General features: G+C 49.1%; 2 protein-coding genes and 1 non-coding gene across 6 annotated transcripts; 1 reads left to right on the plus strand and 2 right to left on the minus strand.

Annotated features, from left to right (window-relative positions):
* The first annotated feature begins 32,473 nt into the window (after positions 1-32,473).
* On the plus strand, positions 32,474-121,212 carry NDST1 (N-deacetylase and N-sulfotransferase 1). Of its 4 annotated transcripts, none has more exons than XM_043913293.1 (16): positions 32,474-32,981; positions 33,854-33,913; positions 62,245-63,141; positions 70,942-71,436; positions 74,304-74,391; positions 95,764-95,918; positions 96,578-96,763; positions 98,538-98,666; positions 99,482-99,664; positions 103,481-103,577; positions 104,762-104,885; positions 106,842-107,016; positions 109,285-109,455; positions 110,122-110,231; positions 111,603-111,705; positions 116,535-121,212. In XM_043913293.1, the coding sequence occupies exons 3-16, from the start codon at positions 62,629-62,631 to the stop codon at positions 116,652-116,654; spliced, it is 2,649 nt and encodes an 882-aa protein (XP_043769228.1). In that variant the 5' UTR covers positions 32,474-32,981; positions 33,854-33,913; positions 62,245-62,628; the 3' UTR covers positions 116,655-121,212. The 4 variants fall into 4 exon arrangements, with proteins under 4 accessions (XP_043769228.1, XP_043769229.1, XP_043769231.1 ...); XM_043913294.1 differs by lacking the exon at positions 32,474-32,981 and adding an exon at positions 33,257-33,419; XM_043913296.1 differs by lacking the exons at positions 32,474-32,981; positions 33,854-33,913 and adding an exon at positions 44,237-44,255.
* Positions 52,772-52,844, minus strand: TRNAG-CCC. The gene has a single exon. It is a non-coding gene; the product is annotated as a tRNA-Gly (tRNA).
* On the minus strand, positions 74,924-76,310 carry LOC122700414 (RNA-binding protein Raly-like). The gene has a single exon (XM_043913297.1). The coding sequence runs from the start codon at positions 76,194-76,196 to the stop codon at positions 75,297-75,299; it is 900 nt and encodes a 299-aa protein (XP_043769232.1). The 5' UTR covers positions 76,197-76,310; the 3' UTR covers positions 74,924-75,296.
* Positions 121,213-121,758: the final 546 nt, after the last annotated feature.

Genomic DNA, 121,758 nt, shown 5'->3' on the forward strand with positions numbered 1-121,758 from the left:
TTCCCTTTGGTAACCATAAGTTTGTTTTTCTAAAAAATAATTTTATTTATACTTTACTTAATTTTTGGCCGCGCTGGGTCTTTGTTGTTTTGTGAGGGCTCTCTCTAGTTTCTGAAAGTGGGGGCCACAGTTCCTTGCAGAGTGTGGGCTTCTCACTGCAGTGACTGCTCTTCTTGAGGAGCACAGGGCTCCGGAGTTGAGGTGCACTGGCTTGGTGGCCCCAAGGAATGTGGAGTCTTCCTGGATCAGGGATAGAACCCGCATCCCCTGCTTTGGCAGGTGGATTCCTATCCACTGCGCCACCAGGAAGTCCCTATAAGTTTGTTTTTGATATCAGTAAGTCTGTTTCTGTTTTGTAAATAAGTTCATTTGTATCATTTTTTTAAAAAAATTAGGGACTTCCCCTGGTGGTTCAGTGGTTAAGAATCTGCTTTTCAATGCAGGGGACTCAAGTTCCATCCCTTGTGCGGGAACTGTGATCCCACATGTGGCTCGTGACCCAGTGAAGAGCCCGCATGCTGCTACTAAGACCTGACACAGCCAAATAAATAAATGTTTTTAAATAAAAGGAGTCATAGCACCTTAAAAAATTAGATTCCACATATGAATAATATCATGTGATATTTGTCTTTGATTTACTTCAGTTCAGTCGCTCAGTCATGTCCGATTCTTTGCGACCCCATAAACCACAGCACGCCAGGCCTCCCTGTCCATCACCAACTCCCAGAGTCCACCCAAACCCATGTCCATCAAGTCAGTGATGCCATCCAACCATCTCATCCTCTGTCGTCCCCTTCTCCTCCTGCCCTCAATCTTGCCCAGCATCAGGGTCTTTTCAAATGAGTCAGCTCTTCTCATCAGGTGGCCAAAGTATTGGAGTTTCAGCTTCAACATCAGTCCTTCGAATCAACACTCAGGACTGATCTCCTTTAGGATGGACTGGTTGGATCTCCTTGCAGTTCAAGGGACTCTCAAGAGTCCTCTCCAACACCACAGTTCAAAAGCATTAATTCTTCGGTGCTCAGCTTTCTTTATAGTCCAAATCTCACATCTAAACATGACTACTGGAAAAACCATAGCCTTGACTAGACGGACCTTTGTTGACAAAGTAATGTCTCTGCTTTTTAATATGCTATCTAGGTTGGTCATAACTTTTCTTTTAAGGAGTAAGCATCTTTCAATTTCATGGCTGCAGTCACCATCTGCAGTGATTTTGGAGGCCAGAAAAATAAAGTCAGCCATTGTTTCCACTGTTTCCCCATCTATTTGCCATGAAGTGATAGGACTGGATGCCATGATCTTAGTTTTCTGAATGTTGAGCTTTAAGCCAACTTTTTCACTCTCCTCTTTCACTTCCATCAAGAGGCTCTTTAGTTCTTCTTCACTTTCTGCCATAAGGGTGGTGTCATCTGCATATGTGAGGTTATTGATATTTCTCCCGGCAATCTTGATTCCAGCTTGTGCTTCCTCCAGCCCAGTGTTTCTCATGATGTACTCTGCATATAAGTTAAATAAGCAGGGTGACAATATACAGCCTTGACGTACTCCTTTGCCTATTTGGAAGCAGTCTGTTGTTCCATGTCCATTTCTAGCTGTTGCTTCTTGACCTGCATACAGGTTTCTCAAGAGGCAGGTCAGGTGGTCTAGTATTCCCATCTCTTGAAGAATTTTCCACAGTTTTTTTTGACCCACATAGTCAAAGGCTTTGGCATAGTCAAGAAAGCAGAAATAGATGTTTTTCTGGAACTCTCTTGCTTTTTCAGTGATCCAGCGGATGTTGGCAATTTGATCTCTGGTTCCTCCGCCTTTTCTAAAACCAGCTTGAACATCTGAAAATTCGCAGTTCACGTAGTATGATGATTTTCAGGTCACCCACGCAATCCATGCAGATGGCATTATTTCAGTCTTTTTCATGGTTGAGTAATACTCCACTGTGTGTATTTACCGCTTTTTTAAAGATTATCATTTTAAAATAATTTTTATTTATGTATTTTTGGCTGTGCTGGGTCTTTGTGGCTGTGCAGGCTTCTCTCTGGTTGTGTTGAGCGGGGGCTGCTTTCTAGCTTCCGTGCTCGGGTTTCTCCTTGTGGTGGCTTCTCTTGCTGGGGAGCATAGGCTCTAGGGTGCATGAGCTTCAGTAGATGCAGCTCCTGGGCTCTGGAGCACAGGTGAAATAGCTGTGGCACGTGGGCTCTTCCCGAATCAGGGACCGAACCAGTGTCTCCTGCATTGGCAGGCGGATTCTTTACCACTGAGCCACGAGGGAAGCCCTACCATTTCTTTATTCATTCCCCTGTCAATAGATATTTAAGAGGCTTCCATGTCTTGGCTATTGTAAATAGTGCTGCAGTCAACATTGAGCTGCGTGCATCCTTTTGAATTCTAGCTGTCTCCAGATATATGCATAGGAGTGGAACTGCTGGGTCATATGATAGCTCTGGTTTTAGTGTTTTAAGGAACCTCCATACTGTTCTCCATAGTGGCTATACCAATTTACATTACCCAGCAGTGTAGGACGGTTCCCTTTTCTCCACACCCTCTCCAGCATTTATTGTTTGTAGACTTTGATGATGGCCATTCTGACCAGTGTGAAGTGATACATCATTATAATTTTGATTTGCATTTCTCTGGTAATTAGTGATGTTGAACATCTTTTTCTGTGCTTTTTGGCCATCTATACGTCTTCTTTGGGGAAATGTCAGTTTAGAGCTTCTGCCCGTTTTTTGATTGGGTTGTGTGTTTTTTGTCATGATTCCTTGTTGGTTACTTCATTTGCAAGTGTTTTCTCCCATTGTGTCAGCTGTCTTTTCGTTTTGTGAATGGTTTCCTTTGGTGTGCAGAAGACTTTGAATTTAAGGAGGTGCCATTTTTAAATTTTTGTTTTCATTATTCTAGGAGACAGATCCAAAAAGTATTGCTGTGACTTAAGCCAGTGTTCTGCCTATATTTTCCTCTAAGAGCTTATAGTGTCCTGCCTTAAATTTAAAGAAAGCGATTTTCACTGAAATTACACATTTGTGGGCAATTTGGAATTCTGACTTCAAAGTCTGTGTTTAATAACTACTTCCATATATCCCTCTATTAACAACTTTGAAGGACCTTGAAGGATTGGAATGTATAGATGGAGATGTGAAGAAGGGACAAAAAGTAGGCCATGTGTTGTGCTCTGTGTGTGTGTGTATGCAGAGGTGTGTGTATGTTAATATATCAATACATACATATACATATAAAGCTTACATAGTGAGATATATATATATAATTTTGTAACAAAATGAGCAATTATGTAACAGCGTGTAGCTCTTTGTGTACTGTAATTGATGCCATTGCACAACTTGGGCTTGATTTCAGGAAGAGCTTCTTTAAAACTTATTTACTTGTTTTTGGCTGTGTTGGGTTTTCCTTGCAGCCCATGGGCTTTCTCTAGTTGCGGTGAGCGGGGGCTACTCTGCGGTTTGGTGTGCGGGCTTCTCGTCGCGGTGGCTTCCCTTCCCGAGGAGTGCGGGCTCTCGGGTGCCCGGCCTGCAGTGGTTGCGGGGTGCCCGCGAGGGGCTCTGCTGCACGGGGAATCTTCCTGCATCGGGGTCAAACCCGCATCCCCGGTACTGGCAGCCATAGTCTCAGCCTCTGGAGGAAAGCCCAGGGAAGAACTTCTTTTTAAAAATCTAATGCCCTCTTTCCCCTTTATGAAAAGTAACTAGTTAAAGAAAACCCATAGAATAGAAATATGCAGAGTGGAGAACAAAAAGGAAAAAGGGACAGCAGTCTAACCCACCACTGTTAACACCTTGGTGTGTGTTCTTTACAAACACTATCTCCGCACGCGGGTTGGCCAAAACTTCAGTTTGGGTTTTCTTGTAAGATGTTGTGGAAAAACCTGAAGAAATTTTTTGGCCAATCCAAAGCGCACAGAAGAGGCACATTTTTTAAATTGGGGTATAATTGGTTTCCAGTGCTGTGTTAGTTTCAGGCGGACAGCAAACTGCATCTGTTACACAAATACATGTATCCACTCGTTTTTAGATTCTTTTCCCATATAGGCCATTGCAGAGTGACAGTAGGTCCTTATTAGTTATCTACTTTATATATAGTCATGTGTATGGACGGAGAAAACAGTGGCACCCCACTCCAGTACTCTTGCCTGGAAAATCCCATGGACGGAGGAGCCTGGTGGGCTGCATTCCATGGGGTCGCCAAGAGTCGGACACGACTGAGCGACTTCACTTTCACTTTTCACTTGCATGCATTGGAGAAGGAAATGGCAACCCACTCCAGTGTTCTTGCCTGGAGAATCCCAGGGACGGGGAGCCTGGTGGGCTGCCGTCTATGGGGTCACACGGAGTCAGACACGACTGAAGCGACTCAGCAGCAGCAGTGTGTATGGCGGCACTTCTTTTTTAAAAGAAAATAACTTTACAACATTTTTCCCTGATGGTATTAAAAAAGCATGCTCATTATAAATCCTCACGCTACAGAAAAGTATATAGCAAAAAGTAAAAATCATCTCTAAATTCTTTCTTCTCGAGATACCACTATTATCAAATTGGAGCATCATTCCAGAAATAATTTTGTTTACTTGTATCTGTACCTATAATATACAGTCTTATGTAAATGAAATTGTGTTCTGTATGCCATGTGGTGACTTCTTTTTCTCACTCAACATTGTGAACATTCTCCCATAACAACTAATAGAGATCTACAACATTTTTTCACAGATATTTAATATTTCATTTATTATTTTGAATATTAAGTGCATTCACACAAATTAAAAAATTAAACATACCAGCACTCTTCCCCTGGCACCGCCCTCTCCACCCTGTCCTAGGGTCCTGGGGCCTGACCTGTCCTGAAAACCTCAGACTATGTCCCTGCCCTCTGGTTCTGGTTAGAACTCGGAAAAGACTGGAAGGGAGAAGCAGAGGGCAGACTTATTTCCCTGGTCTCTGTTTGCATGCTGGCTGAGTCTCATGACTTGGGTCTCTGTGGGATGCCCCTTCTCTGTCTTCAGGTCTAGAAATACTCCCTCCATTCTAGGGAGGTGACATTACCTGCTGTTAACATCCCAGGGGCCTGTGGTTTCCCTGCATTCATGCTGCTACAACTTTATACCTAATCTGAATATTAAACTCTTCTCCCTTTGCTTAAAAAAAAAAAAAAAACAAAACCCTACTCCTCTCACTTCTGTCCTCAGAAACCCAATCCTCTTCTTTGCAAGCAACCAGGAATCCCTGTAGAGGTTCCCTGAAACTCTGTTAGTAAAGAATCCACCTGCAGTGAGGGAGACCTGGGTTTGATACCTGGGTTGGGAAGATCCTACCCACTCCAGTAGTCTGGCCTGGAGAATTCCATGGACCATATAGTCAATGGGGTCACAAAGAGTCAGATACAACTGAGTGACTTTCCCTTTCAGGAATCCCTGTATTGTATTATTTTTTTTTTACTACTATATGATGTTCCTCTCTATAGCTGTCCCACTGTTTATCTAACCAGTTCTATATTGGAGGACATTTATTTCCAGAATTTTGAAATATAAACAGAAGTGTCACAAACACACTTGTGATACTCTTTCTTCGGGGTAAATGCCAGCAAGTTTTGATATTTATAGCTAAACTGTCCTCCAGAGAGTTGATATCAATTTTCACTTCTGTTAAACTGAGAATCTAAATATACCTCCTTACTGTATTGTATTTCTTCTGTAATTAATAAGGTCAGACATGTCTTTATGGATTGTTTTGCACATTTGTATCTCTTTTGTGAATTGTCTGTTTATATCTTTTGAAAGAAACAACTTTTTTGTTCTGTAGTATTGAGTTCCCCAGTGGAGGAGGTATGTTAGCAGAGAGGAGCATTACAGAGTAAGTTTCTGCTTTGGATAAGAGTTGTGTTAAGGATATCCCTGGTGGTCCAGTGGCTAAGAATTTGCCTCACAATGCAGGGGACATGGATTTGATCACTGGTCAGGCAACTAAGATCCCACATGCCTGGGATCAACTAAACTCGTGCAACACGACTACTGAGCTTTTGTGCCACAACTAGAAAGTTCGTGTCCTGCAACGAAAGATCCCGCATGCTGCAACTAAGACACGATGCAGCCAAATAAATAAATAAAGTTGTACTGAACAAACAGATCTCTGAACCTCAGTGAGGGAAGGCGTGGTGAAGGGAGCATGGCTTGATCTTGTGGCTGGAGGCAGCCCACAGTCACCTCAGGACAAATTTTTCCATAGGAGAGTGCCAGAAGCCTTCAAAGTCACTGTTTTCAGATTCCACTGTCATTTTCTAATCAATGTTTATTACTTCAACAAAGAGTTATTGGTTGTGGGTCCTTGGGCAAAAACTGTAACCTCTCTGGGCTTCAGCTTTCTCATCTGTGGAGTGGGATAACAACAGTATTCTTTTAAAAAAGAGATGTATACTGAGACTTGTATTTTCATAGGGGACTGAGTACCAAGCTCTGAGACACAGTAATAATGGCTCTGAGGTAAGACTTGAGAACAGTGTAGGAATTACCTAAACGAAGGCAGGAAGAATGGCCTGAGCGTGGACCACAGTATACGAAAAGGTCCTGGGGTGGGAAGGCATTTGGAGAGTTGAAGGCATTAAAAACAGCTGGGCTGTTGTGTGTGAGAGCGGAGGGATGGGAGGTCAGGCTGGAGGAACGGCCGGAGCCACTGTGTGCGGGCTCTTACCTCCCTTCTGCCTTGTCTGTTTTCCCCACCCCACCCCACCCCACACGCCGTCCATGCTGTGAGCACAGGGACTATGTCTGCCCACACCTCCCACAGGTGATTCATGCATTCAGTAAATACTGATCACCTAGTCTGTATCTGGTCCTGTTCTAGATACTTGGGATGCATCAGTATCTACAGATAAGGGTCTGTACCATCCCGGAGTTCACCTTCTGGCAGGAAAGGCGGGTGCAGTGTCTCAGTTAATTTTCTGTTGTGTTAGAAGATAACCAGCACTATGAGAAGAGAAGTCCAGCAAGGTAAAGCGTGTCGAGGTGTCTGAGGAAAGGGGTGGGGCAGGTGCAGAATTAGATAGCGAGGCACTGACTTCCCAGGTGGCCCAGTGGCTAAGTACTCCATGCTCCCAACACAGGGGGCCTGGGTTCAACCCCTGGTCAGGGAACTAGATCCCACATGCTGTGACTAAGACCTGGCACAGCCGAATAAGTAAATTAATTTAAAAAATATTAAAAAAAAAAAAAGAGAGAGAGGGCAGAGTAGCCTCTTTGAGAGATTTGAGCAGAGGCATGAAGGAGGACAGGGGGCAAGCCTCCCCTTTACCATCAGTAAACTAAGGAAGATCATTACTGGCAGAGGGAAACAGCCTGTACAAAGGCCCAGAGGGAAGCACCACTGACATATTCAAGGAGGAGCAAGGAGGCCAGTGTGGCTGGATTTAGAGTGAGTGAGTGGATGTGGAGATGTAACAATGTAACGATGAGAAAAAAAGATGGCGGGGCATCCCAGGTGGTCCAGTGGGTAAGAATCTGCCTGCCGATGGGGGGGACATGGGTCCCCTGGTCCAGGAAGATTTCACACGCCACGGGGTGACAAAGCCCTTGCGCCACAACTGCCACGTCCGCACGCTGCAACTCCTGAGGCCCTCACGCCTAGAACCCGTGCTTTTGCAACAAGAGAAGTCACTGAAATGAGAAGCCCCCACACCTCAACGAAGAGTAACCCCCGACTCACCACAGCTAGAGAAAGCCCTTGCACAGCTACAAAGACCCAGCACAACCAAAAAAAAAAAATTTTAGAAAAAGAAAAGAGAATGTGTGGCAGGGGCAGATTATATGGCCTTTAGGTCATTGTAAGGATTTTGGCTTTTGCTCTGAGTAAAAGCTTTGGAGAATTTTGGGCAGAGAAGTGATGGAATGTGACTCATGTTTTAATAGGATCTGCACGGATGCTCTGTGGAGGCTAGTCTCTTAGTGGGGGTGGTGTGCAGGACTATGGTGGAAGCAGGGGTCACGGTTAAGAGGTGAAAGATGACTGGTTGGTGAGACCAAGGTGCCATTAGTTGAGGTAGAAGGAAGTGCTCAAAATTTGGTTATATTTTGGAAGGAGATCCAACAGGATTCCCTGGTAGATGAAACCCGGGCCGGGAGAGAAAGGGCTGGCAGAGCTGCCTCCAGCATTTAAGGCTGGAGGAGCTGGAAGGACAGAGTCGCCATCAGCTGGGGTAGGGGGGCTGCATGCATACATGCTCTGTGGCTCAGTCGTGTCCAACTCTTTGCGACCCCGTAGAGTGTAGCCCACCAGACTCCTCCGTCCATGGGATTTTCCAGGCAAGAATACCGGAGCAGGTTGCTATTTCCTTCTCCAGTGGATCTTCCTGACCCAGGGATCAAATCCACGTCTCTTGCATCTCCTGCATTGATAAGGTGGATTCTTTACCACTGCGCCACCTGGGAAGTCCTGGGGAGGCTGAGGGTGGGGTAAATTTTGGGAGGAAGATTAGGTGTTAAGTCTTAGACCTGAGTTTGAGGTGTTTGTTATATATCTTAAGTGGAGATGTCAAGAAAGTTTTGGGGGTAGACGAGTCTGGAATTGAGGCAAGACTTTCAGCTGGAGGTGTACATTTGGGAGTCTTCTGCATTTTGATGATATTTAAAATTATGAGACCATTTGTGACCACTCAGGAGCTGAGTGTAGATAGAGAAGAGATCCAGGGACTGAGCTTCAAAGCATGGGTCTGAGGGAAAGAGATAGCCAAGGAAAAAAGCCGCAGGAAGCAGTGAGAAGGGAGGAAAACCAAGCCAGGGGATGCCCAGGAAGCCGGGAGAGGAAAGGGAGGCCAGGAGGAGGGGGCGGGTGGCTGTGTCCGTGTGAAGAGAGGTCAAGGGAGACGTGGACCAAGAATGACCACTGATGCAACAGCTTGGAGGCCACTGGGGACCTTGGCGAGAGGTCAGGGTGTGTGTGTGGCAGGGGCAGGGGAGGGGAGTGCAAAAGCTTGAACGGAGTCAGTTGAAGAAAGAAAGAGACAGAGGTACAGACGGTGCTTAAGTTTTACTGCGAAGGTGTGCTGAAGGGCAGAATGAACAAGCAGGATCAAGAGGTTCTTTTTCTTCTTCCTACTTTAATAAAACAGAAAAATATCAGTAACAGATATTTGTGTGCCAGTGGGAATGGTCTAGTAGAGAGTGGAAGAAGCTGATGGAACTGTGTCCTTGAGTAGGAAGAGGTGACCGACTCTTGTGCACAGATGGAGGTGGCAGCTTTAGAGAGGAGCGTGGATAGCAGATCTGTGCAAATGGGGAGAAGGGAGGGGCTGCAGGGTGAGCACGTGGGAGTGGAGCCTGAGAACCTTCTAGTCAGGGAAGTGGGGCGAGACGAGCTGTGAGGCTGGGGGTGGGTGAATATTGAAGTTTGGAGGTGAGAGAAGGTTTGAAACTTCACCAAGAGCTAAGGGGAAGAGAGGGTGATTCCGGGCAGTGCTGAGGGTCTGCTCGACGTTTTCTCAGCCATGTTCAGCTGCGTGGATGTAGGCATAGGGTCAGCAGAGGGTTGGATTTAACTGGGGTTGCAGTTTTGCCAAGAGAAGACAACTTGAGAGAGGAACAGGGGATTGGAAGGTGAATGTATAAGAACCGTGATTGCCACTGAGCAGGTGCTAAAGCTGGGGTAACTGGGGTAGAGAGAGCATCAGGGGCGAGGGACAGCAGAAAGACGGTGGGAATGACGGATTCGAGAGCCCACTGGGGCAAGGGAGGGCTGAAGTCCAGGTACCAGCTGATACTTTGAGATGGAGGTCAAGGATGGGGCTGTGGGGGGCTTGAGATTGAGATAATGGTTTGGGGCAGAGTTTCAGACCTTGGAGGTGAGTGGTTGACATTGGGGCGGGGGGACAAATCCTTAGGGACAGGTCAAGGGACCAGAGGCCAGGGTGACGGCAGCAGTGTCCCTGTGAATATTGGAATAACCAGAAGCTACAACAGGAACAAACTGGTTGAGAGTGATACCGCGGCCAGGGGCAAGCCCTCAGGGATGGGAGGCTGTGGCCCAGAGGCTGGTAGATGTATGCGTCTGGGTGCTGCAGTGCGAGACAGGATTCAAACGAGACAGGCATCCTTTAGGGAGGAGCAACAGAGAACAGCCTGAAAGGGACAGTGAAGAGCAGGGAGAACAGCCTGTGGTTTCTCCCTCCCCTCTTCCCTTTTCTCTCCTGCCCCCAGGCTGTGGAAGAGAAAGCCACTCGGAGGCCTGCAGGGGAGCACAGTGTCCTCAGAGGAGAGCAGGCATCCTGGGGCAAGATGAGAGCTTTCAGAGAAAGGACTGGGTAGAGGAGGTGTTCCACTGCAGGTGTTCTGTCGACGAGGGCTGGGCAGGGGCTGCCTAGGGCCCGTGGGGACCAGAGTGCTGGGGCCGAGGGAGGCCCTGGGTGCCCGGGGGAGAAGAGAGGTCGCGTGAGATCAGCGACCCAGCGCCGCAGTTGTTCCATGAATAACGGTAGCACCAAGCCCTCCCATCAAACACATACTACAGTCAGACCCCATGCTCAGTGACTTGCATGTATATTCTCATCGAATCCTCTCAACTCTATGAAGTAGAAATTTTTATCCCCTCATTTTACAGCTAAGAAAATGAGTTAGCAGCCAACAGCCATCAACAGTAATGCTGGGATTGGAGCCCAGACAGTCTGACTCCAGAGCCCCAATACTTTTAATCTTGGATCCAGGCTTTTTATTTTTTTAAAGGTATTTGTTGAGTGGATGCAGGAAGAACAGGGAGTTGACCTTGAGAAATCCAAACCCATTCCTGCACCTTGAAGCACAACCTGGAAGGCCCCCCATACTTCCCTTTCTGAGCAATAGAGCATATTTTAATTTGCCCATGGGCTTTATTCTTTGCAGGGAAGTTCTTCAGGAGGGAGCAAGGGGGAGAGTGGAGAGAGGAAGCTATGGCCCAGAGAGGGAGAGTTAGCTCACCAGAGAAACATCGCCAGATGTCAGAGAGTAACTGCAGCTCAGTGGGAGCTGGGGCTCGAAGATGGGGCCCAGCCTGAAGCAGCAGCCTGAATCCTTCCTGGAAACCCTCAGTTTCCATCATCCATCGGTTGTGACCACCTGCTTTGGATTTTTACAGAACTCACCGGCAGTCTGAACTCTCTCAGTACTTAGCATACAGAGGGGAGAGTTACAGGGTCTGCTGTCATTGTCTTTGTCTAGGACTTCCCAGGTGGTCCATTGGTTAGGACTCTGTGATTCCACTGCAGGGGGCACTGGTTCGATCCCTAGTCAGAGAATTAAGATTACCGCAGAGCAGAAAAAAAATTGTACAAAACAAAAAGCTAAAAAAAAGTCTTTGTCTAAGGAGGAATATGGATGTAAGAGTTGGACCATAAAGAAGGCTGAGCACTGAAGGACTGATGCTTTTGAGCTATGGTGTTGGTGAAGACTCTTGAGAGTCCTTTGGACAGCAAGGAGATCAAACCAGTCAATCCTAAAGGAAATCAATCCTGAATATTCACTGGAAGGACTGATGCTGAAGCTGAAGCTCCAATACTTTGACCACCTGATGCGAAGAACTGACTCATTTGAAAAGACCATGATGCTGGGAAAGATTGAAGGCAGGAAGAGAAGGGGACGACAGAGGACAAGATGGTTGGATGGCATCACTAACTCAGTGGACATAAGTTTGAGTAAGCTCCAGGAGTTGGTGATGGACAGGGAAGCCTGGTGTGCTGCAGTCCATGGGGTCACAAAGAGTCGGACACGACTGAGCCACTGAACAGTAACAACAAAGGATGAATACGGGCCAGAAACAACAGTGTGTGGATCAGGTTTAGCAACAGGCGGTGAGGGGGCAGCTCTGGCTTGGTCAGGGACCTCTAGGCAGGTGCGTAGAGTGGGGGTGCAGAGTAGGGGCAAGGGTCAGCCAAGACAGAGAGAAGAGGGTGGGGAGAGCTCCAGGCTGTGGGAAGCTTGAAGTCTGGGGAGGTGGGCCCTCAGGGGTTCAGTGTTAGGCCTCTGTGCTGTTGGGGAGAGGCTGAGGGCCTTGATGGGCAATGAGCAGCTCCTCCACTGCTGCTGCTGCTGCTGCTGCTAAGTCGCTTCAGTCGTGTCCGACTCTGTGCGACCCCATAGACGGCAGCCCACCAGGGTCCTCTGTCCCTGGGATTCTCCAGGCAAGAACACTGGAGTGGGTTGCTATTTCCTTCTCCACCTCCACTCCTAGAAAAGTGAAAGTGAAAGTGAAGTCACTCAGTCATGTCCGACTCTTTGTGACCCCATGGACTGTAGCCCACCAGGCTTCTCCGTCCATGAGATTCTCCAGGCAAGAATACTGGAGTGGGTTGCCAGTTCCTTCTCCAGGGGATCCTGACCCAGGGATCGAACCCAGTTCTCCCTCATTGTAGGCAGACGCTTTAACCTCTGAGCCACCTCCACTCCTAGGCCCAGCTATTTCTGCTGGGTGAGGATGGTTAGGGTGGGTTCCCAGGGAGCTGCCCCACCCACCCTGAGGGCTGCAGAGGGCTGGAATGCTGTTTCTCCCCTGGGTGTCCACTAGATGGCGCCTGATCACCAGGCCTCTGGGGGACAGACAGGCTTTGGCAGGGCTGGTACGCTGGAGTGAGCAGGGGCGCGGCGGTAAGCTTTGTAATTTCCAAGCCCCGAGGTTGGTTGCGGAGTGTAAACGTAAGTCAGCATGTGTGTAAATCTTCACTTTTGTTAGGACATCTACTTGGGACATGGCTGTGATTCGGCTTTGGTGTACATTCTCCCTTAGGGCCTCGTCACACCCCAGGAGCTCAGACTATTAGTTTTCCAAAGTGGGACGCTGAGACAGCAGAAGGTTGGGGCTGTGCCCAAGGTCACTCAGCTGGTTCAAAGTGGAGTAAATAGAGATTGCCACCAGGCGATCTAGGACAGATCCGGGTCACATGGCAGGACCCACTCGTGAAGGACTTGCTCTGTGTCACTCTGAATGGAAGAACAGAGCCCAATGGGTTGGTGGTACCAGGATACGGATCCTGGGCGTTTATCCATTTAGCATATTTGTTGAGCACCTACTGCTATGTTCCAGGCATTGTGCTAGGCATTGGTGAGCGATAAAGCCACTGGTAACAGACATGAAGGCTGTCAGGGAGACAGCCAGACATCATCCAAGTTAGCCAGCTGACAAGCAGACCCAAGAAGGTTGGTGGGGCGGGGGCGGTAAGGGGGCTCAGTCTTAGAAAGGCAGCCACAGGACTCAGGGTGAGAAGGTGCAGCCGGGAGGTGGGCAGGATAAACAGTGTTCAGGCAGAGGCAACGGCTCATGCAAAAGCTGCCAAGGCAGGGAAGTGCTGAGGGACTGCACGGAGATGGGGGGCTGGTGGGGAGAGGGGAGGGAGGTGAGGTCACCCCTGGGGTGGAGTTGGAGGGTGGGGGTAGAGGGTGTCTGACGGACCCTGGTGAGGGGTGTGCATTATCATCTACATACCCTAAGAAGGAGAGGAGCTTTAAGCAGGGCTTGACCCTTGTGATTTGCGTTTCAAAGTCCACTCTGGTTTTGTTTAGAGATTCGGGTGAAGATGACCACACAGGTGAGAGACGATGGTGGCTTGGAGCACGCTGGCAGCTGCGAAGGTGGGGGACAGTGCCTAGGTTTGAGAGGTAGTTTGGAAGTAGAATCAGCAGGGTTTTCAGATGGATTGCATGCAGGGGTGAGGATGATTCCAGGTTCCAACCATGAGCAACAGGTGGATAATGGGGCCATTTCCCAAGGTGGGAAAGCCTGCGGACGGCGTGAGCTGGGTGGAGGATGGGAAACAAGGTCAGGCTCTGTTATTTTTGAAGCCACCCATGTCAAATCCTGGTAGAAAGAAGGGGTAGGCAGTTGGGGCTTGTTGGAAAGGTCGAGGCCACTGAAATAATTTCCCGAGCCTCTGTTGTTCATTGTTCAGTTGCTAAATAGCGTCCGACTCTTTGTGATCCCATGGACTGCAGTACGCCAGGCTTCCCTGTCCTTTACTATCTCCAGGAGTTTGCACAAAGTCATGTCCCTTGAGTCAGTGATGCCATCCAACCATCTCATCCTGTCGCCCCCTTCTCTTCCTCCTGCCTTCAGTCTTTCCCAGCATCAGGGTCTGACTCAGTGAATCAGTCAGGAGTCTGTAGATTGTACTAAGTACTTATTATTTTTTAAATATTTATTTATTTATTTGGCTGCACCAAGTCTTAGTTGCAGTGCTTGGGATATCTATCTTTGTTACAGGGTACAAACTCTTAGTTACAGCATGTGGGAATCTAGTTCCCTGACCAGGAATTGAACCTGGGTGGCAATGGCACCCCACTCCAGTACTCTTGCCTGGAAAATCCCATGGATGGAGGCGCCTGGTAGGCTGCAGTCCATGGGGTCACTAAGAGTCGGACATGACTGAGCGACTTCGTTTTCACTTTTCATTTTCATGCATTGGAGAAGGAAATGGCAACCCACTCCAGTGTTCTTGCCTGGAGAATCCCAGGGACAGCGGAGCCTGGTGGGCTGCCGTCTATGGGGTCGCGCAGAGTCGGACACAACTGAAGCAACTTAGCAGCAGCAGCAGCAGCAGCCCCTGCTTTGGGAGCATGAAATCTTAAACACTGGACCACCAGGGAAGTCCCTAGATTGAACTTAATGTCAAGGGACTGGATGAGCTCACTCAGCCCAAAGTCCAGGCAGCTCAATAATGGGAGACTGTGAGGAGAGCCCCATGGCTGCAGGTGTGACGGGGAGCCTGCTGGATGTATTGATGACTGGTGGAGAGGGGCGGCCTCTGTGAGGGCCTTGCAACGAAATGGCCCCTGAGGATGTGAAAGGCCAGGACTCAGGTGGCCCTGGGGCCGCGTGGAGGAGCCGGACTTGCTAACTCTGCCTCTTTGTCTGGTGAGACCTTCCTTCTCAGTAGCGCTTCCCCCACCACCATCTGGCAGATGGCCCCGGGGACACAGACCCTGGTCCGGGCTCGGGGGAGGGAGGGCGGCCTCTGGGATGGGGCTGTAATTTCAGCTGGGGGCCAGACTCCTGGGTTTCAGTGCCACCTGGTGTGAGGTTCCTCTTTCTGGCACCTCCCCGACGACTGTCTCTGCTGACCGCCCCACCCCCCTGCTGCAGTTAGTGAGCCTCCCGCGGAGGAGGGGAGGTGGGCCAGGCCCTGGGAGTGCTCCCACCTGGAAGGGGCTGCCAAGTTTAATTAGTGCTTGTGCAGCCCTGGGACCTGCCTCTGAGAGCACCATCCCCCTTTCCCCGGACTTTCATCTTTGAAATTTCCCCACCAGCCTGGATGAAAGGGCCAGGGAGGGGCCAGGTATTAATAGTAATTATTAGTTTCACAAATAAAGAGGAGAAACGGGATTATCAGCAAGCCCAACCAACTCGTTCTCCCCTCTTTGTGTGCCTCCTCTATCCTTCCTCTGGCTCCAATTCCTTTCTCTTTCCACTTTTCCTCCTCTTCCCCTCTCCTCCATCCCTCCGGGCCTTGCCTCTTCTGTCTGTTTCCATCTCAAGGCCTCAGGATCTGCCTGCCCCTCTCTGTCTCTCAGCTCTCTGTGTTGGGATATCCGGAGCACCAGGGCATTCAGGGAGCACCCCTGTGCTCCTCTGGGGTGCAGAGGCAGAGTGAGAGGCAACGTAGCGGGGAGATGGGGTAGAAGGGTGTCTGTGTCCATCCACTTATTCACTCATGGTTTTCCAAATAGTTGTTGAACATCTGCTATGGCCCAAGCGCTGGACTGGGCCCTTAAAACTCCGTGCTGGACAGGACGACACGGCGCTGCCCTGGGGATCTCCCGGGGAGGCTGGGTAGTAAACAGTAAGCTGACAAATTACACTTGAGGGCGCAGATGGATGCCTGCTAGGAAGGGATAAGCAGCAGCTATGATGGAGAGCTAAGGGTGGGGGGCCCCGTGAGGCTGGGGTATGAGGGAGGCATCCCCCCTGAGGAGGTGGCATTCCAGCTGAAAGCTGAACAATGAGAAAGACCTCATGAGAGAATCATTGAGAAAAGTGTTCAGGGCAGGGAGAACAGCCTTCGCAAAAGCCTGAGGTGAAGATCGTGGACCTTGCGAGAATGTGAAAGGAGGATGAGGATGAGGTGAGGCGGGGTCCAGAGAGCGAGGCCGAGTGGGCCCACAGGCGGGCCCCTGTGCACTCCCCTGGGCCCTGCGCCTCACTGAATGTCCTGCTGTCCCTGTGTTGGAATTCTTAATTTTATTTACTTATTTGGCTTCATCGGGTCTTAACTGCGGCAGGCGGAATCTTTCACTGTGGCTCACGGGCTCCAGAGTGCTCAGAGTCTCAGTAGTTGTGGCATGGGGACTTAATGCCCTGCAGCGTGTGGGACCTTAGGTCCTTGACAAGGGATCAAGCCTGGGTCCTTTGCATTGGAAGGCAGATTCCTAACCGCTGGACCACCAGGGAAGTCCCATTGGGATTCTTCATTTTTAAGCAAGGGGTTCTTCTGCATTTGCATTTTGTCCTGGGCCTCATCAGTTATGTAGCTGTCCCTGCTTGGGGAGGTCAGCAAAAGAAGTGACTGTCTAAAAAAAAAAAGTAAATGTGTATAGAAATATGAAGGCTGGTGGGCTGGTGTTTGGTGAATGAATGAATGAATGGAGGAATTTGGGTGCACACCTGTGTGAGCTTACCTGTGAGGCTGTTACCAGGCCACATAGGCCTGGCCAGGAACACTACTCACACACAGACATGGCCCTGATGTGCCCCTGAATCCTGCAACGCCTACTTTCTCAGGGCCGTTGCCAGAGAGGCTCCGGGGGCTATGTGCACCAAGCCCAAAGCAGCACTGTAAACAGGGTTGGTGTGGCCAGGCTTCTTCCAGGCCCCGTTTTGGGAAATAAGGTGACTCCTCTACCCCAGCTGGAGGCGGCCCTGTCTTCCCTGTGAGACCTGAGACTTTGGAGCCAGAAAGATTTGAGTTCAAACCACCTTCACATCTTCACAAGTGGATGCGTGGATGCAGATAACTAGATTTCGGCAGGTGATTTGCTTCTCCAGTCCTCAGTTTCCTCTTCTGTAAAGTGGGGATCGCTACTTAGAATTTCTGAGACGATTCAATGCGGTAATGAAAGGGAAGCTTTTGGCAGAGTCAGAGCTTGGTAAATATTTGTAATAATAATAATAGTTTTTATACCCATACAGTGTCCGGAGACTTGAGTAAAGATTTGCTTCTGCCCCCAAATGTCTGCATAATCATGAACAAGTCTCTGAATCCTCCTGGTCCTCAGCTTCCTCTTGTGTTAAAATTGGGGTGATAACAAGCTAACTCGTCTCTCAGCAGGGTGGTCAGGACGATCCCACACATTCACTGCGGAGCTTGTTTGAGAACAGACGTGCCCATGTGACTTGTTGGCACATTCCCAACCCCCACCTCCCCCATCTCGGGGCAGATTTTCTCCAAATACGCCCCCTCCTCGGAGAGAAAAGTGTCCCCCCTCCCCACACCTCACCCAGTTCTTGGCAGTGCCTGGAACCCAGTCCCTGGATTCCCGGCCCCGAGGGTGGTTGTCCTCACGCTAGAATGTCTGCCCGGGAGTGACCCTCAAGGTCAGGGTCTGAAGTTGGGCAAGGAGGAGGAAGGTCCACAGCTGGGGCGGCGTTGGCGTGAGGGGGTGGGGGTGGGGGGTGGGGGGTGAACTAAAGACAAACACAGGAGCTGGAGCCCCAGTCCCGGGCGGTCTGGCTTCCTGCCTCCCTCTGGGCAGGAAGCAGCCAGAAAGCTGTGAGAATCAGTCTCTGACTAAGGGCCCAGGCGACAGTCTTGGAGTGGGTAGAGCCCCGAGTTCATCTCCCACGCTCATCACCGAAGGCTGGTTTTTGGGAGCCTCCAGAACCCATGGGAAGCCCTGAGCAGCACCCAACACCAGCCTGGGAAGGGGAGCCCCTCCTGATAGGAGTCCTGGCCAGAGGAGACAGGAAGGGAGAGCTACGTGGTCCTCGGCCACCCACGGGTGAAGACCCCGTGGGCGTGAACCAGCAGTGTGACCACAGGGTCACTGAGCCTCTCTGTGCCTCAGGTTCCTCACTGGGAACATGGGGGTGATGGTCACGCCTTCTCGGAGTGTTACTGGGAGAACTAAGCGCCCTAAGGTTCTTAACAAAGCCTGACACATAGTGAGTGCTTTGGAAAGGCTAGTTATTATTATGGGCTTTAAAAAAATGAGGTCATGCCGTGAGCCACGACAGAATCTATCAGATCTCTAGATGGACTAGTTTGGCGCCTTCCCCATTTTGTTTTTTATTTTTTGGATGTGCTAGGTCTTCTTGTTGTGCACGGGCTTTCTCTAGTTCTCTAGTTGTGAGTGGGGGCTACTCTTTGTTGCAGTGGCTTCTCTTGGAGCACAGGCTGTAGGTGCACAAACTCTAGAGCGCGTGGCCTTCACGGCCACTAGAGTTGTGGCTCATGGACTTAGTTTCCTCGAGGCATGTGGAATCTCCCCCGACCAGGGATCAAACCTGTGTCCCCTGCATTGACAGGTGGATTCTTAACCACTGAATCAACAGGGAAGTCCAGCCTTCCCCTATATTTTGCTCTATTCTTGGCTGGCAACAGTCATTCATTCGTTTATTCAAGAAGCATTTATGGAGCGTTTTTGTGGCAGCAAAGTGATGGGGGACCCCAAAACAGATCAGTTCTTGGACGGGGCATTTGAGCGAGAACTAACTGTGGGCTTAGTTTATGTATGCTCAGACGCCCACTGTTCTGGAGCTGGGTGTCAGCCAGTTCACAGAGCAGGGAGCCCAGGGGAAGTCACGGACACAAGACCACACAGCTACAAACTAACTAGCAGTAATGGAACCCAACCCTGGCCCACCTCAGTCCAAAGCCAATGCCTTTCCAAATCAAGGTTCCAGGGCTGCCTCCCTGCAGCACCCTTTGCCCGCCGCATCTGCACCCCCACTTTGGCAGAGCCAGAGGCCACCCCCACTCCCTGGAGGCCAAAGGTTGGGCTGTTTTCTGCAGCCCTCTCCAGCAGGATTTTTGTCATTTCCTCCTTGGTTCTCCTGACCAAGCAGAACAACCTTGGGGCTTTCCCCAGAGGGGAAACCCAGCCTGGAAGCAGCCCAGCCTGGAAAATGTGGCTGTGGGTAACTCCTGATCTCCTTAGTTGCAGAGCATCTGAGTGCCTGGGAGTGGAGCAGGACCAGGGGCCAGGTCATGGTGGGGGTGCTCCCTGAATGGGTGCTGAGCCAGTGACTCCCCTCTGGCTGTGTAGCCTGAAACAGGTCCCGGCCCCTCTCTGGGCCTCAGTTTCCCCACCTGTGAAAAGTGAAACAGTAACAAAGCTGCCGCACCAGGCCCTCTGCATGGCCTTTGTGCTGGGAGTTGACAGGCTGATGGCAAATTCTCCCGCCCACCTTTCCTCTTGGGCTTTTGTGAGGATAAAGAGACTGTGGCTACAAAAGGACTTTGAAACAGAGGACAGAACTGGATACTAGCTGATGCAGAAGCTGATGGCTGTTGACAGAGACCCTCCCCCGCCAGGTCCAGCTTCTGTCTCACCCACACTCTGCCTGTGCCCAAGCCCCCATTCCCCAGATCCCCTGTAGAACCTGGGGCAGGAGGAGCCTGGGAAGAGCCTGGCTGGAACCAGGAATGCCTGGGCCTGACACAAGCATCCCCAAGCCAAGGGGTCACCCACTTTCCTGCAACCCCACCCCGTGGACCTTCCAGCAGCCTCACTGACACCCTGCCATGCTGGGTTTGCACCTTGACTTTCCCACTGGCAGAGGTGGGGCAGGGAGGGCAGGAAGAGGAGGCCTGTGGCTAAGCAGGAGGCCACCTTCTGGCAGATCACCACACTTACCTTATGCCTGGTGGGCCTCAGTTTCCCCATCTGCATGGTTCAAGCATACATCACAGGACCTCACAGAGCCTTCTGAGGTGCAGTGGGTGGGTCTCCGACTTCTGCCATCCTCAGACCTCCAGGCCCTAGCCTCGAACAGATGGAGACCAGTTCCACCCTCAGGGCCTTCCATCTGGGATCTGAACCGCAATCCCCAACCCCATCTGCTTGCAGCAGCCTCCCAAATGCTCTCCAGAGTGGACGGAAACCAAGGATGGGGAGGCAGGGGCACGCCCCCTCCCCAGGAGGACTCAGAGGCAGAAGACTCACTGCCAGGCTTGTGCGCGCGGATGGAGAGGTGACAAGCCGGAGGGATGGTGGGAGAGGCAGCGCCATGTGGAGAGGCCAGCGGCCCTGGGCACACAGGCCCGCCCATCCCCGCTTCCTCCGGCTGGGCCAGATGGTGGGGGTGGCCGAGGAGAGGGATCCTCGCTTCTCTCTTCCCCCACCCAGGGGCTCTGCAGGGGCCTGGATTTCTTCCACACAGAAGACATGTGGGGAGAAGCCTTACCCACACGCAGACTTGGGGCAACACGCTAATCTGGTGGAATCACAGTTGAAGCGTTACGGAACCTGAATATACTGGAGAATTCTAGAATCTCAGAGGCACAGCATCTCAGAATTTTAGAAAAGTGAGTCATAGATTGTAGGTTTCTAAACTGTGCTGTCCCAACACTGTAGCCACTGGCCACGTGTGGTTATTGAGTCCTTGAAATGTAACTAGTCTGAATTGAGATGAGCTGTACATTTAAAATACATAGCAGATTTTGAAGGCTTGGTAACAAAAGAAAGACTTTTAAACATCTCATTAATAACATATTAATTACATGTCAAAATGATAATATTTTGGATATATTGATATATTGGGTAAAATACAATGTATTACTAAGATGAATTTTTTTTTTTTTTTTTTTTGCTTTTAAAACATGACTGCTAGAACATTTTAAGTTTCATGTGTTTCATTTCAGAATTTTAAAGAGATGGAATTTCAGAACCAGGTTTCCAGATCTTTACATCACTAGCTGACTTTGAGCCTTAGATATATATTAACTCCCAGAGTCTGGGAGAATCTGAGAAGAATCCTGGTCCTTCTCCCAGCGCAGGGATCCTCTAGCCCACCCTGACCAGCACTGACCCACCTTTGCCTACCCATTCCCTCCTCCAGTGGAGAACTCAACTGCCGCCATGGCTGCTGGGCTTTTAGAATGGCTAGAGTTTCTGGGTGTTGGGTGGGATCTACTTCCCACAGCTTCTTCCACCCTCATGGTTGGTTTCCAGAGCCTCTTCCAGGGCCTCCCAGAACAGGTGTGCATCTTTCTTCCCCATGAAAGGTGTAGAATTTGAGTTTTGACCACCCCCCTCAGGCTGCTGTCCTGCAGGCTGCAGGGTCTACCTTGACCCCTGTTCCCCTACAGGTGAGCTTCAGGGAGTCTCAGCTCTTGATGCCCCTATCTCTTAGCAGAACCTGGGACCCCAATGACTGGGTGAGGGTCTTCCCGCCTCTCCAAGCCGATAGACTATCCTATCCGTCTTTCTGGGTAACTGCCTGCCCTGAGCAGTCTCCAGGCCCTGCCCTGTTCCCAGCTCCAGAAGATGTATGATGGGTGACAGCGGGTGCTGGGATGTGGGGGTGACACAGGAATTGGGGAGTTGATTCAGTGTGCCTCAAATCTGCCTGGAAAATGCTTTTTCCGATTTTAAGAGATGGTGGGGAGGAAGAAGGAAGAGGCTTTCTTACTAACAGACTCAGGAATTCCAAGGCGGTACTAATAAGTGACTCACTCAGCACCTGAGTAGTTCCGAGAAGGAAGATCAGAGGTCAGTCAGGGAAGGCGTCCTGGAGGAAGTGGGATTGGAGCTAGGACTTGAAGGAAAGGAGGGGGTGTGAGAGTTGCGAAGAGGTGGAGATGAGGGCATTCTCCTTGGCAGGAAGAATGCTGGGCACACATGGCTGGGACCCAGGCCTTGAGGGTCCCAGGTTGCCTGGAGTAGAAGGGTCAGAGGGCAGTAGGGCTATGAGCATGGGTCAGCCGGCTGAGGGCCTCTGGGGAGGTGTGTGTGTACAATAGAGAAAGGGGGAATGCCAGTTAGCTGTAGGAGTGTGTTGGTAAAATAACAGTAGCAGCTATAGCAGCTATGCCAGGCATGGTACTAAGTGGTTTCCTAATATTTCATTTATTCTTATCAATAACCCTATGACGTAAGTACTGTTATTCCCATTCTACAAATAAACAATTGAAGCCACGTTAAGTGACAGTAAGTGATGACTGACCTTGGATTTCCACACAGGATAGTCTGGCTTCAAAGCTCTTAAGCATTGGACGGAGGGGAGGTTGTGGGGAATGCAGATTGGTGGGGTGAGTGGTGTGTGCAGCTGATAAGTGAATGAGTGTGACCCTGTTGTGTGTAAATAAGGTGGGGGATAATCCCCGTTACTTCCCTCCTGCTTCCCTCACCCAACCCCAGCTCTGTCTCAGGACAGACTCAGTCCAGACAGGTCTGTGTGAAGATGGGGCCTTGGAATGATAAGAATTCCCATGCCTGTTGGAACAGATAGCCCCAGACAAGAGTCTGGTCACCATGGCAGTTTTAGAGCCAACTTCCCACTGGGGTCAACACTGCCCTTCCCTCCCTTCCTTATATGCTGGCACAAGTCCAGGACCCAGGAACGGTGTCTAGACTTGACCCTGGGTGCCACCTCCTGCTCAGCTTCTGATGCACACACAGCCGGGCAAGTGGAAGAGTTACAGGCAGGCGCCTCCTCTGGGTGTCCTGGCTTGGCTGCATTGCTGGTGATGGAGGCAGGCCCCAGTTCCTCTCTGGGCCTCAGTTTCTCCTTTTCTGTAAGCAGGCAGATTGCATTAGTTCAGGAATCATAAACTAAGGCGACAAGATGGCCCAGGAGGAGATGCAAACAAATGGGGGGGGGGGTGGGTAGGGGTGTGTGTGTGTGTGTGTGTGTGTGTGCGTGTGGTGGGGGTTGAGAACCCAGGAGAACTGGAGGCAACCTCCCAACCAAGTGACTTGGCCTGTCCTCCCTGCTTCATTTGGTGGAGCCCCCAGGACCCTGAGACACAGTTTCTTTAACTGGGAGTTGTGGTGCCCACCTCATGGGAGTGGTGAGAATGAACTGATAAGAATAATTGGTGGGGGGAAAAAAAAAAAAAAAGAATAATTGGTGGGAATCTTGAGGAGAAATGTCCCCTCCCCTTTGATGAATGTAATCTTTTTATTGAGTCATATTAAGAGTATTTATGTTTAAGCTCATATAGCTCAATATCAAAAAACAAACAATCCGATTAAAAGATGGACAAAAGACCTAAATAGACATTTCTTTCTCCAAAGATAATATACACATGACCAATAGGCACATGAAAAGATGCTCAGTGTCACTAATTTTTAGAGAAATGGAAATCAAAACCACAATGAGGTATCACCTCACACTGGTCAGAATGGCCGTCATCAAAAAGTCTATGACTAATAAATTCTGGAGAGGGTGTGGAGAAAAGGGAACCTTCCTACACTGTTGTTGGGAATGTAAATTGGTGAAACCACTATGGGAAACCTCAGGTGGCTCAGATGGTAAAGAATCTTCTCTCAGTGAGGGAGATCTTGTTTGATCCCTGGGTCAGGAAGATCTCCTGGAGAAGGAAATGGCTACCCACTCCAGTATTCTTGTGTGGAGAGCTCCAGGGACAGAGGAGCCTGGTGGGCTACAGTCCATAGAGTCAAAAACAATCAGATACAACAGAGCAACTAATACACACACAACATGGAAAACAGTATAGATGTTCCTTAAAAAACTAAAAATAAAGTTTCCATATGATCCAGTGATCTCACTCCTAGGTGTACATCTGGAAAAAAATGAAAACTGTAAACTAAAAAAGATACATGCATACCAGTGTTCATAGCAGCACTATTTACAATAGCCAAGATATGAAAGCAGCATGTGTCCATCAGCAGATGCCTGGATAAAGAAAATGTGGTATATATGAACTGTTGACTATTACTCAGCCATAAAAAAAGAATGAAATAATGCTATTTGCAGCAACATGGATGGACCTAAAGATTGTCCTACGAAGTGAAGTCAGAAAGAGAAAGACAAATGCCACATGATGTCATTTATATGTGAAATCTAAAAAAATAATACAAATAAATCTAAATAAAAAAACAGAAACAGACTCACAGATATAGAGAACAAATTTATGGTTACCGAAAAGTAAGGTGGGGGAGGAATAAATTAGGAGTATAGGATTAACGGATATACACTACTATACATAAAATACATGTTGTTGTTCGGTTGCTCAGTGGTGTCCGACTCTTTGCGACCCCATGAACTGCAGCATGCCAGGCTTCCCTGTCCTTCACCATCTCCTGGAGCTTGCTCAAACTCATGTCCATTGAGTCAGTGATGCCATCCAATCATCTCATCCTCTTATCATCCCCTTCTCCTCCTGCCTTCAGTCTTTCCCAACATCCTGGTCTTTTCTAAGGAGTCAGCTCTTCTCATCAGGTGGCCAAAGTATTTAAGCTTCAGCTTCAGCATCTGTCCTTCCAGTGAATATTCAGGACTGATTTCCTTTAGGGTTGACTGGTTTGATCTCCTTGCTGTCCAAGGGACTCTCAAGAGTCTTCTCCAACACCACAGTTCAAAAGCATCAATTCTTTGGTGCTCAGCCTTCTTTATGGTACAACTCTCACATCCATACATGACTACTGGAAAAACCATAGCTTTGACTAGACAGACCTTTGTTGGCAAAGTTATGTCTCTGCTTTTTAATATGCTGTCTAGGTTTGGCATAACTTTTCTTCCAAGGAGCAAATGTCTTTTAATTTCATGGCTGCAGTCACTATCTGCAATGATTTTAGAGCCCCAAAATATAAAATCTATCACCGTTTCCATTCTTTCCCCATCTGTTTGCCATGAAGTAATGGGACCGGATGCCATAATCTTCGTTTTTTGAATGTTGAGTTTTAAGCCAGCTTTTTCACTCTCCTCTTTTACTTTCATCAAGAGACTCTTTAGTTCTTCCTCTCTTTCTGCCATAAGAGTGGTGTCATCTACATATCTGAGGTTATTGATATTTCTCCCGACAATCTTGATTCCAGCTTGTGCTTCATCCAGCCCAGCATTTCACATGATGTGCTCTGCATATAAGTTAAATAAGCAGGGTGACAATATACAGCCTTGACATACTCCTTTCCCACTTTGGAACCAGTCTGTTGTTAACTGTTGCTTCTTGACCTGTATACAGGTTGCTCAGGAGGCAGGTAAGGTGCTCTGGTATTCCCAACTCTTGAAGAATTTTCCACAGTTTGTTGTGATCCACACACGTCAGAGGCTTTGGCGTAGTCAATGAAGCAGAAGTTTTCCTGGAACTCTCTTGCTTTTTCTATGATCCAACAGATGTTGACAATTTGATCTCTGGTTCCTCTGCCTTTTCTAAATCCAGTTTGAACATCTGGAAGTTCTCAGTTCACGTATTGTTGAAGTCTGGCTTGGAGAATTTTGAAAAAAATTGAAAAATATATGTAGCAATAACAATTTACAGCTCAGGGAATCATATTCAATAACCTACAATGGAATATAATCTGAGGAAATATATATAACAATTACTTTCTGTACATCTGAAACTAACACAATATTATAAATCAACTTTACTTCAATTAAAAAAATGTATTTAGCACCTGGGTATCAAATGAAGAGAACTGAAGAATGTGGAAGCCAGATAGTGGAGGAGTGGATGAGAAATGGCCTGGGGGTGAAGGAAAGACCAGTGCAGAGCCCCTCTGGAGAGGTTGGCAAAAGAACCGATTGCTTGTGATCCTTGGCTTCTGCCCCCAGATTGGCAGGCTGGAACTGGGCCCTGCCTCACCCTCAGAGGACTTTGAGCCTATTGCAGTTACCAATTTATTTACCAATTTATTGCAGTTTAGAGACCACAAGTGCTTGTGAGTGTTTTTCTTTTGCCAGGTTGTAATTGGTGCATCACAATGAACACAGTAAAAAAAGGGAAATTAACCGATTTACATTTGTTTGCAGAAGCCATTATCTTCTCTGTGTGAAGATTCTGAAGATCTTTCACCCTCCATCCCTGTTTTCTTGGTCAAGTTGAACCCTCTAAGGACTTGGAAGGCCCGTGGCCTGAAATCCCGTTCAGCTGCAGCTCAGCTCTTTGAACAGTCGAGGGGATCTCTCACAGGTTGGCCAAACCTCCATTTTCTCATCTTTAAAATAGGGTGAAAAGTCCTCCACTGTGAAAAACTCTCAGGACTACTGTGGAGTCACCAGAAACTGGTTTACAGAATGGGAAAAGGCTTTAGAAAACTCGGGGAAAGTGCTGCACCTGCAAAAGATTGTGCTTGGCCCAGGCAGCTCCTGGGAATGAAGGAAAGGGCTGAGGAAGGCGGGACACACATCCTTGGGTGGGCTCTGCCTGAAACAGGAAGCCTGGCCCCAGGGTCAGGACTGCTTTGGAAACCAGCTACAGGTGCTCTTCATCAGCAGCAGCGTAGATGAAAGTGGGGGTGCAACAGGGAAGGGTTGGGAGAACCCCGTGGAAGTGAGGAAGTAGGCCACGGAACCCAGGTGGTCCTGCAGTTTGGGGACTCATTGCCCCTGGGCACTGAGGGGTGGGGTAAATGGTAAGAATGTAGCCTTTGGGTTGGGTGGACCTGGATTTGAAAACTCCTCTGCCACTCCTGTCTGGGAGACCATGGGGCAGTTGTTTGACCTCTTTGAGCTACAGCTTTCTGGGCTGCTCAATAACAAATGGAAAGCAGGTAGCATGCACCAGAGTAAATGATTAAGTGCTGTTAATTGCTCCTGTCTCCCACATCTGACCATCTTTTGTTGCATTCCAGGACAGTTTATATCCATTTTCCATCTGATAACCCTCCCATTTCACAGATTTTTTCCTTCATTTGTTTAACAGAAAGCAAATAGTCCCTGTACTTGAAGAAGTGTGTGTCTGTGTAGGAGAGAGAGAGAGAGAAAGACAGGAAACTCTTACAGCATGTGGTCAATGCTGTAATTACGGTGACCATGTTCTCCAAACCACAAATCAGGTCACATGGTCAGACAGAGGCTATTTTCTGCCTCCACTGAAGTCCAACATGAAATCACACGTAGTTACACATTCATTGAATTACCTTTTACTTTTTTAGAGAAGCAAATGACATGAAATTTGGATTCTCCATGACAAATCGCATCATCGTCCCAGAAAATCACTAGAGCTGTGACTAAGTCCCATACAGAGAGCCCTGGCAGGAGCAGGAAGACTTCCTGTAGGTGGTGCTGCTTAAATGGGGTCTCGATGTCTGAATAGGAGGTCTCCAGGCAGAGAAAGATGGGGTGACCTTAGTGCCCTGTGACAGGACCTACCCTTCCTGTTCTACAGAAAACCTTGTTAGAAACTGGGGGTGGAGGTAAGGTAGGCAACAGTGTCTATTTTTAGTTACTTTTCGCTTTCATGTTTCAAAGATCTCCTGGGAAATAGAATTGTTACAGGCCACTGCAACACAGTTACAATGCATCCTATCTTGTGATGCATTTACATGTTTGTCTCTGCAGTGGAATGTACATTCCTTGAGGACACGGGGGCCACATCTGTCTTGTTCATCTCTGTGTCCCTCTACTTCCCCTCCCCAACCAGGATGATGTGAGGAAAACTCTAGGAGAGGTACTAATCAATGTCAAATGAAAAAAATGTACAAAATGCTGTGAATGGGCATTTTGCAGGCAGACATTGTTCTTGTTTTGTGATGACTCTGTTGACTTTTATTTTGCTTAGTTAGCAAATATGTGCTGGTTGCCGGCCTGCACTGTGCCTAGCACTGGGTGGGGGTCCAGGGCTCAGCTGGGTCTGAGACCAACATGGGCCTGCGCCAGCACAGCTTGCACTCTAGAGAGAGCCAGCCCACAAGTAACGACAAGGGTGGTGAGGAGGGACTGTGACACGTAGACCTGGAAGTGGTCTCGGTTAGGGGCACAGGGGGAGCCTCAGAAGGAAGTGAGATTTAATCTGATGCGCCCCAAACAAAAACTAACCACTTAGCTAACATTTTCAGTTCAGTTCAGTTCAGTAGCTCAGTCGTGTCCGACTCTTTGCGACCCCATGAATCGCAGCACGCCAGGCCTCCCTGTCCATTACCAACCCCCAGAATTTACCCAAACTCATGTCCATTGAGTCAGTGATGCCATCCAACCATCATCCTCTGTCGTCCCCTTCTCCTCCTGCCCTCAATCTTTCCCCACATCAGGGTCTTTTCAAATGAGTCAGCTCTTCGCATCAGGTGGCCAAAATATTGGAGTTTCAGCTTCAACATCAGTCCTTCCAATGAACACCCAGGACTGATTTCCTTTAGGATGGACTGGTTTAATAGAACTTATTATGTGACAGGGGCTTCCCTGGTGCTTCAGTAATAAAGAATCCACCTGCCAATGCAGGAGACATAGGTTTGATCCCAAGGTCAGGAAGACCCCCTGGAGAAAGGAATGGCAACCCACTCCAGTATTCTTGCCTGAGAAATCCCCTGGACAGAGGATCCTGGCGGGTTACAGTCCATGGGGTTGCAAAAGAAGTCGGACACAACTTAGGGACTAAACAACAACAACTTCATGTGACAGGCACCATTCTCAGGGCTTCTTTACATGTTTAACTCATTTAATGCTCACAATGGCCCTATGAAGTGCAGACTACCATTATCTCATTTTAGAGATGAACACAGAAAGTTTGAAAAACTGGCCCACGGTCACACAGCTTGTAGAGCCAGAATTCAAACCCAGTTAGTCTACACACTCAACAGGGAATTAGGTAAAGGGGAAGGCCAGGCATATCATTTAGGACAAGAGATAAGGCTAGACAAGTTGGGGAATTTATTGTGAGAGCAATGGGAAGCCATTGATGGCTTTAAGTAGAATGAACATGGTGAGGTTACATTAGAGGAGGCAGAGTGGGGGCAAGGGAGCTGTTGACATGGGCCAAGGCAGACAAGATGGTGACTTGGACGAGTGTGGTCGTGATGAAGAGGACGGCATAGGATTGGGTTAGAGAAAAGCAACCGGAGGCAGAGCCAGTGGAACTGGCTCATGGATGGGATGCGGGGAGAAGGGGCTTGTGTCAGACTTCTGGACTGGACATGTCCATGGAGGAGGAGGAGAAGCAGGTTTGAGCAGATGCAGGTTTGGAAGTTCACCCTTTGATTTATGGCGTTGGATAAAGGGGACCTTGGGACAACCGAGGAGCATGTCGAGTGGTCAGTGAGGGGGACAGTTGGACTGAGGAGAGGGTGTGGGCAGTGGCGGTTATCAGAACAAAGAAGGTCCCCAAAGCTCCAGGAGATGTGGGTGTGTCCTGAGGGGATGGAGGAGCAGGGCATCTCGACAGTCCTCCTCAGAACCCCCCAGGGCAGGGTCAGAAATGGGAGTCCTCAGCTCCACCTAGACCCTAGACCCAGGGAGGCCAGTTCCCTGGGTGGGGTCTGGGCGTGGTCTTTTTGCAGGCTTTCTGGGTGACACTAGCCTTGGGCCCGACTTGGTGAACAGTAACTCTGAGGACTTGAGAAGAGTTGGAAGAACTGTCAGGGATGGGGAGTTACCCTGGCTCACAGCCTCCCTGCCCCCAACCCCCCGGCTCCATTGATGAGATGTGGCCCTCGCTCAGCTCGGGCAGGAGGATAGCTGTGTGACCTGACTGGCCTCCCGTAGCGTGTCTCTCATCACCTCCGTCACCTGCTTACAGCCTTCTCACTCCAGCTGGCCCTCAGGATAACATCCCTTCCATTGGACCCCTCATAGCAGGTCACCCATAAACCGCTCCCGATCCACCTCTCCAGCTTTCTTGCTCATTCCTTCCTTCCTGTTTCCTTCCCCTTCCCCCTACCCCTGTCCATGCAACACTCAGCTTTTCCTGAATGCTTTCCATGTGGCCTGTAACAGGTTGTTCCTTATACCGGGAATGTCCGTCTCCTAAAACCGATTCCTTCCGGTTTCTCTGGATCCTGCTCAGAGGCTGCTTCCCCCTCAGAGTCCCTTGTTCTGCTCCCCTCTTACTGTGGGCCACAGCACTTGCCCTAGGTCTGAGGGGATGGAGGAGCAGGGCATCTTAACAGTGTCCCTCAGAACCTCCCAGGGTATGGGTTAGAAATGCGAGTTCTCAGTTCCACCCAGACCCTAGACCCAGGGAGGCCGATTCCCTGGGTAGGGCCTTTTTGCAGGCTTTCTGGGTGACAGTGAGCTGGAGGGCCTTGGGCCCTCAACTCAGGAAGCCTCTGGACACAGAGAGAGACATGCAGATCATCTCCAAACACACCCGGACACTTCTTGAGAGTGCAGATCTGTGTCCTTTCAACCCTGTATCTGTTACCAAGAACACAGGGCCTGACACAGGGAAGATGCCTGCAGGACCTCATGTGGATGAAAATGGTCTTCTAAAGCAGATTTGAGTGTAAGATTCTGGAGCTTGTTTACCTGCCCAAGACCCAGACAGTATTCAGGGACTTTGACTGCAGGAACATGGATTATAAAAGAGGATTTGTTGGTGGATGCTGATTTCCCTGGCTAAACTGATGGCATGGCTGGAGTATGCCCTAGAAGTCACAAGCCTGTTTTTGAATAAGGCCTGCAGTTTGGGCCTGTGGTCACCAACCCTAGGCTAAGTCCTACTGACTGTGCTCCATCTAAAGCTGTCACATGGACATGACTGGTCTTGAGCCTGGTCCCATCCCCTAGCAGCATACCTTGATCAGGCCTTTGAGTCTTTCCCTCTCTGAGACATGAGTGGGCTGGCTGAAATCCCTCCTCCCTCTTAACCACCTCCCCCCCCCCCCCCCCCCGCCCCCCGCCCCCGGCCCACCAGCACAGGGAGGTTACTCTTTAGGGAAATTGGGGTGAGTCTGTCTTACTCTTAAGTGTCTGGCTTGACTTTTCTACTTCTGGCTTTGCTTTGGTTGCTCTTTTTTTTTTTTCACTTATATTTTTTGTTTTATTGCAAGATATTCACTTTATAGTTTTGTGCTGGTTTCTGCCACACATCAACATGAATCAGCCACAGTTATATACATTTGCCCCCTCCCTCCTGAACCTCCTTCCCATCTTCTACCCCATCCCACCTAAGTTGTCACAGAGCACTGGGTTGAGCTGCTTGTGCCACAGAGCAAATTCTCACTGTCTGTTTTACATATGGTAATGTATATGTTTCCATGCTTCTCTCTCACTTCTTCCCACCCTGTCCCTCCCATACCATGTCCACAAGTCTATTCTCTATATTTGTGTTTCCATTTCTGCCCTGCAAATAGGTTCATCAGTACCGTCTTTCTAGATTTCATACATGTGTTAATATACAGTATTTGTCTTTCTCTGACTTACTTCACTCTGTAAAATACTCTAGGTTCATCCACCTCATTAGTACTGACTCAAATGCATTCTTTTTTATTTTTTTAATTTTTTAAAATGCATTCTTTTTTAAAGCTGAGTAACATTCCATTGTGTGTATGTACCACAGCTTCTGTATCCATTCATCTGTCAGTGGACATCTAGGCTGCTTCCATGCCCTCAGTTCAGTTCAGTTCAGTCGCTCAGTTGTGTCCAACTCTTTGCGACCCCATGAATTGCAGCACGCCAGGCCTCCCTGTCCATCACCAACTCCCAGAGTTTACTCAAACTCATGTCCATCCAGTCGGTGATGCCATCCAGCCATCTCATCCTCTGTCATCCCCTTCTCCTCCTGCCCCCAATCCCTCCCAGCATCAGGGTCTTTTCCAATGTCCTAGCTACTGTAAAAAGTGTTGCAACGAATAATGGGGTGCATGTGTTTTTGTCAGGTATGGTTTTCTCAGGGTATATGCCCAGTAGTGGAATGGCTGGATCATGTGATAGTTCCATATTTTTTTTTCTTAAGCTTTGCTCCTACAGTGAGGTAATCTTGAGCCTCTGAAGGCCCTTAGGAAACCACCGATCTATTGCTTTCCAAATTTGCTCTAGTCTCACTCCAGGCCCATGAGTCAGACCTGTAGGGTAGGGTAGGGGCCTGGTGATCTACATCATTAAACAAGCCCCTTATGGCTCCTAATCAACCAATCAACTAATGACCCAGCCCTTCATCTTACAGACAGGCTCATGGATGGCAAAAAGCCCCACCTGGAACAAACACATCTGTGTGCAGGCTCCGGCTCTCAGCCACTTAAGAGACTCCCAGAAATCATTTTGTCTTTCTGGGCCTCGTGGTTCTCATCTGTTTAATGAGCATGACCACTGTAATCCTGCCTAATTTGCAGGGTCCTTGAGATCCTTGAAATAACACTGGAGGTGGGAAACTGAGGCTCAGTGGGAGAAGAGATTTGCACAATGTCATCCATCTCTTCATCTGCCTGTTACGTGCCAGGCTCTGGGAATTCAGCTGGGAACAACTTGTTGGGGGAAGATGCCATTCTAGTAAACAATGAAACCAGTAAATGAACAAGATAATCACGATAAAGGGAATAAAGGGGTTTTCGAGAGTAAGGGCAAAAGGGTAGAGGGTGCAGGGAAGAACTGCGCAGGCAGGAGGGGTCACTCCAGCAGAGACCTGGTTGTTGCGGAGCCCTCCTCCCAGAGGAGGCCCTGGAGGGCTGTCACAAGCCTAGTGGCGGCAGAGCCACGAGGCGCCCTCGGGCCCGCCGGGCCGCTCCCAGGGCCCTTGGAAGCACGGCGGGCGCGGGTCTTTGTCTCCCTCGCTCTCTGCAGCCTCTCCGACCCCCCAGTGCTGTTCCCTCCTTGACCCCGAATAACTTGTTGGCTTCACTCGGGCTTTATTTCGTCGAGGTCACCGCCTCCGGGACTCCCGGCAGCCGCCTCGGGCCCTCGTGGGTCCCGCATCTGACACCCCCTCCCGCCCCCGCCCCCTACCCGCTCCGAGACTGGGGTCAAAGGCAGCCCGCGTCACGTGGTCGCCGAGCAGCACCGAATCGGCCGGGAGAGCCGAGGGAGAATCCGGGTGGAAGCCGAGAAATCCAGCCCCGATAGCAGCGCCCAGTCCCGCCCCGGCCCCCGCCCCGGGGTGCTCGCCGCACGCCCGCCGGCCGCTCGGGCCTCCGGCGCCGATCTCTGGCCGGCACCCACGCTCCATCACGGGATCGAAACCCGCCTCCACCGCCGAGATTCGGGGAGGTAGGCGCCGGGGCCAGAGGGTGTAAGGGGAGGCAGGCGGGGGGGTGGGGGGGGGTCCCTTGGCGCGCGGGTTCACCTCGGTGTTCCGCGGGCCCGCGCGGGGGCGAGGTGGCGCGCCCCAACTTCCAGTCTCCAGGGAGACCCCCCCCACCTCCCACCGCGGGATGAGGGGGGGAGGCTGAGCGGTGCTCCAGCGCAGTGCCGGGGGCCGGGACTGGGGGCTGGGCACCGCAGGAGGGCCTGGGGGTGGAGAGCCTGCGGAAGGCGGGGCGGCGGCGGCGGCGTGGAGCGGGGGTGGGGGCGGCGGGAGGCGGCCGCGAAGGGGTTAACCCTGGCCCGGGCCAGTGCCCCGCGGCGCGCGCTCGGCCCGGGGGACCCAGGCGTCCGGCGGCTCGCCGGGAGCGCCCCCTCCCCCGGGTGGCGCCCTAGCTGAGGCAGGTAAGAGGCTGGGAGGGCCGGGGCCGGCCAGTCCCCTGTCGCCGAGCCGGCGGGGCCCGAGTCGAGCCGGGCGTGCAGGCCGCGCGGGGCCCGAGTGGCTGCCGGCTCAAGTTTGGTGCGGGCGGGCGCCGGCCGGGCTCGCAGCGTCCGCGGGGCCCCGCGCGCGGGGGTGGGAGGACAAAGGGGTGGGGGACCGCGCGGGGGCCGGGGGCAGGCCGGGGTGCGGGCGAGGGCAGCGCGGCAGCTGTAGGTCACGGATAATGTCACTCACGAGGAATGCCCCCTCCCCCTCCCCACTCCCGAACAGGGGAAACTTTTGTCTGGCGAGGGAGGGGGTTAGAGGCCGGGTCCCCGCTTCGGGAAGGGTAAGGCAGCCGGACCGGTTTTCCCTGGGTTGTGATCCGCCTGGTCTCTTAACTCCCCTCCTCCCTCAGGTTCTCGGGAGCAAGGACACCCCCCGCTTTGAACGCTGCCCTTTAACAACCTGGGACGAGGTAAGAAGGGGGCGTACGTGGACGCGAGGGCTTTGGGACAAACTGGGAAATTGGGAACTGGCCTCCTGGCTCGTTCCCAGACTCAGGCCCCAGTGGGTCAGCGAGGAGCCATGCCAAGCCCAGGGGATACAGAGCCCCACCATCACACCCCGGTGCTGTACCCACCCGCCCAGAGCATTTGGAATGGCCTGGGCATTATTTTCCATGGTTTGAGGTTCAGATTGACCTGGGGGCCTGTCACTTCCCAGCTCTGTAACCTTGGGCTGGTTCCTTACCTTCCCTTAGCCTCAATTTTCTTACCTGTAAAATGGGCAAAGTGTAAGAATGGGCCAGAATAAGAATGAAATGAGAACCTTTAAGGAGCATGCTTATATTCAACAAGTATTTGTCCTATGTGTACTATAAGCCAGGGCCTGGGCTAATTGCCTTATGTACTTCATCTCATTTAATTCTACCATGTGACTATCAGCAACATTTTACAGAGGTGCAAACTGAGGCACAGAAATCGGGAAGGTTACACAGGTGAGAAGTGGTGGAGCTTGGATTTGACTCCCCTCCCCCAGCCTGAGTCTCAACTACAGGGCTCTATAAGATCCTACTGTGACCCATCTCATTTCCCTTTGAAATTGTCAGGACATCCTTGGCCTTTCCCTTACCCACAGGTGTTGCTCCTTCTGCCCAGTCTCGTGTGGGTTGAGATCTTGTGCCTTGGTTCTTATTATTGTGGGCAGCTGGAGCCTGGGCCTGGCGCTGGATAATGGTCCAAGTTCTGCTGCTGGCTGGGACCATGGAAGCAACTCGCTCGTCGAGCGGGTGGTGCAGGGAGGTGCTCTGCCTGGCTCTGGCTGGGGACAGCTGGCGGCTGTCTCTTCCCAGCACCCAGGGAACTGAAGAACTTTCCAACTCCATTCGGACCAGGTCACTTTCACATCAGCAGGGTGTAGAGATAGGGCCAGGAGCGGAGCCCTTGGGATGATGAGAGATCTATGGCCAAGGGACTTATATTCCAGGTGTCCTTCAGTGTGACTTATTGGCAGGGTCCTCATTGCAAAAGTAATGGGCTGCTTTGGTGCCCCAACCCCAAGCGTCCTTGAGGATAGTCATGAAGGGTGGACTTTGAGCCTGTGTCTCAATTGCAGAATCCTCATGGAAAATGCATGGGTTTCTGAGCCTAGGGGACACTGTCGGCCCTCAGTAAATAGCCCAGAAATGAATGTGGGGTGGCCTAGATGTCCACTCACATAAGTGCTCTGTGCTAGCCCAGTCTTCTGGTGGTGGTACCAGTCCATGACTATGGATCAGGCTCTGAGTAGGGACCTTGAGTAATTTATTTAAAAATAGAAAACAAATTGCTGGTTAGTAAATGACGTATTAAAACAATAGAGTGGGCGTAGATAATAAAGTTTTGGGGAGAGGAAAGTTTGTGCGTTAACTGTTCGAACTGCTCCAGGGGCTGTTTCAGCACTGAGTCTGGGATTTGCAGTGTCCATAGGCTTTTCCTGGACCCTGAGAGTAGGGGGTCCTCTTGGACTGACAGTTCATTGCCAGTTTGTAGGAACAAGAGGGGAAACTCGACTACTTAGCTAGACTTTAAGGGCACTCAGAAATGTGGGGGATTGAAAAGAGTCCTAAGGGATGGTAATGACCCTTGGCATGTGGTCAGACTCTCCTTGACGTCATGAAAAGCAAGAATCAACAGGTGAAGGGAAGAGAAGCAGCAAGAATGAAAAGATGGATAGTGACTCTCTGGACACAGGGGTATGCAAAGACAGTTTTACAATCACAAATTGAGGATGTGTTAAAGGTATGAAATCATAAGCTGGGGGTTGACCTAGGGGCCAACTGAGAAACCCTGCATGTGAGACACTTAGGAATGGACTCTGGTTTTCGCAGCTTAGAGCTTTCTCTGCCCTGGGCTTTGGACCTGCATGACCCGTCTTCCAAACTTTGAGGTCAAAAACAGGCCTGTAAGTCCCTGGAGACTGGGCAGACTTCTGCTTGTTTGGAATTTGGTTTAGGATATAGCTTGAAATATCTGGACTGTTTGGAGAACTTGGACATTCTTTATCTGAAATGGAACGTTCGGGTAATTTGTTAAATATGTATGGAAAATGTCTGTGGACGGGGGTGACTGGGAAATGAAATGGGGTGAGGTGCTGCTGCTTTCTGACTGGAGAGTCTGCTAATCTGATGGGGGAGGGAAGGCAAGGATCAAGTGATGGCGAAGAGGCAGGATGTGATCAGTGATAGATGGGCTTTGGAAGGTCAGTGGAGGGGAAAAGCTCTTCTGGTTATTAATGTCGACAGGGCTTCCTGGGGGAGGAAGTGCTTGTGAGGGTGCAGGCAGTGGGAAGGGGGGCAGTGGGAGGCAAGATCAGGTCATGGGGAGCTTGCAGTATCCTGCTCAGGAGTTTGGATTTTATTCTGTGGCTGGTGGAGAGGACAGAGGTTTGTAAGCAGCTCATTGAGTTGGTGCCTGTTACTGTGTCTTGTGCCAGGCTCCTTACAGACGCTCCATTGAAATCTCACAATACCCCTGCAAAGTAGCTGCTTGCTGCTCACCCCCAACCCCACCCCATCTTCAGATGAGGAAATGGAGGCTCAGAGGGGTTGAGTCACTTACAGACCTGTGTTTGAGCCCAGGCGTGAACTGTTTCTGCCCTCTTGTGCTGCTTCTCTTGGGGGTCATTTGGCTGGAGATGGTGGCAAGACTGGCAGGGTTGAGACCAGCTCAGAGATGATGCTAATTGTGGTCCAGCAGAAAGTTGACCGAAGTCTGACTCAGGCCACAGGACGGACTGAGAGGGAAGGAGGGGGAGGCTACAGGACTTTGTAGGTGCCTTGAGGATGGGGTCATCACAGGTGGCCTCAGGTTTGGGGAAGGACCCATAAGTGGCCGTGTCACTGCTTTCACTTCCCTACAGGGCTGTCTCTGGGCAGAGGGCATAATCTTGTCCTGTGTGGCTCTCAAGGGCAGAGACAGCCCCAAGGGTGACAGTGAAGCTAACGGGCATAAACTGCCTGGGAAGGCAGCAAGGTCCCATTGCTGACAGCATGCAGAGGACCTGGAGAGGGTGCAGAAAGCATGTGCCAGCACGGTCAGGCCTGGGTGACTTCTCTCAGTTCCCTTTTCACCCGAGAATCTCAGCGTTTAGGGTGTGCTTGACCCATTTCCACTTCATTTTTCTCATCGCTTTTCAGAACTGCCCCTTCCTGTGCGTTTCCAGAAGTTCCTCTGCGGCGCTCTGCCTGGGAGAGCCCGTGCCCCACAGAAACCCTCAGCCCAGCTGCCCTTTCAGAGACCCCTCAGAATTTCTAGATCAGCCACCAAAGCCCGAATTGCCAGGGCCTGTGGTTTCACATAGGCCTGGAACCTTCTGCCTTCCTTTCTCAGCCCGTGAAATGGGTTCAGTCTGTCTTTCCTCAAATATGAGGAAATAAGGCTGAATCATGAATCAGGCTGACTCAGTCAGGGGTTGGTTTGAAAGTGAGGAGTGGATGGGGTGGGATATGTGTGTGTGGGGGGCCAGGGGTATCTGCCTTCCTCCCCTCATTAGAGGTTAGAGTCTCCCAGTCTCAGGGCTCACCAGCCAACGTACTTTCTTCTGCCTGTGGGGCTGTTACAAAGCTCTGTCAGCTTCAGCTTGGAGGTTGAGAGCTTGGAAGAAGGGGTGGATGGGGGTGTCTTGGACTGTGTGGCGTTGGGGCTAAAGCCAGTCTGTCACCAAAGGAATTACAGAGGTCCTCAATGGCTCAGTGGTAAAGAATCTGCTTGCAGTGCAGGAGATGCAGAGATTTGGGTTCGGTCCCTGGGTCGGGAAGATCCCCTGGAGGAGGGCATGGCAACTCACTCCAGTATTCTTGCCTGGAGAATCCCATGGACAGAGGAGCCTGGTGGGCTGCAGTCCATGGGGTCACAAAAGAGTCTGACATGACTGAGCGTACACACACACACAGCCTAACGCTCTTATCTCGGTGAAGAAAAGTTTGTGTCCAGTTGCCTCCTGGACCTTTTTATTCCTGCTTGTTTTATTTGTTGATACAGATTGGATTAGTCTAATTTTAATTGTGCACTGCAAATGAACACTTATTTGAGGGCCAGGCATGGAGGTGGGTGGCTTGCTATGTGACCACAGTGCCCTATCTTCCAGTCCCCCTTGACCCTCACAAAGAAACTGTCCCCTTTCCCTCCCTGTGTGTGCCCACTCCCTTCCTCTCTCCACATCTCTGCTCACAGAGAGGACGCTGCACCCCAGTCACTTTCGCCCACCCACCCCAGAGTCCCTCCCCAGCCAGTACCCAGCTCCAGCATGACCTCTTTCTAAATCCACAGAGCTAGTACTGCCTGCTCCCTGCTTTCCATGCACAGTCTGTTATCTGGGCCTCTACAGGGACCTCCATACACCGGGTTTTGAATTCTGGCCCCTTAAGGACATGTCTCATCTCCTCCAGGCGCCATGCTCTGGAGGCGGTGGCTGCAGACAGCCTGTTTCTGCCCCACTGGATTTGGGCAGCTTTGCACAGTGGAGTCAGAAGTCCCAGGTTCACGTCCCAACTCTGTCATCGTTAGCTTGGGATCTAGATCACATTGCCTAAATCTCTCTGGGCATGGTTTTCCTCAACTGTAGAATGAGGATAGTAGTAGTCCTATTTTGCAGGGAGATGGAGCAGATCTGTGCCTGACCCAGTGTCAGAGCCCAGTAAGTGGGAGCTGTTCAGAGATAACAATGGTTATCACAATTGTTTAGGAGGTGATCTCTGTCTCTCGAGATGAAGGGAAGACTCTTGGGATTTCTAAGCTTTCTAATGACTTGAGGCTTGTGTGGTTGAGGAAACTGTGACTGGAGAGAGAGGCATGGCAGCTGCCCGTCTCATCCTGGAAGCCTGGCAGGGTGTCATTCTCTTGGTTACATCTGAATTTCCTTTTTTTAACTAATTTTATTTATTTATTTTTGACTATCCTGGGTCTTCAGTGCTGCACAGGCTTTTCTCCAGTTACAGAGAGTGGGGGCTACTCTCTGGCTGTGGTTTGTGGGCTTCTCATTGCGACAGCTTCTCTCGTCGTGGCGCACAGGCAGGAGGGCCTCTGTGGTTGCATCTCGGGGACTCCGTGATTGCAGTTACCGGGCTCAGTAGTTGTGGAGCATGGGCTTTAGTTGCTCTGTGACATTTGGGATCTTCTCAGGGGATCGAACCTGTGTCTCCTGCATTGGCAGATGGATTCTTTATCACTGAGCCACCAGGGAAACCCGTTCTTCTCTTCTTCCATGGTTAAGATGCTCGCGTTCTGTAGTCCCAGCCTCCTCCTTGGTGGCCCTGTTGAGTGGTATCTAAAACTTGTGCCAGATAGATTGGCCTAGCTGGCAGGCCTCGTGACTGCCCTCAAGACCAGGGGCCCATACCCTAGACTGTGGGCAACTGTGGAGGCCGCAGCCTCTGTAGCCCTCCTGCCCAGCCTCCCTGTGCTCCAGGCAGGGGGAGAGGATGGTGGCAGGGAGAGTTGACCTGGGCCGGATCTCAGGGTGGGCTGATGGGGACACGCATTGAGAAGAGGCTGGGAACCAGGCTCTGGAGCAGGATAAGCTGGGTTCACATCTCTGCTGGGTCAGTTCCTGCTTGGTGGGACCCTGGGCGAGCTGTTGTAGGTTCTCATCTGTACAGAGGGGATAACTGTCCTCATCTCACGGCATTTAGAAAGAAAACACAAGGAAGATGCTTAACTGCAAGCCCAGTCCGTGATAGTTATGGTTATTGTTGTAGCTGATGATGTAGTTAATGACTAAGGACCCCATTTTCATTCTCCCAGCAACAGAAGGCGGTGGGCACTGTTATCACCCTCCTTTAGCAGATATGGTGACTAAGGCCCAGAGAGGTGGATGGCTTGTCCTGGCGAGGTTCAGACTTGGCAGGTCTGTCATTGGTGTCTGGTGGTTTCTGAGGGAACTGCTCCGGTCAGACGAAGTTGACTTGTATGAGGTGCTGGAAATATGGAAGCAGTCTGAGCTGGCCAAGATGGAAGGGGATGTGTCTGGATGGGTGTCTGGAGGTATGGAGCAGATTCCTGCTCCTCGCTGAGAAGTGGTGGAGACCTGAGAGGTCTGGTTCCGTGAGGCGTAGCATGGATTCTCCTCACCTGCGGGCCGGCCAAGGATGGGCCTGTCAGGGCAGGTCTAGGGTGGCGGTCGGTGGAGATTTGCTGTGGTTATTACGCAGCCACCTCTGGTTTATGCTGCCTGCCCAGGCAGAGGCCAGGCGAGGAGAAATTAAAGTCGTCCTCACAGGGCCTTCTCTCTGGTTGCACCGTGTGCCCAGGTCCCCTTCCTCCTGCCCTTACTCCGGGCAGCTCCTGCATGTGTGTTTACAGGACTGTTAGCATCACCTGTTCACAGCTCTCCCTTATTCACCTGCATGTTAAGTCAGTGGTTCTCAAAGTTGGTTTCTGGACCGCTGGCATCAACATTACCTGGGAACTTATTAGAAATGCAACTTATCCAGCCCCACCCCAGACTTACTGAATCTGAAACTGATGAGTTAGGGAGGGTGGGGAATCCAACAATGTAAGTTTCTCAGGTGATTCCGATGCATGCTTAACTTCCCAAAGTACTTGGTTGGGTAATAAAAAAAATTGATGCTACTCTGGGCTCTGAACATATTCAGACACCAGCAAATGCGGGGGACCCAGAGGAAAGCCCAGTTTCTCTCTAGCCTGACTTCAGAGACTCTCCATCTTGAAACAGCTTCCTCTGCCTGGAAACAGTCTTGTGCCACAGTGGTGGGGTTCAGGAGAACCCCAACGTGCTTACAGGAGACAGTGCTGGGGCCACTTGGGAAGTTGGGGGACTTGCAGGTGGCAGACTCTGTGGGTGGCAAGGATGGGTGCCAGGAACAAGCTGGCTGTATTCTAGCACTGGGGGCAGAGAGTGGCTCCTGCTGCAGAGAAGGGTGTGTGCTGGGGTCGGGGGCACATGCATGCACGTGTGGTCACAGTGACCAGATGTGGTCCAACAGGGCCACGGGGCCTTAGCTGATACCAGTCCAATGGTTTTAAAGCATCTCAGTCATTTTAATGATGGTGATCGTATAATTGCCACTCACATTTGTGGAGAGCTTGTCAATGCTTGCTAGGCATATCCATATAACCTTCTCTGGAGTAATCCCCAGAGTAATCTTATAAGGTTGGCATCATTATTGGCCCCATTTTACAAATGAAGATACTGAGGGCACACAGCCATAGGTGGTAGAAATCTAGGAATTTTACTGTGGGAGCCTTAGAAGCATGATCTCCTTGGAAGAGAGGCTATGGAGGGTTGTTTTGGGGTGTATGTGTAGCAGGCTTTATAGAGCTGCATTCTATCAAATGAGTAAGTCAGGCTTTACTGAGGCGGGGTGATAGGATTGTGTGGGGGTGGTTAGGGCTCAAGCCTCCAAATCATGGCCTCCACTATAGACACTGTCATTCTCCCTGTGTCATGGATGGGCCATTTGAGGCTCAAAGAGGCGCTGAGCTGAGTTCCAGGTCCCACAGCTAGAGCAAGAAATAAAATCAGAAAAACCCGGGTCTCCTCTGGTTCTAGCAGGAGGGTTTGGGGAGTCGTGATCAGAGAGCCCAGTGTGCACCCTGCTGTTTTCATCTGCCTCCGTGTCTTTGGGTGCAGTGCAGGAGCATCCCTGATACAGTAGAGGAAGCCCTTCATCTCTCAGTGGGGAGCAGGGACCCACACAGGGCCACCCACCATGTCACATTGGGACCAGACCTGCAGCACTCTCTGTTCTGACCAGGGGAGGCTTTGTTTCCTGAAAACTGTCCCTGCCCCCCACCCGTCCTTTGGCAGGCTGGGTAGCCATAGCCCTCGGGGTGGCCCAGACCAGTGCTGGGGGTAGAGAAGGGTGTGTCCGGAGGAGAAAGCTGCCAAGGAGGGTGGGGCGGCATCCAAGGGGAAGAACACCAAGAAGCCCAGACCCCAGACGGAAACCAAATGTATTTTTTAGGTCCTGAGAGGATATCTGAAACAATGGAAGTAGAATGGGGGAAGTCAGACTATAAAAAGGGCTTCTTGATATCCTTACAGGAAAAAAAAAAAAAAAGTCTTTAGGTTTGACTTTTGTTTCTCCGAAGGATGTTTATGTAACTTCCTGAAAGCAGGATCCCAAGGCTCTGTGAAGTTTGTCAGGTGCTGCTGTTTATAGACTTGGGGCTGTGGCGCTGGGTAGGACTTGATACGGTCGTCTTCCCACTTTATAGTTGGTGAAACTGAGGCTCTGACAGGTGGGGGTGCTGCCTGAGGCTGCACGGTGAGGCAGCAGGAGACTTGGAATGGGAGCCTGGGTCTTGCGGTACCTTGTTAAGGGGCAGTTGTCGCCACCTCTTGCTCCCATGGCGCCAGCTGGCCTGGAGCGCAGTGGAGACTGTGGAGGGTCCCCTCTTGGAAACAGAACTGCTAGAGTCTGGGCAAGGCCAGGTCTAACCTGTAGACAGGTGACCCATTGAATGGTAACTCGCAGGGTGGGGAAGCATGGTGGTAAGCTTGGCGATGCCACCCCCGTCCAGATGCTGGGGCCCAGCTGTGCACCGTCTGCCTAGCAGCTGGGAGCTGTGAGTCACTCCCAGTGGGTGCAGAGGCGGGGGCTATTGTATATCGTGATTCATTCTGTTCTCCCAGCCCTGAAGGGATGACTAGGCTCTGGGCCGTGATGCGTGCCCACGCCTGTGGACTAACGTGGCTGTCCATATGGGCTCCAAGTTCAGAGATGAAGGGGCCAGAGAGCCTTGGGGAATCCCCTTCCTCCACTTCCCCCCAACTTTGGAGTATTCCATGCTTTGGATCCGCTTTGCTCCCCAGTGCAGGGCTGTGTGAGCCCCTCAAATCTCCTGCAGTGTTTTGTAGGCATTTCTGTGGATTCTTTTTCTGCAGAGAGAATCTGTAGGTTTCATCAGGTTGTCAGAGGACTCAGTGGCCCCCAAAGTGCTGACAGGAGGGCAGGGGGCTGCATGCGTGCCCGGCGTGCTTGAGAGAAGGAAGCTGAAAGGCAGTGTGGTTCTAGCAGAAAGTAGCGTGATGGCAGTGTAGTTTCGTGGTTCATTGTGTGGTCTTGGAGGCCACTGTTGGGTTCTGAAAACTGGCTCCTCCTCTGAGCCAGCTCCGGCATCACCTTGGGTAAGTTAGTATGTCTGTGCTTCAATTCCCCCATCTGTGAAGTGGGAAAAATGAGAGTAGTTATCTACAGGTGTTGTAGACTTTTTAAATAAGATAAAGATAATGTGTGTAAAGGATTTGCGCTCTGCCTGGCACAAAGTAACCACTTGGTTAAATATTGCTGTTATTATCAGTTTCAGCTTTGCTGCTAATTTGCTGTGTGATCCTGTTAAGTGCCTTATCTTGGGGTCTTAGTCTCCACCCAGAGCTCTGTTGGGCTTTTCAGGAGCTGCAGGGCAGGGTTGAAATGCAGCAGTGGGCAAGGGAAGGCGGGGGAACCTTCTACATCCTTGGTCTCCCCAGCCCAGGCCCTCACTGGTGCCTTGAGGCAGGATTATGTAACCAGTGGGGCCTGGCCAGGCAGGACAGGATTCTCAACCTCATTTTGTCCTCCATTGTCTCTTCCTCTCCCTTCCCCCTGTGGGGCTGTTGCATTAGCTGACCTGTTCCTCAAGCTCCAGGGATGAAATCGAACCCGTGCTATTCTGCCACCGACTGGTTTAGTTAGGAGGTTTCCTGGGCAAGTGGCCCCTCCCCTGGCCACCGGGGGACAGACAGAGCTGACGCCTCTGTGCCTGCTTTGGGGATGGAGACCAGGATTCCTTTTGAGGGGGATGGGCAGGCTATAGGCTGCGGGCTGGTGCCCTTGACCCATGGTCCTTATGGCTTGAATTGGTACGCCACCTCCCCCCACCCTGCCATGACTCCCTCCCCAGGAGTGACCTACCCGTCCCTGCAGCCCAGCGCCAGGCCTCCTCTCCCAGGAAGCCTTCCCTGGTATCTCGGCTACAGGGAGCCGCCTCTTCTGAGCTTTGCGTTCCGTTCTCTTTAAGAAAACAAAGGCCACAGACTGGCAGGCCACATCCACCCCAGGGGCAGATTTTACTTGGCCCACATCAAATATTGAGCTAGTTGCCAACAGGAGATTTTACGTAAGATCTCAACTTCTGGCTTTACTTCAAAAATGAGAAGATTGTAAAACTTTGAGCCTAGTTCTCCAGTGGCCACTACTGGAGATGAAGCACGTAAGCTCCACTTTGCCCCAGCCCTCCCGAGCCACTTGGCACGCTTGCACAGTCTCTCTAGCCTCCTAGGCATCTGAGTTTTCGACCCTGTCCTGTAGGCATGGCTGGCTCTCCTGTGCTGTGGTATAGTGCCATGTCTGTTAACTTTGTGGGCTCTTTGAGGGTGGTGGGGGGTGCTCAAGCTCAGGACTGCATACACAGCAGGAGCATAATAAGTGTTTCCTTTATGAACGAAGGCGGGGCATTGCTGCGCCTCACCAGCTGTGAAGATTCCATTTAATGGAAGCCTCTGGATCAGCCTGCCCCGCGGCCTGAGAATCCTCCTCCCAGATAAGCTGTGACTGCTTAGCCACTGACCCCGGCAGCTTCTTAAGCTGGGGATAAACAGTCACTCAGAGAGTCGTCCCCACTCTGCAGTAGAACCAAGGAGAGAAACATTTCCCCTGCAGCTGTCTCCACCTTCCACTCTCCTCGGGAGCTTGGAGGAGCTTTGGGGTGGAGGGAGGCTGGGATCAGCAGCCTTTGGATGGCATCAAGTGCAAACCTCTGTATCCTGGGGGAGATGGGAGATGGCGGGGGAGAATCAGTTCAAGTGTTTGCTGGGCTGGGTTTCCCCTCCTTCAGGCCTTTATCTGCTTTATTCTTCTCCTAGAGAATGTGCTTTAACCCCCAGCTTCTTTGTTCAGCTATCTATCTGTGAAAAGCTTATTTTACTCTTTTAATGGAAACCCTAACCTTCCAGCTAAGATGTCCCCTCTTGGAAGAGGTCTTAGCTGAGAGGTCACAATTGTTCTGGGTACAAGAAAAATCTGGGAAGCTTTTTTTTTTTTAAAGAAAAAAAGCATGCCGGTTTCTGGCCCTCATCTTTGATTCCTTCAGTCCAGAGTATAGTGTCCCCCTCCTAGAGGATTTAGACATGAGGGTCTATAGACATGCCTTGAAGACCCTGTCTTAGCTCAGGGAGCCCAGGGCTGGAAGGGTGGACCTCCGGGTACGTTTGTGCTATGTGACATCTTGTGCCCCTTTCCTTCTCTGGGCATCTTTTTCACCTTGTGTGCACTGACACGCTGGGCTCCTCTGGTGGTTGTGACTCAAAGTGTCTGGAGCACCATCCTGGGAGGGGCTGACGGGGGGCTCTGGGCAGGTGCCAGAGTCTGGGCCAGGCCCAGAGAGATTTAACACTGCTCAGGTGACAGACAGCTCAGGAGAGGAGGGCCCTCATGGCAGGGGAGGAGGCAGGCTAGAAGCCCGGGTCCCAGTGAGCAGGGCCTGTGCCCAGGAAGGTTGGAGGACTGTCCTGGGCTGCCAGTGACCTGGCCACAGGCTCAGAGGCACCTCGCTGGGTGGTCTGGTGGCAGACAGGCTGAGGCTTCACGCACAGGCTGGCACAAGTCACTTATAGATGGGTATGTCGAGGTATGCAGAGGGAGGGATGCCCCCCGTGTCTCACGTGATTATGTGGAAAGCTAGGCTTGGACCCAGGTCTTCTGACTCTCAAGCCAGGATCCACTCCTCCATCCTCATCTCCCTCCTCAGGGTCAGTGCCAGGCCCCCCAGCTGGGACAGTCGTCTGGTTGTCTGACAACCTCGAGGCTTGACCTGGAAAAGTGAAGCCACCATCGTCATAGCCACCCTGGAGGCATGAAACTGGTTGGGTGTGCAAATTATCCCTCAAACATCCTCCGTCCCATTTTTTTTTTTTCATTTTTCCTTAAACTGTCTCCAATGGGCCAGCTGCCTCTGTGCCCGTTTCCGCCTGGCACTGGGCTTCTTGCTCTTTATTCTGAGAACAAAGCTTCCTTCTGACAGTCCTCCTGCTGACAACAGGAAAAGGGCAGGCGTGGCACTCGGCCTCCCTCCTCCGCCTCCCCTCGCTGAGGGCATGGGGCAGCCTTTGTCAGATGCCAGACCCCGGCAGCACTGGTGGGCTGGTGGAGGGAGCCCAGCTGCAGCCCAGTCCGTATTCCTGCTGGGATGGGAGCTGCCCCGTGGGCCCAGCTGTCAGGCCCAGAAGTAGCCAGAAGAGTGGGCACAGGCATCAGATAGGGATCAGTGTAAGTCCTGCTAAGGTCCAAGCAGTTACTTGTACCAGGGCTGTTCATGTGACAACTGTCAAGAAGACTCCAGCTGGTATAGGTAGAGTCTCACTTCAGCCTCCAGGCTATCCTGGTCTCCTGGGGGCTGAAGAAACCAACAGATGCTCAGATGAGGGCAGCCATAGTCCTTCTGCCAGCACATTTTTATTGAGCATCTACTTTGTTCTGGGCACTTTTCTGGGCACTGGGACTCAGCAGTGAACAAAACAGACCGGGTCCCTATTTTGGACTGGGGGGTGACATTCTAGTGGTGAGAGAGAGTCAACAAACTGATGAACAGTGGCTATTTGTCAGGTGGCCAGAGTGCCTGCCGCAAAAACAAAGCTGTGTTGAGTGAGTGGCTCTGCTGTGTTAGGGGTGGGGGTCATGGAAAATCCCTGGTGAGGGGATGAGAGAGATTCCAGGAGGGAGCTAGGGAGCCACAGGGTGTGTGGGAAAGAGCATTCCAGGTGGAGGGCATGGCAGCACAAGGCTTCGCGGCAAGAGTGTTTGGGATGTGCTTGAGGAGCAGAAGACTGGTGTGGGGAGGAGTAGAATAAGAGCGGTCCTAGGAGGAGAGGCGGCCAGAGCAGGGGTGGGGAGGACCGCTTAGGGCCTCTTGGGCTGTCTGGAGGACTTTGCTGTTTAGTCTGAGTTAAGGGGGAGCTGCTGAGGGGCTGAGGCTGAGGGCTGACTCTCGTTTGCCGGCAGGGAGAAGTCAGGAGGGTGGAAGCAGGACGTGGCAGGGCCGGGAGGGAGGGAGGGAGGTGTGGCGGTCACGCAGGTGGCAGTACAGCTTGGCGTGGCAAGGGGTCGGACTCCGAATGGGTTTCTCAGGACGATGTGCTGATGGATCAGATGTGGGATGTGGGAGGAAGAAAGTGTCAGCAGCAAGGTTTCTGGTCTCAGGGACTGGAAGGACATTTATGGAGACAGGGAAGGCTGCAGGATGGTAGGTTTAGGGAGAGAAATGGAGATTTCAGATCAGATGTCCTAGTTAGGGGCATATCTAGGCGAGGGGAGACACATGGGTAGAGGTTGGTCCTGGGCGTTCCTGTTGTTGGAGGGGTGTGGGGGTGCCCTGGAGGACTCCCAGACTCTTGAGAACCTGTCTGTAAGAACAGCATTTCCTGGGCCTCTCATGTTCTTTTTCTTTCTTTGTAAACCTGCTCCTTTCTCCCCCTTCCTTCTGGACAGAGGAAACAGGCAGATTCTGAGGACTCATTGTCTTGGCGGTGGTCCTGGCCTTTCTGCCTGGTGTGCTTCCTTGGGTGGGGGTTCTTCCTGGGGTGGGTGGCGTGGGGGCAGGCCTCAGGCCTTTCCCTGGCTCGGTTACCAACAGAGGTTTCTCTCTGTGCCTTGGTTCCCCCTCCGGCATATGGAAGTGTTAAGCTGGGCCCAGGGCTCTGAGGGTGGCAGGGGGCCCTTGAAGGGGCCGAATGCACGGAGGGTAAGAACCTGGCCTAGAGTCCAGTGTGGATGCGAGTCCTTATTCTGCCACCTGGCTGTGAGACTCTGAGCCACTGGCATAACCTCTCTGAGCCTCCGTTTTCTCATCTGTGAAAATGGGCTAACCACGGTACCTGCATCCTGCAGAGAGTTTCTGTGAGGGTTAAACGAGAAAATGCACATAGCCAAGGCTTTGGCACACACCACAGCCAGTGAACAGAGGTTGGTAGCAGTGACTGTTCAGTGGGTCAGGTTAAGGGGTTTTGCCCTGTAGGTGGCGGGAGCCGTGGCAGGCTGTAGAGTAGGAGACTGGGACACATGTGGTCTGAGGAGGCAGCTGTGGGTTTGGCTGAACCCCGTCCACCTGCAGGAGTGAGAACTGAGGGCCATCCTGGTGGACTTTCCCGCCCTTCCTTTAACTGGTGGTCTTCACTTGACTTGTCGTGAGCAGCTTCTGCCTTACACACGTCCCGTGGGAATGGAGATGGTCATTTTCCCTAAGATCTCCTACAGAACCCCTTGTCTCTACATCCCAGTGGCTGACGTTAGGGAATGTGAGTGTGGGGCTTTGAGGGGTGGGCGACGTTGAGTGTCCTCAGGTTGTCTGGACAGGATCAGGGCAGGGCAAGCCTGGAGTGACATTCCACTGGGCACTTGGGTGTGACCTTGGTTCCTGGTCCGGGTCCAGCCTGGGTGCTTGCTCCAGTGGAGCCATGGGGGGGTTGACAATGGGCGGGATGTGTCGCCCTTAGGACCCACACTTCAGTGGTGCCCAGGCATGCCGACCGAGCCCTGTGCTCTCGCAAGCCTGCTACCCAGCAGTTGAATCGTGCCAGGACAGCCAAGGACATTTCAGATTCCCCCGTGGCTGGCAGCCAGGCTGTCACCAGGCATTGCTTGTTTTCCCAGGGTCCAAGAGTTTTTCGAGGTGGAGAGGGCTCTGGAGATATTCCAGGGACTTTTCTTAACAGCTGGGTAAATTGAGATCCAGAGAAAGCAAGGCACTTGACCAAGGTCTCACAAGGCCGCTTGCCTCCCATCTGTCACCTCCCTCTGTTCCCATGTCCCTTGCTCAGACTTCTGGCCTCCTGCCTGGACATTTGTAACAGCCTGCATCTTCTGGGCTCTCCGAGAGCTTTGTCTGACTTCCTGTTATCCTAATCTCACCATAACCTGCGGGCACACATGCTGTTTGAGTGTGTCTGCTCTCTTTTCCCCTCTGGTCCCAGAGTGAGCACAGAGATTCCAAGTGCAGGCCTCAGAACTGGACTGACCTCCGGTTTAATCTCCTCTCTGCCCCTTTCTAAAATGGTGAACTGAGGAAGATTCTCCATGTTTCTGAACCGCAGTGTCTCTGTCTGTGAAATGAGAACAGTGGCAGTACTTAGTTTGTGAAGCTGTCTTGATGGTTAAATGAGATAATAACATGAAGTGAGGGTGTAACACCGACTCAATGGACATGAGTTTGAGTAAACTCCAGGAATTGGTGATGGACAGGGAGGCCTGGTGTGCTGCAGTCCACGGGGTCATGGATAGTCGGACACGACTGAGTGACTGAACTGAACTGAATACCTGCACAGCTCTCAGAAACAGTTATTAGTGGGAGCTCCTTGGTCTAGTGGTTAGGAGTTAGTGCTTTCACTGCCGTGGCCCAAGTTCAGTCCCTCATCAGGAAACTGAGATCTCAGAAGCCATGCAGCATGGTCCAAAAAAAAAAAGGTCTTTGTTACATAGGCCCATCAGTGCTGGTTGAACTGAAAAGTCAAGGGCATGGAGGAGTAGACAAAGCTCCAGACCTGAGGCAGAGGGTGTGGGCTCCAAGTTCACTACCAAACGTTGCCTCACTGTGTACTTCTTGGGAAGTCACTCTTCCTCCAGGAACCCCACTTTCCTCATAGCGGAAAGAAGGAAGAAATCCCTGCCATGATCTTAGAAGCTTGTCATGTGATGCCAAAGCAGCATCTGTGAAAAAGCTTTGCATCTGTGTGATGGTTTAAAAATGGCACAGTGGTGGCGGTGGTGTGCTGGTGGTGACGAGGACTTTGTGGCCACAGCAGTGGACAGCTGGCCGGGCCGGAGGCTGGTCAGTCTGCAGATGCTCCGCACCCACACAGGCTTCCCATGCCTGCCTCTGCTCCCGCCACCTCTGGCAGCCCGCCTTTTGCATTAGCCTCAGCATTGCACCCTCAAAAACGTGGGAGGTGCAAAGACCCGGTGGCATCTTCTGAGCCGTAGTGAGTTCTGGGTTATCTGTGGCGAATCCCGTGGAATGTAGGATTATAGCCAGGCCCTGGTTCGAATCTCAGCTCAGCACTTCCCAACTGGAAGCTTGAGCCAGTTGCTTTACTCCCATGAGCCTCATTTTCCACATTTGTGAAATGAGGGCTTGATGAAGCAGAGGCCAAGCATTTAGGAAAGGGCAGAGCACACGGTTACATAGAGGCGTTACACCATGTTTTCTGCCCGGAGCATGGTGCCTAAAGGGCTTCTGGATGGCGGGAATACCACTGTGCCTATTTCTGGGGCTGAGCGTGGAGGTCGGTTACACTCCCTGCAGAATTGCCCAGCTTGGAGTTAGGTTGGCCCTTGGAGTCATCTGGCACCGTTCCATTTTACTGGTGAACACAGCAAGGAGGGAGCGCTTGGCTGGGCTCACTGGCAGGTTAGTGGGAGGCTGGGAGGCACGTAGAGGCAGACTGAGAGGAGCACTCAGGTGCCGCAGTGAGACTCCTGGTGCCGGGCAGGTGCCCGCCAGCCCCCGAGAGCGGGCGTCTGCTTCGTGTTTGTGCCTGCTGCCTGGATGCCTCATCCTGGCTCAGTGGAGGATTAGAAGAATCAGTCTCCCGACCCCAGGAATCGGTCCCCGAGCCGTAGGGGTGTGCGGACACTTGCAGGGTGCCTTGTAGAGCCTCACCCAGGCCCCCTGGCCTCTTTAAAAGGGGCCTTGGATAAGTAGTCACCTGCCCGGTGCTGTTTACTCTGTCTCTGCTCTCTAGCTGGCTGTGATCCAGAGAGAGCAAGGCCCCCTCCCCCCACCTGCTGCCCCTTCCCCTGCCAGCGGCGCCTCCGTGTGAGCACCCGAGCCCTCACCCTGGAGGGAGGTATGTTGGCAGCAGGCTCCTGTCGTGGTGACAAGCCCCAGCGAGTCTGGAGGGACGAGGGCGCTTTCATGCAGGCCCTGATGAAGCCTCCCTGGTATCAGCAGGCTGGCTGGTACCCACCAGGCCTCCAGGAGATTAGGGGGCTTCTGGGGCTCCAAGTGCCTCAGGCTTTCCTTTGCTCCTTGTTGACCCCAGAGCTCCTGGCTTCCCTCCACTCTGGCCATGGGGCCTGGAGCCTTCTCAGCATCCCCCAGACTTTCGTGCCTTCAGACCAGTCTCCCCATCACCACCGCTGGGCCACTGGTGACTTGTCACGAGGTGGCCAAGGCTGCTGATCCCTGCAGGAGTTTCTGGGATCACTGCAGGCTGGCAGGAGCCTGGGCCACCCTCGTGGTGTGATCTGAGTGGCCTTGGACAGTCAGCAGTGTCCATCCCCCGACGCTGTACATTCAAACATGCCATCAATGCCCCCCTGCCCAACTGCTACTCTTGGGGCCTGAAATTCTGCTACTGAGCAGGTTGTCTTGTTCTCTCCTTGGCATCCTCTAAAAAAGGCAGATACGTCTGCAGGTGGACACTCTTAAATCTTTGCTGCTGAAGAGCAAACCCAGGCTAGCCTGGTCCTTGTCCAGCTGCCTATGTGACCATGGCCCAATTGCCTCTCCTCTCTGGGCTTTCTTAAGGCCCTTTTCCGCTCTAGAACCTCTGTGCTCTGGCAGTTACCCTTCTTTCTCCTCTTTTGGAGTTGGTGGGGGAAGTGACAAGGGCCTGGCAGCTGGGGTGGGGGCCAAAACGAGGCACTTTGACCACCTGCTGGCCCTGTAGGGGCTATCAGTCCTGCTTCCTCTTCGTCTCAGGACAAGTGGGGAAACTGAGATCTGGTTTGGGGGACGGGCCCTGCTTTGATCACACGGGAAGTCAAGCAGAGCTGCAGTCAGAGCCCAGTTATCCTTGCTGACAGCAAAGGCTCATCCACTCTGGGCTGCCACCCTTGAGAGGAACACGAGGGCCATCGGCATAGGGTCAGGGACCTGCTTTCTCCTCTTCCATGGAAGCTGCCTCTCTCAGGGCGGGGGTGAGGGCGAGGGGTCCCTGCCCGCTGTGGGGTCCCCAGGCGTGGGACAGAGTCGGACGAGACATCCTCTTCCTGAGGTTCAGGTGGGTAGGGATTGGTGGCCTCTGGCAAGGGACGTGGTATGGGGGAGGCCTGGAGGCTTCCGGGAATGTGGTTGGTGGCGCGGGGTGCCCCCAGGCCACCCCCTCCCTCCCTCCCAGGGAGGGGACTGGGCTGACAGTAGTGCCATTTGTCCTGGCTCTGGGATTAGGCGCGGCTGTGTTAAGTGAGGAGCAGGGAGCCGTTACGAGGACACGGCGACATGGAGCAGAGCGGAGCTGAGCGGCTACTGCCTGGAGCTCTGGTGGGTCCTGTCATTTTTCTCCCCGGCCTCCCTGCCCCATCTGACCACGGCCCTGTGTTCCCTCCCTCTTATCTAGTCCTCCCAGGTCTGTCTGACGAGTGTGTGCCCACAGTGTGTTCATGTTCATACTCACGCAGGATGGGGCCAGGGGTGCAGGAGTGGCCCCCAAGCCTGGCCCTGGGGGACCTGTCTGCATGCAGGACCAGAAGCAGGTACCTCAAGGACCTCCACCACCAGGACTGCCCCAGGGAGATAGCCCAGGGCCTACCTGGCAGACTCCTGACTGAGGAGAAGGAGACTGTGGCTGAGGGGTGGAAAGGAAGGGCTCAGCTTCTCTCTGAGCTTCTCCTGACAGCTCAGCAAGTCCACAAATCCACCTGAGGCCAGCAGGTCTGGGAGTTAAAGATGTACCATAGGCCACAGGGGAGCTGGGCTGGTGAGGTCTCAGGGTGCTCCGATGTTATACCTTCGTGGCGTCAGTCCTGTCTAGATGGTGAGGATATGGCTCGTCAAAGTCAAAAAGGCTGCTGCAGACTTTCTATGTTCATTCTTTATTTTGGCTCTGCCAGATCTCAGTTGGGGCATGTGGGATCTAGTTCCCTGACCAGGGTTCGAACCCGGGCCCCCAGCATTGGGAGCACGGAGTCTTAGCCACTGGACCACCAGGGAAGTCCCTCCATGTTCTTAACTTGACTTTTGGGGAGGGGGTCATTCACAGTCTCCGTGAGTTTGTATGGAATGTGGCATCCGTCTAGGGAGAGTCTGCTGACAGCCTTCATGAGATTCTCAAAGGGTGCTGTAATACCCAGAGGTCACAAACTTCTGATCTAATCCATACTCCTTGTTGTCCAGTTGAGGAACAGACTCAGAGAAGGGAAGGTATTGCCCAGAGGGAGCCGTTGGACACACTGGGATGCTGATGGTACTCCAGGCCCATGTGGAGTTTGCTTTCGCCTCCAGGAGTTGGAGGCCCCCACCCCATCCCGAGTACACATGTTTCTCAGGATCTGTCCAGCGGTCATGTGGCAACCTGGGATGGGCAAGGGGCGGGGCAGGGGCTGGGGTTGGCCAGTGTTTCCCAGCTCCCGTGCAGGGCTGGTAGATAGGAATGAATAATGGTAAACTTGTGTGTACTTCCTTGAAAGAAAATGACGAATAACTGAGATCATGGCTGGGCAGTGCTTGCCGTAGTGTCTGGTGTGTAGCAGACCTGTGAGGCATGCTGGTCCCCATGGTCCTTCGAGTTGGCCTTGTTAACTCAGATCTCCTGCTACTGACCCTCACCACCCAGCTCTCCCCTTCCTCAACATGAGGCCTTTGCCTGGGGCATGGAGGCAGCCTCCCGTCTCATGTTGTGGGGTCTCTGCCTGTCTGGGATGGGGCAGGGGATGGTCAGGAACCTCAGGCTGAGGTCCTGCCTCTCTGGGGGCCTGTGGTGCCTCATCTGTCCATGAAGGAAGGCTTTCCTGTTGCTAGGGATGCCGATCAGCCTGCATTGAGGCAGCTGGGGATGGTTACCTGCAGGGAGCCTGTTCCTGGGTAGGTTCTGGGCTGCAGACCTAGTTTAGGAATGGTGTAGAGTGCGGGGCAGCTGCAAAGAGGCTGGGGCTCCAAGTGGGCTGGCTTGGGGTAGTCCTAGCTCTGCCCTTGCCCAGCTGTGTGACCTTGAGTCAGTTGCTTCATCTCTCCGAGCATAGATTTCCCCTTTGTGAAGTGCACGTATCAGTGACACCACTTCTCAGGGTGTGAGGATTGGGTGTGATGAATCAGGGGAAGCCAGCGTCTGGCTGGCAAGGTACCAGGAGTTCAGTCAGTGCCGGCTGCCATCAGCGAGGGAGGTTAGGATATTTGCAAAGAAATATCTTACTGTTCTCCACCGCCCCCCCCCCCCCCCCCCCCCCGCCAAGTGCCAGTGATCCAAGCCTAAGAGAAATAGCTGGGAATGGATTTGACTGCATAGATGGATTTGGGCGTTGGGTGGAGAGAGCCCTATTTTGAGGAGCTCTGTGGGCTAATGAAGAGCTTGCTGCTTAACCAAGAGCCTGCCCACCTTGGTTTGCCTGAGAGCTTCAGTGGGGCCAAAGGGTATCTGGTCCTGACCCCTCTCATTCCCCACTTTTCCACCCCCACTGTCTTGTTTGTTTGCTCAGTAAACCCTTTATTCAGAGCTGGTGCAAAGGTACACTCTCAACTCAGGCCTTGCTGGAAGAAAGACAAATTCTTAACAAGTAGGGGGTCTCGGTTCTTGAGATTTTTGTTGGGCATTCCCCTCCGGGGAACCCAGAACAGATCCCAGGTTGGGAGCTGGGGAGTGAGCCAGTGCTTTATGGTTTGTTTGCTTGTTGATTGATGCGTGATTTGTGGGTCTGCTTGCAGGCAGGATCGTGAGAGGCTGCTTTTGATGTTAAAACACATGTAAGATGCTTGAAAACAAAAACAGAAAGTGCAGCATTTGAAGGGAACAGAGGATGGGGTGTGCAGGCGCTGGCCTGTGTCAGCTGTCCTCGGACTTGGAGGGCGTGTGCTGCTGAAGGATGGGTGGGCTGGGGAGAGTCCCAGTTACCACTTGTTAGCAAGCCCCAGACCCGCTCTGGGCCTCGGTTTCCTCATCTGTTAAATGAAGGGAATGTTGTTCATGGTGGTGTGGTTAAGGGTAAATAATAGCATGTAGTACAGGCATATCATGTCTGATATATGGGAGTTCATGCTTTAATACATTTAGCTTGGCAATTCCTTGTAGCAGATTGAAAAAGGGAAAGGTCATTGGCAGGGGCACTTCACTCTTAAGTACCTACCATGGGTGGGTGATCACTTCTGCCTTGGAAAGCTTTTGGTGAAGTTGGGGCCCAGTGTGCTAGTCTCGATTGCAGCTGACATCTCTGGCACATCAATCTGGCCCTGCGTGGTGGGGTACAGGGCAGGACTTCTGAAATTCAGAGCTGGTGGAGTCAACTCAGCTGAGGCTGGCCTTGGAGGGAGGATGTGTAGGCTTTTTTTGTGGATAAGAAAATGAGCCAAGGCAGGTGGGGGTGGGGCAGACCTGGTAGTGCAACCCTAGATGGTCCTTTCATCTCTCTGGGCCTCGGTGTCCCTGTGTGCTCACCACACGGTGGACCATACACTCTGCAATCCTGAGACCCTTCAGCCAGACTGCCGACCGTTCCTTGGGGGCAGCCGTGGACTCCAGGGTGACTGATAGGCAGCCCTTTGGCCCCCAGCCAGGCGGTGCTGTGGGGCTGTGGGGGCTGGGGCGTGCGGCAGATTCCAGCAGAGGAAAGGGATTTGCTTCTGGTCTCGGCCTCCCAAGGGTGTGATTGTGCCAGAGAAACTCCCGCACAGCTGGGAAGCAAATGTGAAGGATTTTCTTTGCTGTACATGTGGTGGGTGGGGCAGACTGGGGCTGGGTAGCTGGTGGAGCAGGGTGGCTGTGGGGTGTGGCTGGGTAGTGGGTGTGGTGTGACTGTGCTGGGGGTGTGACAGGCTGGGAGGGGCCGAGTCAGCTGTGGGGAACGGCCCTGGGATTGCATGTAGGGCTCCCAGTGCCCAGCCGGCCGCTGCTCCTCCTCCCTGAGGCTGAGTGCCCGTCCACATACTTCTGAGCCTGTTTGTGGGGCTCTCCCTGCACTTCTTCTCAACTCCCCACCCCATCCTTGTGCTTGTGGCCCGGAGGCCTATATTGACCCATTTGAACATCTCAGCACCATGTAAGTTTGCTTGTCCATTCAGGTGCCTGTGAGTGTGAAGAAAGTAGGGGGCATGGCCAGGAGTGACCCAGGCAGGAAGTAAAGTCTGGGCTGGGCGAGCTTTCGGGACTCTGAGTACCGGCCTCCATTCAGCCCGCAGCAGCAGCATGCCAGAGACCTAGGACCTTGGAGCCCGAAGGCCTGCACCTTCCGTGCCCAGTGCCCTGCCTGGTACCTGGCAGGGCTCGGTAGGAACAGAATGAGGAAACAGGTATGGATCATCTGCTTGTTCCCGACTTCCAGTGTGCGCCCAAACCTGACCTCTCTTCCTGTTTCTGGATCCACTATCAATTTGATATGTGGTCTTTGGCCAGCTCCTTCTTGAGTCTCAGTTTCCAAATCCATTAAGTGAATAATCATCTTCTTAGCCTGTATCACCCTGTGCCAGGCACTGAACAGTTTTACACAGATCATCTCTCTTAGGCTTGGCAATAGCCCTGCAAGATAGATGAGTAGTATAAACCCTATTTTACGCTGGGGAAACTGAGACTCAGAGAGGTGGAGAGATTTGCACAAAGACCTTTAACAAGGATGCTAGCAGCTTCTGTATCACTGCCCCTCAGATGTTTGGGATGACACAGCATGATGCATACAGCTCTTTACCGGAGACCTGTTGCACATGGTAGGCAGCAAGTGCATGGGAGCTGGGTGCGCTTGGTCTCACTCCAGAGCCCACCTGTCCATCCAGGGCGGAGCTCGACCTCCTCCCCAGTCCTCCTCTCTAGACAGCATGGTTTCTGAGAAGTTCGTTATAGCCGCTGCCTCTTTTTCTCTTTGGGTCCTAGAGAGGATTCTGGGGGCACCTGAGCATTTTGGAGTGGGGGTTGGGGTCATGAGTGACTTTCAACAGAGCAGTGGCCACAGTTACCGTGGTATTTCCCGAAAGTGCAGCGTTTCCATGGCATCTCCATGACAACCAGAGCATCTCATTCATTATCCCCAGCACCTTGGCAGGGAAAGCTGGGCCTAGGGCTGAAAGAGCACAGTGGAGGCTTGGTTGAGAGCTTGGTAGTTGAGGCCCCCTCATGCTCTCCCCAATCCCTGCCAAGATTCTCCTGTAGGCTCTGGAGCCATTACCATTTCATGGGGTTTGGGTTCAGATTTCATCTCTGCCACTGACTAGCTGTATGGTTTAAGTGACTTAACATCTCTGAGCCTTATTTTCTGCAGCTGTAAATGGTGAATGACAGTATTAGTTGTAAGGATTAACTGAGATAAAGTATGTAAAAGTGCTTAGCACAGTGCCAGGCACAGGTCATAAGTTCTGGTCCTGCCCCCATCTGCAGGCTCCAGGGTACAGAGCCATGTGTAGAAACACTCCAAGTCTGCTCCGCCTGGACTCCATGCTCGGGTGTGCTCAGGGGTTGGTGTGTGTGTGCATGCACTTAAGTGCTTAATTGCTCAGTTGTGTTCCACTCTTTGCAACCCTTTGTTGCTTTTTACTTTTTATTTATTATTTTATTTTTGGCTGTGCTAGATCTTCGTTGCTATGTGTATTTTTCTCTAGTTGTGGTTATCAGGGGCTACTCTCTAGTTGTGGTATGAGGGCTTCTCATTGTAGTGGCTTATCTTGTTGTGGAGTATGGGCTTTAGGGCTTGCAGGCTTCAGTAATTGAGGCATGTCGGCTCAATTGTTGTGGCTCCCTGGCTCTAGAGCACAGGCTCAACAGTTGTGGCCCACAGGCTTAGTTGCCCTGACTGTGGGATATTCCCAGATCAGGGATCGAACCTGTGTCTCCTCCACTGGCAGGTGGATTCTTTACCACTGAGCCACCAGAGGAGCTCTCTTTGTGACCCAATGGGCTGTAGCCCACCAGGCTTCTCTGTCCATGGAATTTTCAGGCAAGAATACTAGAGTGGATTACCATTTGCTTCTGTAGGGGATCTTCCTGACCCAGGGATTGAGCTTGCATCTCCTGTGACTCCTGCATTGTAGGTAGATTCTTTACCTGTTGGGCCATCAGAGAGCTAAATGATGGAGGGAGGTCAGCTATGGGACTGTGTTCACCCACCTGAAGCTGGAGCTTGAAGTATAAGCTACAAAGGTAGCCAGTGGGTGTGCATGCCCCGTGCTGTATTCAGCCATTCAGTTGTGTCCAACTCTTTGCGACCCCATGGACTGTAGCCCGTCAGGCTCCTCTGTCCATGGGATTTCCCAGGCAAGAGTACTGGAGTGGGTTGCCATTTCCACAGGCCTAGTGTCACTAAAACGTGTTGTTTATTTTTAATGGACTTTTTTTTTTTTTTTTTTTGCCGAACCACACTGTATCAACCAGGGATTGAAACTGTGCAGAGTCTTAATCACTGAACTGCCAGGAAGTTCCCTCAAATGTGCTCTTTTTCAAGAAGTTGGAAGTTCTTTTTTTTTTTTTTGTTAGTAAACAACTTAGTCTTCTATTTGCCTGAGACCAGCTGTTGCAGGCACTGAGGCCCCAAGACTTCCAGAAGGGATGGTGGGGGGGTGGGTGGCGAGTCATCCTGCCTCCCAGCTGCTGCCTGCCCCATCCTGCTTCCTGCAGGAAATGGGAGAGTAGATGAAGTGTACCCTCTCGCCATCAAGTATCTCCTCAATTGTGTGTGTGTGTCAATAGCTCAGTCGTGTCTGACTCTGCGACCCCATGGACTGTAGCCCATCAGGCTCCTCTGTCCAAGGGATTCTCCAGGCAAGAGTAGTGGAGTGGGTTGCCATTTCCTTCTCCAAGAAGTTGGAAGTTCTGACTTTTATATGAAATCTCCTGATTTTAAGATGCTGATAGCTAGTCTCAAAGAAAAATGCTGTCAAAGAATTTTGCATCCTGTTTTGGCTGGAGGGTCCTGGTTCTCAGCTTCTATGCTATAGAGTAGGGATGGGGCAGGAACCCGAGGAGGAATGGGACGTGGGGGCAGGAAAGGGGTTGGTGGGTGGAGATGACTTCAGAGACATGATGCTATTGGAACTGGGGTCTTGAAGGATGAGTAAGTGTCCCAAGGGGTAGGGGAAGACATTCCAAGCAATGGGAACTTCATTAACAAAGGCTTAGATGCATGACCAAGACTGGTGACTGGTTGGGCGAGGCTGGAGTTTAGGAAAATGGCTGGTGATGTCGGCAAGGCCCAGGCAGGCCCAGGGCGGGAGGGAAGTGTTGAGGCTTCAGCCCCTAGGTGTCCTTGAGGCCTGGGTGGCTCCACGGAGGTTTGAAACCTTTGTTTGGCATCCCTTGAACCACAGGGGTGCGGGAATCCAGGCAGGTATGGAGGGCCTTGAATGGCTGGTGCCAGACCCTTGAGGGGTTACGGTGAGGGCTGTACTGGAGGGCTCTGTGGCCAGCTCGATGGTGGTCAGCGATTTGCCGGGATACGCAGCTTTCTCTGGGGCCGAGGGCTAGTTGGTCACTCTTTCTTCCTTTACCCTCTCTTGGGCTTGAGCTTTGCATGGCCTTCTCTCTAGCCTTCTGGCTTCTATATGGCCTCTGCTCATCCATCCGGTTCCCCAGCAAGGCACGGCTTCTGAAAGTGGGGATGTGGGATTCCAAGGGCTGTTAGAGACTTAGAGAGTGCCCGGAGCTTGACAGTGCTTTGTGGGCTCAGGTGTTGCCCACGTTATGAGTACGTTAAATAGGAGTACATGAGAACAGCAGCTGGCCCTTCCTCAGGGTTGTGTGCCAGGCATGACACTTCCTGTGTATCCACTCATTTAATTTTCACAACTTTGGGAAGTATGTCAAGTTTTCTGGTTTTACAGATTAGGAAACTGTGGGCACTTGAAGAACTTGCCCAAGAGTATGCAATTACTGGGTGGTAGGGCTTGGGTTTGAACGAAGCTGCCTAGCTCTAGTCTGCCCATGTAACTCTTAGGCTCTATTGACCTAGGGCTTTAGGGAGTTGGAGGCATTGGGTTTGGACTCTGAAATTGTTACAACATTTCACAGCGTACGTGCATTTTTTTTTTAATGGGAAAATGTCTGATTCCCACAAGGGTCGGTGACCCCAAGACGCCTGAGACTGCTGGTGAGTCATTAGCACACATGTTGAAAGGCTGTTAATGTAGCAGGCTGAAGGCCAGTGACCAGATCACCCAGGCCAGCAGGGGAGGTGGGGTTAGATGGCCTGAGTAGGCAGGTGCCTCCCCACCCACTGTGCTCCTGTCCTGGCCCTGGGCCAAGGGGTGGGGCTCGCTGTGGCTGTAGGGCAGAGGGCTGCCCTTATCGAAGGGGAACGGGACTTGGGTGCACCCTGGAAATAAGCTGGACCAGTCAACCCAGCTCTTTTGGCCCCACCCAGGAAGCCAGTCCTGTCTTGCCCAGCTCCCAGCTGGAATTGCAGGGACTCCCTGGAAAGCTCTGCCTGCTCCCTTATCTTTAGAGGGATAGCTGTGTATGTGTCCCTCTGTCTTCCTACCCTGGGTCAACCCTTGCTTGGCTTTCCGGCCAGTTCAGGTACCACTTCCTTCAGGAAGCCTTCCTTGATCTTCCCCCTTCCTCCTCCAGGGGGATTAAGTGCCCCTCAGTTCTCTCAGATACCCTCCCTCCTCCCACTCTCACTCTCCCTGCATCCTAGGTGCCTGTTTTCTTGGCTGCCTTGGGTTCCCTGTGGTGCTAGTACATCGTGTAAGAGCCTGAAGTGTAGAACATCAGAGGTGGAAAAGTCTCCAGACATCATCTGGCCCAGGCCCCTTGCTGACCGACAAGAAGCCCAGAACGGGGCAGAGCATGCCTGAGGCCACACAGCACATTAAGGCAGGACTGAGAGCGGACCCAATGTCCAAGACACGCCCTCATTTCATACCCATGCCTCTTTGCTTCTGAGCACATCCTTTAAAATATTTGCTTTCATATATTCACAAAGTAACAAATGATTATTATAGGAAATCTAGGAAACAAAGGAAAAGAAAAGTCAGAGATAATTGTTACTGTTTTTTGTTTGGATTTTTGGATTTAGTACCAGTTTCTGGCTTATGCATAAAATTTTTCACAAAAGTAAGACCGTATGGTCTTATAAAAATGTTTTCTACTTTAATAATATATATGGTAATTATATTTTTGTGTCAGTAAATGTCCTTCTTCAACATATTGTAAATGGCTGCCTGGGATTCCATCACATGCTTGCATTATAATTGCTAAAGACAGTCCCCTATTGTTGGGCATTTGCTATTATAAACAACACTCTATGCTATTATACAGCACGGGGATTCGTTTTCTTGTGGGAAATCTTTGCACACTTCTGCAATTACTACCTCTAGGATGAGTTCCTAGAAGTACAGCTGTAGGTCTCTGGTAGACTGTACCCACGCTGAGCAGACCGTATAGTCTGGGGGCTGGGAGCGATTTTGAGGATCTTCATCCCCGCCTCTGGGTCTGAAACTCACATTCCCCTCCTGGCTGCGCCAGCCCAGTCCCTCACACCTCCTGTCCTTGTCCCCATTTCCCATCCTGCAGGGGAGCTCTCCTGCCAGCTTTCAGCAGCTGCCTCCACTCACGTTTAAGGGAAACCACGTAGAGGGCCGTGGTCAGGGTGCTGTTTGGGTGGGGATGTTGGGCGAGCTTGGGATCCTCAAGGCAGGGGGGTTTGGTCGCCTGCTGTGCTGGGCTGGTGTGTGCTGCTGTGGGCTTGTGCCCTGAGGATGAGAGATGCCTGTTGTGTTTGGGGCAGATAGCGACAGCTGCCATTTCTTACGTGTGGCTTACGCCATGCTCCTCCAATAGGTTTCATCAGTTATCCCTCGGCCCCAACCTGATGCAGTAGGCCTGGTGATGTCACACGCGAGATCACCGATGATTGAGAGGGCCTTCTAGCACAGCCAAGCCGCTGATGCCTCACAGCCTAGGTCTGAATCCTAGTCTGAGCCTTAGGCTTTAATCTGTCAGATGGCGCTGCTGGGCACATTCCGAGAGAGAAATGGGTGGGAAGCACGCGGGTAAGGGAGTGGGGGAACGCGGTGTTGGGTCGTGATTTAGAATTCCACCTCTAGCTGCCAGGCCTTGCGAATGTTTATTGTCCCACTTTGCTTCTGGAGTCTTCTTGGTCTTACCAGAGCAGTCTTGGACTCTGGTAATCATGATAAACAGTATCTATCACTGTAGATACCATACGCAGGTAACTGCTCAGCATGATGTATACATTATGGGATGAAACCTCTCAGCCTCCAGTGAGGCAGGTACTGTTGTTAACACATGGAGAAAGTGAGGCTCAGAGAGATGAAGAAGCTTGCCCCAAAGCACGCACCCAGGACGAGTGGCAGTAGTTGAACTCGGGCCCGCCTAGATCAGGTCCTGTGGGTCCACAGTCGGTAGAGCCCCAGAGCCCACACTCTGGCTTTCCACCTTCTGACTCTCCTTCTCTCTCCACAGCCTTGGCCCTGGGGGCCCCACTGAGCGAGTGGCATGCGGCCCCCCCAGGCCTGCCCAGCATCCTTCTGCCCGCTGCCCAGCCCCCCCAGGAGGCCCTGACGCCCTGGGGCACTTCTGCTGTGCACAGGACCACGTGGGGGTTTGCCATGGTGACATAACGGGGTGCAGAGGAAGGAAGGAGCGCAACCAGCCGTGGACTGCGCCCCTGGCTGGGAGGAAGGGCCAGGGCCCGGATCCTCCTCTCCCCTGCCCGCTGCGGGCCACACTTGCTGAGTCTCTGTGACTCTCTCGGCCGGTGGACAACTCGGGTATCTCCTCCTGCGTGGGGCCTTGGGGTGGCCCGGGCAGGCCAGGGCCCTGCTGGCCAAGGTCTCGGGGGCCAGGATGCCCGCCCTGGCGCGCCTCCGTAGGTTGTGTCGGCACGTGTCCCCGCAGGCCGTCCTTTTCCTGCTGTTCGCCTTCTGCCTGTTCAGCGTTTTTGTCTCAGCCTACTACCTTTATGGCTGGAAGCGGGGCCTGGAGCCCTCGGCGGATGCCCCTGAGCCTGACTGTGGGGACCCTCCTCCCGTGGCCCCCAGTCGCCTGCTGCCGCTCAAGCCTATCCAGGCGGCCACCCCTTCCCGCACGGACCCGCTGGTGCTGGTGTTCGTGGAGAGCCTCTACTCGCAGCTGGGCCAGGAGGTGGTGGCCATCCTGGAGTCCAGCCGCTTCAAGTACCGCACGGAGATTGCACCAGGCAAGGGCGACATGCCGACACTCACCGACAAGGGCCGTGGCCGCTTCGCCCTCATCATCTATGAGAACATCCTCAAGTACGTCAACCTGGATGCCTGGAACCGGGAGCTGCTGGACAAGTACTGCGTGGCCTATGGCGTGGGCATCATCGGCTTCTTTAAGGTATGCGGGGAGCAGGTCTGAGCAGTGAGGAGCTCCAGCCGAGCTCGATTCTCATCCCACACTCGTGGCTGAGTTCCTGACTTTCCCACCTGTACAATGGGTGTAATGACAGCACCTCCTCCCAGCTTGTTGGTCGTGAAGGGTGAGCGGGTGAGTGTAGGTAAGGCGCTTGGGGCACATGGTGCCTTATGCCTGGTAGGTGCCTTTTAAGTATTAGCTTTATTAGAAGCACACAACAGGGGCATTGCCTGCCATGCACAGGCCTTGCACACTGCAGGCCTGTTCTCAAGGGCAGCCCTAGGGATGGGCGCAAGGGAGGAGAGCATGTGTTCTGCTGGGTCATTCAGAACCTGTCACGGCAGTTCTCCCAAGGTTGGGGGTATGTCCCTATTTTGTAGATGGGCAAACCAAGGTTCAGGAAGGTCAAGTTAGGTTACAGGAGGCTGTGCAGCCTGTAAGTAGGAGAGCCAGGCTCTGAGCCCAGACTTAGATGGTTGGGGCTCTGAGTCCTGCACCCTTTCCTCTTGGCTGTGGAGGGGTAGATGGAGTTCATGCACCCCTGAACCAGAGCCACTTAGCATTGGAAGAAGGAGGGGAAAGAAATCCCAGAGGACAGGTGAGCTGCTCTGGGCTTGGTGGGGCACCCGGAGCAACCACTGGGACCACGGTCCTTGCTGAAATTGTTATGGAGAAGCTGTCCTTGGGGAGGAGGTTGGGGACAGCTGGATAGGGGACCCAGAGGCTCTGGCCGGAGAACTCTGACCTGCACAGTGGGTGACTGGAACTGTAGCTGGGTACTCAGGGGTGTTTGTTCCTGCATTCAGCAAATATTTACGGAGTGCCTACCATGTTTATGTCCCTTGGTGGGCACTGGGGACACAGTGGTGACGAACTGTGCAAAGTCCCTGCGGTTGTGCTGCTGACATTTCCGGGCAGTGGGTGGGGTGGGTGACTAGACAGTGAGCAAATAAACATACCATGTGGCAGGTGGTGATAAGTACAAAAAAAAGAAGCAGGAAAGGGCATGTGGATGATGGGTGTGGGCAGTGGTGCTGGTTTTGATAGAATGGCCAGAGACATTGTCTTTGATTAACTGAATGGAAGGGCATGAGAGGAGCCCATGGCTCTGTGCAAAGGGCCTTCCAAGCAGAGGAGACAGTAAACACACAGGTCCCAAGGTCAGCCCTTGTGTGGCGTGAGTGGAGAGAGGAGCAGGAGATGGGTCAGAAGTAGCCCGTGTGCACCGATGGCTACTTGTTCGTCCCCAGGTGTTGGTGGCCCAGCCGCGCCCTGGCGCTGTGCTCCGTACTGGGGGGACTGTGGTCTAGATGAGGATGTCTCACAGCGTGTTCTTTCATGCACTAATGGAGCAGGATGCTCTGCCACTAGAAAAGGTTTTGTGGACCAAGAAATTGAAGGCTCTTAGAAGTCCTGCAGTGGAGCAACCTGGTGATCTTTGTTCCCCAGCTGGCTTGATGACAAAACCCTTTATTTCACATCTCAGCATCTGGGAAATGCTGGCCTGGTTTCTGGCTGGGCAATGGCATCGCGTCAGACAGCTTCATTTTCTGCTTTCCCTTTGCTCCTGGACTCTGTTCCCTTTCCTGCCGTGGACTTCATTATGCTTGATTCAGAGCCCCAGGCCTGAGAAATGTCCCAGTGGCTGACAGTTATTGAGTGCTCATGCACAGCCACACACATCCTATGCGCTTTATGTGAACTAACACATTTGACACTCATAAACCATCCTCCAAACCAGGTGGGGGTCATCTTGATTTGAGAGAGAAGGAAACTGAGGCAAGGAGGAGCAAAGCAATGTGCCTACACTCACACCTCTAATGAGCATAGGTGTAGGATTTGAACCTAGGTGGTCTGGTTCCAGAGACTTATTCCCAACACTGGGATGAGTCCAGGAGCATTGAAAACCACGTATTTAGTAGGATTTGCACCAGAGGCCACACCCAGTACACAGAGTTCCCCTGGTTTCTGGGGACCAGTCAGTGGACTCTGGTCATTGGGTGCAGTGGGTACAACAGATGCCCTCAGTCCCTGGTTCCTTGCTATACAGAAGGTGAACACTGGCCCAGGGAGGGGCAGGGGTGTGCTGCGTCTCCTGTGGGTCCTCCTTGGTGGTCATGCCAGGTCTCCGTGCTCTTTCCACCCTACTGTGTAAGACAAGACCCCTCCTTGGTTTTCATCAGGGGCCAGTGACTTTCCATTCTAACAGGAGCCATCTGGTGGTCAGGCTGCATGTTTCTGCTCTTCTGCAAGAAACATGTGCTGCAGGTCGGGGGTTGGGACTCCAGGAGGAGCACGTGGCAACCCACTCCAGTATTCTTACCTGGAGAATCCCCATGGACAGAGGAGCCTGGCGGGCTACAGTCCATGGGGTCGCAAAGAGTCAGACACAATTGAGGTAACATAACACACACACAAGTGTGCACAGAAAGCATTAGTGGCCCTTGTCAGGCCTCTGCCAGGATGTGCTCAACCCGGACCTTCCAGACCCAGGGACCAAACCCCCGTCTCTTTTGTCTCCTGCATTGGCAACTGGAGTCTTTACCACTAGTGCCACCTGGGAAGCCCTGTTTGCACACTTACTCTGTGCCACACCCTCAGCTCATTGCCTTGCAGGCCTTGTTGTTCAGTTGCTCAGTCATGTTCAACTCTTTGTGACTCTATGGACTGTAGCACGCAGCATGCCAGGCTTCCCTGTCATTCACCATCTCGCAGAGATTGCTCAAACTCCTGTTCATTGAATCGGTGACGCCATTCAATCATCTCATCCTCTGTCACCCCCTTCTCCTCCTGCCCTCAATCTTTCCCAGCATCAGAGTCTTTTCCAAAGAGTCAGCTCTTCCCATCAGGTGGCCAAAGTGTTGGAGCTTCAATCTAAGCGTCAGTCCTTCCAGTGAATATTCAGGGTTGATTACCTTTAACATTGACTGGTTTGATTTTCTTGCTGTCCAAAGGACTCTCAAGAGTCTTCTCCAGCACCACAGTTTAAAAGCATGAATTCTTCAGTGCTCAGCTTTCTTTATGATCCAACACTCACATCCATACATGACTACTGGAAAAACCATAGCTTTGACTAGAAGGACCTTTGTTGGCAGAGTAATGTCTGTGCGTTTGAATACCATGTCTAGGTTTATCATAGCCTTATAACAAGGAGCATCTTTTAATTTTGTGGCTGCTGTCCCCATCCCCAGTGATTTTGGAGCCCAAGAAAATAAAGTCTGTCACCGTTTCCACTTTTTCCCTATCTATTTACCATGAAGATGGGATGGATGCCATGATCTTCGTTTTTTGAATGCTGAGTTTTAAGCCAGCTGTTTAACTTTCCTCGTTCACCTTCATCAAGAGGCTCTTTACTTCCTCTTCGCTTTCTGCCGTTACACTGGTATCATTTGCATATCTGAGGTTGTTGATATTTCTCCTGGCAATCTTGATTCCAGCTTTTGAGTCATCTAGGCCGGCTTTTCACAGGATGTACTCTGCATACAAGTGAAATAAGCAGGGTGACAGTATACAATCTTGACGTACTCCTTTCCCAGTTTTGAGCCAGTCCATTGTTCCATGTTCGTTTCTCTTGATTCTTGTCCTGCCTACCGGTTTCTCAGGAGGCAGGAAAGGTGGTCTGGTATTCCCAGCTTTTTAAGAATTTTCCACAGTTTGTTGTGATCCACACAGTCAAAGGCTTTAGCATAGTCAATAAAACAGAAGTAGATTTTTTTTTTTTATTCCCTTGCTTTTTCTAAGATCCAGCGGATGTTGGCAATTTGATCTCTGGTTCCTCTGTCTTTTTTGGATCCAGCTTGAACACCTGAAAATTCTTGGTTCACACACTGCTGAAGTCTAGCTTGAAGAATTTTGAGCATAATCTTGCTAGCATGTGAAATGTGCAGTTGTGTGGTAATTTGAACATTCTTTGGCATTGCCCTTCTTTGGTATTGGAATGAAAACTGACCTTTTCCAGTCTTGTGGCCACTGTTGAGTTTTCCAAATTTGCTGGCATATTGAGTGCAGCACTTTAACAGTATCATCTTTTAGGATTTGAGATAGCTCAGCTGGAATTCCGTCACCTCCACTAGCTTTGTTCATAGTGAGATTTCCTAAGACCCACCTGACTTCACAGTCCAGGATATCTGGCTCTAGGTAAGTGATCATACTATCGTGGTTATTTGGGTCATTAAGACCCTTTTTGTACAGTTCCTCTGTGTATGCTTGCCACCTCTTCTTAATCTCTTCTGCTTCTGTTAGGTCCTTGCAGTTTTTGTCGTTTATTGTGCCCATCTTTGCATGAAATGTTCCCTTGGTATCTCCAATTTTCTTGAGCTCTCTAGTCTTTTTGTTGTTTTCCTCTATTTCTTTGCATTGTTCACTTACGAAGGCTTTCTTGTCTCTCTTTGCTATTCTCTGGAACTTTGCATGCAGTTGAGTATATCTTTCCCTTTCTTCTTTGCCTTTCTCTTCTCTTCTTTTCTCAGCTATTTGCAAGGCCTCCTCAGACAACCACTTCGCCTTCTTGCATTTCTTTTTCTTAGGAATGGTTTTGGTCACCACCTCCTGTACAGTGTTGCAAACCTCTGTCCATAGTTCTTCAGGCATTCTGTCTACCAGATCTAATCCCTTGAATCTATTCATCAGCTCCACTGAATAATCAGAAGGGCTTTGATTTAGGTCATACCTGAATGCTCTAGTGCCTTATCATATATAATTCTCATAGGTCCTGTGAAGTGAGTACTTTGTTTTCAGGTGAGGAATTGAGGCTGCAAAAGCAACATGGCTGTCTAGACTGACACAGTTTGCAAGTCTGAGCCAAGATTCAGCCACCCTGCTCAGCTCTTCTAACCCACTTGTAGGAGTAAACTAACCAATGGCTGTAAGACCTGAGGCCCTGGGAAGTAGCGCCTTGGGAAGTAGCACCCTGAGGTTCCCAAGGTCATGCAACCAGTTACTCTCAGTCTGTACTAGGCCTCCTCACTCCCGGGTCAGGGCTCTTCCTTCCTCTGCCTGATGACCCCACTGGAAGACGTGGTGTCTCCTGTGTGGGTCCCCAGTGCTGAAGAACAGGAGGGATTCCCCTCCCTTAGGGAGAGGCCCACATTGGGAGGTCAGTCTCTGCCATGCTTATGCTTACTTTCCATTCCCTTCCCAGACAGTTGCTTTCACTGCGGGCTGGGGTGGACAGTCAGTGACTTGGCTTTCTCCCTTCCTCGCCGTGTCCCAGCTGGCCAGCTGCCTGAGCTGCCAGCTCCTGGCAGTCAGTCCAGGATCGGGGCTTTGAAATGGGATCCCCCAGTGCCTATGGTCCACTGTGGCCTCCCCAGCCACAGCAGGTGATGGACAGGGCCTGAGATGTCGCTGGCCCCCACTGCCTTTGTCCCTGGTGCTGGCTTAATAGTCCTGGGGACCCTGGGGCTGGGGGAGGGGCCTCTCAATTTGGGACTCTCAACACAAGGGTGGGGAGTTGGCAGGTATTCCTGGTGTGTGGAGAGTGGAACACAGGCCCCTTACCTCAGTTTGTGAGGCCAGGGCCCTCCAGAGCCTTCACGGGAATTACAGAAAAGCACTTTGCATGGAGGTTATTACTAAAAGGTGCCCTGGGCACAAGGCTCAGCCCTCAGCAAGTGTCCTTGCACAGCGCTCACATGGCCAGCTCTCCAGGGCGGCCCAGTGCGCCACCCTGCCTCCCTCTCCAGCCTCATTTGGCGCCCTTTGTCCACTCTTGCTTTGTCCCACCCCAGTCATTCTTCACACAGTGGCCAGATGGACCTTTTTAAAATGCAAATTGGAACCTGTCATCCCTCTGTTCAGATCCCTTTGATGGAGTCTCTGTTGGCTTCCCAGTGCCACTTCCAGCCTCCAGGGTCCTGCAGGTCTGGCCCCAGCTGACCTTTCTGCCTCTTCTCCCTCTTGATCACTCTGCTGGCCTTTCCGTGTTCCTTGACTGTGCCGTGCTTTCTCCAATCTCAGGACCTTTGCACTTGCTGTTCTTTGAACTTGGCTCCCACCTCTGCCCGAGTTGACACTTACTCATTCTTTAAATCTTAGTTCAGAAGTCCATTTCCTAGAGAAGCCTCTCTTGAGCTAGCTGACTATGCTCAGTTACCTACTCTTCTAGAGCTCTGAACCTCTTCTGTGTAGTTGTGCCACATTAAAGTTTTATGTACATTCCTGCTATTTTGATTTCTCTCTTCTCTGCTTGCCTTTATAGTTCATAAGGGCAGGAGCAGTGTCTGTTTTTCTCACCACATGCCTGTTACTTAACACAGTGCCTGGAATAGTGAATAATTGTGGGATAAACAAATGAAACATGTAATGAACAGCTGTCATGTGCCAGGTATTTGGGATCTGTCTGTTCCTTCTTTTTAAAAATTCACTTACTCATCAAGTATGCCTTTTCTCCCACTGGGTGTGAAGCCTGTGCTGGCACCAGGGATCCAGGGTGGAAATGACATCGTCCCTGCCCTTGAGAGGGCACAGACTAGCAGGGAGACTCTGAACAGATAGTGCCTCTGCTGAGGTGAGAAGTGCTGCCGCCGAGGCTATAATGTGGTCCCAGGGGCAGAAGAGGGCAGATGCATTGGGTTTTGAAGGATGAGCAGGAGTTTGTCAGGCCAAGAAGATTCAAAGGAGCTGGCACAGGGACAAAGAAAGATTGTACTACAACCAGAGGAAGGTGACTGGGAGGGTGAAGGACAAGGGTCAGGGGCTGTGAGTCTAGGGAAGAGGAAGGGGGGTGCTGTGGGTACTGTCTGAAGGTCCCCAGGGAGCTGGCAGTGGCGGACCCTGGGAGGGGAGAGAGGCAAGGGAGCTGGACTCCTGTGGGCGTGGCCTTGGCAGCGCTGGGGGTGTCTAGGGCTTGGGAGCACCCTGGGGTGTCTGCTCCTGCACCTGCAGCAGTCTCCTGCTCTCTGATCTCTTCTCCATGGGCATTCGCCCAGGCTTTCTCCTGAAGAAGAGACAGTGTGGCAAAAGTTGGAAAGCTCAGGCAGGGAGTCTGGTGGTCAGGCAGGTGGACTCTGGGGTCAGCCATCTGGCTGTGCAGTGTGGCTCGTCTTGACCACTGTGTGACCCAGGATGGCACCGCACTCAGAGCCTCGGTGTCCTTGGCCGTGAAGTGGGGTGACAGAGGCTGATGTGAGGACTGAAGGAGCGATGGTGATGCCCACGCTCAGAGCCTCGGTGTCCTTGGCCGTGAAGTGGGGTGACAGAGGCTGATGTGAGGACTGAAGGAGCAATGGTGATACCACCGGCCCTGTTCTGATCACTTTGCCAGGCTTAGTGCTCACCCTCCAACACCAGCCGTGAGGGACTTGCTGCCATTCTTGGCCATGTTTTATAGCAGAGGAAACTGAGTCGTGGGGAGGTTACATAAGTTGCTCAAGGTCAGGCAGACTGGTGGCAGAATCCATGCGCTCCACTGTTAGCTTTCCCGTGTGCGATTTTGGACAGGTTACCTAGCCTTTCCGGGCCTGGTCTCCTTGTCTGTATAACGGAGATGCCTCCATCGTGGGGCTGCTGGGAGGATTACGGGGCCGCTTTACATTGAAGTACACGAGCCCGGTTTCTGGCTTTGGGAAGCCGTCCTGTGTGTTAGCTGGTGTAGTACTGAGATGGGCAGAGTGGGGCGTGCTACGTTCACACAGGCTCAGGAGTGTGATGAGGCCTCCGGGAATGAGAGTGGGCGCTGCTGACATTACTGTTCTCTGCCCATCTCAGTATCACACCTGAGATTCCATGGTCCCGGGGGGCTCTGGATCTGATGCCTTCTCCCCCCTCCCCTCCCTGCTGCAGGCCAATGAGAACAGCCTGCTGAGCGCGCAGCTCAAAGGTTTCCCCCTGTTCCTGCACTCGAACCTGGGCCTGAAGGACTGCAGCATCAACCCCAAGTCCCCGCTGCTCTACGTGACCCGGCCCAGCGAGGTGGAGAAGGGCGTGCTGCCTGGCGAGGACTGGACCGTATTCCAGTCGAACCACTCCACTTACGAGCCAGTGCTGCTGGCCAAGACGCGCTCGTCTGAGTCCATCCCGCACCTGGGCGCGGATGCCGGGCTGCACGCCGCGCTGCACGCCACGGTGGTCCAGGACCTGGGCCTCCACGACGGCATCCAGCGTGTCCTCTTTGGCAACAACCTCAACTTCTGGCTGCACAAACTCGTCTTCGTTGATGCCGTGGCCTTCCTCACGGGCAAGCGCCTCTCATTGCCTCTGGACCGCTACATCCTGGTGGACATTGACGATATCTTCGTGGGCAAGGAGGGCACACGCATGAAGGTGGAGGATGTGAAGGTATGGCTGGGGGTGCCGGGGGAGCAGGGGAGGCCTCACCACCGTCAAACTCTGCTATCCCCACTGTGACTTTGCTCTCTGTACCTCCCTTATGCTGTCCGTGCCCCTCCCTTGGCCACTTGGTTCTATTTTCTTCGCAGCAGGTTGCCATTTAAAATTAATTGAAGTATTGAATACAGAGGAATTTTACGTTGGGATCTGTGGGGCTCAGGAACATAACTACTGAGAGATGGGAGCTGTGCAGAGTTGTTTACCTACCTCTTAATCCAGACATGATTTTTAACTCTCAAAAAACATGTATGTCAGTATCAAAGCTCCTCCAAAACTCATAAAACAAGAATTATAGCTTAAATCATAGACAAGGCATACTTTAACTGAGCTCTGTATAGATGGTGGAAAGTGTGTGTTTAATTAAGAAAATGTTTACCTGACTTAACTAACTGTATGTAAAAGCATTTTGCAAGCCATGAAATTTTACACGTTTCACTGTTAAAGAGATACCTACAAATTAAGACCATTAAGCATTTTCTAAAAGACAGCTTCTGTCTACTCACTGTTTTACTCAGGGTTATATGCAAAGGGAACATCACTTGTGTAAATGGGGAATCAGTATCACATGCCATAAATAGAGGGCAACCATAACAATAGATCCAGTGAAAACAAAACAGGGGATTAAATTCTAGTGAAGTACTGCTGCCTACTGACCGCCTGTCCTCTCTTATGTGAGATTAGTGAGAGTTAGAAATGTATTAGCACCAAACCAAGACTTTTTTTTTTGATGTTAGGAGGAGGAGTGAAAGAGACTTTACAGGAATGCTTTCCTCCCGTGGGTGCTGTGTTGGGATTGGCTGTAGGTCCTGAAAGGTCCATAGGGGGTGGGGTCCCCTGGGTGAGGGGCAGGGGGATGTGTTGACCTTTCCTTGGTACGGAGTGAACTCTCTGCTCCTCCTCACACCTCCAGAGGAGAAGAGCAGAGCAGAAGCTGTTGGGGAGCAGGCAGTGCCTGGGGAGTCAAAACCTGGGTTCAAGTCCCAATCTGCCCCTAAGTGGGTGACCTGAGCATACGCCTTCCCTTGTCTGAGCCTCAGCAGTGAAATGACAAGATGGGGTGGGTGGGAGGGGCCTGGGTGGCTGGGGCGGGGATGAGAGGCGTGTGCAGATGCCAGGCTCTGAGCCCTCTGCCCCACTTTTAGGACAGGGCAGTGTTGCTTTTTTACGTGTTTACTTCTGAGATTTCACTTCCTCAAGGGCTCCTCTGTTGGAAAAAAGTTTTGCGACAACTCCTCTTGAGCCTTCCAGCTGAGGCTTCATGTGATGCCACGACCCACCTCCAGCAAAGTAGATAACTCTGTTTTCTACCTAGGTCTTTCTTCTGGCGGCCCAGCCTTGCTCTCTCTTCTGTAACTTAGGTCTTTGCTGCCTGTCCAGGATGAGTCCTTGAGAGGTTCAGGGTTGGACCCAGGAGGCAATCAGGCTGCCAGGCTCACTGTGTCTGCCATGAACCCCAGACTTGGCCTCTTGGTTCTTTTTTTTTTTTTTTTCCTCTTGGTTCTTATTTTCCCCATTTTTAGAGTGAGAGAAATGCTAGCAGCTTGGAGGTGTTTCTGTAGAATACCAGCAGAGATGCCCTCTTCCCATGCACGCAGCTCAGTGCAGACTGCCGAGCCCTCCAGCAGCCGGGTCCTATGTGCCTTAAGCATCCTTTTTTGAGTCAGAACGGACAGAGTTTTTAAAAATTTTTTTCTTCAGTCCCAAGCACTGGTGACAACTGATCTTTTCTTTCAGAAACATGAATGTTGGCTTATTAACTTGTACAGTACGGGCTGTCCAGTGCAACTTAAGTAATACCAACAGCAGCTTTTATTCAAGGCTTGGCAAGCGCCAGCCTCTGTGCTCAACCCGTTCTGTGTGTGGCCTCACTGATCCTCACAGCAGCTTTGTGAGATGGGTATTGTTTTAAATCCCATTTTACAGAGGCAGACACTAAGATTCAGAGAGGTGAAATGACTGGCCCAAGGCAACACAGCTAGGGCATGGATGTCCATGAAGTGGTGCATGGCCCCAGGAGAGCCAGGACTTTCTGTTTGCAAAGTGTTCTGATAGCAGGCTCTTCTTGCAGGTTTCCTAGCAGCCTTTCACATTATGCCTGGTAGGGATTTTTTGAGTCCCCACTCTGGAGGACAACTGTATGTTTGTTTCACAAGGGTCAGCATCCCTTCACTGACATGCAAAGCACTGGGTGTGCCGTGCATGGAAACACCACATTGCTGGACACACAGTACATCTTTGGAAAAGTTGTGGTCCTTTGATACCAGCCTTGTAGTCACCAGTGAGGTGAAATCCCCCTCATTTGACAGATGAAGACGTGAGGCTCACAGTGGCAGTGTCTGCAGACATGACAATGCCACCATTTTCCATCATTTACCAAAATGCCAGGCTCTTTTGCAAGTAGTATCTCATTTAGAGTCCCATGAGAGAGCTGTTATTATCCCCATTTCACACCTAGGGAAACAGGCCTGGAGAAGTTGCTGAACTTTCTCAAGGACACAGTAGTACTAGGGCCTAGGCCTTGTCTTGCTGGAGGCCTGGTGGAGGTGGCGGCACAGGCTGGCTTCACGGGTATGGGGCCTGCACAGGCACACAAGGCCCCATGCTTCGAAGACGCCCGCACAAGGTGGTCCTCTGCTGTTGCCTTCCTGGCATTTTTTAACAATTTTTGTGCAAGCATCCCTATTCTTATTTTTCCCTGCGCCCTGCAGCCTTTGTAGCGTGTCCGTAGGAGCTGGACCCTTGTTGTGGGCCCTCATGGGAGGAGCAGGGAGCTCCTGGCTTCCTCTGACCCACTGTCCCTACTCTGCCTATCCTAGGCCCTGTTTGATACACAGAACGAACTACGGACACACATCCCAAACTTCACTTTCAACCTGGGCTACTCAGGGAAATTCTTCCACACAGGTAAGTGGGCCTGGCTCTGCCCCTATTCACAACTTCCACGGGCCTCAACATCCAGACCCTGGGCGTGCAATGCCATGGGGACAACAGGAGGGTGAATGGGCCCACTTCGGGTCACGTTTGACCTGACTCCTGTGGCCTCTTCCCAAACCAGACAGCCGGCAGGGCAGTCACAGCCCCAGGCAGAGGGCATCTGGGGGCAGCAGTGACGCGACGATATCCCCCGGTTCGTCTCCGGCTCTGCTGTCCTGGGGTGGGCATCTTCTTCCTCTTGTCTGTCTCACCCCACCTTTAATATTCTTTTACTACTTCTGCCTTACAAAGGAATTGGTTGAATTTTAAGAACATTACAGAAATATATAGCAGAGAAAGTGAAAAGGCACTATAATTGTACCCACCGCAGAGATGAGCACTGTGATGAGTTTATTTTCTTTCTTTCTTTTTAAAATTTTATTGGTGTATAGTTGATTTACAATGCTGTGTTAGTCAGGTGTACAGAAAAGTGATTCAGTTATACATATACACGTATTCATTCTTTTTTTTTTTTTTTTTGGGATCCAATCTCTTTATTGTCAAGGTCCCCTCCCTGTGGGCCCCACCCCCCTCCAAACCTATAGAAAAACCCCAAGCCTGGGAATGTCCTGGGGAAGGGAGGCAGAGTATAGGGAGACTGTGCTCTGCCCTCTGGCCTGGGCAGTGCCAACAGGGAGGGTACGTGAGGAAGGGATGCTGATAACTCCACCTGCAGAGAATGCGCCACTGGCTGATACACGTGAGGGAGGTGGTGCCTGCAGCCAGCTCTCCTCTGGGACCCGCTGGGGGTGCTATCCAGGGGTGGGTGCCCAGCTTGAGGCCTGGTACAGTGTACGCCTTTCTCCTGCTGGTGGCCATCGCTCCTGTCAGACTGCTTACTGCAAGGCCCCATCCTCCGCGTCTGTGTCCTGGCTATGCTCCAGCTCTTCCTCGCTGTGTGTTAGCAGCCCCTCCTCATCGCCATCGTCTCGCGCCTGTGCTTCTCCCTGGGGCGTGCCTGCCTCAGAAGCTGTGTCTTCCGGCGGGGCCGGTGGCCGGCTGCTGCCACCAGTACCGCTGCTGCCGCTGCCACCACCACTGCCGCCGCCACTGCTACTCTCGCCCTTCTTTTTGCCATCTGGATTGGCCTTTTGCTCCTCGGCAATCTGCTCCAAGCGCCCCAGCAGGGCGTCAATGTTGGACTTGATCTGGGTCAGGTCTGTCTTGATGGTCTGCAGCTCACTGCTCTTTAACTTGATCTTGGCTGTGCCGGTGGTGATGGCTGTGGAGCGGGCAAAGAGCTTGACAGGTATGGTGGTTTTGACACGTCGGACCAAGGGGACGGTGACCCGGGGTCGCTTCACAGGGACTGCTCTGGGCACTGGCACTGGTGACAGGCGGCCCCGATAGTCGAAGAGCCTGTCGTAGAAGTCGTCCCGGTAGTAATCATAGTCAAAGCTGTAGCCACTGTATATGGCAGATGCTGCTCTCTTTAGCCCCTTGGGTCTGTTGGGCTTCGGCTCTCCAGCCATGTTGATGTCCAGGGTCTGGCCGGCCAGCACTCGCCCATTCTCTCCCACCACAGCTGCCCGGGCATGGCGCTCATTGGCATATTGGACAAAGGCATAGCCCTTGTGCACAGAACAGCCGGCCACACGGCCATACTTGGAAAAGATGGTCTCCACATCTGACTTCTTCACCACAGCTGTGTTGAGGTTTCCAATGAAAACCCGAGAGTTGATGGATTTGGGGTCATTCTTGTTGGTTACGTTGCTCGTCTGGATCTTCAAGGACATGTTGGCCACCAGTACCAAGACTGAGCTCAGCCAGCAAGTTCTTCTTTTGCGTTACAGCGTCAGCACCAACTGCCTCAGGGAAGAGGGCTCACCCGCGCTGAGAGATCTGGAGGAAGCCCGTATTCATTCTTCTTTAGGTCCTTTCCTCATATAGGTTATCCCAGAATATCGAGTAGAGTTCCCTGTGCTATGCAGCAGGTCCTTGTTGGTTATCTATCTTATTTATGGTCATTGTGTATATGTTAACCCATCCTGCTGATTATCCCTCCCCTTCCATGTTTCCCCTTTGGTAACCATAAGTTTGCTTTCCATATCTGTAACTCTGTTTCTGTTTTGTGACTAAGTTCATTTGTATCATTTTTTAGAAATCAGATTCCGCTTATGAGTGATGTGGTATTTACTTTGGCTTATTCAGTATGATAATCTGTAGTATCCATGTGGCTGCAAATGGCATTATTTCGTTCTTTTTAATGGGTGAGTAGTAGGTACTGTCAGTTGCTCAGTTGTATCCGACTCTTTGTAATCCCATGGACTGTGCCCGCCAGGCTCCTCTGTCCATGGGATTCTCCAGGTAAGAATACTAGAATGGATTGCCATTCCCTTCTCCAGAGGATCTTCCTGACCCAGGAATTGAACTTGGATTTCCTGCATTGCAGGCAGATTCTTCACCATTTGAGCTTCTATATGTACCTCTTCTTTATCCATGCCTCTGTTGATGGACATTTAAGTGGTTCCCTTGTCTTGGTTGTTGTAAATAATGCTGCAGTGAACATTATGGTGCACATATCTTTTCAAATTATGGTTTTTCTCTGAATATATGCCCAGAACTGGGATTGCTGGATCATATGGTAGCTCTATTTTAGTTTTTTAGGAAACCTCCATAACATTCTCCATAGTGGCTATACCAGTTTACATTCCTACCAACAGTGTAGGCGGATTCCCTTTTCTCCACACCCTCTTCGGCATTTATTGTTTGCATATTTTTTCAATTTTTTAAATTGGAGGATAATTGCTTTACAGTGTTGTGGGGATCTCTGCCTTACATCAACACAAATCAGTCATAATTATATATATATATATCTCCCCTCCCTCTTAAGCCTCCCCCACCCCCAACCTGTTCTACTCCTCTAAATCATCACAGAGCGCCATGCAGAGCTCCCCGTGTATTGTTTGCATATTTTCTGATGATGGCCGTTCTGACTGGTGTGAAGTGATACGTCACTGTATTTTGCTTTGCATTTCTCTGATATTTAGTGATGTTGAGTATCTTTTCATGTGCTTTTTGGCCATCTGTATGTCTTTCCTTTGCAGAAATGTCTGATCTTCTGCCTATTTTTTGATTGGGTTTTTTGTTTTTTCAACCTAGAGCTTCATGAACAGTTTTGTTGTATATTTTGGAGGTTAATCCCTTGTCAGTCACTTTGTTTGCAAATATTTTCTCCCATTCTGTGGATTGTCTTTCTGTTTATGGTTTCCTTTGCTGGGCAGAAACTTTGGAGTTTGAGTCCCATTTGTTTGTTTTTATTTTCATTACTCTGGGAGGTTAATTCAAAAAAATCTTGCTGTGATTTATGTCAGAGTGTTCTGCCTGTTTTCCTCCAAAAGTTTTATAATGTCCAGCCTTATATTTAGTTTTTGATCCATTTTTAGTTTATTTTTGTGTCTGGTGCTAGAGAATAATTTCATTCTTTTGCCTGTGGCTGTCCATTTTCCCCAGCACCGTTTATTGAAGAGACTGTCTTTTCTCCAATGTGTAGTCTTGCCTCCTTTGTCATAAGTTAATTGAGCTTAGGTGCATGGCTCTATTTCTGGGCTTTCTGTCCTGTTCTATTGATCTATATTTCTGTTTTTGCACCAGTAGCATACTGTCTTGATGACTGTGGCTTTGTAATATACTCTGAAGTCAGGGAGCCTGATCCCTCCACCTGCATTTTCCTTTCTTAGGATTGCTTTGGCTATTCAGTCTTTTGTGACTCCGTACAAATTTAAAATTTTGGTTCTAATTCCATGAAAAATGCTATTGGTAATTTGATAGGGATTGCACTGAATCTGTAGATTGTCTTGGGTAGTATAGTTATTTTGACAGTATTGATTCTTCAAATCCAAAAACATGGTGTATCCCTCCATTTGTGTCATCTTCTATTTCTTTTCATTATCTTCTTATAGTTTTCATAGTACAGATCTTTTGTCTCCTTATGTAGGTTTATTCCTAGGTATTTTATTCTTTTTGATGTGATGATAAATAGGATTATTTTCTTAATTTCTCTTTCTGACCTTTATTGTTCATGTGTAGGAAAGCAAGTGATTTCTTTGTATTAACTTTGTACCCTGCAACTTTACCAAATTCATCGATGAGCTCTAGTAGTTTACTAGTACCATCTTAGGATTTTCTGTGTATAGTATCATGTCATCTGCATACAGTGGCAGTTTTACTTCTTCTTTTCCAATTTAGATTCCTTTCATTTCTTTTTCTTCTCTGCGTGGCTAGGACTTCCAAAACTATGTTGAATAAAACTGGTGGCAGAGGACATCCTTGCCTTGTTCCTGATTTGTAGGGAATGGTTTCAGCTTCTCATGATTGAGAATGATGTTAGCTGTGAGTTTGTCATATATAGCTGTTATTACGTTGAGGTAAGTTCCCTTTATGCCCACTTCCTGGGGTGTTTTTTTTTTTTTTATCATAAATGGGTGTTGCATTTTGTCCGAAGCTTTTTCTGCATCTATTGAGATGATCATATGGTTTTTGTTCTTCAGTTTGTTAATGTGGTGTGTCACATTGATTTGTGGATATTGAAGAATCCTTGCATCCTTGAGATAAATCCCACTTGATCGTGGTGTGTGGTCCTTTTAATGTATTGTTGGATTCAGTTTGCTGGTATTTTGTTGAGTGTTTTGTGTCTGTGTTCATCAGTGATATTAGCATGTAATTTTTTTGTGTGTGTGTGGTATCTTTGCTTTTTGTGTCAGGGTGAAGATGGCCTCATAGAATGAGCTTGGGAGTATTTCTTCCTCTGCAATTTTTGGGAAGAGTTTCAGAAGGATAGGCATTAACTCTTCTCTAAATGTTTGATAGAATTTGCCTGTGTAGCCCCCTGGTCACAGACTTTTGTTTTTGGGAGTTTAAAATAACTGGTTCAATTTCAGCACTTGTGATTGGTCTGTTCATATTTTCTGTTTCTTCCTGGTTCAGTCTTGGAAGGTTGTGTCTTTCTAAGAATTTGTCCATTTCTTCTGGGTTGTCTGTTTTTTTGGCATACAGTTTTTGTGTGTGTGTGTGTGGTCATCTTATGATCCTTTGCATTTCTCTGATGTTCATTGTAACTTCTTCGTATCTAATTTTATTGATTTGTACCCTTTGCCACTTTTTCCTGATAAGTTTGGCTAGAGGTTTATCGTTTTTTTTTATCTTTTCAAAGAACTAGGTTTTCGGTTCATTGATCTTTTCTATTGTTTTCTTTGTCTATTTCACTGATTTCTGCCGTGATCTTTATGATTTCTTTTCTTCTACTAACTTTGGGTTTTGTTAGTTCTTCTTTCACTAGTTGCTTTAGATGTAAAGTTAGATTGTTTGTTTGAGATTTTTATTGTTTCATGAGGTGAGATTGTATTTGCTGAGTCCCATAGGTTTGCTATTTTTTTATTTGTCACTTGTCTCTAGTTATTTTTTGATTACCTCTTTGATTCTTTCATTGATCTATTGGTTGTTTAGTAACATATAGTCTTCACATATTTATGTGTTTTACATTTTTTCCCCAGTAATTGATTTCTAATGTCATAGTTTTGTGGTTAGAAAAGATGCTTTTAAAAAAATAAAGCTTAATGTGATTTCAGTTTTCTTAAATTTACCAAAGCTTGATTTTGGCCTATGGTGTGATCTGTCCTGGAGAATATTCCATGTGTACTATAGAAGAAGGTGTTTTCTATTTTCTATAAGTATCAACTAAGTCTATTTGGTCTAATGTTTCTTTTTAGGGCCCATGTTTCCTTGTTGATTTTTTTTGTCTGGATGATTAGTCCATTGATGAAAGTGGGGTTTAAAGTCCCCCACTATTGTGTGTCACTGTTTCTGCTTTTATGACTACTAGCATTTACCTTATATATTAGGGAGCTCCTATTTTGAGTGCTTATATATTTACAACTTTTAAAAAAAGCCTTATAAGAAACAAGGAAGGACACCATGTAATGATCAAGGGATTAATCCAAAAACAATACATAACAATTGTGATGTACACATACCCATTATCCTCTAAACTCTTTCCCATCCAGGCTGCCATATAGCATTGAGCACAGTTCCATATGCTATACAGTAGGACTTGCTGCTTATCCATTTTAAATATAGCAGTGTGTTCACATGTATCCCAGACTCCCTACAAACCCTTCTCCCTGCCCTTCACCCCTGGCAACCATAAGTCATTCTTAAGTCTGTGAGTCTGTTTTGTTTTATAGATAAGTTAGCTTGTATCCTTTCTTTTTAAATTCCCCATACAGGGGATATCATGTGATATTTCTTCCATCTCTGTCTGATTTTCTTTACTCAATATGAAAATCTCTATGTCCATTGATGAGGCTGCAAATTGCATTATTTCATTCTTTTTAATGGCTAAGTATTATTCCCTGAATAGGTGTTGCACTTTTTCTTTCTCCATTTCTCTGTTGATGGACGTTTAGGTGGCTTCCAGGTCCTGGGTGTTGTAAACAGTGGTGCAGTGGACCCTGAGGTGCAGGTATCCTTTGGAATGCTAGTTTCTTCTAGATGTATGCCTTGGAGCAGGATTGCTTGATCATAGGGTAGTTTGTATATAGTTTTATAAGGAACCTCAGTAGTGTTCTCTGTAATGGGTATACCTATTTACACTCCGTCCAGCAGTGTAGGGGGCTCCATTTTCTCCACACCCTCTCTAGCATTTATTGTTTGTAGAGTTTTTGATAATGGCCATTCTCACCCATGTGCAGTGGCATCTCATTGTAGTTTTAATTTCCATTTGTTTAATAATTAGTGATGTTGAACGTCTTCTCATGTTCTGTTGGCCATTTGTATGTCTTCATTGAGACATGTCTGTTTAGGTTTTGGGTCTAATTTTGCATTCTGTTGCTGGCATCTTTTATATATTCTAAACATTAAGCCCATCAGCCTACGGTGTGCCAACATTTTTCCCCCCTCTAGGTTGCCTTTTCACTCTGTGAGAGTGTCCTGTGATGCGTGGAAGTTTCTCATGTTTTGTTTTTTTGAAGGCCAGTGTCTGATTTTCATTGTTTTCTGTGCCTTAGGTGTCAGATTGAAGGTTCTGACACCAAATCAAAGGTCAGGGAGATGTGCAGCCTTTTTTTCTTCTATAATTCTGTAGCTTAGTTCCAAAATTTTAGGCCTTGATTCATTGTGCATTAAATTTTGTGTATGGTATGATGGAATATCCACTGTAAAGGTTTTGCACATGAGGTCTGAGTTTTGCAGTGCCAATTGTTGGATCTGTTCTTGGCCCAGTGACCAGTCTTAGCACTTCTATCAGAAATCAAGTGAAATTAGAAGTGAGGGTTTGTTTCTTGGTTCTCAAGTCTATTCCATGGTCTGTATGTCTATGCTACTGCAATAATACACATCTGGAATACTATTTGGCTCTTCGGTGTCCCTTGGAATTCCATGTGAATATTATGATGTTTTTCCCAATTGAGAAAAAAAAAATCAGATTGAATAGGAATGAAATGAATCTCTATTTTTACTGAATAGTATTATTATTTGAACATTACTAGGCATTCTAATCGGAGAAGGCAATGGCACCCCACTCCAGTACTCTTGCCTGGAAAATCCCGTGGACGGAGGAGCCTGGTAGGCTGCAGTCCATGGGGTTGCTAAGAGTCGGACACGACTGAGCGACTTCACTTTCATTTTTCACTTTCATGCATTGGAGAAGGAAATGGCAACCCACTCCAGTATTCTTGCCTGGAGAATCCCAGGGACGGGGGAGCCTGGTGGGCTGCCGTCTATGGGGTCGTACAGAGTCAGACACGACTGAAGCGACTTAGCAGCAGCAGGCATTCTAATACTGTTCCCTGGTGGCTCAGACAGTAAAGTGTCTTCCTACAATGGGGGAGACCTGGGTTTGATCCCTGGGCTGGGCAGATCCCCTGGAGAAGGAAATGGCAACCCATTTCAGTACTTTCGCCTAGAAAATCCCATGGACAGCGAAGCCTGGTAGGCTACAGTCCATGGGGTCACAGGGTCGGACACAACTGAGCGACTTCACTTTCACTTTCAGGCATTCTAATATATTTAAACATGGGTTGTTTTCCAATTATTTGGGTCTTCTTTAAGCAGTGTTTCAGAGTTTTCAGGGTAGAAGCGTTTCACCTCCTTGACTGAATTCTGAAATATTTTATATTTAAATTTTGGGGGGAGTATAGTTGGTGTTCAATGTTGTGTTAGCTTCAGGCATACAGCAAATTGAATCAGTTAAATTATTCGTATATCCACTGTCTTTTAGATTCTTTTCACATAGGGGTTAATGCAGGGTCCTGAAAAGAGTTCCTTGTGCTGTATAGTAGGTCGTTACTAGTTACCTATTTTATATAGAGTAATGTGTGTATGTTGATCCCAGTTTCCTAATTTATCCCTCCTGACCACCCCTCATTTTCCCTTCTGGTAACCATAGGTTTGTTTTCTGTATCTGTGTTATTGATAATTGCATTTGTGGCAACATTTTAGATTTTGGATCTAAGTGATAGCATATGCTATTCGTCCTTTTCTGTCTGACTTACATCACTGGCTGTGAGACTCTCTATGTCCATCCATGTTTCTGCAAATAACATTATTTTGTTCATTTTTATGGCTAGTAATACTCCATTGTACCACTTTTTCTTTACCCATTTGTCTGCCGATAGGTATCTATGTGGCCTTCATGTCTTTGCTATTGTAAACAGTGCTGCCATGAACCCTGGGGTGCATGTATCTTTTTGAATAATAGTTTTCTCTGGATATACTCCCTGGAACAGGATTGCTGGATCTTACGGTATTAATAGTTCTGTATATTGTTTTTTAAGGAACTGTATTTTCTTCTCCATCATGTGGTTACACCCACCTGCATTCCCACCATTAGTGTAGGAGAGTTCTCTTTCCTCATTACCCTCTCCAACATTTATTCATAGATTTTTTTTTTTTAACTTTTGTATGCATTTATTTTTTGCTGTGTTTATTCCTGGACCATCAATTTTTATTTCTTCATTTTCTTCTGGGATATCTTTTTTCTTCTGCACAACCTCCTCATCTGGTTTAGGAACAGTGTTTTTCTCCAGTTAGCATCATCTCACATGTGGGTCAATCTGACCATGAGTCTGTAAGTCCTGTGCTGCCTCCTGGGGGCTTTGTTCACCTGAATGTGCTCAATGACCAGAGAACCTACATCTCAGCCCTTAAGTTCAGCACTGTCTGCATTTCTGAGCATGTGCAGTAAAATTCAGCACTCTTTTCGGACCACTGACCCTGCGTCCAGCCCCACTGTTTGGTCTGTGCACACCTGATGGAATAGCACACATTGCTTCTTTACGGTGACATCCTTCAGCTACTTGGTGGCTTTTCAGATATGCATACACTTAATGACCTGGGTGGTTTCTCAAGTGTTCTTAAAGTGAACACGAAGATTTGAACCTCTTGATCTGCATGATTTGTGAGGTTTTCTGGGTCAAGTGTCTTGTGCTCCATTTTTAGAGATCACCTCAGACACTGTTGACTTTATGATGATGGTCATTCTGACCTGTGTGACAAGATATCTCATTGTAGTTCTAATTTACGTTTCCCTAATAATTGGTGGTGGTGAGCATCTTTTCATTTGCCGTTGGTCATTTGTATGTCTTTTTAAGAGAAATGTTTGTTCAGATTTTTGGACCACTTTTAAATTGCATTGTTGGCATCTTAAACCCGTAGCAGGCCTCTGATTTGTAAATATTTCTGCCAATCTCTAGTTGTCCTTTCACTCTCATGAGAAAATCCTGTGGCACATGGAAGTTTTTAACTTTTTTGAGGACCAGTGTATCTTTTTTTTTTTTTTTTTAGGACCAGTGTATCTAATTTTCATTGTTTTCTACGCCTTTGGTGTCACATTTTAGGACCCATAACCCAGGCCATTGTCATGGAGATGTGTGTCTGTTTTCCACTGTAGTTCTTAGCTTAGGCTGAGGGTTTCTTTCTGTGTTCCAAGTCTACGCTGTGGTTTGTATGTCCATTCAAATGCAGTAACACACTTTTGCAAGGTAAATTTGGCTCTTGAGCATCCCTTGGAATTCCATATAAATATTAGGAATTTTCCCCCCAATTCAGGGGGAAAAAAAATCTGATTGAATAGGAATGAAATGAATCTGTATATTGGGCTGACTAGTATTGTTATTTGAGCAAGAGTAAGCATTCTAATATTGAAACATGGGTTGCTATCCAGTTATTTAGGTCCTCCTCAAGCAATGTTTTAGAGCTGTCAAGGTAGAAGCTTTTCACTTCCTTGATTGAATTCTGAAATATGTTGTATTATGTTTAAATTTTTATTGGAGTTTAGTTGGTGTACAATGTATCAGTTTCTGGCATTCAGCAGAGTGGATCAGTTAGATCTATATCTGTATGCACTCTGTTTTAGATTCTTTTCACATAGGGGCTAATGCAAAATACTGAATAGAGTTCCCTGTGCTATATAGTAGGGCCTTATTGTTTATCTGTTATATAGATATAATATAGATATATAGATATAGTAGTGTGTATATGTTGATCCCAGTCTCCTAACTTATGCCTTCTGGGCACCCCTCACTTTCCCCTCTGGGAACTATAGGTTTATTTTCTGTATCTGTGACTCTTATCTATTTTGTAAAGTTCATTTATACCAACTTTTTAGATTTTGCAAATAAGCGATGATATATGATATTTATCATTTTTTGTCTGACTTATATCACTGAGTATGAGAATCTCCTGGTCCATCCATGTTGCTGTGAATGGTAGTATTTCATTCATTTTTATAACTAATACTCCATTGTATATATGTACCGCTTCTTCTTTACCCGTTTGTCTGTCAGTTATACTTAAGTTGCTTTGTGTCTTGACTATTGTAAACAATGTTGCAGTGAACCCTGGTGTCCATATATCTTTTTGAATAATGGTTTTCTCTGGGTATATGCCTTGGAGTGGGATTTCTGGCTCATGTGGTAGTTCTGTGTACAGATTTTTAAGGAGCCTGAATATTCTTCTCCATCGTGGTTATACCCATTTACCTTCCCACCAGTAGTGTAGGAGAGTTCCCTTTTCTCCTCACCCTCTCCAGCATTTATTGTTTGTAGATTTTTTGATGATGGTGGTTTGTTTTTTTTTTTTACCTTTCCATTTTGTATTGGAGTGTAGCTGAATAGCGATGTGATAGTTTCAGATGGCTAGCAAAGGGACTCAGCCACACATATAAATGTATGCATTCTCCCCAAACTCCCCTCCCATCCAGGCTTCCATTTAACATTGAGCAGAGTTCCGTGTGCTACATTGTAGGTCCTTGTTGGTTATCCATTTAAAATATAGCAGTGTGTACTTGCCTATCCCAAACTAATTATACCCTCCATCCTTCCCCCCAGGAGTTACAAGTTCATTCTCAAGTCTGTGATTCTGTTTCTGTCTTGTAAATAAGTTCATTTGTATCATTTCTTTTTAGATTCCACATACAACAGATGTGATATTTCTCCTTCGGTGTGTTACTTACTGTATGACAGCCTCTATTTCCATCTATGTTGCTGCAAATGGCATTATTTCATTCTTTTTAATGGCTGAGTAATATTTAATTGTACATGTACCACATCTTCTTTATCATTCCTCTGTCAGTGAACATTTAGGTGGCTTCCATGTTTGGGCTATTGTAAACAGTGCTACAGTGAACCCTGCGGTGCATCTGTCTTTTAGAATATTTTTTTTTTTCCGGATATATGCCCTGGAGTGGGATTGCGGGATCATATCATACGTAGTTCTATACGTAGTTTTTTAAAGAACCTCTGTATTCTTCTTCATCACGGTTGTACCCATTTACATTCCCACCTGTAGTGTAGGAAAGTTCTCTTTTCTCTGCATCCTCTCCAGCATTTATTGTTTGTAGATTTTTTTGATGATGGCCATTCTGATCCGTGTGAGGTTGTATCTCATTATAGTTTTGATTTCCATCAGTCTGCATCTTTTATGTGCTCTGGGCCATTTGTATGTCTTTTCTAGATAGATGTTTTTTTTAGGTTTCTGCTCAGTTTTAAATTGTGAAACCACTACAATATTGTAAAGTAAGTAGCCTCCAACTAATAAAAATAAATGGAAAAAAATAATAAATTGTGTTGTTGACATCTTTTACATATTCTGGATATTAATCCCATAATCAGTCTATGGGTTTGCAAACATTTTCTGCCATTCTTTTGGTTGTCTTTTCACTCTTTTAAGAATGTCCTGTGATGCATGAAGGTTTATTTTTTTGAAAGCCACTGTATCTATTTTTCATTGTTTTCTGTGCCTTTGGTATCATATTTAATGAACTCTGAACAAAGCCAAGGTCATGGAGATGTTCGCATATGTTTTTTTCTACAATAACTATAGGTTAGCTCCAAAATTTAGGCTGTGATTCATCTTGCATTACCTTTTGTGTATGGTATGAGGTACACCCTCGAGGTTATGCACATGAGGTCGGGGTTTTGCAGTGCCATTTGTTGGATCTGTTCTTTGCCCAGTGACCAGATTTAGCACATCTGTCAGAAATCAAGTGAAAACAGAAGTGAGGGTTTGTTTGTGGGTTCTCATGTCTGTCGCATGGTCTGTAAGTCTATGCTAAGAATGTGTTACCACTGTTTTGCAAGATTATTTTGGCTCTTCAGCATTCCTTGGAATTAGGATTCTTTCCCCATTTCTAAAATAAAAATATAAAGTAATTCTGAACTTTGGAGAACAGTATGGAGGTTCCTTGAAAAACTAAAAATATAACTATCATATGACCCTTCAATCCCACTCCTAGGCATATGTCTGGAGAAGAATATGATCTGAAAGGTTACATTCACCCCAATATTCACTGCAGCACTGTTTCCAATAGTTAAGGCTTGGGGGTCACCTAAGTGTCCTTTGACAGAGGAATGGATAAAGAATATGTGTTGCATTATACAATGGAATGTTAGCCACTAAAAAATGGAATAATGCCATTTGCAGCAATATCGATGGACCTGGAGATGTCATACTGAGTGAGGTAAGTCAGAGAAGGAGAAATGTCATATGACATACTGCATATGTGGAATCTAAAGGAAATGATACAAATGAACTTACAAAACAGAAACAGACTCACTAATTTAGTGAAGGTATTATCTTTGCCAGGGGGACAGGTAGGGGGAAGGGATAGTTAAGGAGTTTGGGATGGACATGTACACATAGCTATAATGAAAATGAATAACCAACAAGGACCTACTGTATAGCACATGGGACTTTGCTCAGTGTTATGTGGCAGCCTGGATAGGAGAGTTTAGGGGAGAATGGATATGTATATGTCTGGCTGAGTCCCTTTGCTGTCCACCTGAAATTATCACAACATTGTTAAGGTATACTCCACAAAATAAAAAATTTTTAATGATTTAAGTTATATAAAAACTAGAAAACAAATTGAGATTTAATAGGGATTGAATTTAATCTATATGTTGTTCTGGACAATATTATTTGAACACTATTAAGTGTACTAATCTTTAAACTCTGGTTGTTTTCTATTTACATTTTATTTACAAGATAATTAGAATTGCAAGCCATAATGGGAACATGATTAACTTAACAATATAAAAAATTGCATAGAATTTGGGGGGCAGGGGTCAAGCAGAGTGATGTGGCAAGTGGAAAGGCATATATGCTCACATTTTCATTCACCCAGCCAGTCTGTCTTTTGGTTGGTGCATTTAATCCATTTACATTTAAGGTAATTACCAATATGTATGATTCTATTACCCTTTTTGTAATTGTTTTGGCTTTACTTTCTCTAAGCCTTTTTCTTCTCTTAGGTTTCCTCCCTGGAGAAGTTCTTTTAGCATTTGTTGTAAAGCTGATTTGGTGGTGCTGAATTCTTTTAACTTTTGCTTGTCTGGAAAGCTTTGATTTCTCCATCAAGTCTGAAGGAGAGTCTTGCTGGGTAGAGTATTTTTCATTATAGGTTCTTCCCTTTCATCACTTTAAATATATCATCTCATTCCCTTCTGGCTTGTAGGTTTCTGTTGAGAAATCAGCTGATAGTGTGATGGAGTTCCCTTATATGTTATTTGTCATTTTCCCTTATTGCTTTTAATATTGTATCTTTGTCTTTAATTTTTTCAGTTTGTTTCCTGTGTGTCTCACTGTGTTCCTCCTTGGGTTTATCCTTCCTGGGATTCTCTGTGCTATCTGGACTTTATTGAATATTTCCTTTCCCACGTTCAGGAAGTTTTCAGTTATTATCTCTACAAATATTTCCTCAGGTCCTCTCTCTCGTCTCCTTCTGGGACCCCTATAATGCAAATGTTGGTGCATTTAATGTTGTCCCAGAGGTCTCTTAGGTTCTCTTCATTTCTTTTCATTCCTTTTTTTCTATAATCTGTTCTATGGTAGTGATTTCCACCATTCTGTCCTCCAGGTCATTTATCTGTTCTTCTGCCTCAGTTATTCTGCTATTGATTCCTTCCAGTGTATCATTCATCTCTGTTTGTTCTTTAGTTCTTCTAGGTCTTTGGTAAACATTTCTTGCATCTTCTCAATCTTTACCTCCATTCTTTTCCTGAGATCCTGGATCATCTTCACTATCATTTTTCTGAATTCTTTTTCTGGAAGGTTGCCTCTCTCCACTTCATTTAGTTTTTTTTTCTTGGATTTTTTCTTGTCCCTTCATCTGAGACATAACTTGCTGCTTTTTCATTGTGATTAACTTTCTGTAGTTTGGTTTTTGTTTTAGCTGCTGTGAGACTGTGCTTCTTCTTGCTTCTTCTGTCTGCCCTCTGATAACTGAGGCTAAAAGTAAGCTTGTGTAAGCTTGTTGAAATATCAGTAACCTCACATATGCAGATGACACCACCCTTATGGCAGAAAGCAAAGAACTAAAGAGCCTCTTGATGAAAGTGAAAGAGGAGAGTGAAAAAGCTGGCTTAAAACTCAACATTCAGAAAACTAAGATCATGGCATCTGGTGCCATCACTTCTTGGCAGATAGATGGGAAAACAATGAAAACAGTGAGAGACTTTATTTTTGGGGGCTCCCAAATCACTGCAGATGGTGACTTCAGCCATGAAATTAAAAGACACTTGCTCCTTGGAAGAAAAGCTATGACCAACCTAGACAGCATGTTCAAAGGCAGAGACATTACTTTGCCAGCAGAGGTTCGTCTGTTCAAAGCTATGATTTTTCCAGTAGTCATGAATGGATGTGAGTTGGACCATAAAGCTGAGAGCCAAAGAATTAATGGTTTTGAACTGTGGTGTTAGAGAAAACTCTTGAGAGTCCCTTGGACAGCAAGGAGATCATCAAACCAGTCAATCCTAAAGGAAATCAGTCCTGAATATTCATTGGAAGGACTGATGCTGAAGCTGAAACTCCAATACTTTGGCCACCTGATGCGAAGAACTGACTCATTGGAAATGACCCTGATGCTGGGAAAGATTGAAGGTAGGAGAAGAAGGGGATGACAGAGGATGAGATGGCTGGATGGCATCACCGACTCCATGGACATGAGTTTGAGCAAGCTCTGGGAGCTGGTGATGGACAGGGAGGCCTGGTGTGCTGCAGTCCATGGGGTCGCAAAGAGTCGGACACAACTGAGCAACTGAACTGAATTGAAGCTTCTTGATGGGAGGGACTGGGGATGGGAAAACCTGGGTCTTGCTCTGTGGGTAGGGCCTTGCTCAGTAAAACTTTAATCCAATTATCTGCTAATGGGTGGTCTTGCACTCCCTCCTTGATAATTGTTTGGCCTGAGGCGACCGGCCCTGGGGTCTGTGGACTCTCTGGTAGGGTTAATGGTGAACTCCAGGAGGGTTTACACCAAGGGGGACCCTCCAGTGCCCCTGTCCCTGTGATGAGCCTCTGCTGACCCGTGCCACCAGAGGAGGCCCTCCAACACTAGCAGGTAGTTTTGCTTCAGTCTCCCGTAGGGTCACTGCTCCTCTCCCCTGGATCTTGGTGTGTGGAGAATTTTGTTTGTGCCCTCCAAGACTGGAGTTTCTGTTTCCCCCAGAAAATCCCTCTGGAATTCCAATAATCAAGTCCTGCTGGCCCGCAAGGTCAAATTCCCTGGGGATTCCCAGTCCCTTAGACAGATCCCCAGGCTGGGAAGCCCGACCTGAGGTTCAGAACCTTCACAATAGTGTGAGAATTTCTTTGTTATTGTCCTCCAGTCTGTGGGTCACCCACCCAGAGGTATAGGATTTGACTTTGTTCTGATTGTGCGCCTGCTCCTGTCTCCTTGCAGCTTCTTTGTCTCTGGACATGGGTTGTTTTTTTTTTTTTTTTTGATGGGTTCCAGCATCCTCCTGTCGATGGTTGTTGAACAGCTAGTTGTAATTTTGGTGCTGTCCCAGGAGGATATGAGCGCATGTCCTTCTATTCTGCCATCTTGAACCAGAAGCCGAGTGTGGAGTTTTGTTTTTTTGAGTGTTGAGTTTTAAGGCAGCTTTTTCATCCTCCACTTTCACCTTCATCAAGAGGTCCTTTAGTTCCTCTTCGCTTTCTGCCATTAGGGTCATGTCATCTATATATTTGAGGTTATTGGTATAATTCCTGGCAATCTTGATTCCAGCTTGTGCTTCATCCAGCCTGGCATTTCACATGGTATACTGTGCATATAAGTTAAATAACCAGAGAGATGATATTCAGCCTTGTTTTACTCCTTTGTCAATTTTGAACCAGTCTGTTGTTCCATGTTCAGTTCTAACTGTTGCCTCTTCATCTGCATACAGGCTTCTCAGGAGGCAGGTAAGTTGGTCTGGTATTCCCATCTCTCTAAGTGTTTTCCACGATAGGTTTGTTTTCTATATCTGTGACTCTAATTCTGTTTGTAAATAAGTTCATTTGTACCAACTTCTTAGATTTTGCCTATAAGTGATATCATATGGTACTTGTCATCTCTGTTTGACTTATATCACTAAGAATCTCTCAGTTTATTCATGCTGCTGCAAATGATATTATTTCACTCATTTTTATTGCTGGGTAATACTCCATTGTATATATGTACCACTTCTTCTTTACACATTGGTCTGTTGATAGATAAGTTGCTTCCATGTCTTGGCTATTGTAAATAGTGCTTCTGTGAACCCTGGGGTGCATATATCTTTTTGAATAATGGTTTTCTCTGGATATCTGCCCTGGAATGTTATTGCTGGGTCATGTGGTATTAATAATTCTGTATATAGTTTTTTAAGGAACCTCGGTATTCTTCTTCGTCATGGTTGTAACCATTTATATTCCCACCAATAGTGTAGGAGCATTCCCTTTTCTCTGCACCCTTTCTAGCCTTTATTTTTTGTAGATTTTTTTTTTTTTTTGTAGATGTTTTGATGATGGCCATTCTGACCTTGCTGTTGTTCAGTCATGTCCAATCCTTTGCGACCCATTAGACTGCGGCATACCAGGCTTCCCTGTACTTCACTGTCTCCTGGAGAGAGAGAGATTGCTCAAACTCATGTCCATTGAGTCAGTATGCCATCCAACCATCTCATCTTCTGTTGCCCCCTTCTCTTCCTGCCCTCAGTCTTTCCCAGCATCAGGGTATTTTCCAGTGAGTCGGCTGTTCACATCAGATGGCCAAAGTACTCGAGCATCCACATCAGTCCTTCCAGGGAATAATGAAGGTTGATTTCCTTTAGGGTTGACTCGTTTGATCTCCTTGCTGTCCAAGGGACTTTGAAGAGTCTTCTCCAGTACCATAGTTTGAAAGCATCAATTCTTTGGCCCCCAGCCTTCTTTATGGTCTAAGTCTCACATCTGTACATGACTGCTGGAAAAACCATAGCTTTGACCACATGTACCTTTGTCGGCAAAGTGACATCTGTGCTTTTTAATACAGTGTCTAGGTATTATAGCCTTTTTTCCAAGGAGCAGGCATCTTTTAATTCATGGCTGCAGTCAACGTCCACAGTGATTTTGGAGCCCACGAAAATAAAATCTGCCGTTGTTTCCATTTTTTCCCCCATATGTTTGCCATGAAGTGATGGGACTGGATGCCGTATTCTTCGTTTCTTTTGGTGTTGAGTTTTAAGCCAGTTTTTCACATTCCTCTCTCACCTTCATCAAGAGACTCTTTATTTCGTTCCTCCTTGCTTTCTGCCATTAGGGTGGTGTCATCTGCATATCTGAGGTTATTGATATTTCTCCTGGCAGTGTTGATTCCAACTTGTGCTTCATCCAGCCCGGCATTTCACATAATGTGCTCCGCATATAAGTTCAATAAAGAGGGTGACAATATACAGCCTTGATGTACTCCTTTCTCAATTTTGAACCAGTCTGTTGTTCCATGTCCAGTTCTCACTGTTGCTTCATGACCTGCATATAGGTTTCTCAGGAGGCAGGTAAGGTGGTCTGGCATTTCTGTCTCTTTTAGAATTTCCCACTATTTGTTGTGATCCACACAAAGGGTTTACTGTAGTCAGTGAAGCAGAAGTAGATGTTTTTCTGGAGTTCCCTTTCTTTTTCTATAATGGATATTGGAAATGTGGTCTCTGGTTTCTCTGCCTTTTCTAAATCCAGCTTGTACATCTGGAATTTCTTGGTTCACATTACTGTTGAAGCCCAGCTTGAAGGATTTTGAGCATTACCTTTTAGCATGTGAAATGAGTATAATTGTGTGGTAGTTTGAACATACTTTGGCATTGCCCTTCTTTGAGATTGGAATGAAAACTGACCTTTTCCAGTCCTGGGACCTCTGCTGAATTTCCCAAATTTGTTGGTATATTGAATGCAGCACTTTAACAGCATCATCTTTTAGGATTTTAAATAGTTCATCTGGAATTCCATCACCTCCACTAGCTTTGTTTGTAGTAATGCTTCCTGAGACCCTTCCTAAAAGAGTGTTGTAAACAGCATATGTATATATGGGTCTTATTTTTGTAGCCATTCAGCCAATTTATGTCTTTTGGTTTGAGCATTTAATCCTTTTACATTTAAGGTAATTATCAATATGTATGCTGTTAATGCCATTTTGTTAGTTGTTAGTTGGATGTATTTCTAAAGTTTTTTTTTTCCTTTCCTCTTTTGTTCTTTTCTCTTGTGATTTGATGTTTATCTTTACTGTTGTATTTGGATTACTTTTCCTTTTTTGTGTCTGTATCTTTTGTAGATTTTGTGTGTATGTGTGTGGCTTCCCTGAGGTTTTGATATAGTAGTCTACATATACACAAGATTGTTTTAAGTTGCTGGTCTCTTAATTTCCAATATTCTTTATTTGTACTCTCCTCTTTTCTCGATTGCTGGTTTGATATTAGATTTGTATATGAATAATTTCCTACTTTTACTTTGTTTGCCTAATAGTGAGCTTTCCCATTTTGTAATTTTCCCGATTCTTGTTGTGGCCCCTTATTTTCTGCCTAAAGAAGTTCCTTTAAGATTTGTTGTAAGGCTGATTTGGTGGTACTGAATTCTCTTAGCTTATGCTTGTCTGTAAAGCTTTTGATTTCTCCATTGAATCTGAATGAAAGCCTTGCTGGATAGAGTATTCTTGGCTGTAGGTGTCTCCCTTTTATCACTTTAAGTATATTGTGCCATCCCTTCTGGCCTCCAGAGTTTCTGCTGAAAAATCAGCTGATAACTCTATGGGAGTCTCCTTGTATGTTATTTGTTGCTTTTTGTTTTTAATATTTTTTTGTTTTTCTTTTAATTTTTGTCTGTTTTATTAATATGTGTTGGAGGGGTTTATGGTCCTCCTTAGGTTTATGTCTTATGGGATTCTAATGTGCTTTCTGAACTTGGTTTATTAGTTTCTCATGTTAGGAGACTTCTCAGCTATAGTCTGTTCATATATTCTCAGTCCCTTTCTCTCTCTCTTCCTTCGGGACCCTAAAAGGGAATGTTGGTATATTTAATATTATACCAGAAGTTTCTGAGACTGTCCTCATTTCTTTTAGTTTTTTCTTTATTCTGTTCCATGGCTGTGATTTCTATCATTCTGTCTTTCCACTGACTTCTTCTGACTCAGTTATTCTGCTATTGATTTCTTCTAGTGTATTTTTCATTCCAGTTATTGTATTGTTTTCATCTCTGTTTGTTCTTTAAATCTTCTAGCTCTTTGTTAAACATCTTTTGTATTTTAATGATCTATGCCTCCATTCTTTTTCTGATATTTTGAATCATGCTTTCTATCGTTCCTCTAAATTCTTATTCCTTGGTGGCTCAGACCGTAAAGTATCTGCCTACAATGAGAGAGACTTGGGTTTGATCCCTGGGTTGGGAAGATCCCCTGGAGAAGGAAATGACAACCCACTCCAGTATTCTTGCCTGGAGAATTCCATGGACAGAGGAGCCTGACAGGCTACAGTCCGTGGCGTTGCAGAGTCAGACAAGGTTGAGCAACTCACACTTTAGTATCTTTAAGTTCTTCTACAGGTTGGTTGCCTATCTCCACTTCATTTAGTTGTTCTTGTGGGTTTTTATCCTGTTCTCTGCCTGGAATGAGTTTATTTTCGTGTCTTAAGGGTTGAGGTTGAAGGCTGAGGGCTGTCTGGTTCATACTTGCCCTCCTCTTGGTGACTTTCCCTTGTTCCTCACATGCTACCCTTCAGACTGGGCAGGAGGGAACAGCTCCTGAGTGGTCATCTGTAGTGAGTATTCACTTGAGCTGCCTTCTGCTTGGGCCACGGTGAGGACAGCCTCTCTTAAATTCTAGGCAAACCCTGCTAGTCTGCAGCTCTGGAGGAAAGTCTGTGGCTTAGCTCCAAAGCCAAATAAGAGCAACACTGGGTGGTTTGTTAGTAATTTTATATTCTTAACCCTTAACAGGACTTCCCAGCTGGCACTAATGGTACAGAATCTGCCTGCTGGTGCAGGAGACACAAGAGATGCAGGTTCCATCTCCTGGAGTAGGAAATGGCAACCTGCTGTAGTATTGTTGCCTGGAAAATTCCATGGAGAGAGGAACCTGGCAGGCTGCAGTCCATTGGGTTGCAAAGAGTCAGACATGATTGAGCACACGCACAAGACCCTTAGCATCTCAGAGGTAGTTGTGGTGATGTACACAAGACAGCTTAAACATCCTGTATATATACAGAGAACATCTATAATAAGTAAAAGACAAGTAACCCAATAGAAAAACAGGAATAAAATCACAGCAAGCAAGTCAGAGCTAGAGGAAACCCTTGGGATCATTGTATCTGAACTGCATATTGCACAGATAGGCCTTGAGGGCCCAAATATGGGGAGAACTTGGTCGGAGTCATCCACTGAGTCAAGGCCACATGGTCCCAGGGCCTGGACTGGGGCTCTGTCTCTGCTGCCCTGTAGCTCATAGAATTGCTCTGAGCGACTTTGGGTGGGCAGTGGCCTTCCACGCCCATCCCCGGGCCTCCAGGCAGTTGGGTTGGGCTGAGCTGCCTGTGCTTTGGGCTGTAGGTACCGATGCTGAGGATGCGGGGGACGACCTGCTGCTGTCATACGTGAAGGAGTTCTGGTGGTTCCCCCACATGTGGAGCCACATGCAGCCCCACCTTTTCCACAACCAGTCCGTGCTGGCTGAGCAGATGGCCCTGAACAAGAAGTTCGCTGTCGTGAGTAAGATTCCCTGCAGGGCAGAGTCGGGTGGGCTCGGGGCTGGACTGGGGGTCAGAACTGCTGGCCTCCCGCTGCTTTTGCAGTTCCATGTGACAGCTTTTTATTAACATCTTTATAGCCACTGTCTCACTGAAGCCTCACTGATACCGAAGAACCCGGTATCTCAATAGCATCATTTTAGCCAAGAAACGGAAGCTCAGGGAAGCCACCCCAGCTTATAAGAGGTCTAACCAGGACTTAAACCCAGGACTGTTGGCTTCCGGAGCCCAAGCTCTTGTCTTGAGGCTAGACTAGGAGCCCTGGACAGCTGGAAGAGGTGCCCAGCAAGGAGAGAATGAGGCCTGGTGCCGATGCCTCCCGAGCCACCAGCCAGTCATAGAGACCACGAAGGCAGAGTGGTGCCCATCCTTGCTCCTCACTCCTGGTGCAGAAGGAAGTGAATGCTGGGCTGAGAGCGGGAGTCCCAGCTTGGCTGGTGCTTTCCTCCGAGACTCTGGGCCCCGAGCCTCAGCTTCTCCATCTGCACCTCGAGGTCTCGGACCTGTTGCCCTGCCGTCCTGGTCTGTGATTTCTCTCCCCTGCCCTGCAAAGGGGAAGTAAGGCCCAGAGGAGCAGGAGCCCTGTGCTCACCCTGCCCTGGGCCTCCTCTCCCCAGGAGCACGGCATTCCCACAGACATGGGGTATGCGGTGGCACCCCACCACTCGGGCGTGTACCCCGTGCACGTGCAGCTCTACGAGGCTTGGAAGCAGGTGTGGAGCATCCGCGTGACCAGCACGGAGGAGTACCCCCACCTGAAGCCAGCCCGCTACCGTCGCGGTTTCATCCACAACGGCATCATGGTGAGTGTGGCCCAGAGCCTGAGAGGCAGGACTTTGGGGACCTGGTTAGGGGTTTCTGCTGTCCCCTCTGTCACCTGAGGCTTCCTATCCCAGGGAGGGAGGATGCCTGCCTGCCTCTTTAGTGAGAGACTCTTATGCTTTTGTGACAGGATCAGGTGGATGAACATTTTTTAAGAGGCCTCTAGTGAGGCCCTGGGACAGGCCTCTGTCTCATCCATTTGTTGGCTTACGTAAAATGTGTCTGTCCCTTTTTTATACACTGGGAATACTGAAATGCACAAAGTCAACAGAAGTCCCCACCTTTGTAGACCTGACATTCTAGTGACAGGAGACAGTGCATTCATAACTGTGTAAAGTACATAATGGTCAGATGGTATAAGTGCTGTGGAGAAAAATCAAAGAGGGGATGGAGATAGGGTGTGCTCAGAAGAGGAGAGGGCTTCCCAGGTGACGCTAGGGGTAAAGAACCTACCTGCCAGTGCAGGGAGACATAAGAGGCACAGCTTTGATCCCTGGGTCAGAAAGATCCCTGGAGGAGGGCCTGGCAAGCCAGTCCAGTATTCTTGTCTGGATAATCCCATGGACAGAGGAGCCTGGCAGGCTATGGTCCATAAGAATTGCCGAGTCGGACATGACTGAAGCGACTTAGCATGCATGCAGGAAGAGAAGAAGCTTAAACAAGATGGTTAGGGAGAGCTTTCTGGGGATGGAGCCCTGCTGCTACACGAGGAAGAGCATGCATGGCAGAGAAAACAAGTGCAAAGGCCCTGAGGCAGGCTTGTGCCAGGTGGCTTTGGGGACCAACTAACAGGCAACTATGGCTGGAAGGGACAAGTTGGGACATGGCAGGAGATGAAGTCAGAAGGGTGATTGGTGGACCAGGTCATGCAGGGCAACATAACACCCCTGGATGGACTTTAGCTTTTAGTCTGTGTTGGGAGGGTTTTGAATGGAGTGCTCTGATGACCTGACTCATATATTAAAAGGATTTCCATCATTCTGGCTCCTAGAGGATAAAGTGGGGAGCCAGTGGAGGCTGCTCCAGTCTTCCAGTTGAGGTACAGTGGCTTGGCCCCGGGTGCAGTGCTAGAATGTGATCAGATTCTGGGCTCATTTAGTAGTTAGAGCATACAGGAACTGCTGATGAGTTGGATATAGCATGTGAAAGAAAAGAAGATTACTCTGTTTTTGACCTCAGCCCCTGGAGTGGCTGGACAGTTCTCATCAGTCCAGATGGGAAGCTGTGGGAAGGCCAGAGTCACACCTCCATCCATCTGTCCACTGACCTCCTCCTTTCAGGCATTCCTACTGACTCTGGGGATGAGGTGGTGACAGAGAGGGTGAGTTCTCTACTCTCCTGGATCACATAAGAAACAGCTAAACCAGTGCACAGCCGAGAATGCCATGAGGCAAGTGCTAAAGCCAGGAGAGGAGTCACAGAGCGTGCCTGGGGGCACTGCTCTAGAGAGGGACAGGGCCCTTGCGGGCACACAGGCCGGACTGCCAGAAAGATTCCCCCTTGCCAGTCCCTAATACCTTGGAGTCTGCTCATTTTGTACAGAGAAGTATGAAAAGAATTTACATGTGTAAACTGGCAAGGCCGGGGCGGGCTCACTTGGGGGACTGTCACAGGCTGCAGACCTTCTTTGGTGGGGAAGACCCCCAAGGGTGGGGGCCGTGTGGTCACACAGGAGGCTGCCTCTCTGAGGAGACACCCTGCCTGCCGCCATCCGGACCTGGAGAAGCCATAGCTCCTCTCCCGCCCCATCCCCAGGTCCTCCCGCGGCAGACCTGTGGCCTCTTCACACACACCATCTTCTACAACGAGTACCCGGGTGGCTCCAGTGAGCTGGACAAGATCATCAATGGGGGCGAGCTCTTCCTCACCGTGCTCCTGAACCCTGTGAGTGCTCCACAGCCCGTGGCTGGCAGTGAGGAGGGGCTGCTGGACCGCCATCCCCGGGGGAGGGTAGGAGCAGGTGTGCAGCTGGGGGTTAGAAAACCCTCGTTCCAGCTCTGGCCCTGTCCCCACTTGCTGTGTGACCTTGGTAGAGAATCTGAGCAGTCTTTGTTTCCTTTTATCATCTTGCACTTCTGTACAATAGAGTTGGCATTTTTGTCCATGTTATTATTTCCAGTCCTTGTGTATGTATAAATATATGAATATTGCATATTAACATACATAATAAACTGAATATGTTAAACGATATATCATTATATATCTGTATACATTTATATATATGTACTGATATATATAATTTAAAAGGCACTCGCTATAGATGTAGAGTGCATTTCATCTCTTTTCCTGGGCCTCTCTTTATCTGTAAAATGGAAATAATCATCTGTGCTTTGATAATATTAGATAGATATCAAGTGGTGGTGTTATCAGCTTTGGGGGGTAACTGTGTATTCCTTACGTTTCATGTACCCCCTCACCTTCCTGCCAAAAGAGTACAAAAGAGCACCCATGTGTCTGCACAGGAGGTCAGCTTCCCTTTCGGGGCTGCTGTCTTTGGTGTCAGTCAGACTGGATTCACCGGGTGCACCTAGTCCACGGTCACGTGGCGAGTTTACCAATGGCCCTGGTGAACCGTGGACTGGTCATCGAGCAGCACTATAAGCTTAAGCAAGGCCAGCGGGTCAGAAGTGGGGGTGAAGGTAGTGAAGGAGGCTCCGAGGCTGACAGCCCCTGCCTCCCATCTTCCCTCCCTGGAGCAGATCAGCATCTTCATGACACACTTGTCCAACTACGGGAATGACCGCCTGGGCCTGTACACCTTCAAGCACCTGGCGCGCTTCCTGCACTCCTGGACCAACCTCCGGCTGCAGACGCTGCCCCCGGTGCAGCTGGCCCAGAAGTACTTCCAGATCTTCTCCGAGGAGAAGGACCCGCTCTGGCAGGTGAGTGGGGCGGGCGGCCTGGGTACCTCATTGCAGGGAGGGAAGGCCCACCACCCACAGGTCTGCGCTGCAGGCACAGATTCAGGGACTCAGTCCTCAAGCCCTCATACTCTCTCAAGTGTAAACTCAGGTGTACACTTGCTCACCAGTGTAGGCGCTGTCACTTGTTCTTGTGCACATGAAACCTCCCATGCAGAACCTATGTGAATGCACACTCACACACAGCCTGTGAAAAACAGCAGCATAGAACTGCAGTGAACATGGTGTAAATGAGTGTGGAAAGCAGCTGCTGGCCTGCCTGGACTGTCTGTTATGTCCCTTCTCACTCCAGCAGGCTCTGAGCCCGGGAAAGGGGACCAGTCAGAGAGCTTAAGTGACAGTTCTTGGGGAAGTCTGCCCTAATTGTTCAGTTGCTCAGTCGTGTCCCACTCTTTGCAACCTCATGGACTGTGGCACGCCAGGCTTCCCTGTCCTTTGCTGTCTCCTGGAGTTTGCTCAAACTCATGTCCATTGAATCAATGGATGATGCCTTCCAATAATCTCATCCTCTGTCACCCGCTTCTCCTCCTGCCCTCAATCTTTCCCAGCATCAGGGTCTTTTCCAATGAATCTGCTCTTCGCATCAGGTGGCCAAAGTATTTGAACTTCAGCATCAGTCATTCCAATGAATATTCAGGGTGATTTCCTTTAGGATTGACTGGTTTGATCTTCTTGCAGTCCAAAGGACTCTCAAGAGTCTTTTCCAGCACCACAGTTCGAAAGCATCAATTCTTGGGCCCTCAGCCTTCTTTATGATCCAGCTGTCACATTCATTCATGACTACTGAATAAACCTTAGCTTTGACTGTATGTACCTTTGTTGGCAAAGTGATGTCTCTGTCATTTAATACACTGTTAGGTTTGTCATGACTTTCTCCCAAGGAGCAAGTGTCTTTTAATTTCATGGCTGCGGTCACCATCCAAAGTGATTTTAGAGCTCAAGAAAATAAAGTCTGTTATTATTTCCATTTTTTCCCTATCTATTTGCCATGAAGTGATGGGACTGGATGCCTTGATCATGATTTTTTGAATGTTGAGTTTTAAATCAGCTTTTTCACTCTCCTCTTTTGCCTTCATCAAGAGGCTTTTTAGTGCCTCTTTGCTTTCTGCCATTAAGGTGGTGTCATCTGCATATCCCAGCAATCTTGATTCCAGCTTGTGCTTCATCCAGCCCAGCATTTTGTGTGATATACTCTGCGTGTAAGTTAAATAAGCAGGGTGACAATATACAGCCTTGACGTACTCCTTTCCCAATTTTGAACCAGTCCATTGTTTCATGTCCAGTTCTAACTGTTGCTTCTTGACCTGCATACAGATTTCTCAGGAGGCAGGTTAGGTGGTCTGGTATTTCCACAGTTTGTTGTGATCCACACAGTCAAAGGCTTTAGTGTAGTCAATAAAGCAGTAGTAGATGTTTTTCTGGGTTTTCCTTTTCTTTTTCTATGATCAACAAATGTTGGTAATATGATCTCTGGTTCCTCTCCTTTTTCTAAATCCAGCTTGTACATCTGGAAGTTCTCGATTCATGTACTGTTGAAGCCTAGCTTGAAGGATTTTGAGCATTGCATTGCTAGCATGTGCAATGAATGCAATTTTGCGGGAGTTAGAACATTCTTTGGCATTGCACTTCTTTGAGATTGGAATGGAAACCAACCTTTTCCAGTCCTGTGGCCCCTGCTGAGTTTTCCAAATTTGCTGGCATTTTGAGTGCAGGATTTTAACAGCATCATCTTTTAGGATTTGAAATAGCTCAGCTGGAATTCCATGACCTCTACTAGCTTTGTTCATAGTAATGCTTCCTGAGGCCCACTTGACTTCACACTCCAGGATGTCTGGCTCTACCTGAGTGATCACACCATTGTGGTTATTGGGTCATTAAGACCTTATTTGTACAGTTCTGTGTATTCTTGCCACCTCTCCTTAATCTCTTCTGCTTCTATTAGATCCATACCATTTCTGTCTTTTATTGTGACCATCTTTGCATTAAATGGTTCCCTTAGTATCTCTAATTTTCTTGAAGAGATCTCTAGTCTTTCCCATTCTATTGCTTTCCTCTATTTCTTTGCATTGTTCACTTAAGGCTTTCTTATCTCTCCTTGCTATTCTTTGAAACTCTGCATTCAGGTGGGTGTATCTTTCCTTTTCTCCTTTCCCTTCTCTTCTTTTCTCAGCTATTTATAAGGCATCCTCAGACAACCATTTTGCCTTTTTGCATTTCTTTTTCTTGGGGATGGTTTTGATCACTGTCTCCTGTGCAGTGTTATGAACCTCTATCCATAGTTCGTCAGGCACTCTGTCAGATCTAATCTCTTGAATCTATTTGTCATTTCCACTGTATAATCATAAGGGATTTGATCTAGGTTATATCTGAATTGCCTAGTGCTTTTCCCTACCTCTTCAACTTAAATCTGAATTTGGCAATAAGGAGTTCATGATCTGAGCCACAGTCGGCTCCTGGTCTTGTTTTTGCTGCCTGTATAGAGCATCTCCATTTTTGGCTGCAAAGAATATAATCAATCTGAATTTGATATTGACTTTCTGGTGATGTCCATGTGTAGAGTTGTCTCTTGTGTTGTTGGAAGAGAGTGTTGGCTATGATCAGTGTGTTGTCTTGGCAAAACTGTTAGCCTTTGCCCTGCTTCATTTTGTACTCCAAGGCCAAACTTGCCTGTTACTTAAGGTGTCTCTTGACTTCCTACTTTTGCATTCCACTTCCCAGTGATGAAAAGGACATCTTTTTTTGGTGTTCTAAAAGATCTTATAGGTCTTAATAGAACTGTTCAAGTTCATCTTCTTCAGCATTAGTGGTTGGGGCATAGACTTGGATTGCTGTGATGCTGAATGGTTTGCCTTGGAAATGAACCAAGATCTTTCTGTTGTTTTTGAGATTGCACCCAAGTACTGCATTTTGGACTCTTTCTTTGGCTATGAGGCTACTCCATTTCTTCTAAGGGATTCTTGCCCACAGTAGTAGTTATAATAGTCATCTGAATTAAATTCACCCATTCCTATCATTTTAGTTCACTGACTAAGATGTTGATGTTCACTCTTGCCATCTCCTACTTGACCATGTGCAATTTACCTTGATTCATGTACCTAATGTTCCAGGTTCCTGTGCAATATTGTTCTTTACTGCATCAGACTTTAATTTCACCACCAGACACTTCTGCAACTGAGCATCATTTCCACATTGGCTGTTTGCACCAGTGGGGACTGTCAAAAACTAGGAGCAGAAGCTTGAATTGATGGGCTCACAGTTCAGACCAGGAGTCCACAACCTAGCTTTTAAGTCAGTATGGCCTGTGGTCTATTTTTGTACATTTTTATTGGCACATGGCCATACTCATTCTTGTACATACTGTCTGTGACTACTTTCAAGCTCCAATAGCAGAGTTGAGTGGTTGTGACAGACCGGATAGTACCCAAGCCTAAAATATGTAATAAACATTTCAAAAGATTTACTATACTTCATAAAGTTTTCTGACCTCTTGCTGAACTTTTAAAGTCAACAATAGGAGCCTGTGAGCTCCTGTTATGCGCCAAGTGCTGGGGTGAGCATTTTTTAAGGCTTTGTCTGGGAGCAGGAGACTGACCAGAAATGGATGCTGCCTCCCAGTAGCTCAGTGTCCTGAGGTGGGGATGTGACAAGGACACGTGTAGTTACACTTGTCACTCAGGGCTGTCAGAGCCACACATCCATGTGCAGTGGGAGTCTGGAATCCGTTCACTGAGTCCGTTCTTCTGCCCCGCCCTGACATCTCTTCCACTGTCATTTTAGGATCCCTGCGAAGACAAACGCCATAAGGACATCTGGTCCAAGGAGAAGACGTGTGACCGCTTCCCAAAGCTCCTCATCATTGGCCCCCAGAAAACAGGCAGGTCTCTCCACTCTTGACCGGCTTCCCTGACTGTCTTGACAGCTTCCCCTGCTGTCCCAGCCACAGAATTCTGGAGACCGTCGTGCCCTGGTTCCACTCCCCAGTAATCTACACCCTCTTTCCCAGGAAGTGGGACTGAAGCTGGGGTGACCATGAGTTGCCCATCAGTGTGGAGGTGGGAAGGGTAGAGGTTGGGCATTGAATTCTCCTATTGTGAACCACAGCCTCAGGGAGCTCTCTTGGTGTCCTCTTGGGGGTTTCTGAGTCCAAGCAGAGAAGCCTAGATCAGATGCTGTGCAAGACTGAGCCAGTGCCTGGCAAAACTTGATCAGGGCAAAGAGGACTGACAAGTCAGTCATGTCTGCAGTGGTGACACACCCACTGTATGGTATGGATGGCTATTCCCATGTTACAGACAAAACGCTCAAGGCTCGCAGAACTTGTCACTTTCTCTAACACATTAGTTAGGAGATGGCATATCCAGGTCTGGGACTCTGGTCTCTGTGCCCCCGAAATATATACTCTGAACCACCGAACCCTGTAGTCTCTTCTCTTCTGAAAGCTCTCATTAGAGCATGTTAACTGTAGATCCGTGTAGGAAAGGAATGGACTCTCTGAAGGGAGGGGGTCAGCCCTGTACTGTCGAATGGGGAGGGAGTGTGAGTGAAGGAAGGGCATTCAAACAGGAGGCATCTGGGCCAGATGTCTTAGCCCTTCAAGAATTTCACACCAGCAGACTGGCGAGTCTGGAACTCCCTGTCCTTGAGTTCCTCCCAAGTGCCAGAGAGGACCCGAGGCCCAGGGCCTGAAGGGGCCAGCAGAAACCGTCTTCTTCGGGGTTTTGAGGGGACAGTAATCAAGTGGATGTGAATGCCGGGGTACAGTGCTGAGAAGGATTCTGAGGTCAAGTCTTTGTGATGAAGAATGTTGTGATAGGCTAGTGATGTCTGCAGTGGATTCAAGAGTTGGGGTGCCCATCTGCAAACTCTGTATTTGCCTGTCCTGAGTTTCGTATGTTTCCCTCATGGTAGAGATGAGGAAACTAAACCCAGAGAAGAGAAGGGACTTTTCCAGTGTCTCCCAGTGAGTAACGGAGATCCAGGACCAGAACTCAGGATTTCAGACTCTATCTTTTCGCTGGGGGCCTGGGCCCAGGTCTCACCTGCCTTCCTTCCCTGCAGGCACCACGGCCCTCTATCTGTTCCTGGGCATGCACCCTGACCTCAGCAGCAACTACCCCAGCTCCGAGACCTTTGAGGAGATCCAGTTTTTTAATGGCCACAACTATCACAAAGGCATTGACTGGTGAGTGGGTCTTTCTGTCAGCAGTGGGACAGGACGGCCGCCATGGAGGCTGCCAAGGAGGAGGTCTGCTGAGGCCACAGCAGGAAGCAGCTGGCGCTTGCTCACACGCAGCCAGTTCCTGTAAACAGGGACAAAGTGCAGTGACCCTTGAGTCATGATGTTGGAGCCTGCACATAGATGGGACACTGATGAGGAAGCCCTTTACCCTTTTATATTATTGCCTGGACTCAGGGAATACCAGAAGTCAGAGTCCATCCCCTTCCTTGCCTTCATGAGTCCAAGAAGAGAAGAGGGACACGCCTGAGGCCCTGAAAGCTGAGGACAGAGCAGGGGTTAAAATCCAGGTGTTCGGACCAGAAAGCTGGCCCTTTCCACTGTGTGTGGCTGACCGTGTAGCAGGAGGCGATCTTGTGAGCCCTTCAGAGGTGGCTCGTTAAGTCTTCAGGGAATCTCCTGGGAATGTGGCTGGAATTGCAGATTCCTACCAGAAGCTGTCACCAGAGGCTCCCTCAGGGTGTGGGTGCTAGTGGGGATGGTTTCACACTGTTTCTTGTTTGCCTCTCTCTCATCTTTTCTAACCTTATACACGTGTTGCTCTTTTTTATTATTTTTATGTCTGTGGTTTACCTGAGTAGAGACCTCATGGGTGTTATTCTGTTTGTTTTTTGGTGTTTCTCTGTGTATTCCATCAGCCTCTTTCTTTCTTTCAATCATCTGTCAGGCAATCTAGCTTTCGTTTACTCTCTCCGATACTGCCACAGTCTCTTATCTAAAATCCATTGTAACCAGATACATGATTGGAAGTCACCTCTTTATGGATTTAGAGAGACATAATATATTTAACAGCACCTTCACCAAAGTCTGGGGCAGCACCCATTAGCAAGTTTATTAATATATCTGTAGCAAAGTATGTGTATATCTGTAGCAAAGTATATGCCAAGTAAGATTCTAAGTCAAGGTTTGCTGCCAGATGGCTTTGCTACAAACTTAGCAAAAAAGCTTCTTTCTCAGAGCTTTCTCCATTTAGGTATAACAAACAATGAATTGTGAACATAAAGGTGCTATTTTGTAAAGAAATTTTGGACATGTGAGAGAACTAGCAATTTCTCAGCTCCACTCCAAATATTTTGTTTGTAGGGGTACAGAAATCCCCCAGGCCCCCAGGTAACTGAATTCTGATAAATGGGTCCCTGGGACCACCCAGGAGAAACCTCGCCTCACAGGATAGAGTAGGGCTCCTATGCCCTTAACTATGATGGGCTCTGTGGGCTTTGGTTCCCAGAAACTTCCGAAGCTGTAGCTCCATCTTCCATGAGTAGGTGCCCCTGGGAGGGTCTGGAGTGTTTATTTGGTTTTCTGAGGAGCCCTCAACCTAGAGGAGATCTCAGAGGACTGGTGTGGACAGTCACTCTGAGCGGGATGTGGGAGGTTCATCTGGGAAGCTGTCAGGTTCACCCATAGGAGGCGGGCGGAGTGTGGGGGAACAGATGGCAGGCAGTCAATCGCCTCCCCTCCTTGTCTGCTGGTCTACAGTAACAGCTTAGAAAGTACCATCAGGTCAGGAAGGAAACCCTGCAGCCTGGAGGCAGCAGAGGGCGTCCTTCCCCTCAGTGCTGGGTTTCCCGGTCAGAAGCGTCCCCGCTCGCCCCCTTGTGGCAGTAAGGGTTAGGGCCCTGTCAGTTTCACTGTGGGAGCATCCCACTTAAGAGGAAAAGATCCTCCTGATCCCAGGGTCTCCCCAAAAAAGGAACAAATTCATTAGAGTGGCCACTTGGCAGACTCCCTCTGTCTCGGATCCCGGCAGAAGTAAGTCCTTGTTAGACTGAGAGCAGTGTGCCTGCTTGCTTTCTCACGTTCCACCCCCTAGTGAACCCGGCCCGGGCCCTCCCGACTGCGTTCCTCAGGCCCTTCTCCTGAATCTTGCCTGTGAGCGCCCCCTCTGTGGGCTTCCTGCAGGTACATGGAGTTCTTCCCTATCCCCTCCAACACCACCTCCGACTTCTACTTTGAGAAAAGCGCCAACTACTTTGATTCGGAAGTGGCTCCCCGGCGGGCAGCTGCCCTGTTACCCAAGGCCAAGGTCCTGACCATCCTCATCAACCCAGCGGACCGAGCCTACTCTTGGTACCAGGTGAGCTGGGGTGGGGCCCTGGGTAGTGGCACAGGCTGTGTCTACCACTCAGCCACTAATAAATATCAGCAAACATTTATCTTGCATCGTCTTTGTCCTCTCCCTCAGCTAGGCTCCTGCAGTGCACTGGTGGGTAAGAACAGGGTTCCTTCCACTATGCTTCCAGCCCAGAGGAGGAGCCAGGCAGAAATTCATGCTGAGTCCCAGCCAGGTTACCTGCTTGCCCTCCCAGCTTTATCTGGGGACCTGCCTCTGACTCTGATTTTCCAAGTAGAGGTAGAGGCTGGTTTTACTTGCTGAAGTCAGGATTTGGTGAATAGTGATCTGGGCTCATGCTAACTGTGGCCTCCTCACTGGGCTCGGAGTGGGGGTGGGAATTCAGAGAAGGACAGAACACAGGGCCTGCCCTTCCTAGTGGAGGATGCAAATGCCTGATCAGGTAAGGAAGTTACCTAGACTGTGATTCGTGCAGGAGATCGCAACTTCTAGTTGCTCCTTGACTGTGTAAGAACTAGAATTTTCTTTAATCTCAATGACCTGACTGAATTTTTTCTGAGCACCTTTCCACTGGGCTTATAGGAAAGCTTAGGCTCAGGTCTTTGGGGGGGGGGGGGTTTCCTCTCCTACCTGCCAATCTTGCTGGAATTATACTTATGCCAGGGTGGGAGGCTTCCTGCTCTAGAGCTGGTCCTGCTGCAGGCCTGGCCACCCTCTGAGCTTCCTCTCTGGGGCCTCATTGTGGCCATGGGCTGGTAGGAGGCCAGGTGCAGATCCCCCTCACAGACCTCTCCGCCTCCTCTCCCTCCAAGCCTGGTTACCCTCCCTATCTGGAGTGTAGGCCTACTCTTCTCACGACTTTCTGTCTATACCCCGACATTCTCCTTTTCTCTGGGAGAATGGAAGCCATTTCTCTTCGTGCCCTGCTGCCCCCCATGCTGTGCCCCGGCAGTGAGCAGAGACTGACCATCTGTATTAATGGGGGGCGGAAAGAGGAAGGAGAGGGAGGCAGAGGGAAAGCAGCCCTGGGTGGAGGTGCCCGGGTTCTGTCCTGATGCACCTCCTCCTCTAGAGGGCGGAGAGCTTTGTGTCTCCGCTCACAGACAAGAAGACCAAGGTTCATCAGGCCGGGTGACGAGCTCAAGTTCATGTGCTGGCGTTTTGAACCTAGCTCCTCCAGGTCCAAGCCCCTGTTCTTTCTTCTGTCTGTGGCTGAGGCGGGATAAGAAGAAGGGGGGCTGATTCCTTCCAGGAGGGTCCAGGGAGGTTCTGGAAGGAGGGGAAGGATGGTGGCCTGCTTCAGAGGGGAGATCAGGAGGATGGGGGCTGTCCCCCCACCCCTGGCCCAGGCTGTGTGTGATGCTCAGTGAGGGTGTGGGGGTTTGTGAGGGTCACCCCTGGTGAATAGGCTCGCGATCTCTGGACTTTGGCACTCTGCAGATGCCGACTGCCCGGGGCATTATTTCAGGTGCTTCAAACCTGGCGTTTCCCCTTTACAGTTCTTTCCCAGTCCTTCTGTCTTAGTCTGCTTGGGCTGCCACAGCAAGTATTATAGATTGGGTGGCTTAAACAATAGCATGTTTTTTCTCACAGTCCTGAAGCCTAGAAGTCTAAGTCCAAGATTGAGGTACCAGTCGATCTGGTTCCTGGTGAGAGCTCCCTTCCTGGCTTTTAGACAGCCACCGTCTCGCTGTGTCCTCTTGGCAAACAACCTCTGTGGTGTCTCTCCTTACAAGGGCGCCAATCCTATCACAGGGGCTCCGCCCGCCTGACTGCATCAGGGCTTAGAGCAGACATTTGTATCTGCCTGGTGTGTGAACACATAGCTTTATTTTATTGTATTTATGAATGATTATCTTTATTACCTTTATATATGACAACTGATTCTAGTTTTCTATCTGTGAAGGCAGTATTGAGTTTTATTTTGAAATACCTTTATGTGAATAAGGAGTCCAAATAAAGAAAATTCTGTTGATTCAGCATGTACAGCTAGACATGGCAGAGACCACAGAGATGGTGTGAAGTGACCAGCATTTGGAAGCTCTGACTTAGTATGACTCCCATCTTGCAAAGATGGGGAAACTAGGGCTCCAGGGGGCTGTGACTTCCCTGAGGTCAAAGGGTAATGACAGGTAGAGCCAGATCTTGAGCCCAGGGCTCCTGGTTCCAGCTCGGCGTCTTCTGGCCACCTCCTACTTACTGTCCCACAAAAGCCTCTCCCTTTGGTGCTTCCACGTGGCACACTGACCCTCTCTCCCTGCCCGTCTGCAGCACCAGCGAGCCCACGATGACCCGGTAGCCCTGAAGTACACTTTCCATGAGGTTATCACGGCTGGGCCCGACGCATCCTTGAAACTGCGCACCCTCCAGAACCGCTGCCTGGTCCCCGGCTGGTACGCCACCCACATCGAGCGCTGGCTCAGCGCCTTTCACGCCAACCAGGTAGGCCTGTCCCTGACCCTCGGAAGGGCAGCCATAGCACTGACTTGGGGCAGTTAACCGAAGGCCTCAAGGTCTTTCACCAGTGACAGGGCCAGAAATGCGGTCGTTGGACACTTAGGTCTTTGGGATCTTCAGAGGTTTCAGTCTTGCTTATCCCAAGCCCTTGTCTCATCACAGCAGGCTCTGTAACCCTAAGGGGACCCGGAAAGCCCTGGAATAGGCCCTGGGAGGGAGGGAGAGCCCAGTTGGAGAGGTAAACAGGGCCAGGTTGCTGAGGCATTTTAAGGAAACCCTTGGTGGGTTTAGGCAGGAGAGTGACATGTAGTCCAGAAACGTGGAGAGAGGCAGAGAGGGAGGTGTCATAGGGGCAGGAGGGAAAGGCAGGGTCTTGGTGATGGATTAAATGCTGGGAGAGAAAAAAAAAAAATAAATGCTGGGAGAGGACGGCATCAGTCGGAAAAAGCTGGCAGAAGGCAGGGAGCAAGACTGCCCAGGGCTAAGGCACAGAGACGCTTCCTGTCCAAGGAGAAGGAGGAAGCACTCTATAGAGCGTAGGGTCCCCAACCCATAACCATGGCTGCTGACCCAGAAGACTGGGGGCCTGTTGGCCACTGGAGTGAAAACAGGTTCAGATCACATTCTCCTTTTTCTTTTTTTTTTTTCCAGATTCTGGTCTTGGATGGCAAACTGCTGCGAACAGAACCTGCCAAAGTGATGGACACAGTGCAAAAGTTCCTTGGGGTGACAAACACCATTGACTACCACAAAATGTTGGCGTGAGTGTTATCTTGGCCTTTCAGCAGGGGGATGTCCTAAACAGGCACATGGGCCCAAAAGCCAGAGGCTGGAATGATTGGGAGAGAGACACAGATTAGAGTCAGCAAGTATGAGAAAGTATGTGTGGCCCTGATGGCAGTTTAGCAGAAAAGTTAATATGACTTGAGTCATATAAACAAAGGTATTGACTCAAGAAAAAGGGAGGTGATGACTCTGTTCTCTTCTGGTAGTCCTTCCCCTAGGGTGTTCTTTTCAATCTGGACTGAACATTTTCAGAGTGTTCAAGTTAGACCAGTAATGAGCAACTCTAATACCCACAAGGGTTTCTTAGCATTAGTTTATGACCTAAATATAATTTAAGGAAAAAGATACTATAAATATTGTCAACAGTTAATTCTCATCACTTAAAACCCAATGCAAGGACACTGAGAATGCCCTCCCAAGATGAATAAGTGCCAGCCTGTGTTGAGGGACTCAGGGCTGAGGAGAGGCTGTCTTCGATGGTGAATCACAGACAGGTGACACACAGCTGGATGAGGGAGTCTCAGGAGGAGAAAGAAAGTCTCCTTCCCCAGCTACCTTCTTCGGAAAGCCCTGCAGCAAGAATATCCCCATCTCCCTACTTTGGAGGATGAAGGTAAAAAAGGGAAGTCAGTCCTTTGCTCTGAGGGTAGAGAGGAGCAGCAGCGAAGGGCATGGCTGTGGCAGCAGAGATGCCTGGGTGAGGATTCCAGACCCATTACTTCTTTAACTTTGGGACCTTGAACTTGTGTCTTAGTTCCTTCAAGCCTCACTTTCCTCCTCTGTAGGTTGGGGGTACAGGTAATAATAATTCCTACCTCCCGAGGGTCACTATCTTGTAGAGCTCTTGGCTCAGTGCGCCCAGCATGTACTAATCTCAGTAAATGACAGCTGCCCTCAGCATCACCATGCCTACCCTGTGACCCATTCAGAAACCCCCATCTCGCTCTACTGCCAGAAGGAAGCTCTGTTCTCCTGCTGTCCTTATGCCCAAGAATCTCCAGATAGTTGCTGATCTGGGACTGAATTCTGACGTCATTATGCCTCCCCTCCCGGTAACAGCACCTTCTCTCCCCAAAATACCCTGGAAGGCCCAGCATGTCTTCAGATTCTGAAGGCAGTCTTGCTTTGTCAGCTCTGGAGTTTACTAAACAACAGCAACTTTCCAGTGATACACATGCTTAAACACAATTGTAGATAGAGCATTTCTTGATAAAGATTGAATTTATTAAAAAGCAAAAGAACCCCCACTAAACGTTCTTCTCCTACTGGGTTCTCACCCCTGAGTTGGAGAGTTTCAGGAGGATTTCCAGGCTAAGGAAGGATGAAGGCTTTCCCCACCTCCACAGGTTTGATCCAAAGAAAGGATTCTGGTGCCAGCTGCTCGAAGGAGGAAAAACCAAGTGTCTAGGCAAAAGCAAGGGCCGGAAGTACCCAGAGATGGACTTGGATGTAAGTAGCAGACATGCTGCCTGTGGCAGGGGAATAAATGATGGGGGTTCCGTACTGGAGAGAAGCTTCTCTTTATCTGACACCCAGCGCTCAAGCATTGCCTTGACATTTCTTGGATAGTGTTCTTAGGAGGAAACGTGGGCTAGGATTTATTTCCTTTCACAAGGGCTGAATGCTATGGGGCTTTGAGAATGAATCAGACATGTTCTTTGCCTTCAGGGAGCTCCTAGTCTAGGAGGGAAATGAGTCACACGTGCCAGTAAGTAGAATACAAGGCAAGAAGTGCTTTGTGTAGTTAGGTATGCACATGTGTGATGGGACTTCAGAACAAGGATGTGCCATGTGAAGCTGGACGGGTAAAGGCTTCTCAGACGAGGTGGGGGCTGACTCTGGGGTTGGGCCTGGAAGGATGGGGTAGCATTTGGACCTATGGCATGGAAGGATGAGGCATTCTTGTAGGAGAGGACATCCTTTATAGGATAAATGGGAAAGGGCACACATTGTGACTGTGGTTATGTTTCCCAGTGTTTTCATTACCCCTTGCTCATTTTTTAAAAATCCAAGTATAGTTGATTTACAATATTGTATTAGTTTCAGGTACATAGCAAAGTGATTCAGTGTTTATATATATGTATGTTTTTCAGATTGTCTTCCTTTATAGGTTATTACAAGATATTGAATATTGTTCCCTATGTTATGCAGTAAATCCTTGTTACTTATCTATTTTATATATAGCATTGTGTATCTGTTAACCCATACTCCTAATTTGTCCCTCCCCACTCCCTTTCCTTTTGGTAACAAGTAAGTTTGTTTTTTGAGTCTGTTTGTTTTGTAAATAGATTTACTTTTTAGATACCACATATAAAGTGATATCATACAGTATTTGTCTTTTTCTGTCTGACTTCACTTAGTATGATATTCTGTAGGTCCATCCACATTGCTGCAAATGGCAATAGTTCATTCTTTTTAATTTTCTAGTGTATGTATTGTACCACATCTTCTTTATCCATTCATCTGTTGATAGTCACACAGGTTGCTTCCACATCTTGGCTATTGTAAACAGTACTGCTATGAACATTGGGGTGCACATATCTTTCCAATGCATGTGTGAGAAAAGATGCATGCGCCCCAATGAGTTTTTTCTGGATGTATGCCTAGGAGTTGGATTGCTGGATCATATTGTAGATCTGGTTTTATTTTTAATTGGAGGAAAATCACTTTATAGAATCGTGTCGGTGTCTGCCATATACCAACACGAATCAGTCATAGGTATACATATGTCCCCTCCGTCTTGAACCTCCCTCCCACTCCTCACAACATCCCATCCCTCTCGGTTGTCACAGAGCACCACGTTGGGGTCCTGTGTTATTCAGCAACTTCGCACTAGCTATCTGTTTTACATGTGGTAATATATATGTTTTAATGCTACTCTCTATTTGTCCCACCTTCTTCTTCCCCAGCTGTGACAAGTTTGATCTCTATGACTGTCTCTCTATTCCTGCCCTGCAAATAGGTTAATCAGTACCATCCTTCTGGATTCCATATATATGTGTTAATACAATATTTGTTCTTCTCTGACTGCACTCTATATAACAGACTTTAGGTTCATCCACCTCACTAGAACTGACTCAGATGCTATTCCTTTTTATGGCTAATATTCCATTATATATATGTACCACAACTTCTTTATCCATTCAACTGTCAATGGACATCTAGGTTGCTTCCATATCCTAGCTATTATAAATAATGCTGCAATGACTAGTTTTTAAAAAGGAACCTCTCTTTTGTTCTCCACAGTGGTTGTGCCAATTTTTACATCGCCACCAACAGTATAGGAGGAACCCCTTTTCTCCACATTCTCTCCAGCATTTATTTTTTGTAGGTCTTTGACGTTGGCCGTTCTCATCCTTGTGAAGTGATCCCATTGTAGTTTTGATTTCCATTTCTCTAATTAGCCATGTTGAATGTTTCTTCATGTGCCTGTTGATCATCTGTATGTTCTCTTCAGAGAACTGTTTAGGTCTGCTCTTTCAATTGAGTTTTTTTTTTTTTTTTATACTGAGTTGCATGAACTGTTTGTATATTTTGGAAATTAACTCCTTGGTTGTGTTGTTTGCACATATTTTCTCTGTTCCTTTTGTCAGTGGTTTCCTTTGCTGTGCAGAAGCTTTTTAAGTTTAGTTAGGTTCCACTTCTTTATTTTTGCTTTTATTTCTTTTCCTTGGGAGACTGACCTAAGAAAACATTGTTATCATTTATGCCAGAATGTTTTGCCTATGTTACTCTTCTTGGGGTTTTGTGGTATCATGTCTGACGTTTAGGTCTTTATATCGTTTTGAGTTTATTTTCATATATGGTATTAAGGAGTGTTCTGTTTCCTTTTTTTCTAAATTTTTATTTTATATCGGAGTATAGTTGATAAGCACTGTTGTGTTAGTTTTAGGTATATTGTAAAGTGACTCATTTATACATATGCATATACCTATTCTTTTTCAAATTCTTTTCCCATTTAGGTTATTACAAAATATTAAGCATAATTCCCTGTGCTATGCAGTAGGTCTTGTTGGTTATCTATTTTAAATATAGCAGTGTGTATGTATCAATCCCAAACTCCCAGTTTATTCTTCTCCCCCTCTGGTAACCATAAGCTTGTTTTCAAAGTCTCTGAGTCTGTTTCTGTTTTGTAAGTAAGTTCAGAAGTGCTGCAATGAATCCTGGGGTGCAGTTTTTTTTTTTTTTTTTCATCTCATTATGGTTTCCTCCGGTATATGCCTAGGACTGGGATTCCTGGATCACATGGTAGGTCTATTTTTAGTTTTCTAAGGCACTTCCATACTGTTTTCCACAGTGGTTGCACCAATTTACCTTCCAATCTACAGTGTAGGAGGGTTTCCTTTTCTCCACATCTGCTCCAGTATTAATTGTAGATTGTTTGATGATGGCCATTCTGACTGGCATGAGGTGGTACCCCACTGTAGTTTTGATTTGCTTTTCTCTAATAATTAGTAATATGGAATATCTTTTAATGTGCTCTTTAAGCAGTCTTTGCTTATGTCTTCCTCCTATGTTTTGATTGGATTGTTTGCTTTTTGATATTGAGCTATATGAGCTGTCTGTATATTTTGGAGGTTAATCCCTTGTTGGTTCCTTCATTTGCAAAGATTTTCTCCCATTCTGAGGGTTGTCTTTTTTAGTTTTGCTTATGGTCCCATTTATTTATTTTTGTTTTCATTTTCTTTACTCTAGGAGGTAGATCAAACAAGATCTTGCTGTGATTTATGTCAAAGAATGTTCTGCCCATGTTTTCCTCTTAAGAGTTTTATAGTATCTGGCCTTACATCTAGGTGTTTTATTCTTTTCAGTGCATTGTTAAATAGGATTGTTTATTTCTGATATTTTGTTGTTAGTTTATGGAAATGCAATAGATGTCTGTGTATTAATTTTGTGTCCTGCAACTTTACTAAATTCATTGATGAGCTCTAGTAGTTTTCTGGTAACATCTTTAGGATTTTCTTTGTATAGTGTGTCATCTGCAAACTGATGGTTTTACTTCTTTTCCAATGTGGATTCCCTTTATTTCTTTTTTTTTTTTCCCTCTGATTGCCATGGCTAGGACTCCCAAAGCTATGTTGAATAAAAGTGGCGAGAGTGGACATCCTTGTCTTGTTCCTGATTTTAGAGGAAATGCTTTCAGCTTTTCACCATTGAGAATGATGTTAGCTGTAGGTTTGTCATATATGGCCTTTGTTATGTTGAGGTAGGTTTTCTCTGTGCCCACTTTCTGGACAGTTTTTAATCATAAATTGGTGTTGAGTTTTGTCAAAAGCTTTCTCTGCATCAATTGAGATGATCATATGGTTTTTATTCTTCAATTTTTTGATGGGGTGTATCACACTAATTGACTTGAAGATACTGAAAAATCCTTGTATCCCTGAAATAAATCCCACTTGATCATGGTGTATGATCCTTTTACTGTATTGTTGGATTAGGATTGCTAGTATTTTGTTGAGGATAAAGATCAGAGCAGCAATAAACACAATAGTGATGAAGAAAACAGAAAAGATCAATGAAACTAAAAGCTGGGTCTTTGAAAATATAAACAAAGTTGATAAACCATTAGCCAGACTCATCAAGATAAAAAGGGGAAAGGGTATAAATCAATAAAATTAGAAAGGAAAAAGAAAAAGCTACAACTGACACCACAGGAATGCAAAATGGACAACCTAGACGAAATGGTAGCAATCTGCCAGGCACAACCTGCCAAGACGCAACCAGGAAGAAATAGAAAATATGAACACACCAATCACAAGTACTTAAATTGACATTGAAAATGTGATTAAAAAACTCCCAACAAACCAAAGTCCAGGGCCAGAGGGCTTTACAGATAAATCCTATCAAACATTTAGAGAAGAGTTAACACTTAACCTTCTTAAACTCTTCCAAAAAATTGCAGAGGAAGGAACACTCCCAAACTCATTCTGTGAGGCCACCGTCACCCACCCTGATACCAAAACCAGATAAGGATACCACCACAGAAAAAAGAAAATTATCAGCCAATATCACTGATGAACATGGATGCAAAAATCCTCAACAAAATATTCTTGATTAATTCTCTCTCTTTTCTCCCAATCATGAGTTTTCACCTTGTATACTATAGTTTGGTGCTTCTCCTATATGTTTTCTTTTGAAGGTTACCATTTTGAAGAAGATTGTGAATAAATAATGGGAGTGGGAGATGATGGCAGCGGGGTGCTAGTTTTCTAGAGGAGGGGGCGGGGGTCACTCAAACCAGCACATGACTAACGTCTGAGCTTCCCTTCCCATTACAGTCCCGCGCCTTCCTGAAGGACTATTACCGGGACCACAACGTCGAGCTTTCCAAGCTGCTGTACAAGATGGGCCAGACACTGCCGACCTGGCTCCGGGAGGAGCTGCAGAACACCAGGTAGCCGCGGCCCCGCCGCCGGACTGAATGTGACGGCAGGGACGTCCCGCCACACGCTGAGCCAGACTGACCTGCAGAGTGGGGAGCGGGGCCCGGCCAGCCAAGCACTCACAAGCAATACTCTGCCGCGGCCCGGGCCAGCCAGGAGGAGAGCCCAGGCAGGTGCCCACGTGCCTCAGAGCATCCAGCACGCGGTCGGTGGCCTCTCGGACCTCCCTTGCCACCTGAGGTCCGTTCTGCTTAGTCTTTATGGGGAGGCCACTTCCTGTTGGTGGAGGACCACATGCTGGTAGGAGGGAGTCCGCAAGACTCTGTTCTCTGTCCCTCACTGTGTTCTACCCACCGCGCGCTCCATCCTTCACTCCTGCCCCATAGGGTGTCCACTCAGTGTTAGCTGCCACATCGTCTCTGTCCTCCTGACAACAAGGACAAGGGTCCAGCTGGGACCTTTGGCAAACCAGAGAGAGAAATTGGACGTTTCACTGATGTTTCAAGCCAGGCTCTTCAGAGGGGTCAGCTGGAAACCCAGAGGCAGCCACAGGCGGGATGTGAGGGTGGCCACCTTGAGAGAATGCTGGACCTCCACACCCATTGCGGCTCATTACCTTTGCATCTCACCTTCCCGCTTTGGGGAAAGAACCGCTGGTTCATACAGTACCCACCCGGTTCTCAAGGCCACCTTCAGGGCCCTGGGGGCACTGCCATGCCATTTGGACCCAGAGACCCAGTCCTCAGCCCTGCCCCCTCTCTCCCCCGGGGATATGACATGCGTGGTGTTTCCTGTGGTAAGAGACTGAGGCGGTCGTGGGGCCAGCCGTATACATGCTCCCGTGTACATCTGTTGTCCCCAGGCCCCTGCCTTGGCCCCAGGCAGATGCTGGACAGAGTTGGTGAGACTGCCGGCTCCCTGGGGCCGAGGGTACCTAGAGCCCCCCTTAACCTCCCAAGTACTAAGAAGCTAAAGTATTTTAATATTTTTTTTTTCTTGGTGCCAGAGTTTATACCCTGGGTGCTGGGGTTGCACTGTGTTACATATATATATATAACTGTGTATATATATATATATATATATATATATATATTATATTTTTTTGGTTGGGTTTGTTTTTAATTCAGTCGTACAGAATGGTGGCAAGCCCCAGTCCCAAAGGGTGTCCTATCTCAGTGCTAGAGCGTGGGATGGAGGGGGCGGTATGTATCTTCATGTGTGGGGGCCTCAAGGACACAGAATGAATGTGCCCTTGGAGAGGTCAAGTGCCATGGCTGCCCTGCAGCTACTCCAGGAGAACAGGGGTGGTGAGATGCAGAGGGAAGACCTACTGTCTCCAGGAAGTCCGGCTTCATGAAGTGCAGTGATCCCAGGGGACTTCTGATCAAAGGAAACAGCCAGGCTGAGGTAGGAGACCCCGGGGCTAAATGCTGGCCTGTCCCCTTCCCCTCACATGGTGCTAGGTTGGGAGCTGCCCTGGGAGCTTGGGGGCCCCCAGGACCCCCCCGAGCTGTCTCCAGGCCCCTCTGCAGACAAGGGGATCTCTGGACTAGTTTCTGGTGGGGGCCTGCTCCTACCCCCCCTCTTAACAATGTGAAGTGACTAAGGCTGGGGTGCCTCTTCCCCAGTCCCTCCCACTGCCAGTTCGGCTTTGAACTGACACCTTGGAAATCCTTTCTAGAGAGCCTGGTCTTGTTCAGAAGACTTTAGGATGTTGGGGCTGCGGGGTCCTTCAACGGGTGTGGACACAGCTCCAGAAAGGGGAGGTGGCCTCCTGGGCTGACGTCACAGAATTGACTGGGAGCAGGGCCAAGAAGCGAACTTGAGGCTCCCGCTTCCATGCCCAGAGCTCTTCTTCCAGTGCCACACTGCCTCTGAGCCCATCCTTGGGACCCTACTCTGCCAGGTTGCTGTCCCTCCCTCGGTCACGCCCTTGGTCATTCCAGGATACGGGGACAAACCACTCCTTCCCAGCCAGGTGCCTTCTCAGTCCCAGATCTGCATCCCTGTCATGCTCGCCCCACCTCGGAAGGCCCTTCCCCAGCCTGGGAACCTGGGTCTTGGTCCCCAGGGTCTCTGTGGAATGGAGAAGTGGAATGTTCTGCAGGGCCGGCTGCATGTGGTTCTACCATCCCCCAAGAGAGGTGTTCCCATTATGCTTTCCATGGGGCCTTCGGAGCGGGGTGTCTGAGGACTGGGCGGCATGCCTGCCTGCATGCTCGTGAGGACTGGCACCAGGAACCAGACTCCCAGAGCTGGTAGCGGCTTCCGCAGCGCAGAGCCCAGCCTTCCTTCCCGCCCTTCTAGTGCAGGGCTCATGTTCTGTGATGAGGACCTCACAGCTCCCACCGTCTGAGGTCTGTCCTCAAGGGGCAGGTGGGTCCGCTCCCCTTGTCCTCCAGCCTGAGGAGGAAACAGGCAGATTTGAGACCCTGGGGTAGCAGAGGAAATCCTGGGGACTTGACCTGTCACATGTTGTAAGTCTGTCTTGTCACTGCTACTTTTTCCCTTCCCACTAAAGGAATCTGTCTCGAGGACCCCCTGCCAGGACCTGGAGGTACTGGGGAGGGGAGAGAAGTCCCCTAGGGGCTCTTTGGCTACTGAGTACACAGATCCCCCTGAGGGGGGAGAAAACCAGGGTCAGTGGTGCGGCGTCCTCTGGCCTGAAAACAAGAGCAGAAACTCTGCCCCACTTCTGCCGTCTCCTCCACACACCTGTGCCCCAGGCTGGGAGCAGGTGCGCTGTGTCACCCGGGGTTCTAGAGCCACCCACGGCAGGAGTCTTGCTCTTGGAGAAAGAGTCTGAGGTGTAAGGATGTGTCTCTTCTGCACCTCTCAGTAGGAGCAGCCAGTGCCTCTGGGGCCCAGCGAGGGAGCAGTGGTCTGTTCCCAGCAGGAGGAAACTGCTGGGCTGACCTGCAGAGACCAGTTGGTCCCAGCATGGAGCTGTCCCCACAGGTATGTTAGAAAGAGCAAGTAAATGTTGTACCAGATATTTTATACCAACTCCTACTACCCACTGTTCAGACTTACAGTGAACATCTTGCCACATTGTTTTTATCTTTTTGTCTGTACATTTTTTCTGAACTAGTTTTATCATTAAGACTCCACCCCATATACTTGAGCCTGCATCTCCTAAGAGGTAGGTCATTTTCCTTCAGTTGGCCCGCCATCACACCCAAGACAACAGTCATTTCCCAGCAACATCAGTCCCTATTTAAAGTTCCCCCGAATAATTTATGCCTGGTTTTAGAATCAGGGCCTAGTTAAGGTACACAGGTTGCATCTTGGAAGTGTATTTTCTAAAGTCTCTTTCAAGCCAGTGAAGTTTTCGTTCTGCTCACTTTGGTTTTTTAAATGACGTTACTTCTGAGCCTCGACGTCCCACAAGCTGATCTGTTTCTCCACAGTGTCTAGTTCCTCTAACCCCTGTATCGGCAAGGGCAATTTAGGCTATGGGGAGTGTTACCTCTTGTTGCTGACTTAAAAACTTCAGTCCCTCCGCTGTCACCTGTACCAAGTGCCAAATCAACGGAGGGGCAGGCCAGAGCTCCTGGAGAAGGCGGGGGAGGCAGCTTCACAACTGGGCTGGGGGAGTCTAGAAGGAAGAGGCCTCACGCGCGGAGGCTGGGCCTGTTGGAAATGAGGCATCTTGGACTCAGAAGGTCCTGTGCTCTCCTGATCCTGGGACTGGACCACAGGGCACCAAATAGTATCTCTCTCTGTTTTGCATCTCTGGGTTTTCACTTCCTGGCGGCCCATGGTCTGTGTGCACGGGGGCAGAGCCACAAGGACGCACCAAAGAAGGGGGTGGGGGCAGCTTGCCCAGGCCACGGTTGAGGAGAAAGCACTGGGCTCGAGGCAGGAGATGTGAAGTTTTGTCCAAGCTGTGTGCACTAAGGAGCTAGGTGACAGTTTTCCTCCCAGGACTTAACTTCCCATCTAGAATAAGCAGATGGGGCTACAGCGTGGGTTTTCAGACATCGAAGGAAGGAAGGAAGGAAGTCCGCTCTCGTTGAGGTGGGGATGGAGGTCCCCCTGCCCTTGAGGCAGTGCTGGGCTTCCGGCTTGCCTACCTGGCTGAGGCTGCCTGTCCCCACGGCTTCCCTTCGCCAGCTCAGACTGCCAGAGGCTTTTTCAGCTTCCACCAGGGAGAGCCGTGGGCCTCGTGTGCAGTCAATGTCGAGGGCCCAGGGAAGACTCTGGCTGCGTTTTATCCTAATAAGTTCATCCCTCCCTGCCTCTCTGTGGCCCTTGAGGAGAATGAGGGCGTTGAGGGTTTTCTATGACTGTGCTAGCTTTTATTATCAGCAAGAGGGCTCCTTTTGTAATCTGTGCATGAAATTCATGTCATTTCCTGGGGAGAGAGGAGCGGGCTGACTGAGAGGGTGGGGGGCAGGTTAGGGGAACAGTCAGAGGTTTCCTTCCTTTGTGGGTGGGGAGGAGGGTGCTTCCCCACTCAGCTGATCAGGGCTCTCAAACCAGCCGTTTTGGGTTGTGTTGAACGTGGGAACCTTCCTCCATTAATGTACAATCTTGAACTAACTGCTAATAAAGTGGGGTTCTGTTTGTACACCTTGGTCACATCTGTCTGTCTGACCTTTTTTCAAGGCCCACAGGAATGGTGGAGAGAAGGGTGTTCACACGATGGCCAGTGTGGCCACCCCTGTACACACAGTGACTTTGTCAAATCAAAGACCAATCCCACAGACAATAAACCACAGCCTTTCTAGACAGTAGGGGCCTGTCCCAGGACAGCCAGGTGGGGTGTATCAGATGACAGAGAGCTTGCAGGCATGCTGGACAGTTGAGAAGTGCTGGAGTTCTGTACCGCGAGGAGCCTCTGTCTAGAGAGAGTTCTGCCATCAGCGTGTGATGTGATTGAAGACAAGTCATTCTCACGCTTGGATTCTCAGTTTCTCTCATCACTTAGAGGCATGGAAGGTTGGCCACTCTGGAGAGCTTGATTCAAATGCAGATGCCCTGGCTGTGCCCCCAAGGATTCCTCTATGGCAGATGCGTGTGTGGCCCGAGCATCTGCATTTTAACAGCCTCTCCAGCACACTGAGGCGCCCCACTCAAGGAACCCTGGTTTAGATAGGTGGCTCCTATGGGTTCT

Source organism: Cervus elaphus, chromosome 9, assembly GCF_910594005.1.
Source record: "Cervus elaphus chromosome 9, mCerEla1.1, whole genome shotgun sequence".
In the NCBI taxonomy this organism is placed as follows: Eukaryota; Metazoa; Chordata; class Mammalia; order Artiodactyla; family Cervidae; genus Cervus; species Cervus elaphus.

What these genes read in the sequence shown, in the direction of transcription:
- LOC122700414 (XM_043913297.1), bottom strand. Translation starts at nt 76,196, where the DNA reads ATGTCCTTGAAGATCCAGACGAGCAACGTAACCAACAAGAATGACCCC.
- NDST1 (XM_043913293.1), top strand. Translation starts at nt 62,629, where the DNA reads ATGCCCGCCCTGGCGCGCCTCCGTAGGTTGTGTCGGCACGTGTCCCCG. An exon ending in GACTACCACAAAATGTTGGC is followed by an intron (nt 110,232 to 111,602) that starts GTGAGTGTTATC and finishes CCACCTCCACAG; the next exon opens with GTTTGATCCAAAGAAAGGAT. An exon ending in ACCCAGAGATGGACTTGGAT is followed by an intron (nt 111,706 to 116,534) that starts GTAAGTAGCAGA and finishes TTCCCATTACAG; the next exon opens with TCCCGCGCCTTCCTGAAGGA.